Source organism: Ranitomeya imitator, chromosome 9, assembly GCF_032444005.1.
Source record: "Ranitomeya imitator isolate aRanImi1 chromosome 9, aRanImi1.pri, whole genome shotgun sequence".
Lineage (NCBI taxonomy): Eukaryota > Metazoa > Chordata > Amphibia > Anura > Dendrobatidae > Ranitomeya > Ranitomeya imitator.
In genome coordinates this window covers 146,832,712-146,976,890 of record NC_091290.1, presented here as the reverse complement: position 1 = coordinate 146,976,890, position 144,179 = coordinate 146,832,712, and the positions used below count along the sequence as shown (strand labels likewise).

The following is a 144,179-nucleotide window of genomic DNA, read 5'->3' as shown; positions in this document are numbered from 1 at the left end:
GGCAGCAGTCAGAACGAACCCTTGGCCGACATATCTAAGGTGTATGACCAACTTTAGTGATGGACATTGGCCTACCAGATGTGGCGTTTCCTCTTTCGTGGTCAGGTGCATTGCAGATAAATGCAAAATAGTGAATAGCAACCTTATTGGCGAGGTGAAAGCAGAGCCTACCGCAGACAAGTTATAACTTGTTATCATCCATATCTGATAAGAGGAATCATTTCTATTGATTAATCAGATAGCATTGTGTTTGCTGGGGAGCTGGTGCTATGATGGGACGCAACTGAGTCCTCTGCGTGTGGTCAACAGGGCTGAGCTCTAGTTAGCCACGATCCATAATGTACCTGAACTGATGGATGTAGTCCATAAATGTCACATTTTCATCCTGACAGAGTAGTATAAGGCCGGGTTCAGACTACTGCATTGGAAAATTGGCCAGTTTCATCTGCAAGTTTGCAGAAACTTTCCCTGTCTGTAAAATAGACCAGAAAGGTGAATCTTTTTTTTTTTTAACATGCAAACCCATCTGTCTTCGTGGAAAATCGGCCATGTGCACTGGCTAAAATAGTTCCATGGGGCACACGGACCGATTATACGCACCCTAGGGGAATGCTTAGGTTGGAGAAGTCAAATTTATAGGAAAACTACATCTGATAATAGTCAGTAAAGGAAAGGCTGCGAGTCTCTACAAATGTCCATAGGATACAATAAGAATTTCTCACAATCTGCAGACACATTTGACAGATACCTGGTAACTTGGGTTTGTGACGTTCTTGAGATTCCGCCTGTATTTTACGTGTCCGGGTGAATGATTTGTAAAAGATCCCATCTGGTAAGTCATCCACTTTTGGGTGGGTCATCTGCCCACAGCGTCCATCGATCCTGGTCTTTTCGATATTAAAGGGCAACCATTCATGTGATAGGTTCACCACCCCTATCCGCCACAGCGTTATGGCAAAAGATTGTGGAAAAGAAAAACAGTGGAGAAGATACATTATTTTTGTAAAATTTTAGGCCCCTGTAAACATGAGATTAAAGTTGATGCAGCCTGCATATATTGGTGGGACTGACCAACCATCTAATTGGTTTAGTCTTCTCCCTAGTATCCCCCAACTAATAATACCGATTTTCAGCAAGCCCTGGTTCTGGCAGATTCCCCCCTCAGTGATCTCACCTTCTTTCTCCACCTGATAGCATTGCACATCTGCTTTACTCCTTAATGCTGCCAGCGATCTCAGATTTATCGGCATCTCACCAAACACGGCTTCAGTAGTAAATACTTCCACATAATTAGACAAGAGACTTCGAAGAAAAATTTCCACTGCTTCCACAATATTCAGAGCAAAAAATCTTTTACATTTCAGGCTTTCAGCTCTTAAGGGAATTGTTAAGATAAATTTTGGTCTGGTGGAGGTCCAACCACTGAACACCCTCTCATGCTGGTTTTCCAGCTTTTTTTGTAATTACCAAGTGTTGGAATACGACCAAATTCAGAAGTCCATGAAACCCGGGGACCAGTCATGGGTCTACTGACCGGATCTTTACAACTTCATAGGCATATACAGTCATGGCTGAAATTGTTCCAGAAATTGAAGTATGTTTGCAAGAAAATTATTGCAATTGCATGTTTTGTTATATACATGTTTATGTCCTTTGTGTGTATTGGAACAACACAAAAAAAAACAGAGAAAAAAAAGGGCAAATTGGACATAATTTCACACAAAATCCCCAAAATGTGCAGGACAAAAATTGTTGGCACCTTTTCAAAATTGTGTGTAAACTACTTTGTTTCAAGCATGTGATGCTCATTCAAACTCACCCGTGGCAAGTAACAGATGTGGGTCATATGGAAATCACACCTGAAACCAGATAAAAAGGGGGAAGAGTTGAGTCAACCTTTGCATTGTGTGCCACAATAAGCATGGAGAACAGATAAAGGTGAAGAGAACTGTCTGAGGACTTGAGAACCAAAATTCTTAAAAAAATATCAGCAATCTCAAAGTTACAAGTCCATCTCCAGAGATCTTGATGTTTCTTTGCCCACGGTGTGCAATATAAGCAAGAAGAGAGGGCAGAGAAAAATTGATGAAAGATTGCAACGCAGGATAGTCCGGATGGTGGATAAGGAGCCCTAGTCAAGCTCTAAAGAAATTAAAGTTGTCCTGCAAGCTCAGGGTGTACCAGTGTCAGCAGCAGCTATCCGACCACATCTGAATGAAATGAAACGCTATGTCAGGAGACCCCAGAGGACCCCAATGTTGACATAGACATAAAAAACTAGACTGCAGTTTGACAAAATGTATGTGAGATAGCCAAAATCCTTCCGGGAAAGCAGCTTGTGGATAGATGAGACCAAGATAGAGCTTTTCAGTAAAGCACATCATTATACTGTTTACCGAAAATGGAATGAGGTCTACAAAGAAAAGAAAACAGTACCTACAGTCAAATATGGTGGAGGTTCAAAGATGTTTTGAGGTTGTTTTTGCTGTTTGACCGGCACAGTTTGTAAAAAAAGAAAGAATGCTACAACATTCCAACTGAGAGGTGTAAGAAGCTTGTAGATGGTTATGGGAAGCGATTGCAGTGCTTTATTCCAAAGGATGTGCAACCAAATATTAAGTTGAGAGTGCCAACAATTTTGTCGGGGCCATGTTTGGGGTTTTGTGTGAAATTATGTCCAATTTGCCTTTTTTTCTCTGTTTTTTTTTTTGTCTTCTCCCAATACACACAAAGGAAATAAACACGTGTATAAAAAAAAACAAACAATTTCAATGGTGCCAATACTTTGGGCCATGACTGTATAAGGCTGTTGAGTTTGGTTCGAGAGGCTCGTAGCCGATTGGCACATTGTGTTTTTTTTTTTACACTTGTGGTTTTTTTTTTACACAAACTATCTGATTTCTGCCTATAGGTGAAATAAAGGCCTAAAGCTGCACCTGGTGAAAAATTCTATAAAAGTATCCTAGAAAGTTGCAAAAATGTGTATTTACGCAAGAACCGTTGTTCACCATTGTAAAATGAAAAGTTCTGCAACTTGATGGTTTAGTTTGAGCCTCAATTAGGTAATAGAAACGATCTGCTGCCAATAATGATGATTTTTATGCCAGATCTGATTGCCTGACGGGCAAGTGTTTACATGGGCCGATAATTCTTACAGATGCTTCTTCTCGAATTGTCGTCTCCTCTCCACATTACACAGCTATCTCTCCCGACCCCCTTGTTCTGAAAGCGACAAGGGAAGTGAGCGACTGCCAGACCTACCTGCAACAGCAGCTCATCTCCTTCAGGAAGAAAAGGATTGGGCATGTTGATATCGAACTGCCCGATCCTTCTCTTCCCAACAGAGAGTCATGTACATTAGATGGTCGTCCTAGTTTGCCAGCTTTAGTTTTATTGGAATGTTGTAGGTTTTTCGTTTCATTCATGAACCAGGAGGCGCAGGATTCACAGCGATATAAGGACGAGCATTATACGGAGTATGCCGAGCGCTTTTCTTGCTACATCTTTGAAGCCTCCTAATAAAATGCCCTTTGGACCGCTCCCGACATGTAAGATGCATAGGGTTAATGATCTCTTATGTGCGCTCATTCCATCCCTGACCCCGTTTCCCGTCAAGATGATAAACAAAGGAAGGAACAGCTGAAAAGATACTTTAGTTTGTGAGGATAAAGCCAAGGGCATTCTGCAGAGTGATAATTAACAGGAAATGTTTTCCCCAGCTTTGTGCCCGTGAGGGAGAGAGACGTCGGGAAGTTATAATTAAGTTCTACGTGTCTCGATATGAACAGCGGACGGCAGTCGTATAACTTGAAGCTCGTGGTCTCCAATGCAAAAAGCTCCAGCGGACCCCCCACAATTATTGCATTAGTCTATTCATTCTAAAAAGACATACTGATAGGGAATTTAGATTGTGAGCCCCATCGGGGGCAGCGGTGATAATGTGTGCAAAACTGTAAAGCGCTGCGGAATATGTTAGCGCTATATAAAAAATAAAGAAGATGACAGAAGAGCAGCTCTCCACCCTCCTGTCAAGATCACACCTCACCACCTGCACGCTTGACCCGCTCCCATCCCACCTCATCCCTAACCTTTCCACGGTCTTCATCCCAACCCTAACGCACCTCTTCAACCTCTCACTCACAACAGGTGTCTTCCCCTCATCCTTCAAGCATGCCAAGATCACACCCATCCTCAAAAAGCCCTCCCTCGACCCATCCTCTGTGTCTAGCTATCGCCCGATATCTCTTCTCCCTTATGCCTCCAAATTGCTGGAGCAACACGTCCATCTTGAACTGTCCTCCCACTTCTCCTCCTGCTCCCTCTTTGATCGGTTACAATCTGGCTTCCGTTCCCATCACTCAACTGAAACTGCCCTAACTAAAGTCACCAATGACCTACTAACTGCCAGGAGCAAGCGACACTACTCTGTCCTCCTTCTCCTGGACCTGTCTTCTGCCTTTGACACTGTGGACCACTCCCTTTTGCTACAAATCCTCTCATCCCTTGGCATCACAGACTTGGCCCTTTCCTGGATCTCGTCATATCTAACAGACCGAACATTCAGTGTCTCCCTCCCCCACACCACCTCCTCACCTCGCCCCTTGTCAGTCGGTGTTCCTCAAGGCTCTGTTCTAGGACCCCTACTCTTCTCCATCTACACTTTCGGCCTGGGACAGCTCATAGAATCCCACGGTATGCAGTACCATCTCTACGCTGACGACACGCAGATCTACCTCTCCGGACCTGACCTCTCCTCCTTGCTTACCAAAATCCCGCACTGTCTGTCTGCCATTTCAGCCTTCTTTTCTGCTCACTTTCTACAACTGAACATGGACAAAACAGAATTCATCATCTTTCCCCCATCTTACTCTACCCCTCCACCAGACCTATCCATCAATGTCAATGGCTGCTCACTATCCCCAGTCCCACACGCCCGGTGCCTCGGGGTGATCCTCGACTCTGCCCTCTCTTTCAAGCCACATATCCAAGCCCTTGCCTCCTCCTGTCGTCTCAAACTCAAAAATATTTCCCGGATCCGTGCTTTCCTTGACCGCAACACTGCAAAAACGCTAGTGCATGCCCTTATCATCTCCCGCCTCGACTACTGCAACCTCCTACTCTCCGGACTCCCCTCTAGCACTCTGGCACCACTCCAATCCATCCTACACTCTGCTGCCCGACTAATCCACCTGTCCCCCCGCTATTCCCCAGCTTCTCCCCTGTGTCAAGCCCTTCACTGGCTTCCTATCGCCCAGAGACTCCAGTTCAAAACCCTCACACTGACATACAAAGCCATCCACAACCTGTCTCCTCCATACATCTGTGACATGGTCTCCCGGTACCTACCTACACGCGACCTCCGATCCTCCCAAGACCTCCTTCTCTACTCCCCCCTTATCTCCTCTTCCCATAACCGCATCCAAGACTTCTCCCGTGCTTCCCCCACACTCTGGAACTCTCTACCCCAACACATCAGACTTGCGCCTACCATAGAAACCTTCAAAAAGAACCTGAAGACTCATCTCTTCCGACAAGCCTACAGCCTGCAGTGATCCTCAACCTACTGAACAGCCGCACAGCCAGCTCTTCCCTCTCCTAGTGTATCCTCACCCACCCCCTGCAGACTGTGAGCCCTCGCGGGCAGGGTCCTCCCTCCTTATGTACCTGTGTGCCTTGTTATCTGCTCATGTTTAATGTATTTGTCTATATTTGCCCCGTATTCACATGTAAAGCGCCATGGAATAAATGGCGCTATAAAAATGTATAATAATAATAATAATAAAAAAGATTATTATTATTCATTATTATTCATGTAGGCCAAAAAGACCTTTGGGGCCACCTAGTCTTCAGGGCCCGGGTGCGATTGCAACCCCTGCACCTATTGAAGGGACGGCCATAGATATGAGACTTCAGAGAGATCAGGAGACATATTAATCGGATTGTCCCATCATAGATGTCCCCTATGGGAAGGCCTCCCCGAATCCTCCACATCCTACATCTACCATCCCCGGCTAAATCAGCTGCTGAGTTTATATCCTGAGAGCCGCGGCCTTTCTGGACATCACATCTATCCTCGGCCTATCTGGTTTCACTAAAAATAGAGAAAAAGAAATATCTAAATATCTACCCAGAGTGCAAAATGCTAAACTTTGCTGTTTTTTTTCTTAGTGCAGGGAGCCAGGGTGTACTGTGAATATTAAAGCCAGTAGCGCCACCTACAGAGAGGTAGAAGCTACTACTATGATACCTAGCTAAGGCCTCAGTCACATTTAGGGGAAGAGTTGCAGTTTTCCAAGTAGGAAATCACATGCAGTTTTCTTGTAAAAAGAAAAAAAAAAACCTGTGGGGATGCTGTCATATATTTGGTTCTTAGTGCTTAAAGTTGATTTGTTGGAAACAGGAAAAATTGGCAAATGTGAGGATCTGCGTGACTGACGAGAAACAATAGGTTATGTCTGGAAGACTGGGTCAGAGCATCTCAAAAACTGTGAATCTTGTGGGAGGGTCCCAGTATATGGCAGATGTTGTCGGTTTTTCAGGGTATACGGCGGGTCCTGTGGGGTGTTCCCGGTATACGGAGGGTCTTGTGAGGTGTTCCCAGTATACTGTGGGTCTTGTGAGGTGTTCCCTGTATACGGAGAGTCTTGTGAGGTGTTCCCAGTATACTGTGGGTCTTGTGAGGTGTTCCCTGTATACGGAGGGTCTTGTAGGGTGTTCCCGGTATACGGAGGGTCTTGTGAGGTGTTCCCTGTATACGGAGGGTCTTGTAGGGTGTTCCCGGTATACGGAGGGTCTTGTGAGGTGTTCCCTGTATACGGAGGGTCTTGTGGGGTGTTCCCAGTATACTGTGGGTCTTGTGAGGTGTTCCCTGTATACGGAGGGTCTTGTAGGGTGTTCCCGGTATACGGAGGGTCTTGTGAGGTGTTCCCAGTATACGGAGGGTCTTGTGAGGTGTTCCCAGTATACGGAGGGTCTTGTGAGGTGTTCCCTGTATACGGAGGGTCTTGTAGGGTGTTCCCGGTATACAGCAGGTCATGTGAGGTGTTCCCAGTATACGGTGGGTCTTGTGAGGTGTTCCCAGTATACGGAGGGTCTTGTGAGGTGTTCCCAGTATACGGTGGGTCTTGTGGGGTGTTCCCGGTATACGGCGGGTGTTGAGAGGTTTTCCTATTCCTCTGTCTGCTGGATTGTTGGACTTTTATCCTGTTACTGAACTGCATTCGTGTTCTGGAATATTTTATCCTTTGTGTGGTGGATCGTATATGGACCTTTCGTAACAAACGCATCCAGCCAGAGTGTGGTACCTCCATCACAGCACACTGCTGCTCAAAGTCCTTGAAGAACCCCTCCACATCTCCGGAAGCCTCATCAAATGGCTTAAACTCTGTCCGGGTGATCTGTTATACGGCGGGTCTTGTGGGGTGTTCCCGGAATACGGAGGGTCTTGTGGGGTGTTCCCGGTATACTTGGGTCTTGTGGGGTGTTCCCAGTATACGGCGGGTCTTGTGGGGTGTTCCCGGTATACGGAGGGTCTTGTGGGGTGTTCCCTGTATACGGAGGGTCTTGTGGGGTGTTCCCGGTGTACGTGGGTCATGTGGGGTGTTCCCAGTATACGGAGGGTCTTGTGGGGTGTTCCTGGTATACGGAGGGTCTTGTGGGATGTTCCCGGTATACGGTGGGTCTTGTGGGGTGTTCCCAGTATACGGAGGGTCTTGTGGGGTGTTCCCGGTATACAGAGGGTCTTGTCGGATGTTCCCAGTATACGGAGGGTCTTGTGGGGTGTTCCCAGTATACGGAGGGTCTTGTGGGGTGTTCCCGGTATACAAAGGGTCTTGTGGGGTGTTCCCGGTATACGGAGGGTCTTGTGGGGTGTTCCGGGTATACGGAGGGTCTTGTGGGGTGTTTCCGGTACACGGAGGGTCTTGTGGGGTGTTCCCGGTACACGGAGGGTCTTGTGGGGTGTTCCCGGTATACAGAGGGTCTTGTGGGGTGTTCCCGGTACACGGAGGGTCTTGTGGGGTGTTCCCTGTATACGGTGGGTCTTGTGAGGTGTTCCCGGTATACGTGGGTCTTGTGGGGTGTTCCCGGTACACGGAGGGTCTTGTGGGGTGTTCCCGGTATACGGAGGGTCTTGTGGGGTGTTCCCGGTACACGGAGGGTCTTGTGGGGTGTTTCCGGTACACGTAGGGTCTTGTGGGGTGTTCCCGGTACACGGAGGGTCTTGTGGGGTGTTTCCGGTACACGGAGGGTCTTGTGAGGTGTTCCCGGTATACGGAGGGTCTTGTGGGGTGTTCCCTGTATACGGAGGGTCTTGTGAGGTGTTCCCAGTATACGGAGGGTCTTGTGAGGTGTTCCCTGTATACGGAGGGTCTTGTGAGGTGTTCCCAGTATACGGAGGGTCTTGTGGGGTGTTCCCTGTATACGGAGGGTCTTGTGGGGTGTTCCCTGTATACAGAGGGTCTTGTGGGGTGTTCCCGGTACACGGAGGGTCTTGTGGGGTGTTTCCGGTACACGGAGGGTCTTGTGGGGTGTTTCCGGTACACGTAGGGTCTTGTGGGGTGTTCCCGGTACACGGAGGGTCTTGTGGGGTGTTTCCGGTACACGGAGGGTCTTGTGAGGTGTTCCCGGTATACGGAGGGTCTTGTGGGGTGTTCCCTGTATACGGAGGGTCTTGTGAGGTGTTCCCAGTATACGGAGGGTCTTGTGAGGTGTTCCCTGTATACGGAGGGTCTTGTGGGGTGTTCCCGGTATACGGAGGGTCTTGTGGGGTGTTCCCGCTATACGGAGGGTCTTGTGGGGTGTTCCCTGTATACAGAGGGTCTTGTGGGGTGTACCCTGTATGCGGTGGGTCTTGTGTGGAGTTTCCCTGTATAATGCGGGTCTTGTATGGTGTTCCCAGTATGTAGCAGATCTTCAGGGGGGTTGAAAGAATTGACCCAGCTTCTAGGAACTTTGAAAGAATGTATTGGAGCGTGTATAAACATTCTACGTACCGGGACTGCAGAGCAGCAACCCGTTTCAAGCGCACATGACGTCGTTCTTTGTCAGAGCCGCAACTCAAATGAAAGCTCGGCATTTAAATGACCCCTCACCAATGAAAAGACTTACAACACATCACATGATCAACATTAAAATCAATGCAACCATTCAGTACCGATTTAAAATACAGAAGAAAAATCATGTAGAAACCATAAAATGAATGGAATGATAATGCTTAAAACATGCGAAATACAAAAATGCAAAGATACAGTACCACATTATGACTGCTGCAATAGATGTATTGTCTGATAACATGACTGTTCAAAAACTGTTTAGTGACAGTAACATATTGACACATTCTGCAGCGATTCAACCCACAGTTATAAAAGCCCTTGCAATTAAGCATGGTGTGGTGTTGGTTAATGGGCTTGCTTTTTTGGCTACCACTGCACAACCCGAATCCAGGATTTCTGACAATACAGCATCTTCCTTCAGTGAAGGAGGATATTTTAGTACGTTTTTAATTTCATTGAATTGAGAACTGTAACCAAAGAGAGAGAACCGTTTTGGAACTAACTGACATAATTTCCGGCTTACCTAAAAAGAAAAAAATCCGAGCTATGTTGGGTTTAAGGCTATTACTGTTCAGTATCTATAGTAAAATAAATAGCCTACATCATTTTATACAGCAGTAACCTGTAATGAATGCTACTAATAGTAATACTACCAGCTACCACTAGTGGGCAGTCATATCCCGCCATATCATGGGTTCTCCATTCTGTGAATTATCACCGAGCAAAACTTTCCAGAGGGGTTATGTCGGGACCACTCGCGCCTCTTATGGAAAAACACTGTATTCCTATTAGATTACTTCAGCTGTGTTATGTAATCGTGGCAATTCACGCAGTCAAATGTTCCAATCCATTTCAGAGGGACCACCCAGGTGACATAGGGTATGAGCTGACCTTGCTGGGCTGTCACCCAGAGTCTACTAACTTCATTGTCACCCAGAGTCTCCTAACATCATGGTCACCCAGAGTCTACTAACTTCATTGTCACCCAGAGTCTCCTAACTTCATTGTCACCCAGAGTCTCCTAACATCATTGTCACCCAGAGTCTCCTAACATCATTGTCACCCAGAGTCTCCTAACTTCATTGTCACCCAGAGTCTCCTAACTTCATTGTCACCCAGAGTCTCCTAACATCATTGTCACCCAGAGTCTCCTTATGTCATTGTCGCCCAGAGTCTCCTAACTTCATTGTCACTCAGTTACCTACAGTAACATCACTGTCACCCAAAGTCTCCTAACTTCATTGTCACTCAGTCACCTAACATCATTGTCACCCAGAGTCTCCTAACTTCATTGTCACCCAGTCTCCTAACATCATTGTCACCTAGAGTCTCCTAACTTCATTGTCACTCAGTCACCTAACATCATTGTCACCCAGAGTCTCCTAACTTCATTGTCACCCAGTCTCCTAACATCATTGTCACCCAGAGTCTCCTAACTTCATTGTCACCCAGAGTCTCCTAACTTCATTGTCACTCAGTCTCCTAACATCATTGTCACCCAGAGTCTCCTAACTTCATTGTCACCCAGTCTCCTAACATCATTGTCACCCAGAGTCTCCTAACTTAATTGTCACTCAGTCACCTAACATCATTGTCACCCAGAGTCTCCTAACTTCATTGTCACCCAGTCTCCTAACATCATTGTCACCCAGAGTCTCCTAACATCATTGTCACCCAGAGTCTCCTAACTTCATTGTCACCCAGAGTCTCCTAACTTCATTGTCACTCACTCTCCTAACATCATTGTCACCCAGAGTCTCCTAACATCATTGTCACCCAGTCTCCTAACATCATTGTCACACAGAGTCTCCTACTTCATTGTCACCCAGAGTCTCCTAACTTCATTGTCACTCACTCTCCTAACATCATTGTCACCCAGAGTCTCCTAACATCATCGTCACCCAGAGTCTCCTAACATCATCGTCACCCAGATTCTCCTAACATCATCGTCACCCAGAGTCTCCTAACATCATCGTCACCCAGAGTCTCCTAACATCATCGTCACCCAGAGTCTCCTAACATCATCGTCACCCAGAGTCTCCTAGCTTCATTGTCACTCAGTCTCCTAACATCATCGTCAACCAGAGTCTCCTAACATCATCGTCACCCAGAGTCTCCTAGCTTCATTGTCACTCAGTCTCCTAACATCATTGTCACCCAGAGTCTCCTAACATCATTGTCACTCAGAGTCTCCTAACTTCATTGTCACCCAGACTCTCCTAACATCATTGTCACTCAGTCTCCTAACATCATCGTCACCCAGAGTCTCCTAACATCATTGTCATCCAGAGTCTCATAACATCATTGTCACTCAGAGTCTCCTAACATCAACAGTAGAAAGGATGGACCCCATTGTTTTAGGGCCCGCTCACACAGGACTGATTTGATCCAGATTTTTTTTTGCCGCTAAATGTCTGCAGCTAAATCCACAACCGCTAAAAAAAAAATCAAACATACAAAATCATATTTTTATTGCATACATTAGGCAGTTTTAACCCTAAGGGAATGTTCCCATGTTATGAACATGCTGCAAATATTTCCGCTGTGAATTTGAATGAGGAAAATCTGCATATTACAGTATTAGCGCTGGGGAGGAGAGAGATGGCCACCAGCTATCCCAGGTGTGTATGCGGCTTTGGGTACTATAGACTTGTGATGTACGGCTCCTATAGAGCTCTACGGGCCCATACTGTCCCCCTGTGTGATCTCAGGGTCGTGTCAGAAACAATGTTTATTTTTTCATGGATTATGTGACAATCTACAACAACAAAAAAAAAAGTTGTGCCATGTTAAATAGCAGAGAAAGTTATGGGTTATGGCGCCTCCTGGAGACACCACAGAGCAGCACACTGTGACCAGCTACACAGGGCCTGCGCAGGAAGTGATCCTGTGTATACAGCAGCAGTGACATAGACTGGATTGTCAGCATCCAAAAGGCAAGTATTGCGCCCACTAACTCACTAAAAAAGCCCAGAGTGCCCTCTTAGGGTATGTGCACACGTTGCAGATTTCCTGCAGAACTGCAGCTTTTTTTTTCCATGCAGAAACGCAGCAGATCTGCAAGTGAATTACAGTACAATGTAAATCAATGGCAAAAAGAAAATGCTGTGCTAATGGTGCAGAAAAATCTGCACAGAAAACGCAGCAGATTAAAAAAAGGACCATGTCAATTCTTTGTGCAGATCTGCTGCGTTTCTGCACCCATTCCATAATAGAAATCTGCAGGGGTGAAAAAAGGAAGAAATCTGCACAAAAATCTGCAACGTGTGCACAGACCAAAAAAAGGTGCAGATTCTGACCTGCTTTTTCTGCCAAGAGAATCTGCACAGAAAATTCCACAGTCAAATCTGCAACGTGTGCACATAGCCTAAAAACAAATTTTTGTATTAATAATAATAATAATAATAATCTTTATTTTTATATTAAACAAATATTATTTTTGTATTAAACAAAAAGGCAATAAATGTGGATGGAAACAATCGAGAATATATTAATTGGGTGCTACAATTAAAAAAAAAAAAAAAAAAAAAACACAGGAAAAATTGTATATCCGAAAACATGAATATTAATATCAATCCCCCCACGCAGCCTCTGATGTAGCAGCAATGGCAATACTTTGATTCGCCTCTGCATTTCCTTATTTTACCTTTTTGGGTACAGTTATACGTGGTGCTGCCTGTCATATGATTTATCTCATTTGCACTTCTTGCCTTTATATGTATTCTTTTCTCTTTTGGGTTTTGACACTGCTTGTATTTTGGCTATGGTAAAATGACAAAAAGAACTCTTTGACCACAATCATCAAACGTATGTGTGGAGAATAAAGGGCACAGAGTTTCAGGAAAAGAACATCTCGCCAACCATTAAGGGTGGAGGATCAATCATGCTTTGAGGTTGTGTTGCAGCCAATGGGACGGATAACATTTCTCTAGTATGGCGAAGAATGGATTCAATGAAATTTCAACAAATTCTTGATGCAAACATACCACCATCTGTAAAAAGCTGAACATGAAAAGAGAATGGCTTCCTCCCTTTTGACCTTTGCACTGCGCCTCAAAAGTAGTTTTCGACCACATATGGGGTTTCGGTGTACTCAGGAGAAATTGCACAACATATTTTGTGTTCCATTTTCTCTTGTTACCCTTGTGGAAAAAAAGAAATTGGGGCTAAAATAACTTTTTTTGTGGCAAAAAATTAGATTTTTTTTATTTTCACATCTCAATGTTATAAACTTCTGTGAAGCACCTGGGGGTTCAAGGTGCTCGAGAAACATCCAGATACATTTCTTGAGGGGTCTAGTTTCCAAAATGGGGTCATTTGTGGGTGGTTTCTACTGTGTAGGCGCATCAATGGCTCTCCAAAAGGAACTTGGCGTCCGCTAATGATCCCAGCCTCTTTCCCTGTGAGGGAGACCCCTACAGCAGGAATCCCCAACTCAGGATCTTCGGGTTCTGCAAACTTTACTCTGCAAGGGTTAATTTTACTCTCTCACAGGGACCAGAACAGGGGCAAGTCTCTTCCTAAAACAGTCCGGTAAGGAAGGGTCTTTACTACTGCCACCACATGTTTAACCTCCTCGCACAGAGTGGTAAAGGTGACCTCTGCCGTCAGATATTCCCGGAGTTCGCCATGTATACAAATTACTCCGATTTTTTTCCTCCAGTGGGTGCTAACTCGGAGATCAGTAACACATGAATGAGTGTCACTAGGTTCCCTGAGTCCAAGAGAGCCTCTGCCCAGTGTCTGATAACACGCACTTGGCACAGTTGTGGTTCACCAGCTGGGGTGACAGTGTCCGCGGTGTAGACCTGCCAAGCAAACGTGCAGTCCATGGGTTCAGTAGTCAGGGGGCAGTTGGCAGCCACATATGCTGGCTCTTGGCACCGCTAGCACCTGATAGCGGCGGCACTGCTAGTCCACTGGACCGGTTTACAGGAAACTGCTCTCCTGCCACCTTCACTTTAGGGAACTCCCTCATTATGGGTTCGGTTCTGCATGACCCCAGAAGAGAGTTGTGTCACTTTTCCAGGCTCCTGGGCTTGAAGGGACTGGTATGATATCCGCAATGGGGCAGAGTCCCATACCAAGTCCTAGGTGGCTATATAATGCTCGATCATGCTAACCACCTTGTGATGAGACAGCATTTAATCGTTATTATCTAGAAGTCTATTTTCAGTAGGCCAGGAGGCATAGACTATCATCTTTATGTTGACTTTTGAGTTTGTATTTTTCTTTGGATGGTCAAGAAACACAGACTATTGTTCATCTGAGTCTTTAACGTTGACTCTTCATTTGAAATTTGTTGCAGCATATTGTGTTGTTATCTTGAATGACAGGGATGCAGGGTAATTGAACAATAGATGTTTGTAAATATGTTGATGGCACATTGTACCAGAAGAGCTAGTTTGTTGACCTGCAAAACATGATGAACTATGCAGATTGATTAAAAACTCTTCCTACATCCCCCTTACCTGTGGATGATGACCTGAGCCACAGATGTGGGAGTAAAAAGGGGTTTACCAGAGCAACAGCCAGCAAAACATGGCACCATCAAGAGGGACACAGATTTGACTTTCTACAGGATGTCAGCTTAGGGGACCATGGCCCCAGCTGGAAGAACACAGATCTGCTTCATTGAACATCACTGAACCATTGGATACATTTGGGAAAACTAGGATTGTGATCCTCCGGTCACCTGACCCCATGGATATGTTTGTAGAAACCAGTTTGGGACAGTCCTGTCACTTGAATCCATGGAGACGTTTGAACAATCAAAGTTGTGACCCTCCAGTCATCTGGAACCCATGGATACATTTGGGGAAGCTAGAATTGTGACCCTCCAGTCACCTGACCCCCATGGATACGTTTGGAGATTTCAGGTTGGGACCGTCTGGTCACCTGGCTCCATGAAGACATTTGGAGAAGCCAGGTTGGGATCATCCGGTTGCCTGGCTAAGTGCCTCAATGGACTCTCAACGCCATAAGCTTGTTGTTACCTCCTCTCTGTGGGTGCCCACCAAAAGCGAGGTGCCACTGGTGGGGGTAGTCAGCCCTGGAAGTCCTGGAGTCACAGCTGTTCTAATCCTGGCGAGTCAGCAGACCAGTGAGACTCTGTAAATTTGCACCATCTTGGGTATTTAGCTGGGACGGTTCTATATGTTATTGTCCATTTGGTGGTTCGATAAAGTATTGCCACTCTGTTTTACCCTTGCCCTGTGTTGTCTGAGTAGTATTCTGCACATGATAAAAGGTGAGCGGGCGTTCAGTGGGGTGAGTCCTGGTCCATGCGGTCTCAGGCCAGCGAACAAGAGCACTCACTGACCCTCCGTGTCTCCACATTTGGTGGCAGCAGTGGGATACTCAGCCCTGAGGATCTGAGGGAGCTGCAGGGGACTGGTGTTCATTGACAACGTCCAAGGGCTTCACAACCAGGAAGGCATATAGGCATATATAAGGCATACACAGCAGGTTTTGGATGCCACTACTTCCAACCCCACCAGCTCTGCCTTGGGAAGAGGACCAGAGTGGATGTGTAACTGCAACAAAAAACGGCAGCTGCAGGAGCTTTGCCAGCATCGATAGATTGAATACCAGGCCACCGACACTTGAACCGAGTTAAACCAGGAACAAAGGGATGCGGGGGACACCATATGTGGACGCAATGGATACGAGTCGGTTCTCGTCAATTGCGTGTGGAATTAATTCACAAGGAAGAAGTGGAATATGCTTTGAGGAAACTGGATTATACAAAGTTTCTTTCTCATGAAGGTGAGATCTCTTACATTGGTGGCTGGGTTTAAAGACATGTTTATGGACTGTCCCTGATAAGAGGAGAAGGAAGCCTATCACGTCTGGCTAATTAAGATGAGGGAGCAATGTGACGACACAGCACTTAATCTTAGTTCTGTAGTCGTCTATTTTCAGGAGGCATAGACTATTATCTTTATATTGACGTTTGAATTTAAGTGTTTTTCTTTGGTTGGTCAAGAAACACAGACTATTGTTCGTATGAGTCTTTAAAGTTGACTCTATTGTTGATGTTTGTTGCAGCTTATTGTGTTGTTATCTTGGATGACAGGGATGCAGGGTAATTGAACAATATATATTTGTTAATATGTTGATTACACACTGCACCAGGAGAGCTAGTTTGTTGACCTGCAAAACAGAGAATGAACTATGCAGATTGATTAAATACTCAAACACTGAGAGTTAAACTCATTCTACCTCCCCCTGACTTGTGAATGATGACCTGAGCCACAGATGTGGGCATAAAAAGGGATTTATTTTGTTCTCCAAGAAGAATCAAGTGACTTGCCAGAGCAACAGCCAGGACAACATGGCTCTATCAAGAGGGACACAGAGTTGACTTTCTACAGGATTTTACCTTAGGGAACCATGGCCCCAGATGATGGAACACAGATATGTTCCATTGAATATCACTGAACCCATAGATACATTTGGGGAAGCTAGAATTGTGACCCTCCGGTCACCTGACCCCATGGAGACTGTCACGATTCCCCTGACCGCTGTCACCACTGGGTCAGGATTCACACCGTGACCGTCACCCCTACGTCACGGATCAGGGTGACTTTAGGCCAACAGACGGCTATCACATGTGCAGGGGGGCTTATCTTAGTTATCCCTCCACTGCTAACAATGTGATGAAAAACCACACACAAGGCTATTGACCTCTTAGTTTCCAGCAGGGGCTTATTCTAGGTATCCCACTGCTTTTCTATATACCACGAACTGCAGGGATTTATGTATATCCCGCTTACAGTTCCTCTTAACACTTGCAGCTCTCTGGCGCCCCCTTACTCTCAGGTCAGATTAGGTACTGCACCCTGGGTAATTAGTCGCCAGAAAGGCTGCCTGCTATGTACTGGCTATTGGGCACGCTGCAGCGACGCGATAACTACTCCCACTCAGGCAGGAACAATAATTATTAAAGCCGCAGCCGCTACCACCTAACCCAAAAGTCTGCACACTATCGGTATCACTGCCACCAGCTTCGATTAAACGGGTCCGAAGCTAACCCAACACCACAGTAACAGTAGCGTATTTCACTTCACAAGACTGGGTAAGTGTAGAGCATGGAGAACTGAACTAACATATAATAGTATGTCCCCTTAAAAATAATTAGGCCGTGCTTTATCAAAAATAGTTTATAAAGATGTTACAAATGAGACAATTGCAAATATGTACATGGGTAATTATAACATAAAGGGAATAAATGAGAAAAGATAACACTCACATATTAAAAGCATTGCAGGCATCCAGGCTAGTGCAGTTTCCATACATCCCAGTCCATGGGATGTACCAGCTCTTCCAGGACAATAGGACAAAGCAGTCCAGAAGGAGAAATCAGCAAAAAGTGACTCCTCAGAGCCTGCCAGACCCTTAAAACATTAAGGCTGTGACATCACAGAGAGGCTGGCTTATCCAGACCCTCCTCTCTCTACATTCTGCATAAACTTTAAACTATTCTCTCTGATTTCTATAACTTCACTACAAAACATGTCAGCGTCCTAAAAAGCTCATCATTCATCTCAGATTAACGTGAGCATTCTAATGAGATCAAATATGTCCTATCTGGGATACATATTTACAGAGAAAACCCTACTTCTTTACCAGATGGAGTTAGAAACTCGTGTTTCATGAGATGTGTAGCTACACCGAGTGGGACTACGAATATATATTTTCGTATTTCTAGCTTAAATCGTTTGCCTAATATCTAACAAAAACTAAACAAAGAATCTTTCATGGATTTTTGGAGCCATTTTTCCTGTTCTAGCTGGACAAGGGCTTACACAGGAAATGCCAGTCGTAAATTCCGTTCGGCCATAAAACTTCCCCCAGTGCAGGGGCAAAGCAGCTCTTGGCTGAATGAAAGGGAAGGGGGGCTTGTTAGCCCACAGCCTTGAGCAAGAGAACTACTTATGATATTTCATACCATATCGTGACACCTCCCCCTTTTGGTGTGCGCTAGGGAGGCAGGACCTGATGGTTCTCCTCCATGCGCACCTCAGCAGGTTCACCCTGGTGGGCCAACCCATCACCATTGCCATGCTCTGGCTCCATGGTGCCTTCGCCTACCCGGTGCCCCAGGTAGGGAACCTCCCTCATGCCCATCTGACACTTTCCCGGCTTGATAGTCAGTCCTGCTTGGTGAATTCGCCTGAGCACCTCCTCAAGATGCTGCAGGTGTTCCTTCCAGGAGGGACTGAAGATGGCAATGTCATCCAAGTACGCCACGGCGTACGTCTCCAGTCCCTGAAGCAGGCGGTTGACCATCCGCTGGAAAGTGGCAGGGGCATTCTTCATGCCGAAGGGCATGACCGTGGACTCGTACAGTCCAAACGGTGTGATAAAGGCGGACTTCTCCTGCGCCTCGGGGCTCAGGGGAATCTGCCAGTATCCTCTACTCAAATCCATTATTGTCAGGTATTTTGCGCCAGCTAACTTCTCAAGCAGCTCCTCGATGCGCGGCATTGGGTGCGCATCCGAGGCGGTGATGGCGTTGAGCCCCCTGTAGTCCACGCAGAACCGGGTGGTCCGGTCCTTCTTTGGCACGAGAACTACAGGTGATGCCCACGCGCTCTTTGACCGCCGAATCACCCCCAGCTGTAACATCTCATCGATCTCTTGGCGCATAGTCTGCTGCACCTGGTCAGAGATTCGATAGGGTGTTCGCCGTAGTGGGGCGTGATTCCCGGTGTCCACCTCGTGGACTGCTAACTCAGTCCTCCCAGGTCGGTTGGAGAACACGACCCGGAAAGGTTCCAGGGTGGTTTGCAACTGCACCCGCTGGGGTTCAGTTAACGAGGCGCTTACCTCCACATCCTCGATGGACCCATTGGCCTTGGCTTGGGCCAGCATGTCCAGGAGGGTGTCTTCCTCACCGTCTTCGGGCAAGCTGCAGACCGGGAGGACGAAAGGTTCACGTTCGTGATGAGCCTTCATCATGTTGACGTGAAAGGCCTTTCGCCTACCCCGAGCGTGGTCAAGCGTGACCACGTACGTGACCGGGTTGAGCTGTTGGTGGACGACGTACGGGCCCTCCCAGGCTGCCTGAAGCTTATCCGTTGGTACGGGGACCAGCACCCACACCTTTTGACCCACGTGGTAGGTCCGCTCCCGGGCGTTCTGGTCGTACCAGTGCTTCTGATCAGCCTGAGCCTGCGTCATGTTGTCATGCACCAACTGCGTCAAGGTCTGCATCTTGTCACGGAAGTGCATGACATACTCCACTATGGACACTTCAGAAGGGTTCGGCTCCTCTTCCCAGGATTCTCTTACCAACCCAAGGGGTCCCCGAACTCGCCTGCCGTACAGGAGCTCGAAGGGGGAGAACCCCGTCGAGGCCTGCGGAACCTCTCGGTAAGCGAACAGCAGGTGTGGGAGGTACCGCTCCCAGTCGCGCCCTTGAGTCTCAACCAGCATGCGTAGCATCTGTTTGAGGGTACCATTGAAGCGTTCACACAAGCCATTGGTCTGTGGGTGGTACGCACTCGATACCAGGTGCTTCACCTGCATTTTCTTACAGAGAGCCTCCATTAGGCGAGACATAAATTGGGTCCCTTGATCAGTAAGCATTTCCCTGGGAAATCCTACACGTGAAAAGATGGCCAACAGGGCATCCGCCACCTTATCTGCCCTAGTTGACGACAGAGCTACTGCCTCTGGGTACCGGGTAGCATAGTCTACCACAGTAAGGATGTATTGCTTTCCAGAGCTGCTGGGGACGGCCAGCGGGCCCACAATGTCCACCGCGATCCTCTGGAAAGGCTCCTCTATCACTGGCAAAGGGATCAGGGGAGCCTTAAGAGCAGGCCCTGCCTTCCCCACTCTTTGACAGGTGACACAGGAGCGGCAGTAGTTTGACACATCTGTCCCCATCTTAGGCCAATAGAAGGGTTGAGACAGCCGGGCCTTAGTTTTGCTGATCCCCAAGTGTCCAGCTAGCGGGATCTCATGGGCAATCCGCAACAACTCACCCCGGAATTGCTGTGGGACGACCAGCTGTCTTTCCCTCAACCACTCCTTTTGTGATTCTCCGGGTACTGTCTCCCGGTACAACCTTCCTTGTTCCCAGAACACCCTCTCCTTATCAGTCACGGAGGGGGGCGTCTCGGCGAGTTGTCTCAAACTCTCTAGGCTCGCATCTGTGTGCAGAGCGGCCTGAAACTCCTGGCTAGGGGAAGCCAAAAGCGACGTCAGGGTCCCTTCCCCACGGGAACCCTCTTGGACCTGCTCTGGGTCCACCTCTGGTTCAGTCACAGTGGTGACTGAGGAGGGTCCGGAAGGCAGACAGTTATCTGCGTTCCGGGCACTCTGACTGCGGGTGACAGCAGCTACGTAGGCTGTCTCCCCGGGGGTTTCTACAGGCCCATCAGCCGGCGCTGCTATGGGCTCTACCTCCCCATCCACCCCCAACACTCCAGGGGCTGTGCTACTTATGGGCCAGTTACCTTCCTCGGTGGCACTGGTCACTTTCATGGCGTCACCTTCCTCACGGTTCCCATGCATCTCCCCATTTCCTGTAGCACCGACACTTGCCCCTGTTAGGGGTTCCTCAGCCGTCTCACTCCGCAGAGCGACGTGGCTGGGCACACCTGTACCTATGGACACATTAACCTTCACAGAAAAATCATTATCAGGTTCAGCTGGCACAGGTACAACATTTTCACCATCAATCCTAGGGAAAAAATCATTAGTAGATGCATCAACACAAGATAAAGCATGGTCAGGTAACACATGCGATTTCCCATCATCATCATCATCAGGGTTAACTTTACCCTCATTAGTAGATTGGGGAGGGGTGTCAGGGACGTAGTATGCATACATCCTCCCCAAATCAGTCCCCAACAAAACATCAGTGGGCAAATTATCAGACAGCCCCACTTCCTTCACCCCGCTCCCAGCACCCCAATCAATAAAAACCCGGGCCATCGGTAAGGGACAGCTGATGCCCCCAATCCCAGTGACAGTTAGGGTTTTCCCCGGAATGATTTCTTCAGGGGCCGCCAGTTCGGGTCGGATGAGGGTTCGTTCAGCCCCGGTGTCCTTGAGGCCTGTAGCAACATGGCCTCCCACAGTGACGGGCTGTACGTTGTCACACACCCTCCCAACCACACCACCCACAAAAAGAACTGCTGCATTAGGCCCTGGGGCCTTGGCTGGGGGGTTCTTCGGCCTGTCTGGACAGAAGGTACTGATATGCCCAGGCCGCTTGCAGGTGTAACACGCGCGAGGTTCGGTGGTAGGTCTGGTGCTGTTGGCCACAGGGCCAGGACCTCGGGTGTGCTGGCTGGCAGGGGTACGGGCGTTGGTTGCAGGCTTACCCCCTCTCCAGCTGGTGGTGACTGGCTTCCGCACTTCCGATCTACGGTTGGCCTCATAGGCATCGGCAATCTGCGCTGCTTTCGTCACGTCTTTGGGTTCTCTGTCCATCACGAACTGTCGCACCTCAGCTGGGCAAAGATAAAAGAACTGGTCTTTGATCATCAGGTCTCGCAGCTGTGCAAAGGTGGTCACTGACAGTCCTTGGGTCCACTGGTCAAAGTGGGTCCCCAGTCCATGCACCACATCACTGTAACTGTCGTGTGGGCCACGTTGGAGGGTCCGGAACTTTCTACGGTACACCTCGGGTGTAAGCTGGTACTTGGCTATCAGGGCCTGCTTGATGGCCTCATAGTCACCATCTTGTTCTTGAGGGAGGGCAGCAAACGCCTCCAGAGCTTTACCTTTCAGCCCTGGTGTCAGGTATCGGGCCCATTCATCTGTAGGCAGCTGGTACTGCCTGCAGGCTTTCTCAAAGGCCCGCAGAAAAGTGTCCAAATCTCCGTCCTTCTCCATAACAGGAAAGTGATCAGGCCGGGGCTTCGGTGTCTGAGCGCTGCTAGGCTCACGGTTGGTCTGAGACAACCCCTGCATTTGCAGTCGGGCTAACTGCAGCTGGTACTCCCGCTCAGCTTGCCGCTCGGCTCGCTGGGCCTCTCTCTCAGCTCGGGCCTCTCTCTCGGCTCGCTCCTGGTATTGCTGGATCAGCTGCAGACGTCTCTCATGGTCGTCAATGGGGAATTCTTTCAAGGCCGCCTGCAGGTGGGGGTCCAATTCGCCCGGATTGCTAACAGGGCCAGCATTCAGTGGTTGGACCTCTGCTGCAGCACCATGTTCGCTGGTGCTGGCTTCTGCGGCCTCTGAGCTCTGAGATTGGTCTCGAGCGGCTTCCCATTGCACCAGATCTGCGACCAGTTGGGCTTTGTTTTTGCTTGCAAAGTCAATGTGCTGTGTCTTGCATAAGGCAACAAGGGTGTCTCTGGTCTGCTGCTCATAAAAGGTTTCTCCCAGCCCAACCATGGTTGCCAAATAAAAGATAGGATAGAAAAACGAAGAGAAAGGGAGGGGATAATTACCAGTACACAATTGTCTCACAACTAAAAAGCACTGAGTTCGTTCTCCAAACTTATTTGCGCAGAGTCCTCGCAAGAACTTTCTGCAAGTTTTTAGTGAGAGGAATGATTACTCAAACCAAATCACTAATGCTCTAAGATATCCCACCGCCTTGCCACCAATTGTCACGATTCCCCTGACCGCTGTCACCACTGGGTCAGGATTCACACCGTGACCGTCACCCCTACGTCACGGATCAGGGTGACTTTAGGCCAACAGACGGCTATCACATGTGCAGGGGGGCTTATCTTAGTTATCCCTCCACTGCTAACAATGTGATGAAAAACCACACACAAGGCTATTGACCTCTTAGTTTCCAGCAGGGGCTTATTCTAGGTATCCCACTGCTTTTCTATATACCACGAACTGCAGGGATTTATGTATATCCCGCTTACAGTTCCTCTTAACACTTGCAGCTCTCTGGCGCCCCCTTACTCTCAGGTCAGATTAGGTACTGCACCCTGGGTAATTAGTCGCCAGAAAGGCTGCCTGCTATGTACTGGCTATTGGGCACGCTGCAGCGACGCGATAACTACTCCCACTCAGGCAGGAACAATAATTATTAAAGCCGCAGCCGCTACCACCTAACCCAAAAGTCTGCACACTATCGGTATCACTGCCACCAGCTTCGATTAAACGGGTCCGAAGCTAACCCAACACTACAGTAACAGTAGCGTATTTCACTTCACAAGACTGGGTAAGTGTAGAGCATGGAGAACTGAACTAACATATAATAGTATGTCCCCTTAAAAATAATTAGGCCGTGCTTTATCAAAAATAGTTTATAAAGATGTTACAAATGAGACAATTGCAAATATGTACATGGGTAATTATAACATAAAGGGAATAAATGAGAAAAGATAACACTCACATATTAAAAGCATTGCAGGCATCCAGGCTAGTGCAGTTTCCATACATCCCAGTCCATGGGATGTACCAGCTCTTCCAGGACAATAGGACAAAGCCGTCCAGAAGGCGAAATCAGCAAAAAGTGACTCCTCAGAGCCTGCCAGACACTTAAAACATTAAGGCTGTGACATCACAGAAAGGCTGGCTTATCCAGACCCTCCTCTCTCTACATTCTGCATAAACTTTAAACTATTCTCTCTGATTTCTATAACTTCACTACAAAACATGTCAGCGTCCTAAAAAGCTCATCATTCATCTCAGATTAACGTGAGCATTCTAATGAGATCAAATATGTCCTATCTGGGATACATATTTACAGAGAAAACCCTACTTCTTTACCAGATGGAGTTAGAAACTCGTGTTTCATGAGATGTGTAGCTACACCGAGTGGGACTACGAATATATATTTTCGTATTTCTAGCTTAAATCGTTTGCCTAATATCTAACAAAAACTAAACAAAGAATCTTTCATGGATTTTTGGAGCCATTTTTCCTGTTCTAGCTGGACAAGGGCTTACACAGGAAATGCCAGTCGTAAATTCCGTTCGGCCATAAAACTTCCCCCAGTGCAGGGGCAAAGCAGCTCTTGGCTGAATGAAAGGGAAGGGGGGCTTGTTAGCCCACAGCCTTGAGCAAGAGAACTACTTATGATATTTCATACCATATCGTGACAGAGACGTTTGGAGAAACCAAGTTGGGACCCTCCTGCCACGTGGAACCAATGGATACGTGTGGGGAAGCTAGAATTGTGACACTCCGGTCACCTGACCTCATGGAGATGTTTTGGGAAACCAGTTTGGGAAAATCTGGTCACCTGACCCCCATGGATACGTTCAGAGAATCCAGGTTTGGACCATCCAGTCACCTGACTCTATGGAGACATTTGGAGAAGCCAGGTTGGAATCATCCAGTTGCCTGGTTACATGCCTCAATGGACTGTCTAATTTCTAAGTTTGTCATTACATCCTCTCTGTGTTTGCCCATGTATTTATGTATAGCAGGTGTACATAAGGTGTGCACTGAACAGATGTCTCCATTATATATAGCAGGTATATATAATGTGTGCGCTGTACAGATGTGTTTATTGTGTATATAAGGTGTGCGCTGTACAGATGTGTGTATTGTGTATAGCAGGTGTATATAAGGTGTGCGCTGTACAGATGTGTATACTGTATAGCAGGTGTATATAAGGTGTGCACTGTACAGATGTGTATACTGTATAGCAGGTGTATATAAGGTGTGCGCTGTACAGATGTGTGTATTGTGTATAGCAGGTGTATATAAGGTGTGCACTGTACAGATGTGTGTATTGTGTATAGCAGGTGTATATAAGGTGTGCACTGTACAGATGTGTGTATTGTGTATAGCAGGTGTATATAAGGTGTGCACTGTACAGATGTGTATACTGTATAGCAGGTGTATATAAGGTGTGCACTGTACAGATGTGTATACTGTATAGCAGGTGTATATAAGGTGTGCTCTGTACAGATGTGTATACTGTATAGCAGGTGTATATAAGGTGTGCACTGTACAGATGTGTATACTGTATAGCAGGTGTATATAAGGTGTGCACTGTACAGATGTGTATACTGTATAGCAGGTGTATATAAGGTGTGCTCTGTACAGATGTGTATACTGTATAGCAGGTGTATATAAGGTGTGCACTGTACAGATGTGTATACTGTATAGCAGGTGTATATCAGGTGTGCTCTGTACAGATGTGTATACTGTATAGCAGGTGTATATAAGGTGTGCACTGTACAGATGTGTGTATACTGTATAGCAGGTGTATATAAGGTGTGCGCTGTACAGATGTGTATACTGTATAGCAGGTGTATATAAGGTGTGCTCTGTACAGATGTGTATACTGTATAGCAGGTGTATATATCTTGCTCTGTACAGATGTGTATACTGTATAGCAGGTGTATATATGTTGCTCTGTACAGATGTGTATACTGTATAGCAGGTGTATATATGTTGCTCTGTACAGATGTGTATACTGTATAGCAGGTGTATATAAGGTGTGCTCTGTACAGATGTGTATACTGTATAGCAGGTGTATATAAGGTGTGCGCTGTACAGATGTGTGTATTGTGTATAGCAGGTGTATATAAGGTGTGCACTGTACAGATGTGTGTATTGTGTATAGCAGGTGTATATAAGGTGTGCACTGTACAGATGTGTATACTGTATAGCAGGTGTATATAAGGTGTGCACTGTACAGATGTGTATACTGTATAGCAGGTGTATATAAGGTGTGCTCTGTACAGATGTGTATACTGTATAGCAGGTGTATATAAGGTGTGCACTGTACAGATGTGTATACTGTATAGCAGGTGTATATAAGGTGTGCACTGTACAGATGTGTATACTGTATAGCAGGTGTATATAAGGTGTGCTCTGTACAGATGTGTATACTGTATAGCAGGTGTATATAAGGTGTGCACTGTACAGATGTGTATACTGTATAGCAGGTGTATATCAGGTGTGCTCTGTACAGATGTGTATACTGTATAGCAGGTGTATATAAGGTGTGCGCTGTACAGATGTGTATACTGTATAGCAGGTGTATATAAGGTGTGCTCTGTACAGATGTGTATACTGTATAGCAGGTGTATATATCTTGCTCTGTACAGATGTGTATACTGTATAGCAGGTGTATATATGTTGCTCTGTACAGATGTGTATACTGTATAGCAGGTGTATATAAGGTGTGCGCTGTACAGATGTGTATACTGTATAGCAGGTGTATATAAGGTGTGCTCTGTACAGATGTGTATACTGTATAGCAGGTGTATATAAGGTGTGCGCTGTACAGATGTGTATACTGTATAGCAGGTGTATATATGTTGCTCTGTACAGATGTGTATACTGTATAGCAGGTGTATATAAGGTGTGCACTGTACAGATGTGTATACTGTATAGCAGGTGTATATAAGGTGTGCTCTGTACAGATGTGTATACTGTATAGCAGGTACATATAAGGTGTGCTCTGTACAGATGTGTATACTGTATAGCAGGTGTATATAAGGTGTGCACTGTACAGATGTGTGTATACTGTATAGCAGGTGTATATATGTTGCGCTGTACAGATGTGTATACTGTATAGCAGGTGTATATAAGGTGTGCGCTGTACAGATGTGTATTGTGTATAGCAGGTGTATATAAGGTGTGCACTGTACAGATGTGTATACTGTATAGCAGGTGTATATATGTTGCACTGTACAGATGTGTATACTGTATAGCAGGTGTATATAAGGTGTGCTCTGTACAGATGTGTTTACTGTATAGCAGGTACATATAAGGTGTGCTCTGTACAGATGTGTATTGTGTATAGCAGGTGTATATAAGGTGTGCTCTGTACAGATGTGTATACTGTATAGCAGGTGTATATAAGGTGTGCACTGTACAGATGTGTATACTGTATAGCAGGTGTATATATGTTGCACTGTACAGATGTGTATACTGTATAGCAGGTGTATATAAGGTGTGCGCTGTACAGATGTGTATACTGTATACCAGGTGTATATATGTTGCTCTGTACAGATGTGTATACTGTATAGCAAGTGTATATAAGGTGTGCGCTGTACAGATGTGTATACTGTATAGCAGGTGTATATAAGGTGTGCACTGTACAGATGTGTTTACTGTATAGCAGGTACATATAAGGTGTGCACTGTACAGATGTGTATACTGTATAGCAGGTGTATATAAGGTGTGCTCTGTACAGATGTGTATACTGTATAGCAGGTGTATATAAGGTGTGCACTGTACAGATGTGTATACTGTATAGCAGGTGTATATATGTTGCACTGTACAGATGTGTATACTGTATAGCAGGTGTATATAAGGTGTGCGCTGTACAGATGTGTATACTGTATACCAGGTGTATATATGTTGCTCTGTACAGATGTGTATACTGTATAGCAGGTGTATATAAGGTGTGCTCTGTACAGATGTGTATACTGTATAGCAGGTGTATATAAGGTGTGCTCTGTACAGATGTGTATACTGTATAGCAGGTGTATATATGTTGCTCTGTACAGATGTGTATTGTGTATAGCAGGTGTATATAAGGTGTGCTCTGTACAGATGTGTATACTGTATAGCAGGTGTATATAAGGTGTGCACTGTACAGATGTGTATACTGTATAGCAGGTGTATATATGTTGCACTGTACAGATGTGTATACTGTATAGCAGGTGTATATAAGGTGTGCGCTGTACAGATGTGTATACTGTATACCAGGTGTATATATGTTGCTCTGTACAGATGTGTATACTGTATAGCAAGTGTATATAAGGTGTGCGCTGTACAGATGTGTATACTGTATAGCAGGTGTATATAAGGTGTGCACTGTACAGATGTGTTTACTGTATAGCAGGTACATATAAGGTGTGCACTGTACAGATGTGTATACTGTATAGCAGGTGTATATAAGGTGTGCTCTGTACAGATGTGTATACTGTATAGCAGGTGTATATAAGGTGTGCACTGTACAGATGTGTATACTGTATAGCAGGTGTATATATGTTGCACTGTACAGATGTGTATACTGTATAGCAGGTGTATATAAGGTGTGCGCTGTACAGATGTGTATACTGTATACCAGGTGTATATATGTTGCTCTGTACAGATGTGTATACTGTATAGCAGGTGTATATAAGGTGTGCTCTGTACAGATGTGTATACTGTATAGCAGGTGTATATAAGGTGTGCTCTGTACAGATGTGTATACTGTATAGCAGGTGTATATATGTTGCACTGTACAGATGTGTATACTGTATAGCAGGTGTATATATGTTGCTCTGTACAGATGTGTATACTGTATAGCAGGTGTATATATGTTGCTCTGTACAGATGTGTATACTGTATAGCAGGTGTATATAAGGTGTGCTCTGTACAGATGTGTATACTGTATAGCAGGTATATATAAGATGTGCGCTGTACAGATGTGTATACTGTATAGCAGGTGTATATATGTTGCTCTGTACAGATGTGTATACTGTATAGCAGGTGTATATAAGGTGTGCACTGTACAGATGTGTATACTGTATAGCAGGTATATATAAGATGTGCGCTGTACAGATGTGTATACTGTATAGCAGGTGTATATAAGGTGTGCTCTGTACAGATGTGTATACTGTATAGCAGGTGTATATAAGGTGTGCTCTGTACAGATGTGTATACTGTATAGCAGGTGTATATAAGGTGTGCACTGTACAGATGTGTATACTGTATAGCAGGTGTATATAAGGTGTGCTCTGTACAGATGTGTATTGTGTATAGCAGGTGTATATAAGGTGTGCTCTGTACAGATGTGTATACTGTATAGCAGGTGTATATAAGGTGTGCTCTGTACAGATGTGTATACTGTATAGCAGGTGTATATAAGGTGTGCTCTGTACAGATGTGTATACTGTATAGCAGGTGTATATAAGGTGTGCTCTGTACAGATGTGTATTGTGTATAGCAGGTGTATATAAGGTGTGCTCTGTACAGATGTGTATACTGTATAGCAGGTGTATATAAGGTGTGCTCTGTACAGATGTGTATACTGTATAGCAGGTGTATATAAGATGTGCACTGTACAGATGTGTATACTGTATAGCAGGTGTATATAAGGTGTGCTCTGTACAGATGTGTATACTGTATAGCAGGTGTATATATGTTGCTCTGTACAGATGTGTATACTGTATAGCAGGTGTATATAAGGTGTGCTCTGTACAGATGTGTATACTGTATAGCAGGTGTATATATGTTGCTCTGTACAGATGTGTATACTGTATAGCAGGTGTATATATGTTGCTCTGTACAGATGTGTATACTGTATAGCAGGTGTATATATGTTGCTCTGTACAGATGTGTATACTGTATTGCAGGTGTATATAAGGTGTGCACTGTACAGATGTGTATACTGTATAGCAGGTGTATATAAGGTGTGCACTGTACAGATGTGTATACTGTATAGCAGGTGTATATAAGGTGTGCTCTGTACAGATGTGTATTGTGTATAGCAGGTGTATATAAGGTGTGCTCTGTACAGATGTGTATACTGTATAGCAGGTGTATATAAGGTGTGCTCTGTACAGATGTGTATACTGTATAGCAGGTGTATATAAGGTGTGCTCTGTACAGATGTGTATACTGTATAGCAGGTGTATATAAGGTGTGCTCTGTACAGATGTGTATTGTGTATAGCAGGTGTATATAAGGTGTGCTCTGTACAGATGTGTATACTGTATAGCAGGTGTATATAAGGTGTGCTCTGTACAGATGTGTATACTGTATAGCAGGTGTATATAAGATGTGCACTGTACAGATGTGTATACTGTATAGCAGGTGTATATAAGGTGTGCTCTGTACAGATGTGTATACTGTATAGCAGGTGTATATATGTTGCTCTGTACAGATGTGTATACTGTATAGCAGGTGTATATAAGGTGTGCTCTGTACAGATGTGTATACTGTATAGCAGGTGTATATATGTTGCTCTGTACAGATGTGTATACTGTATAGCAGGTGTATATATGTTGCTCTGTACAGATGTGTATACTGTATAGCAGGTGTATATATGTTGCTCTGTACAGATGTGTATACTGTATTGCAGGTGTATATAAGGTGTGCACTGTACAGATGTGTATACTGTATAGCAGGTGTATATAAGGTGTGCTCTGTACAGATGTGTATACTGTATAGCAGGTGTATATATGTTGCTCTGTACAGATGTGTATACTGTATAGCAGGTGTATATAAGGTGTGCACTGTACAGATGTGTATACTGTATAGCAGGTATATATAAGATGTGCGCTGTACAGATGTGTATACTGTATAGCAGGTGTATATAAGGTGTGCTCTGTACAGATGTGTATACTGTATAGCAGGTGTATATAAGGTGTGCTCTGTACAGATGTGTATACTGTATAGCAGGTGTATATAAGGTGTGCACTGTACAGATGTGTATACTGTATAGCAGGTGTATATAAGGTGTGCTCTGTACAGATGTGTATTGTGTATAGCAGGTGTATATAAGGTGTGCTCTGTACAGATGTGTATACTGTATAGCAGGTGTATATAAGGTGTGCTCTGTACAGATGTGTATACTGTATAGCAGGTGTATATAAGATGTGCACTGTACAGATGTGTATACTGTATAGCAGGTGTATATAAGGTGTGCTCTGTACAGATGTGTATACTGTATAGCAGGTGTATATATGTTGCTCTGTACAGATGTGTATACTGTATAGCAGGTGTATATAAGGTGTGCACTGTACAGATGTGTATACTGTATAGCAGGTGTATATAAGGTGTGCACTGTACAGATGTGTATACTGTATAGCAGGTGTATATAAGGTGTGCTCTGTACAGATGTGTATACTGTATAGCAGGTGTATATATGTTGCTCTGTACAGATGTGTATACTGTATAGCAGGTGTATATATGTTGCTCTGTACAGATGTGTATACTGTATAGCAGGTGTATATATGTTGCTCTGTACAGATGTGTATACTGTATAGCAGGTGTATATAAGGTGTGCTCTGTACAGATGTGTATACTGTATAGCAGGTGTATATATGTTGCTCTGTACAGATGTGTATACTGTATAGCAGGTGTATATATGTTGCTCTGTACAGATGTGTATACTGTATAGCAGGTGTATATATGTTGCTCTGGACAGATGTGTATACTGTATTGCAGGTGTATATAAGGTGTGCACTGTACAGATGTGTATACTGTATAGCAGGTATATATAAGATGTGCGCTGTACAGATGTGTATACTGTATAGCAGGTGTATATAAGGTGTGCACTGTACAGATGTGTATACTGTATAGCAGGTGTATATATGTTGCTCTGTACAGATGTGTATACTGTATAGCAGGTGTATATAAGATGTGCACTGTACAGATGTGTATACTGTATAGCAGGTGTATATAAGGTGTGCTCTGTACAGATGTGTATACTGTATAGCAGGTGTATATATGTTGCTCTGTACAGATGTGTATACTGTATTGCAGGTGTATATATGTTGCTCTGTACAGATGTGTATACTGTATTGCAGGTGTATATATGTTGCTCTGTACAGATGTGTATACTGTATAGCAGGTGTATATATGTTGCTCTGTACAGATGTGTATACTATATAGCAGGTGTATATAAGGTGTGCACTGTACAGATGTGTATACTGTATAGCAGGTGTATATAAGGTGTGCACTGTACAGATGTGTATACTGTATAGCAGGTGTATATATGTTGCTCTGTACAGATGTGTATACTGTATAGTAGGTGTATATATGTTGCTCTGTACAGATGTGTATACTGTATAGCAGGTGTATATATGTTGCTCTGGACAGATGTGTATACTGTATTGCAGGTGTATATAAGGTGTGCTCTGTACAGATGTGTATACTGTATAGCAGGTGTATATAAGGTGTGCACTGTACAGATGTGTATACTGTATAGCAGGTGTATATAAGGTGTGCTCTGTACAGATGTGTATACTGTATAGCAGGTGTATATAAGGTGTGCACTGTACAGATGTGTATACTGTATAGCAGGTGTATATAAGGTGTGCACTGTACAGATGTGTATACTGTATAGCAGGTGTATATATGTTGCTCTGTACAGATGTGTATACTGTATAGCAGGTGTATATATGTTGCTCTGTACAGATGTGTATACTGTATAGCAGGTGTATATAAGGTGTGCTCTGTACAGATGTGTATACTGTATAGCAGGTGTATATAAGGTGTGCACTGTACAGATGTGTATACTGTATAGCAGGTGTATATATGTTGCTCTGTACAGATGTGTATACTGTATAGCAGGTGTATATATGTTGCTCTGTACAGATGTGTATACTGTATAGCAGGTGTATATAAGGTGTGCTCTGTACAGATGTGTATACTGTATAGCAGGTGTATATATGTTGCTCTGTACAGATGTGTATACTGTATTGCAGGTGTATATATGTTGCTCTGTACAGATGTGTATACTGTATTGCAGGTGTATATATGTTGCTCTGTACAGATGTGTATACTGTATAGCAGGTGTATATATGTTGCTCTGTACAGATGTGTATACTGTATAGCAGGTGTATATATGTTGCTCTGGACAGATGTGTATACTGTATTGCAGGTGTATATAAGGTGTGCTCTGTACAGATGTGTATACTGTATAGCAGGTGTATATAAGGTGTGCACTGTACAGATGTGTATACTGTATAGCAGGTGTATATAAGGTGTGCTCTGTACAGATGTGTATACTGTATAGCAGGTGTATATAAGGTGTGCACTGTACAGATGTGTATACTGTATAGCAGGTGTATATAAGGTGTGCACTGTACAGATGTGTATACTGTATAGCAGGTGTATATATGTTGCTCTGTACAGATGTGTATACTGTATAGCAGGTGTATATATGTTGCTCTGTACAGATGTGTATACTGTATTGCAGGTGTATATAAGGTGTGCACTGTACAGATGTGTATACTGTATAGCAGGTGTATATATGTTGCTCTGTACAGATGTGTATACTGTATTGCAGGTGTATATAAGGTGTGCTCTGTACAGATGTGTATACTGTATAGCAGGTGTATATATGTTGCTCTGTACAGATGTGTATACTGTATAGCAGGTGTATATATGTTGCTCTGTACAGATGTGTATACTGTATTGCAGGTGTATATATGTTGCTCTGTACAGATGTGTATACTGTATAGCAGGTGTATATAAGGTGTGCTCTGTACAGATGTGTATACTGTATAGCAGGTGTATATATGTTGCTCTGTACAGATGTGTATACTGTATAGCAGGTGTATATAAGGTGTGCGCTGTACAGATGTGTATACTGTATAGCAGGTGTATATAAGGTGTGCTCTGTACAGATGTGTATTGTGTATAGCAGGTGTATATAAGGTGTGCTCTGTACAGATGTGTATTGTGTATAGCAGGTGTATATAAGGTGTGCACTGTACAGATGTGTATACTGTATAGCAGGTGTATATATGTTGCTCTGTACAGATGTGTATACTGTATAGCAGGTGTATATAAGGTGTGCTCTGTACAGATGTGTATTGTGTATAGCAGGTGTATATAAGGTGTGCACTGTACAGATGTGTATACTGTATAGCAGGTGTATATAAGGTGTGCACTGTACAGATGTGTATACTGTATAGCAGGTGTATATAAGGTGTGCACTGTACAGATGTGTATACTGTATTGCAGGTTTATATAAGATGTGCTCTGTACAGATGTGTATACTGTATTGCAGGTGTATATAAGGTGTGCTCTGTACAGATGTGTATACTGTATAGCAGGTGTATATAAGGTGTGCGCTGTACAGATGTGTATACTGTATAGCAGGTGTATATAAGGTGTGCTCTGTACAGATGTGTATACTGTATAGCAGGTGTATATAAGGTGTGCTCTGTACAGATGTGTATACTGTATAGCAGGTGTATATAAGGTGTGCGCTGTACAGATGTGTATACTGTATAGCAGGTGTATATAAGGTGTGCTCTGTACAGATGTGTATACTGTATAGCAGGTGTATATAAGGTGTGCGCTGTACAGATGTGTATACTGTATAGCAGGTGTATATATGTTGCTCTGTACAGATGTGTATACTGTATAGCAGGTGTATATAAGATGTGCACTGTACAGATGTGTATACTGTATAGCAGGTGTATATAAGGTGTGCACTGTACAGATGTGTATACTGTATAGCAGGTGTATATATCTTGCTCTGTACAGATGTGTATACTGTATAGCAGGTGTATATAAGGTGTGCTCTGTACAGATGTGTATACTGTATAGCAGGTGTATATATGTTGCTCTGTACAGATGTGTATACTGTATTGCAGGTGTATATATGTTGCTCTGTACAGATGTGTATACTGTATAGCAGGTGTATATATGTTGCTCTGTACAGATGTGTATACTGTATAGCAGGTGTATATAAGGTGTGCACTGTACAGATGTGTATACTGTATAGCAGGTGTATATATGTTGCTCTGTACAGATGTGTATACTGTATAGCAGGTGTATATATGTTGCTCTGTACAGATGTGTATACTGTATAGCAGGTGTATATAAGGTGTGCTCTGTACAGATGTGTATACTGTATAGCAGGTGTATATATGTTGCTCTGTACAGATGTGTATACTGTATTGCAGGTGTATATATGTTGCTCTGTACAGATGTGTATACTGTATTGCAGGTGTATATATGTTGCTCTGTACAGATGTGTATACTGTATAGCAGGTGTATATATGTTGCTCTGTACAGATGTGTATACTGTATAGCAGGTGTATATATGTTGCTCTGTACAGATGTGTATACTGTATAGCAGGTGTATATATGTTGCTCTGTACAGATGTGTATACTGTATAGCAGGTGTATATAAGGTGTGCTCTGTACAGATGTGTATACTGTATAGCAGGTGTATATAAGGTGTGCTCTGTACAGATGTGTATACTGTATAGCAGGTGTATATAAGGTGTGCACTGTACAGATGTGTATACTGTATAGCAGGTGTATATAAGGTGTGCACTGTACAGATGTGTATACTGTATAGCAGGTGTATATATGTTGCTCTGTACAGATGTGTATACTGTATAGCAGGTGTATATATGTTGCTCTGTACAGATGTGTATACTGTATAGCAGGTGTATATATGTTGCTCTGTACAGATGTGTATACTGTATTGCAGGTGTATATAAGGTGTGCTCTGTACAGATGTGTATACTGTATAGCAGGTGTATATATGTTGCTCTGTACAGATGTGTATACTGTATTGCAGGTGTATATATGTTGCTCTGTACAGATGTGTATACTGTATAGCAGGTGTATATAAGGTGTGCTCTGTACAGATGTGTATACTGTATAGCAGGTGTATATAGGTTGCTCTGTACAGATGTGTATACTGTATAGCAGGTGTATATAAGGTGTGCGCTGTACAGATGTGTATACTGTATAGCAGGTGTATATAAGGTGTGCTCTGTACAGATGTGTATTGTGTATAGCAGGTGTATATAAGGTGTGCACTGTACAGATGTGTATACTGTATAGCAGGTGTATATAAGGTGTGCACTGTACAGATGTGTATACTGTATAGCAGGTGTATATAAGGTGTGCACTGTACAGATGTGTATACTGTATAGCAGGTGTATATAAGGTGTGCACTGTACAGATGTGTATACTGTATTGCAGGTTTATATAAGATGTGCTCTGTACAGATGTGTATACTGTATAGCAGGTGTATATAAGGTGTGCTCTGTACAGATGTGTATACTGTATAGCAGGTGTATATAAGGTGTGCTCTGTACAGATGTGTATACTGTATAGCAGGTGTATATAAGGTGTGTTCTGTACAGATGTGTATACTGTATAGCAGGTGTATATAAGGTGTGCGCTGTACAGATGTGTATACTGTATAGCAGGTGTATATAAGGTGTGCTCTGTACAGATGTGTATACTGTATAGCAGGTGTATATAAGGTGTGCGCTGTACAGATGTGTATACTGTATAGCAGGTGTATATAAGGTGTGCTCTGTACAGATGTGTATACTGTATAGCAGGTGTATATAAGGTGTGCGCTGTACAGATGTGTATACTGTATAGCAGGTGTATATATGTTGCTCTGTACAGATGTGTATACTGTATAGCAGGTGTATATAAGATGTGCACTGTACAGATGTGTATACTGTATAGCAGGTGTATATAAGGTGTGCACTGTACAGATGTGTATACTGTATAGCAGGTGTATATATCTTGCTCTGTACAGATGTGTATACTGTATAGCAGGTGTATATAAGGTGTGCTCTGTACAGATGTGTATACTGTATAGCAGGTGTATATATCTTGCTCTGTACAGATGTGTATACTGTATAGCAGGTGTATATATCTTGCTCTGTACAGATGTGTATACTGTATAGCAGGTGTATATAAGGTGTGCACTGTACAGATGTGTATACTGTATAGCAGGTGTATATAAGGTGTGCTCTGTACAGATGTGTATACTGTATAGCAGGTGTATATAAGGTGTGCTCTGTACAGATGTGTATACTGTATAGCAGGTGTATATATCTTGCTCTGTACAGATGTGTATACTGTATAGCAGGTGTATATAATGTGCTCTGTACAGATGTGTATACTGTATAGCAGGTGTATATAAGGTGTGCTCTGTACAGATGTGTATACTGTATAGCAGGTGTATATATGTTGCTCTGTACAGATGTGTATACTGTATAGCAGGTGTATATATGTTGCTCTGTACAGATGTGTATACTGTATAGCAGGTGTATATAAGGTGTGCTCTGTACAGATGTGTATACTGTATAGCAGGTGTATATATAATGTGCTCTGTATAGATGTGTATACTGTATAGCAGGTGTATATATGTTGCTCTGTACAGATGTGTATACTGTATAGCAGGTGTATATATGTTGCTCTGTACAGATGTGTATACTGTATAGCAGGTGTATATAAGGTGTGCTCTGTACAGATGTGTATACTGTATAGCAGGTGTATATATCTTGCTCTGTACAGATGTGTATACTGTATAGCAGGTGTATATATCTTGCTCTGTACAGATGTGTATACTGTATAGCAGGTGTATATAAGGTGTGCACTGTACAGATGTGTATACTGTATAGCAGGTGTATATAAGGTGTGCTCTGTACAGATGTGTATACTGTATAGCAGGTGTATATAAGGTGTGCTCTGTACAGATGTGTATACTGTATAGCAGGTGTATATATCTTGCTCTGTACAGATGTGTATACTGTATAGCAGGTGTATATAATGTGCTCTGTACAGATGTGTATACTGTATAGCAGGTGTATATAAGGTGTGCTCTGTACAGATGTGTATACTGTATAGCAGGTGTATATATGTTGCTCTGTACAGATGTGTATACTGTATAGCAGGTGTATATATGTTGCTCTGTACAGATGTGTATACTGTATAGCAGGTGTATATAAGGTGTGCTCTGTACAGATGTGTATACTGTATAGCAGGTGTATATATAATGTGCTCTGTATAGATGTGTATACTGTATAGCAGGTGTATATATGTTGCTCTGTACAGATGTGTATACTGTATAGCAGGTGTATATATGTTGCTCTGTACAGATGTGTATACTGTATAGCAGGTGTATATATGTTGCTCTGTACAGATGTGTATACTGTATAGCAGGTGTATATAAGGTGTGTCCGTACAGATGTGTATACTGTATAGCAGGTGTATATATGTTGCTCTGTACAGATGTGTATACTGTATAGCAGGTGTATATATGTTGCTCTGTACAGATGTGTATACTGTATAGCAGGTGAATATAAGGTGTGCACTGTACAGATGTGTATACTGTATAGCAGGTGTATATATGTTGCTCTGTACAGATGTGTATACTGTATAGCAGGTGTATATATGTTGCTCTGTACAGATGTGTATACTGTATAGCAGGTGTATATAAGGTGTGCTCTGTACAGATGTGTATACTGTATAGCAGGTGTATATAAGGTGTGCTCTGTACAGATGTGTATACTGTATAGCAGGTGTATATAAGATGTGCTCTGTACAGATGTGTATACTGTATAGCAGGTGTATATAAGGTGTGCTCTGTACAGATGTGTATTGTGTATAACAGGTGTATATAAGGTGTGCTCTGTACAGATGTGTATACTGTATAGCAGGTGTATATAAGATGTGCACTGTACAGATGTGTATACTGTATAGCAGGTGTATATAAGGTGTGCTCTGTACAGATGTGTATACTGTGTAGCAGGTGTATATATGTTGCTCTGTACAGATGTGTATACTGTATAGCAGGTGTATATAAGGTGTGCTCTGTACAGATGTGTATACTGTATAGCAGGTGTATATATCTTGCTCTGTACAGATGTGTATACTGTATAGCAGGTGTATATAAGGTGTGCTCTGTACAGATGTGTATACTGTATAGCAGGTGTATATAAGGTGTGCTCTGTACAGATGTGTATACTGTATAGCAGGTGTATATAAGGTGTGCTCTGTACAGATGTGTATACTGTATAGCAGGTGTATATATGTTGCTCTGTACAGATGTGTATACTGTATAGCAGGTGTATATAAGGTGTGCTCTGTACAGATGTGTATACTGTATAGCAGGTGTATATAAGGTGTGCGCTGTACAGATGTGTATACTGTATAGCAGGTGTATATAAGGTGTGCACTGTACAGATGTGTATACTGTATAGCAGGTGTATATAAGGTGTGCACTGTACAGATGTGTATACTGTATAGCAGGTGTATATAAGGTGTGCTCTGTACAGATGTGTATACTGTATAGCAGGTGTATATAAGGTGTGCACTGTACAGATGTGTATACTGTATAGCAGGTGTATATAAGGTGTGCTCTGTACAGATGTGTATACTGTATAGCAGGTGTATATAAGGTGTGCACTGTACAGATGTGTATACTGTATAGCAGGTGTATATATGTTGCTCTGTACAGATGTGTATACTGTATAGCAGGTGTATATAAGGTGTGCTCTGTACAGATGTGTATACTGTATAGAAGGTGTATATAAGGTGTGCTCTGTACAGATGTGTATACTGTATAGCAGGTGTATATAAGGTGTGCTCTGTACAGATGTGTATACTGTATAGCAGGTGTATATATGTTGCTCTGTACAGATGTGTATACTGTATAGCAGGTGTATATAAGGTGTGCTCTGTACAGATGTGTATACTGTATAGCAGGTGTATATAAGGTGTGCTCTGTACAGATGTGTATACTGTATAGCAGGTGTATATATGTTGCTCTGTACAGATGTGTATACTGTATAGCAGGTGTATATAAGGTGTGCTCTGTACAGATGTGTATACTGTATAGCAGGTGTATATATGTTGCTCTGTACAGATGTGTATACTGTATAGCAGGTGTATATAAGGTGTGCTCTGTACAGATGTGTATACTGTATAGCAGGTATATATAAGATGTGCACTGTACAGATGTGTATACTGTATAGCAGGTGTATATAAGGTGTGCTCTGTACAGATGTGTATACTGTATAGCAGGTGTATATAAGGTGTGCTCTGTACAGATGTGTATACTGTATAGCAGGTGTATATATGTTGCTCTGTACAGATGTGTATACTGTATAGCAGGTGTATATAAGGTGTGCGCTGTACAGTTGTGTATACTGTATAGCAGGTGTATATAAGGTGTGCACTGTACAGATGTGTATACTGTAGAGCAGGTGTATATAAGGTGTGCACTGTACAGATGTGTATACTGTATAGCAGGTGTATATAAGGTGTGCTCTGTACAGATGTGTATACTGTATAGCAGGTGTATATAAGGTGTGCACTGTACAGATGTGTATACTGTATAGCAGGTGTATATAAGGTGTGCACTGTACAGATGTGTATACTGTATAGCAGGTGTATATAAGGTGTGCACTGTACAGATGTGTATACTGTATAGCAGGTGTATATATGTTGCTCTGTACAGATGTGTATACTGTATAGCAGGTGTATATATGTTGCTCTGTACAGATGTGTATACTGTATAGCAGGTGTATATAAGGTGTGCACTGTACAGATGTGTATACTGTATAGCAGGTGTATATAAGGTGTGCGCTGTACAGATGTGTATACTGTATAGCAGGTATATATAAGGTGTGCTCTGTACAGATGTGTATACTGTATAGCAGGTGTATATAAGGTGTGCTCTGTACAGATGTGTATACTGTATAGCAGGTGTATATAAGGTGTGCACTGTACAGATGTGTATACTGTATAGCAGGTGTATATAAGGTGTGCACTGTACAGATTTGTATACTGTATAGCAGGTGTATATAAGGTGTGCTCTGTACAGATGTGTATACTGTATAGCAGGTGTATATAAGGTGTGCACTGTACAGATGTGTATACTGTATAGCAGGTGTATATAAGGTGTGCTCTGTACAGATGTGTATACTGTATAGCAGGTGTATATAAGGTGTGCTCTGTACAGATGTGTATACTGTATAGCAGGTGTATATAAGGTGTGCTCTGTACAGATGTGTATACTGTATAGCAGGTGTATATAAGGTGTGCTCTGTACAGATGTGTATACTGTATAGCAGGTGTATATAAGGTGTGCTCTGTACAGATGTGTATACTGTATAGCAGGTGTATATAAGGTGTGCTCTGTACAGATGTGTATACTGTATAGCAGGTGTATATAAGGTGTGCTCTGTACAGATGTGTATACTGTATAGCAGGTGTATATATGTTGCTCTGTACAGATGTGTATACTGTATAGCAGGTGTATATATGTTGCTCTGTACAGATGTGTATACTGTATAGCAGGTGTATATATGTTGCTCTGTACAGATGTGTATACTGTATAGCAGGTGTATATAAGGTGTGCACTGTACAGATGTGTATACTGTATAGCAGGTGTATATATGTTGCTCTGTACAGATGTGTATACTGTATAGCAGGTGTATATAAGGTGTGCTCTGTACAGATGTGTATACTGTATAGCAGGTGTATATAAGGTGTGCTCTGTACAGATGTGTATACTGTATAGCAGGTGTATATATGTTGCTCTGTACAGATGTGTATACTGTATAGCAGGTGTATATAAGATGTGCTCTGTACAGATGTGTATACTGTATAGCAGGTGTATATAAGGTGTGCTCTGTACAGATGTGTATACTGTATAGCAGGTGTATATAAGGTGTGCTCTGTACAGATGTGTATACTGTATAGCAGGTGTATATATGTTGCTCTGTACAGATGTGTATACTGTATAGCAGGTGTATATAAGGTGTGCTCTGTACAGATGTGTATACTGTATAGCAGGTGTATATAAGGTGTGCTCTGTACAGATGTGTATACTGTGTAGCAGGTGTATATAAGGTGTGCTCTGTACAGATGTGTATACTGTGTAGCAGGTGTATATATCTTGCTCTGTACAGATGTGTATACTGTATAGCAGGTGTATATAAGGTGTGCTCTGTACAGATGTGTATACTGTATAGCAGGTGTATATAAGGTGTGCTCTGTACAGATGTGTATACTGTGTAGCAGGTGTATATAAGGTGTGCTCTGTACAGATGTGTATACTGTGTAGCAGGTGTATATATCTTGCTCTGTACAGATGTGTATACTGTATAGCAGGTGTATATAAGGTGTGCTCTGTACAGATGTGTATACTGTATAGCAGGTGTATATAAGGTGTGCTCTGTACAGATGTGTATACTGTATAGCAGGTGTATATATGTTGCTCTGTACAGATGTGTATACTGTATAGCAGGTGTATATATGTTGCTCTGTACAGATGTGTATACTGTATAGCAGGTGTATATAAGGTGTGCTCTGTACAGATGTGTATACTGTATAGCAGGTGTATATATGTTGCTCTGTACAGATGTGTATACTGTATAGCAGGTGTATATATGTTGCTCTGTACAGATGTGTATACTGTATAGCAGGTGTATATATGTTGCTCTGTACAGATGTGTATACTGTATAGCAGGTGTATATAAGGTGTGCACTGTACAGATGTGTATACTGTATAGCAGGTGTATATAAGGTGTGCACTGTACAGATGTGTATACTGTATAGCAGGTGTATATAAGGTGTGCTCTGTACAGATGTGTATACTGTATAGCAGGTGTATATAAGGTGTGCACTGTACAGATGTGTATACTGTATAGCAGGTGTATATCAGGTGTGCTCTGTACAGATGTGTATACTGTATAGCAGGTGTATATAAGGTGTGCTCTGTACAGATGTGTATACTGTATAGCAGGTGTATATAAGGTGTGCACTGTACAGATGTGTATACTGTATAGCAGGTGTATATAAGGTGTGCACTGTACAGATGTGTATACTGTATAGCAGGTGTATATCAGGTGTGCTCTGTACAGATGTGTATACTGTATAGCAGGTGTATATAAGGTGTGCTCTGTACAGATGTGTATACTGTATAGCAGGTGTATATAAGGTGTGCACTGTACAGATGTGTATACTGTATAGCAGGTGTATATATGTTGCTCTGTACAGATGTGTATACTGTATAGCAGGTGTATATATGTTGCTCTGTACAGATGTGTATACTGTATAGCAGGTGTATATATGTTGCTCTGTACAGATGTGTATACTGTATAGCAGGTGTATATAAGGTGTGCTCTGTACAGATGTGTATACTGTATAGCAGGTGTATATATGTTGCTCTGTACAGATGTGTATACTGTATAGCAGGTGTATATAAGGTGTGCTCTGTACAGATGTGTATACTGTATAGCAGGTGTATATATGTTGCTCTGTACAGATGTGTATACTGTATAGCAGGTGTATATAAGGTGTGCTCTGTACAGATGTGTATACTGTATAGCAGGTGTATATAAGGTGTGCACTGTACAGATGTGTATACTGTATAGCAGGTGTATATATGTTGCTCTGTACAGATGTGTATACTGTATAGCAGGTGTATATAAGGTGTGCACTGTACAGATGTGTATACTGTATAGCAGGTGTATATAAGGTGTGCACTGTACAGATGTGTATACTGTATAGCAGGTGTATATAAGGTGTGCTCTGTACAGATGTGTATACTGTATAGCAGGTGTATATAAGGTGTGCTCTGTACAGATGTGTATACTGTATAGCAGGTGTATATAAGGTGTGCTCTGTACAGATGTGTATACTGTATAGCAGGTGTATATATGTTGCTCTGTACAGATGTGATCTTCCAGCTGTAGCACACGAGGGTCTGGACTCTGGTCCTTGTTCCTGTACCTGGCGCTGCGCAGCACATGGTGGGTGACGTCACCGCCTCCTCGGCCTCTCCTCGCCTCCTGATTGGTGGCTGATGTCACGTTTCCCCGGCTTTCAGCATCTTCTCCGGGTCCGGGCTGCTGCGGAGCGGGGAGATGGAGCGGCTGCTGCTGGGGCTGCTGCTCCCGGGACTCCCGCTGCTCTGCGCACACAGTGACCGGGAAGAGGAGGCCGACAGCCCGGGCAGATTCCAGGTGGTGCGCTGGGAATGGCACAAGGTGCAGACGCCTTATCTGGTGGCCGTGTGGATCCTGGTGGCCAGCCTGGCGAAGATCGGTGAGAGCTGGGCACAGGAGGGATGCCCGACCCTGCAACACTGGCCATCCATCCGCTCCAAAACCAGCGGGCACTGGGAATGCAACATAATGACATGTACTATGCCCCCTTATCTGACCCTGCACTGTGCCCCCTTATCTAACCCTGCACTGTGCCCCCTTATCTGACCCTGCACTGTGCCCCCTTATCTAACCCTGCACTGTGCCCCCTTATCTGACCCTGCACTGTGCCCCCTTATCTGACCCTGCACTGTGCCCCCTTATCTGACCCTGCTCTGTGCCCCCTTATCTAACCCTGCACTGTGCCCCCTTATCTAACCCTGCACTGTGCCCCCTTATCTGACCCTGCACTGTGCCCCCTTATCTGACCCTGCACTGTGCCCCCTTATCTGACCCTGCACTGTGCCCCCTTATCTAACCCTGCACTGTGCCCCCTTATCTGACCCTGCACTGTGCCCCCTTATCTGACCCTGCACTGTGCCCCCTTATCTGACCCTGCACTGTGCCCTCCTATCTGACCCTGCACTGTGCTCCCTTATCTGACCCTGCACTGTGCCCCCTTATCTGACCCTGCACTGTGCCCCCTTATCTGACCCTGCACTGTGCCCTCCTATCTGACCCTGCACTGTGCCCCCTTATCTAACCCTGCACTGTGCCCCCTTATCTGACCCTGCACTGTGCCCCCTTATCTGACCCTGCACTGTGCCCCCTTATCTAACCCTGCACTGTGCCCCCTTATCTGACCCTGCACTGTGCCCCCTTATCTGACCCTGCACTGTGCCCCCTTATCTGACCCTGCACTGTGCCCTCCTATCTGACCCTGCACTGTGCTCCCTTATCTGACCCTGCACTGTGCTCCCTTATCTGACCCTGCACTGTGCCCCCTTATCTGACCCTGCACTGTGCCCCCTTATCTGACCCTGCACTGTGCCCCCTTATCTAACCCTGCACTGTGCCCCCCTTATCTAACCCTGCACTGTGCCCCCTTATCTAACCCTGCACTGTGCCCCCTTATCTGACCCTGCACTGTGCCCCCTTATCTGACCCTGCACTGTGCCCCCTTATCTGACCCTGCACTGTGCCCCCTTATCTGACCCTGCACTGTGCCCCCTTATCTGACCCTGCACTGTGCCCCCTTATCTATCCCTGCACTGTGCCCACTTATGTAACCCTGCACTGTGCCCCCTTATCTAACCCTGCACTGTGCCCCCTTATCTATCGCTGCACTGTGCCCCCTTAACTGACCCTGCACTGTGCCCCCTTATCTATCGCTGCACTGTGCCCCCTTATCTGACCCTGCACTGTGCCCTCTTATCTGACCCTGCACTGTGCCCCCTTATCTGACCCTGCACTGTGCCCCCTTATCTGACCCTGCACTGTGCCCCCTTATCTATCCCTGCACTGTGCCCACTTATGTAACCCTGCACTGTGCCCACTTATGTAACCCTGCACTGTGCCCCCTTATCTAACCCTGCACTGTGCCCCCTTATCTATCGCTGCACTGTACCCCCTTATCTGACCCTGCACTGTGCCCCGTTATCTAATTCTGCACTGTGTCCACATATGTAACGCTGCACTGTGCCCACTTATGTAACCCTGCACTGTGCCCCTTATCTAACCCTGCACTGTGCCCACTTATGTAACCCTGCACTGTGTCCACTTATGTAACCTTGCAATGTGCCCTCTTATCTAACCCTGCACTGTGCCCCTTATCTAACCCTGCACTGTGCCCCCTTATCTAATTCTGCACTGTGCCCACTTATGTAACCCTGCACTGTGCCCACTTATGTAACCCTGCACTGTGCCCACTTATGTAACCCTGCACTGTGCCCACTTATGTAACCCTGCACTGTGCCCTCTTATCTAACCCTGCACTGTGCCCCCTTATCTATCGCTGCACTGTGCCCCCTTATCTGGCCTGCACTGTGCCCACTTATCTATCCCTGCACTTTACCCCCTTATCTGGTCCTGCACTGTGCCCCCTTAGCTATCACTGCACTTTACCCCTTTATCTGGTCCTGCACTGTGCCCCCTTATCTATCACTGCACTGTGCCCCCTTATCTATCACTGCACTGTGCCCCCTTATCTGTCCCTGCACTTTGCCCCCTTATCTATCGCTGCACTATACCCTTTATCTCACCCTGCACTGTGCCTGCCCTCTTATCTGGCCCTGCACTGTGCCCCCTTATCTGGCCCTGCACTGTGCCCCCTTATCTAACCCTGCACTGTGCCCCCTTATCTATCGCTGCACTGTACCCCCTTATCTGACCCTGCACTGTGCCTGCACCCTTATCTGGCCTTGCACTGTGCCCACTTATCTAATTCTGCACTGTGTCCCCTTATCTGATCCTGCACTGTTCCCCTTATCTAATTCTGTACTGTGCCCACTTATGTAACCCTGCACTGTGCCCCCTTATCTAACCCTGCACTGTGCCCCCTTATCTAATTCTGCACTGTGCCCACTTATGTAACCCTGCACTGTGCCCACTTATGTAACCCTGCACTGTGCCCACTTATGTAACCTGCACTGTGCCCCCTTATCTAATTCTGCACTGTGCCCCCTTATCTAATTCTGCACTGTGCCCCCCACTTATGTAACCCTGCACTGTGCCCACTTAACCCTGCACTGTGCCCCCTTGTCTATTGCTGCACTATACCCCTTAACTACCCTGCACTGTGCCCCCTTATCTGGCCTGGCACTGTGCCCGCTTATCTCACCCTGCACTGTGCCCCCTTATCTGGCCCTGCACTATGCCTGCCCCTTATCTGGCCCTGCACTGTGACCCTTATCTAATTCTGCACTGTGCCCACTTATCTAATTCTGCACCCCCATATCTGACCCTGCACTGTGCCCCATTATCTAATTCTGCACTGTGCCCACTTATGTAACGCTGCACTGTGCCCCTTATCTAACCCTGCACTGTGCTCCCTTATCTAACCCTGCACAGTGCCCACTTATGTAACCCTGCACTGTGCCCACTTATGTAACCCTGCACTGTGCCCACTTATGTAACCCTGCACTGTGCCCTCTTATCTAACCCTGCACTGTTCCCCCTTATCTAACCCTGCACTGTGCCCCCTTATCTAATTCTGCACTGTGCCCACTTATGTAACCCTGCACTGTGCCCACTTATGTAACCCTGCACTGTGCCCCCTTATCTAATTCTGCACTGTGCCCCCTTATCTAATTCTGCACTGTGCCCCCCACTTATGTAACCCTGCACTGTGCCCACTTAACCCTGCACTGTGCCCCCTTGTCTATTGCTGCACTATACCCCTTAACTACCCTGCACTGTGCCTGCCCCCTTATCTGGCCCTGCACTGTGCCCCCTTATCTGGCCCTGCACTGTGCCCGCTTATCTGACCCTGCACTGTGCCCGCTTATCTGACCCTGCACTGTGCCACCTTATCTAACCCTGAACTCTGCCCCCTTATCTCACCCTGCACTGTGCCCCCTTATCTGGCCCTGCACTGTGACCCTTATCTAATTCTGCACTGTGCCCACTTATCTAATTCTGCACTGTGCCCCCTTATCTGACCCTGCACTGTGCCCCGTTATCTAATTCTGCACTGTGCCCACTTATGTAACGCTGCACTGTGCCCACTTATCTAACCCTGCACTGTGCCCCTTATCTAACCCTGCACTGTGCCCCCTTATCTAACCCTGCACTGTGCCCCCTTATCTAATTCTGCACAGTGCCCACTTATGTAACCCTGCACTGTGCCCACTTATGTAACCCTGCACTGTGCCCACTTATGTAACCCTGCACTGTGCCCACTTATGTAACCCTGCACTGTGCCCCCTTATCTAACCCTCCACTGTGCCCTTTTATCTAACCCTGCACTGTGACCCTTATCTAATTCTGCACTGTGTCCCCATATCTGATCCTGCACTGTGCCCACTTATGTAACCCTGCACTGTGCCCACTTATGTAACCCTGCTCTGTGCCCTCTTATCTAACCCTGCACTGTGCCCACTTATGTAACCCTGCACTGTGCCCACTTATGTAACCCTGCTCTGTGCCCTCTTATCTAACCCTGCACGGTGCCCCCTTATCTAACCCTGCACTGTGCCCTTTTATCTAACCCTGCACTGTGCCCCTTTATCTAACCCTGCACTGTGCCCCTTTATCTAACCCTGCACTGTGCCCCCTTATCTAACCCTGCACTGTGCCCCCTTATCTAACCCTGCTCTGTGCCCCCTTATCTGACCCTGCACTGTGCCCCCTTAGCAGTCCAATAATGTGTCTGTAGCAGAAGCTGCTTGCGTCTTTGGGGGTGATAGTGCCCCACTTACATATATATATATATATATATATATATATATATATATATATATATGAGGTTGCACGCTTAGCTGCTCCTCCAGGTAGACACAGGAACACTTTGGTAGTGAAACACCTGCTGGTTTATTAACCCCTTGGTGACGGAGCCAAATTTTTGAAAACTGACCAGTGTCACTTTATGTGGTAATAACTCTGCAACGCTTCAACATATTCCAGTAATTTTGAGATGTGTTTTTTTGTGACACATTATACTGTATGATAATGATAAATTCAGGTAGATATTTTTTATAAATAAACACAAAACATATCAGAAATATGAGAAAAATGTCAAAAAAATTAGCAATTTTAAAACTTTGAATGATTATGCCTTTAATCCATATAGTCATAACACGCTAAAACATTGGGAAATGTTATTTATTGCATGTCTGCTTTACATCAGCACCATTTATAAAATATTCTTTTATTTTGTAAGCATTTTAGGAGGCTTCAAAATGTAGCAGTAATTTTTAATTTTTTCCAGGAAATTTACAAAATTTATTTTTTTAGAGACCTATCCATGATTGATGTTCCTTTAGTGGTCCCATATATTGGGAAACCCCCAAACGTGATACCATTTTAAAAACAGCACCCCCTGACATATTGAAAACTGCTGCCAGGTAGTTTATTAACCCTTCAGGTGCTTTACAGGAATTAATGCAAAGTGGTATAACAGAGATGAAAATGTGTATTTTTACCACCTAAGTGCCGCTAAGTTCTGAACAGATTACTACAGCCGTCACACTCTAAGGCCGCTATTTGGTCATGAATTGCCATGGCAAACATCAGGACCACACAATCATGATCTGAGGGCACCAATTTGGGTAAAGAGGGAGAAGCCACACTGTTAACCATTTCTAATGATGTATTCACTATTGACATCAGCATTTAAGGTGTTAAATAGGTTTGGACGGTGCAAACACTGATCGTTGGCTGATGCAGTAAGTTGTCAGTTATAGTGTACAGCCGACAGCTGCTGGATTGCCACCTGTATGGGGAGGCTATTCTCTTATATCTCAGGTCAGTTAAAAGACGTATCGGCTGTCATTAAGGGGTTAAACTCGGCATACACCAAGGCAGGGTTAGAAAACAAAAGCAGATCCTTCCTGGCTTGATGGAAAACAAAAATAAATAAAGAGTTAGTGTCCTTTCTCCAGACTCCTGGCATTGTCCTCCGCTCCTCCTTGGAGCTCCGTGGGAGTTCCTCCTCTCCCAAGACACACACCCCACTGACTCTCCAGACAGACTTTTTAACCCAGACCATGTTATGATCACCTGACCGTGACCTCATCACATCACAGGTCCTGTTAACACACATGCCCTGTCAGCTCTGCAGTAGGAGATATGGTGAGCACCACACACACACACACACACACACACACACACACACACACACACACACACACACACACACACACACACACACTCACTCCATGAGTGCTCACATAAAACCAGCCCATGCATGCAGCTTTCTTTAACCCTCCCAACACTTAGTGTGCTGGAGGAAAAACATCCTGGTTTCATACCACTGACGCCAACATGCGCAGTGACACATATCTCCTCTCGTATTCTGCCAGTGACCCTCTCACTGGAGGAATCTTTGTTTTTTCTGCTCACACAGTATTTCCGATTCCCATTTGCTCCTCTCAGCACGCGGATGGAAAGCTACAGAGCAGCCTGTCATTCATCGATATCGGGGTGCACGTCCTGTCGGACCACTCATGCCCCTTGCAGACTGCGGCGGCTATATAATCCTCCCATTCTCTGCAGCACAGTCAGTCTAATGACATCTAGTTATAAATCCCTTTATCCCTCCCCAGCTGCATTCATCCCTCTCTCTGTGATCACCTGCAGCGTTATTTCTCCTTCATGTCACCTTCCGCCACTGTGGCTGCTGTAATCTGCGTCCTGCCTGGAGCGCTGACCCCAGTGATTGGCTTCTCGTCCCCAGCACATGGCACCATACCACCTTTCCATCCCATACACATGAAAGCTGTTCTGACCATTGCAATATTCATCTACACTGATACTTTGCAGCAAACTATCAAGATGTGAGAAATCGAGTGAAGGACCAACCTAAAAAATTCTACATCACCCGCAGAGGATTCTCTAGACTTTCAGAAAACCGCTTCCCCCAGATTCAGTGTGTTAAAAAAATAAAATAATAATGACGCCTTACTCACCCTACCCGGGTCCATAACTGTGTCTCCGCCGCTGTTCCCGGTGTCTGTCCTGGTCTGCAGCACAGATGTCATGATGACCGCTCCGCAGCTGATACCTGAGCTCAGCAGCACTTCCTGAGTAGACAGCAGAGCCGCCGAGCTCACTGATTGACTGCAGCGCTGCTGACAATAATAACAGACACTGGCGAAGAGGAGCAGCCTCAGAGCTGGACCTGGGGATGGTGACTAATGCAAAAAACTCTTTAAGGAAAGTCAACTAAACCCACTGATATTGGCGGGATCAGCTTCCAGAATAATGTGTAAGGGGGTCTCCCGACCCTCCACTGTAGTGGGTGAAATCCTTGGAAATCCACAGGAAGAATTGACATTCTAAATATCGCGCACGTCATGTCAATTTCTGATCTCAATATCTGCAAAGTGCAAAGGAGATTTTGGCAAAATTGCAACAAAAACCGACTTTTAATAAATAGCACTGTCGCTTTTTATCCCAAGACTGTTGTTATTCACTGACAGCAAGAAGAGATGTTGTGAACATGGAGGATTTCCTGTTCTGCATCAGTTACATTGTATCCCCTAAGATACAGTATCAGGCACAGTTCGGTTACCGCGTGCGCTTGTCATAAATATCTGCGATGTCCTTGTGCCGCGAGTGTTTCCATGGTGCTCAGCGAGCTCAGCACTATTTATTGCTTCTATTAGGTAAATCAGCTGCGATTACTAAGTGACTGTAGAGAAGTTCGAGGGGACTCGGAGTGGGGGTCTGCACCGGTGAGGTGGGATGTGAGCCTGAGTGGGGTTAATGACTGAACTGGATAAAAAGCCATGCGTGGGGGAAAGGGAGTAATGTCACCGAAATTTCTGGGAATCACACAGTGCAGCAAGAAAGATGCCGAATAGAATCCATGGAAGTGTATGTGGTGTGCGCTGCCCCCCGAGTGACATTATCATTATCCCGTTCCCCAAGTGTCGGCGTCATTATCCCGTACTCCGAGTGTCGGTGTCATAAATCCATACCCCGAGTGTCTGCTTCATTATACCGTACCCTGAGTGTCGGCGTCATTATCCCGTGCCCCGTGTGCTGGCGTCATAAATCCGTACCCCGAGTGTCGGCTTCATTATACCGTACCCCGAGAGTCTGCGTCATTATCCCGTGCCCCTAGTGTCGGCGTCATTGTCCCATGCCCCGAGTGTCGGCGTCATTATCCCGTACCCCGAGTGTCGGCGTCATAAATCCGTACCCCGAGTGTCTGCTTCATTATACCGTACCCCGAGTGTCGGCATCATCATCCTGTGCCCTGAGTGTCAGTGTCATTATCCCGTTCCCCGAGTGTCAGCGTCTTTATCCCGTGCTCCGAGTGTCGGCGTCATTATCCCGTTCCCCGAGTGTCATCGTCATTATTCTGTACCCCGAGTGTCAGCATCCTTATCCTGTTCCCCAAGTGTCGGTGTCATTATCCCGTGCTCCGAGTGTCGGCGTCATTATCCTGTTCCCCGAGTGTCTGCGTCATTATCCCGTACCCCGAGTGTCAGTGTCATTATCCTGTACCCCGAGTGTCAGCGTCCTTATCCTGTACCCCGAGTGTCTGCGTCATTATCCTGTACCCCGAGTGTCAGTGTCATTATCCTGTACCCCGAGTGTCAGCATCCTTATCCTGTTCCCCGAGTGTCAGCATCCTTATCCTGTTCCCTGAGTGTCAGCATCCTTATCCTGTCCCCCGAGTGTCGGCGTCATTATCCCATTCCCTGAGTGTTTGCGTCATTATCCCGTACCCCGAATGTCGGCGTCATCATCCTGTACCCCGAGTGTCAGTGTCATTATCCTGTACCCCGAGTGTCAGCATCCTTATCCTGTTCCCCGAGTGTCAGCATCCTTATCCTGTTCCCTGAGTGTCAGCATCCTTATCCTGTCCCCCGAGTGTCGGCGTCATTATCCCATTCCCTGAGTGTTTGCGTCATTATCCCGTACCCCGAATGTCGGCGTCATCATCCTGTACCCCGAGTGTCAGCATCATTATCCTGTACCCCGAGTGTCAGTGTCATTATCCTGTACTCCGAGTGTCAGCATCCTTATCCTGTACCCCGAGTGTCAGCGTCCTTATCCTGTACCCCGAGTGTCTGCGTCATTATCCCGTTCCCCGAGTGTCGGCGTCTTTATCCCGTTCCCCGAGTGTCGGCGTCTTTATCCCGTACCCCGAGTGTCATCATCATTATCCCGTACCCCGAGTGTCAGCATCCTTATCCTGTTGCCCGAGTGTCATCGTCATTATCCCGTACCCCGAGTGTCAGCATCCTTATCCTGTTGCCCGAGTGTCATCGTCATTATCCTGTTCCCCGAGTGTCAGCGTCCTTATCCTGTACCCCGAGTGTCGGCGTCATCATCCTGTACCCCGAGTGTCAGCATCATTATCCTGTACCCCGAGTGTCAGCGTCCTTATCCTGTACCCCGAGTGTCAGCGTCATCATCCTGTACCCCAAGTGTCAGTGTCATTATCCTGTACCCCGAGTGTCAGCATCATTATCCTGTACCCCGAGTGTCAGCATCATTATCCCGTACCCCGAGTGTCAGTGTCCTTATCCTGTACCCCGAGTGTCAGCATCATTATCCTGTACCCCGAGTGTCAGCGTCCTTATCCTGTACCCCGAGTGTCAGCGTCCTTATCCTGTACCCCCAGTGTCAGCATCATTATCCTGTACCCCGAGTGTCAGCGTCCTTATCCTGTACCCCCAGTGTCAGCATCATTATCCTGTACCCCGAGTGTCAGCGTCCTTATCCTGTACCCCCAGTGTCAGCATCATTATCCTATACCCCGAGTGTCAGTGTCATTATCCTGTACCCCGAGTGTCAGCATCATTATCCTGTACCCCGAGTGTCAGCGTCCTTATCCTGTACCCCGAGTGTCAGCGTCCTTATCCTGTACCCCGAGTGTCAGCGTCATCATCCTGTACCCCGAGTGTCAGCGTCCTTATCCTGTACCCCGAGTGTCAGCGTCCTTATCCTGTACCCCGAGTGTCAGCATCATTACCCTGTACCCTGAGTGTCAGTGTCATTATCCTGTACCCCGAGTGTCAGTGTCATTATCCTGTACCCCGAGTGTCAGCGTCCTTATCCTGTACCCCCAGTGTCAGCATCATTATCCTGTACCCCGAGTGTCAGCGTCCTTATCCTGTACCCCCAGTGTCAGCATCATTATCCTATACCCCGAGTGTCAGTGTCATTATCCTGTACCCCGAGTGTCAGCATCATTATCCTGTACCCCGAGTGTCAGCGTCCTTATCCTGTACCCCGAGTGTCAGCGTCCTTATCCTGTACCCCGAGTGTCAGCGTCATCATCCTGTACCCCGAGTGTCAGCGTCCTTATCCTGTACCCCGAGTGTCAGCGTCCTTATCCTGTACCCCGAGTGTCAGCATCATTACCCTGTACCCTGAGTGTCAGTGTCATTATCCTGTACCCCCAGTGTCAGTGTCATTATCCTGTACCCCCAGTGTCAGTGTCATTATCCTGTACCCCAAGTGTCAGCGTCATTGTCCTGTACCCCGAGTGTCAGCGTCATTATCCTGTACGCCGAGTGTCAGCGACATTATCCTGTACCCCGAGTGTCAGCGTCATTATCCTGTACGCCGAGTGTCAGCGACATTATCCTGTACATTGCGATTGCTTTTAGAACAGTGCAGTAAGTTTGTTTGTCTTGCGATGTTAGTGTTCTCATTTTTTTTCTCCTCTTTTTCTTTGAAATGAACCTATCAAAGCCATTTTACTACTGAAACTAGATTTTATGGCTTCATAGGTCCTAATACAACAATAAGACGTGATGTCCACCGTGAAGAAATTTTGTTTTTTGTGACGGTAAAATGAAGCTTTGAAGCCACATGCAGATTAGGTTGGAGGTGTATTGGGGGTGTGGCAGTGCGCCGAGTACTTGACACACCACCCCCAGTGCATTTCCCAACTTATTTGTATGTGGCTTTTAGCCTGATTTCTATTACTTGATTCATAGTAATATCCCGTTGACGAGTTCCCTTTAAACTACCTTGGCTCCTGGTCCCTATTCTGCTCCCGTCTGCTGTCCTGGTATTTTGGCTCATCCTACATTGCTTGCATCGCCTTCTTTTTCTTCCTGTGAGTCTTGCAGACATCAGCGATTCTGCCTGAGGGGAATTACACCGTGTGCTCGGCTACTGGATCATTACATAACATATAACATATATATATAATTCACACCATATGAGGCTGACTGAGCTGGCGGTTGTATAACTACAGCAGGGAGACCGCTGTATAACTACTGCACATCAGGGAGGCTGCTGTATAACTACAGCACATCAGGGAGGCCGCTGTATAACTACAGCACATTAGGGAGGACAGCTGAATAATTTCAGCACACCGGGGAGGGCCGTTGCATATCTACAGCACATCGGGGAGGGACGCTGTATAACTACTGCACATCAGGGAGGCCGCTGTATAACTACAGCATATGCATATCAGGGAGGCCTTTGTATAACTACAGCATATCAGGGAGCCCTTTGTATAACTACAGCATATCAGGGAGGCCGCTGTATAACTACAGCACATCGGGAAGGCTGCTGTATAACTACAGCACATCGGGGAGGCCGCTGTATAACTACAGCACATTGGGAAGGCCGCTGTATAACTACAGCATATCGGGGAGGCCGCTGTATAACTACAGCACATCGGGGAGGCCGCTGTATAACTACAGCACATTGGGAAGGCCGCTGTATAACTACAGCATATCGGGGAGGCCGCTGTATAACTACAGCACATCGGGGAGGCCGCTGTATAACTACAGCACATCGGGAAGGCCGCTGTATAACTACAGCATATCGGGGAGGCCGCTGTATAACTACAGCACATCGGGAAGGCTGCTGTATAACTACAACATATTGGGAAGGCCGCTGTATAACTACAGCATATCGGGGACGCTGATGTTCTTTTCTCCTATTAGAAGGGGCTTGTCTTCTGTAGGAAGATGATTCTCTGTTTCTTATCCTCAATTTCAGTAGTGTCTTCAGTAACTAAGGAAACTGTGTCTTATTTTAGGAGCGTGTAATTAGCACACTAGGAACATGTCAGCCTGGTGGTTAACACTCCGGTAATTAATATTCAGGGTTGCTAATTAATTTGAGGGCTTGACCATTGCAAGCTTCTTGAGTGCTGTTCCAATAAGTGGTGTTTCAAGTGCACTTGATGGAGGGAGCCATATTGTGGTATGAACCTGCAATCATGAGAACAGTTGTCTGTTCTCGAAGGTTCTTACAATCAACCATGTTGAAAAAAAATACACTTTTTCACCTCCGAGCATTGCCAGTTTTATTAGCATCCTCGGCCTAAACTGTAGGGCCCTATGTTATTCTACAAAAATAAAGGACATTTTTAGAAGTCCGTGTGCGAGGTCCTCATCAACATATCTTCATTACTTTGCAGTGTTCCACTTGTCCAGGAAGGTGACCACCGTCGTGCCGGAGAGCTGTCTGCTGATCATCCTAGGACTGGCCCTTGGAGGGATTGTCTTGGCCATAGCCCAGAGGGCTGAGTTCCAGTTAGAGCCCAGTATGTTCTTCCTCTTTCTTCTCCCGCCAATAGTCTTGGACTCCGGATATTTCATGCCGAGTCGCCTATTTTTCGACAATATCGGTGCAATTCTCATGTATGCTGTGGTGGGCACAGTTTGGAATTCCTTTGCCACTGGAGTAGCCCTATGGGGCGTGAAGCTATTGGGGCTTATGGGTAAGTCCAAAGATCTGTTATCCTAAAAGATATATAAAAGTAAAAATGAGCTGCAAATATTAGTCAAGTTCTTTCAAAAGGATATCAATTATTAGTGGAGAGAGTAATGTGCAGTTTTTCTGTATTGAAACGAGTAGGGGTTAACGTTGGATAATGGCTATTCATATACAGGGATAGGCCACCATGCATTGGCCACCTCTTGCTGAAATGTTGGCCCTTCATTTCTAAACTTTCCTGGTGTCCCCGCTTGTGTTACTGGGAGAGACACACAGAGCTCACATCCAGCCTATATTACTTGGAGATACACAGATCTCACATCCAGCCTATATTACTGGGAGACACACAGATCTCACATCCAGCCTATATTACTGGGAGACACACAGATCTCACATCCAGCCTGTATTACTGGGAGAGACACAGATCTCACATCCAGCCTATATTACTGGGAGACACATACACAGATCTCACATCCAGCCTGTATTACTGGGAGAGACACACAGATCTCACATCCAGCCTATATTACTGGGAGACACAGATCTCACATCCTGCCTATATTACTGGGAGAGACACACATATCTCACATCCAGCCTATATTACTGGGAGAGACATACAGAGCTCACATCCCGCCTATATTACTGGGAGAGACACAAAGACCTAACATCCAGCCTATATTACTGGGAGAGACACAGATCTCACATCCAGCCTATATTACTGGAAGACATGCACATACCTCATATCTAGCCTGTATTACTGATAGAGACCTAAAGAACTCACATCCAATCTATATTACTGGGAGACACACATAGACCCTACATCCAAACTATATTACTGGGAGACACACACAGACCTCACATCCAGCCTATATTAATGGGAGAGACATACATACCTCATGTCCAGCCTATATTACTGGGAGAGAAACACAGACTTCACATCCATCTTTTTTTTTACTCAGAGAGACACAAAGAGCTCAAATCCAGACTACTGGAGTGACACACAGACCTCACATCCAGCCTATGTTACTTGGAGACACACATATCTTACATCCAGCCTATATTACTGGGAGAGACACAAAGAGCTCAAATCCAGACTATATTGGAGACACACACACAGACCTCACATCCAGCCTATATTACTGGGAGACACACAGATCTCACCTCCAGCCTATATTACTGGTGGAGACCCACAGATCTCACATCCAGCCTATATTACTGGTGGAGACCCACAGACCTCACATCCAGCCTATATTACTGGGAGAGACACACAGAGCTGTGTACTCCTCTTATTTATTTATCAGTGGTTCCCGGGCCTCGTTACTCGGCACGTGTAAGCTCTCGGAGGAGAGTTAATAATTCATAGAGACACATTGTTGGTGTTATATACATACATCAATAATGCAGAGCTCGGAGGTCGTCGATGATTATCGCCATCACGTGCTCCGCTCACCCCGGATCGTGTGTCGCTAGGACAAGTCTGGATACCTCGTCTGCACTTTTGCATCGCAGTGCGCATCTAGGACACGTGATCACGTAAGGAGAACAAAGGCTCAGAAATCGACATGCATGTCGGACATTTATCAGGAGAAGAATACGGGGAGTCCTGCTGCAGATGCATGGATTCCCGCCTGCAAGACGCATTTACGTGAATGGGACCGTCACGTGTTCCTGCAACTACCTCATCCTTAGCGTCAGGATGATTTATTCTGGACCCCATCCCCATGTGGCCTGGAAGTGATGAAGGAAGACAATGGTCAATATGTATTGATCGCTGCCCATTACGGTAATTCCCGGTTGTATAATTAGTTGCTCTTCATTAGTGGCGGCAGGATTCCAGCAGAATGTGAAAGCATCGCCATATACGTTCACAAGGGACAGATCCGCAACGTCTTTACAGTGAGTGTTTACAAAATATCACACTTAGGAATAATTTTGCATACAATACGTGTGTTTTTGACATCTTTTTTTGCTTCGTTTTTATGTGTGTTCTTGAAAAACGATGTATGTGATGTGTGTCTGTGATACTGCTTTTGTTGCAGACCCCCAGGTGGACGCTGGATTGATGGACTTCCTGCTCTTCGGCAGCCTTATTTCAGCCGTCGACCCCGTCGCTGTTCTGGCCGTGTTTGAGGAGGTTCACGTCAATGAGACCCTGTTTATCATAGTATTCGGGGAATCGCTGCTCAACGACGCCGTCACTGTGGTACGTGCCTCGCACATTAGGATGTCATGGTAAATTTGCAAAAAAAGGCTGAATTAGGTTAAAAGGCTTCTATATTATGCCCCAGAGCTGAACTCACAGTTCTGCAGGCTTCACATCAGCTTTCCTGATATGTGTAATGTACACAGCTCGGTACGACTGGACCTCTGTGCGGAGCTACATTCATCTGCTTCTAGGAAAGCTGGGTGAGCATCAAGCAGTGCTGTTAAGGTGTAGTCACTGGCAATCACCCAGCTCTCCTGACGTCCTGAGTGGTATATCAGTCTAGATACGCCGCTATCAGCCCCAGCTATTACTGGCAGAAATAGATCAACATGGTGATGTCGGATTTTACAGAATGGTGTGTCAGCGGCCTCGTCACGTCTTTAGCAGGTGCGAGTGACACGCAGACCGCGTCCTCTTTGTACCGTCACATCGTCTTGGCTGCACCGTAATAGGATCAGATGGTGCAAGAGCTGAAAACCAACTGCTGCCACTATCAGCGCTCATGTCGTATGCAGCACTCATCTACAACAGATGTAAAGTACGGCACAACGTTGGCTCCATGAGTGTGCTGAGGAGCTGACAATCTAATGATTCATAGTAAAGATCTCAGGCTCTGGGCTTGTGCAATAATTTATTGCCCAGAAGTGAGAGATTAAAAATTGCTTTTCACATAGTCCTAGCTCAGTCACTTATAGCCTTTGAGCAGGATAAACTATAAATGTCTGATAAATGCAGATCTCTATCCCAAAACCCGGACCCTGGAGAATGGAGAGGGGGCCACGCTTGTGGAGGAGATAATGGAAAGACTTACGCATGAGGTGACATGTGCATATCAATGTGTAATGCCCGACATAGGCATACACCTTTATAGTCATATTTAGCAGAGCCAGGTAGGACAGGGTTTAGTCCTAGCCCTGCTGGATTTGATTAGATGCATCTGCATGACTTTTTTACTAGAACCAGGGTCTGTGGTCACAAAAGATGTCAGTCTACTGGATGGAGCAGATTTGAATGTGCTGCTGGTGAGTGACTAGCCAAAATGTGAGCTGTAGCTCAGAAAGAAACATGTCAGTGTTTTTATGAATGGACACTGTATGGATCAGCTAGGAAAGCTGAGCAGTCTGTGTGCTGGAGCTGGTGAGTGACCAGCCAAAATGTGAGCTGTAGCTGAGAGAGGGACGTGCTGGGGGTCAGCAAGGAAAGCTGAGCAGTCTGTGTGCTGAAGCTGGTGAGTGACCAGCCAAAATGTGAGCTATAGCTGAGAGAGGGACGTTGCTGGGGTCAGATAGGAAAGCTGAGCAGTCTGTGTGCTGGAGCTGGTAAGTGACCAGACAAAATGTGAGCTATAGCTGAGAGAGGGACGTTGCGGGGGGCAGCTAGGAAAGCTGAGCAGTCTGTGTGCTGAAGCTGGTGAGTGACCAGCCAAAATGTGAGCTATAGCTGAGAGAGGGGCGTTGCTGGGGTCAGCTAGGAAAGCTGAGCAGTCTGTGTACTGGAGCTGGTGAGTGACCAGCCAAAATGTGAGCTATAGCTGGGAGAGGGATGTGCTGTGGGTCAGCTTGGAAAGCTGAGCAATCTGTGTGCTGGAGCTGGTGAGTGACCAGCCAAAATGTGAGCTGTAGCTGAGAGAGGAACGTGCCGGGGGTCAGCTAGGAAAGCTGAGCAGTCTGTGCTGGAGCTGGTGGGTGACCAGCCAAAATGTGAGCTATAGCTGAGAGAGGGACGTGCAGGGGTCAGCTGAGAGAGGGACGTGCAGGGGTCAGCTAGGAAAGCTGAGCAGTCTGTGTGCTGGAGCTGGTAAGTGACCAGCCAAAATGTGAGCTATAGCTGAGAGAGGGACGTTGCGGAGGGCAGCTAGGAAAGCTGAGCAGTCTGTGTGCTGGAGCTGCAGACAACCGTGTGGAAGCTGCAGCCTGATCAGTGTGAACTGTGTCTGGAATTGAACACTTCTGTTTGACGATGAAAGCTGCTGGAGCTCGAAGTGAAGGTGATACCGTGACTGGGGGGGATCGGCTTTCTGTGTATGAAGTTAGAAAGTACTGTAATGTGTTGGGGGAGCCGCACTGACATACATCTGCTGATGAATTATCTGTTTATTAGCTGTGATCCCTTTGTGCCCAGAAGAGATTGGTTTCTTTTTTGGTTTTGATTCCCTTGAAGTTTTAGGAAAGAAAGAAATCTGCACATGTTTGGACTAAACCACATTGCCTGTGTGAACGCTCCCTGAGAGCGCGAATCCCTACATCTCCTATAATAGATTTTCTGCAGTCTCTCCATAAAACACGTCAATCTTTAGTGCGTCATATTTGATTTTTGGCCGATTTGCATCAGTCATTGATATAGAAGTCGATCGGGGGCTCATTACTGACCTGGACGAATGCTGACGGGAACAGAACGATCATTCATGCTTCATCCGGGGCGACGTGCCGCCGATAATGAGGAGTTTAACGTCGGCACAAATTATCCGAACAGCGGATGATCGAGCATTTTGCTTCTTCGCCATGTGAGGCCGATTACACAGGTACGCAAACTGCAAAATTTGGTTTTATGAAAGTTTGTTTCAAATCCAATGACTGATCCTTTTTTTTTAATGCCCTGATATAAAGAAACACTTCTATTTTTAACCATCACTTATGGATTTTGCACACAACGTGCGTGAAATGGCGTACAAGCCAGATGAACAAGAAACATTTGTTATTGTAGCCAAAAATGTACTCAATAATCTATTTAACATTCATTCTGCAACTTTATTGGAAACTCTTGCACCTTTTCCTTTTCTCTTCAAAGCTTCTCTCGATACCTTTTCTCTTATAGAAGGCCTGCGGATCTTCTCCGTGAAGTAGTTTCCTATCATGTTCACCTTCCATGTAACGTGTTCCATGTATCCTCATTCCATCTCCTTGGTTTCCTGGTGAAATCTTTCTCCTCGCTCTTCGATAACAAGCACCAAGGTTTTCAGGAAAGTACTAGAAATGGAAACGTAACGTCAAATTCATCAGACAACCCAGGGCTTTGTAACTTTTCAGCATGTTCTCCACGATGGACTTACCTTTTTGGATCTTTGTTGTTACCTAGAAATTTCTTCACAACTTTTTTTAAAGAATCCCAAATTGTTTTCTCAACAGCTTTCATTTGTATTTCGAACACGTCGTCCTTCATGAGTTTCCGAATATCCAGACCCACATTTTGGCTGGTAACTCACCAGCTCCAGCACACAGACTGCTCAGCTTTCCTAGCTGCCCCCCGCAACGTCCCTCTCTCAGCTATAGCTCACATTTTGGCTGGTCACTCACCAGCTCCAGCACACAGACTGCTCAGCTTTCCTAGCTGACCCACAGCACATCCCTCTCCCAGCTATAGCTCACATTTTGGCTGGTCACTCACCAGCTCCAGTACACAGACTGCTCAGCTTTCCTAGCCGTTCCTTCACTTTTGCTTCGGACGGTCCCTGAAACTTGGTACAAAGGTACCTACAAGTCTCTGTTTCTTTTGGTAGATCTTTCATCTGTCCAAGCTGTATGGAATAACATTTTTTTGATATTTGTACTGAGTTCAGTGATCGAAAGAATAAAAATCACTTCTTACTTTTCAAACAATTTTACGCATGCGACCTGTGTAACCAGTAACGAGCATCTTGATTAACGATCCTTTGCCGATTATCACCTCCTCTAATTGGGCCTTACTATAGAGGGGCTTTATGTTCAGAAGATTCTTTGTTACATTTTTCCTCTGTTCGCTGATACAATTACGACGCATAAAACCCAGCAGGACTGATCTTCAGGTGTCCTGTTATCGGACGCCGCGCCCAACACCGGGCGCTGCTCGTCTGGGAGCTCAGGGGATAAAAGCGCTTTTGTGCCTCCGGATAATAAGACGTTTAATAAGTGAACCCTGTAGCCCCATGCAGGTACATGAACAATAGGAATCCTGATCGATAACCACACTGACATCACCGGCTCCCGTTCAGACCTCCGTCCCCGCCACATGGATGACTTGTTATTTCATTGTGATTTCATAACCCTCTTATATCAGGGAAGAATGGCTGACCTGACCCTCGTGTAACACCCGGGGTCTTTGGTCCCCCCTTTAGCTGTGGCCGCTCGGACCATCCTTTTACAGATGTCGTACATTATGACTCATGTCGTTTTTATGCTTTTTTTTTTTTTTTGCAGGTTTTGTACAAAGTGTTTAATTCCTTTGTTGAGATGGGACCGGGGAACGTCCAGGCGGCAGATTACGTGAGAGGCGTGGGTGAGTACTCGCCAGAGGCGCTGGGGTCCATCTGACACCTCGGCTTCATCTTCGGTCCCTGTGGTGGTGAAGGTTATAGCTGAGGAGCCGGGTGTGATTCACACTGCACGACAAGTATGTGCACCCCCATGTCATAGAAGAAGGCGACAGAAATTGTCTCTTCCCCTTCCACCAATGTCCCAGACATATTTTCATGCATTTATTGTGGATAAATGTACAAAATGACATCACTGATTGCATTTTTTGTTTCCACATGAGCTTTTCACTATGGTGCCTGCATGGTCTTTCACAATAGGTGATGTCACAGATCACCTCCTCCTCCTCCTCCTGTACAATGTCTGATAACACCTCTATATACAGTAGATAACACAGGATCCACCATTCACAATAGGTGATGTCACAGCTCACCTCCTCCTCCTGTACAATGACTGATAACACCTCTATATACAGTAGATAACACCGGATCCACCATTCACAGTGGGTGATGTCACAGCTCACCTCCTCCTAGTGTACAATGTCTGATAACCCCTCTATATACAGTAGATAACGCTGGATCCACCATTCACAATAGGTGATGTCACAGCTTACCTCCTCCTCCTCCTGTACAATGTCTGATAACACCTCTTTATACAGTAGATAACACAGGATCCATCATTCACAATAGGTGATGTCACAGCTCACCTCCTCCTCCTCCTCCTGTACAATGACTGATAACACCTCTATACAGTAGATAACACAGGATCCACCATTCACAATAGGTGATGTCACAGCTCACCTCCTCCTAGTGTACAATGTCTGATAACCCCTCTATATACAGTAGATAACGCTGGATCCACCATTCACAGTAGGTGATGTCACAGCTCACCTCCTCCTCCTGTACAATGACTGATCGCCCTTTGCCACCCTTATCGCCCTTTGCCACCCTTATCGCCCTTTGCCACCCTTATCGCCCTTTGCCTCCCTTATCGCCCTTTGCCTCCCTTATTGCCCTTTGCCACCCTTATCGCCCTTTGCCACCCTTATCGCCCTTTGCCACTTTTATCGCCCTTTGCCTCCCTTATCTCCCTTTGCCTCCCTTTTTGCCCTTTATCGCCCTTATATCTCACCCATTTCTCTTATTCCCCCACAGGCTCCTTCTTTGTTGTCAGCTTCGGAGGCACAGCTGTCGGCTTAGTGTTTGCCTTCTTGCTCGCCCTCATCACCCGCTTTACGAAACGTGTCCGGATCATCGAGCCTCTGTTCATCTTCCTGATTGTGTACCTGGCCCACCTGACCGCGGAGATGGTGTCGCTCTCCTCCATATTGGCGTGAGTGCTTTATCCCGAGCTCTGCCCTCAATGGTTTTTTTTTTATCAGCAACTTGTTTTTCTTCTTAATTTGCGCACTGTGACTGGCAGTGTTGGTGGGGCATTGTGACTGGCAGTGTTGGTGGGGCATTGTGACTGGCAGTGTTGGTGGGGCATTGTGACTGGCAGTGTTGGTGGGGCACTGTGACTGGCAGTGTTGGTGAGGCATTGTGACTGGCAGTGTTGGTGGGGCACTGTGACTGGCAGTGTTGGTGAGGCATTGTGACTGGCAGTGTTGGTGAGGCATTGTGACTGGCAGTGTTGGTGGGGCACTGTGACTGGCAGTGTTGGTGAGGCATTGTGACTGGCAGTGTTGGTGGGGCATTGTGACTGGCAGTGTTGGTGAGGCATTGTGACTGGCAGTGTTGGTGGGGCACTGTGACTGGCAGTGTTGGTGAGGCACTGTGACTGGCAGTGTTGGTGGGGCACTGTGACTGGCAGTGTTGGTGAGGCACTGTGACTGGCAGTGTTGGTGGGGCACTGTGACTGGCAGTGTTGGTGAGGCATTGTGACTGGCAGTGTTGGTGAGGCATTGTGACTGGCAGTGTTGGTGAGGCATTGTGACTGGCAGTGTTGGTGGGGCATTGTGACTGGCAGTGTTGGTGGGGCATTGTGACTGGCAGTGTTGGTGGGGCATTGTGACTGGCAGTGTTGGTGGGGCATTGTGACTGGCAGTGTTGGTGAGGCACTGTGACTGGCAGTGTTGGTGGGGCACTGTGACTGGCAGTGTTGGTGAGGCATTGTGACTGGCAGTGTTGGTGAGGCACTGTGACTGGCAGTGTTGGTGGGGCACTGTGACTGGCAGTGTTGGTGAGGCACTGTGACTGGCAGTGTTGGTGAGGCACTGTGACTGGCAGTGTTGGTGAGGCACTGTGACTGGCAGTGTTGGTGAGGCACTGTGACTGGCAGTGTTGGTGGGGCATTGTGACTGGCAGTGTTGGTGGGGCATTGTGACTGGCAGTGTTGGTGGGGCATTGTGACTGGCAGTGTTGGTGGGGCATTGTGACTGGCAGTGTTGGTGGGGCACTGTGACTGGCAGTGTTGGTGGGGCATTGTGACTGGCAGTGTTGGTGAGGCACTGTGACTGGCAGTGTTGGTGGGGCATTGTGACTGGCAGTGTTGGTGGGGCATTGTGACTGGCAGTGTTGGTGGGGCATTGTGACTGGCAGTGTTGGTGGGGCACTGTGACTGGCAGTGTTGGTGAGGCACTGTGACTGGCAGTGTTGGTGGGGCATTGTGACTGGCAGTGTTGGTGGGGCATTGTGACTGGCAGTGTTGGTGGGGCACTGTGACTGGCAGTGTTGGTGGGGCACTGTGACTGGCAGTGTTGGTGGGGCACTGTGACTGGCAGTGTTGGTGGGGCACTGTGACTGGCAGTGTTGGTGGGGCATTGTGACTGGCAGTGTTGGTGGGGCATTGTGACTGGCAGTGTTGGGGGGCACTGTGACTGGCAGTGTTGGGGGGCACTGTGACTGGCAGTGTTGGTGGGGCACTGTGACTGGCAGTGTTGGTGGGGCACTGTGACTGGCAGTGTTGGTGGGGCATTGTGACTGGCAGTGTTGGTGGGGCACTGTGACTGGCAGTGTTGGTGGGGCATTGTGACTGGCAGTGTTGGTGGGGCATTGTGACTGGCAGTGTTGGGGGGCACTGTGACTGGCAGTGTTGGGGGGCACTGTGACTGGCAGTGTTGGTGGGGCACTGTGACTGGCAGTGTTGGTGGGGCACTGTGACTGGCAGTGTTGGGGGGCACTGTGACTGGCAGTGTTGGTGGGGCACTGTGACTGGCAGTGTTGGTGGGGCATTGTGACTGGCAGTGTTGGTGGGGCACTGTGACTGGCAGTGTTGGTGTGGCTAATGAGTGGAAGCCGTGGGTCAGTGTGTGGCTCAGTGATGGGGAACTGGCCGGGAGCCGCCATGTCTTACACCAGGGCCCTGATACATGGAATAAGTGTAATTCAGATGTAATAAATGATCTTCTGACCCGTCACGTGGTGATCACCGCTGCCCGGAGAGGAAGGTGCCCGGTAATGCGCGGAGCGGGCAGGGGACACTGCGAGGATGAAGATGCTGCACCACTGCGGCAGAGCCAGGTATGGGGGGCCGCGCCCTCCTACAGCCCCCGCTTCTGTTTGTTTCCTCGCTGCCCTATATAAGAGGAGCTGAGTCATGAGGATGTGAGAAGTACAAGGGAAGAAGAAAGCCCCTCCGTGACTCACCGGCGACCTGCAAGTGACAGACGCCGCCGGAGCCCACACACTCCGCCACGCTGCTCGCCCCGATACTGACCATCACTTCCAGAATTAACGCTTCATCAATGGATAATGAAACTTTCTGGAAATCTCAAAAAAGAACTTCAATAGGTGTCAGCACCGAAACACTGTAACAAACGCTCCTGCTGTGTAACAACCAGAGCAGGCTGTGTATATGAATGTTCCCATACACTCTTATCATATGCTGATTACAATTTGTCAGGCATCCGATCCGTTTCTACTTTTTAATAGAAATTTCCTAGTAAAATGTCCAATTTTAGTGTTTAAAAAAATTGGATCTTTTAGAAAATTGTAAGGTTTGAGCGCCATCTAGTGGCAATTTAGTGTTGGTACAGTGCTCAGTGTTTTTCTCTTAGGAGATTTTTTTTTTTTATCTCTGACACTGCTGGGATTTGTAGTTCCACTTCAGGTTTTTTAACCACTTTTTTTTGCATTATAAAGATAATGTTTTTTTACAGGTTTAATGCCGGACTACTTTTTGTCCTATGCACAGGGTGACATTTTGTGGCTTATGCTGCAAAAAATACGTGGAAGCCAACATCTCCAACAAATCCAGGACCACCGTCAAGTACACAATGAAGACATTAGCCAGCAGCTCCGAGACCATCATCTTCATCTTCCTGGGAATTTCGGCAGTGGACACATCTAAGTGGACGTGGGACACAGCGCTGGTCCTGTCCACGCTCCTCTTCATCTTTGTATTCAGGGCTGTTGGTGAGTTTTTGCGTTTTTTTTTTTCCCCTCTGTAGCAGAAATAGGTGAATGTGTCTGTGCAGTGCAGGCGTCCGTCTGCCTCCGGAGCCTACAAGAGCTGATCAGCGAGCTCTGATACGGAGGAGCCGGCCGGGAGATCGCCCACATCACCTGGAAACATTTTCCCAAAAGATGACAAATCTGATTTATTAAAGGCCACGTTTGTGTTGCAGGAGTGGTGCTGCAGACGTGCGTATTAAACCGCTTCCGACTCCTCCCGCTGGACAGGATAGACCAGGTGGTGATGTCGTACGGGGGTCTGCGGGGGGCCGTCGCTTTCGCTCTGGTCATTTTGCTAGATGGGAGGAAAGTGAAAGCCAAAGACTATTTCGTAGCAACAACAATCGTGGTGGTATTTTTCACCGTCATGTTTCAGGTGGGTGAATCGTCTTATTCTATCAGGTTTGGATAGAATTGGGGGAAATAGCAAAAGAGTAAATATTCAATCATAAGTACAAGTCTGAAGTGTTATATTGTGTATTTATATAATGAAGTTATATAAAAAGTGCAGTTACTGTGTGCAAACATTACACCCTGTGTTATACTCTCGTGAGATCTTTTGGAACACCTGGAGTGGACCCGCAGATCCACGACAATGAACCTCCCAAGGGTGAGCTGACCAGGTAGACCACCCCCTATACAGGGAGCGTTAGGGGCAGACCCAAGGGAGACTATTGCCGCAGAAGCTGGAACCCGGAGACAGGTAGTAGGAGGTACAAAATAGAGAAGCTGGGCGTAGGACGGACAGAGCGGGGTAAGATGAAGTACAGTTTGGTAAGAGCTGAGCACAGGCGAGACCAAAGGAGCACTGGGAAGGGGAAGACACAAAGGAAGCAGGACAGGGCAGAGACACCAGAGTACGGAGCGGACACTGGGAAGGCTGGAAAAGGAGACAAGGACGCCTGGGAACGCAGAGAAGCTGAACTGGCTGGACACAGCGGAGACTCAGAACAGGCAGAGCAAAGACAAAGGTGGACCTGAGTCACAGAAGCACAAATGACAGACAGGGAAAGAGCAGAGGAAGGAATCGCCTTAAATACATGGAGTGCTGAAGGACTTCCGGGTCACGGTCCTCCAGGATCACAGAGAGGAGATACGGAGCACCTGTAAATCAGAAAGAGGAAGTGCTGGAGTGGGCGGTGCGCACGCGCACCCGACAAGAACCAGGGAGCGGAGAAGAATGAAGGAGAGGACGCGCGCCTGCAGGAGGAGCGCGCCGCAGCGGGTAAGAATGAGCGAAGGGAGCGGCGGTGGTCCCGGCAGCAGACACGGCCGCAGAAGGAGTGGCCGTGACAATACCCTTCCCCTTAATACCCTCCTTTCTTAGACCGGACAGAAACCTGGATAACATCTGAGGAGCTTGTATGTTCTCACGGGGCTCCCAAGACCTCTCTTCGGGACCAAAACCCTTCCAATCAACCAAAAAGAGAGTTTTACCTCAAGACTTTTTCATGGCAAGAATGTCCTTAACCTCAAAGACATCTGGGTCGGAGACAGGTAAAGGAGTTTGAGCAGGAGAAACATGGAACTGATTGAAGATGACTGGTTTCAAAAGGGAAAAGAGTTAGATATGCCAAGAGAAGCGGGCAATTTCAGTTTGTAAGCAACATCATTGATACGAGACAAAACCTCGAAAGGACCTATGTACCGTGGACCCAATTTATACGAGGGGATCTTTAAACGAATAAACCTGGAGGACAGCCACACCTTATCACCTGGCCGGTATAAGGGAGGATCCAGACGTCTCTTATCGGCATGTCTCTTAATCCTGGCCTGTGCCCGTTCCAAGGCAATTTTGGTCTCCTGCTAGACCCTGGAGAACTGCTCGGACAGAAGATCAGCCGCCGGCACACCCGAGACAGGAAGTACCGGTAGAGGGATACCAGGATGTTGCCCATAGACGATGAAGAAGGGAGATTTGGGAGAAGACTCATTGATGTGATTATTGTACGCGAACTCAGCCCGCGGAAGCAAATCAGACCAGTCATTTTGATGACCGTTGGAAAAATGACGGAGATAAGTCATCGGTATTTGGTTTGTGCGCTCCGCTTGTCCATTGGTCTGAGGATGATAAGCTGTAGAGAAATCCAAGGTAACATTCATCAGTTTGCATAGAGCTCGCCAAAAACGAGAGGAGAACTGGACTCCTATCAGAGACTATGTGCAACGGAAAACCGTGAATCCGGAAGATATAAGCAATGAAGATTCTCGCCAATTCAGGAGCGGAAGGTAATCCTGGCAAAGGGACGAAATGAGCCATCTTGGAGAATCGATCCACGACTACAAAAATGACCATATGACCAGAAGACAGAGGAAGGTCGGTAATAAAATCCATAGCGATATGCTGCCAGGGAGCCGAAGGAACTGGAAGCGGATGTAGGAGACCGGAGGGCAGATGTCTGGGGATCTTGTACAGGAAGGACATGAGGTGACAAAACTTCGAACATCCGGAAGAAGAGACGGCCACCAATAGTGGAGCGTGATGATAGCGAGTGTCTTCTAGTATCCTACATGTCCTGCTAGTTTTGAGGCATGGCCCTAACGTAGGACTCGAGACCTTTCCTTCACCTGGACAAAGGTTTTACCTGGTGGTAAAGAAGACATGCTGACCGGAGCCACAAGAATAATTTTGCTGGGATCCACGATGTGTGCTGGCTCCTTCTCAACATCGGATGCGAGAAATGACCTGGACACAGCATCGGCTTTGAAGTTCTTGTTTCCAGGACGAAAATGTAATTCGAAGTAAAAACGGTCAAAGAACAACAACCATCTGGCTTGTCGAGGATTCAATCTTTGCGTCGAGCGGATATATTCCAAATTCTTATGATCTGTGAAGATCTTGAAAGGGTGAACAGCTCCCTCCAACAGATAACCACTGCTCCAGCGCCAATTTTATGGCCAATAGTTCCTTGTCACCGATGGCGTAGTTCCTCTCCGAGGCGGAGAAGATTTTGGAAAAGAAACCACAAGTAGCCAGATGTCCGGAAGAGGATCTTTGGGAAAGTTTACCAAACTTGGGAAAGTTTGGGGTTTTTGGTCTCTTATCTCCATTGTGGACTCAGGATGGGACTTGTCAGTGAAACACTGTAACTCCGGAGATCTCACATCCAATCAGTCTCGGCCCCGCGAGGAGTTTTGGTTCTATGCGACTCCCCTGTAAGTCCTCATTATGAGTTAATGATCACATGAATCTGTGGTGGTCCCAGCGCACAGACCCCCTGTCCATGGATAACAATACATAACACGTGCTCCATACAGATGGCTTATTAATTCCTGAACAGATTCTTTTATATATATATATATATATATGTGTATATATATATATATATATTTTTTTTTTTTTTTTCATTCTATGGTTGATTGTCCTGTAGTTCCACAACATCTCCACCGGGTGGCAGAATCTGCTGCATCTTATAAGGCTATGGGGGTGAACATTACACTTTTTTTTGGCCTTTTTTGTGTAACTGTTGACCTGTAGAGAACAGCAGATCTGTAGGTGAAAGCTCGATGAGTTTTAAGCTCTCACTGTGAGGGGCTGCATGCTGGAACATATCCACAGGTTGGCACGGGGTCATATCCATCGGTCAGGGGGTGTTCACACCTGTATGTGCTTGCAGACAAACCTAGTGAGCTGCGATAGGAGGAAGCACATTGGAGGCCAGCAGCATACAGATGCTTCCTCCGTCACTGACTGAGAGCCCTACCCCGGCCATGTGTGCGTCTGAGCCGCCATGTGCAGAGGAACAAAGCCCGGATCCCCCCAGTAATGTGACCACAAGATGAAGTCACCCCCCCCCCCCCCCAGGATAATGAAGTCACCGGAAAGTTTGGCTGCCGACCAGCTTCTCACATCATCCATCCGTCCATCCATCCGGCTTCTCAAGGCTTTATGCACAATGGGATAATACTAAAATATAAAGTCATGTTTACTGTGGCATCTGATAATCCAGAAATTATCTGATTCTGTAGAATTTGTTTCCACAACTAAAATGGACTAGTAACACTGGAGAAGCCTACAGTGTGTGCTACAATTGTGTTCTGTGGAATCCCAGAGTGATACATTGTAGCTGATACATTCCGGCAAGTTCAACCTCAGTGAGTTCACAGCAGATCACCAAAAATTCTCACAGTGATCTGCTGTGAAGACACTGAGCTTGAACTGCGGTGACCTCATCACTGACTTTTTCCATCGCACTTCGGCCCTGCTGGGGATGCAGCCTCACTGACCGGCGGTAAACCTCAATGACGTCACCGCTAGTCACTGAGGCTGCGCTCCCAGCAGCTCATTCACCAATGGTTCTCAGCCTGGACGGTAGCATTTTGGCACCGTCCAGGTTGAAAACTATTCATCCCCCAGACATGGACAGAACGACCGACATGTGAGGGATATTACATAGTAACATAGTAACATAGTTAGTAAGGCCGAAAAAAGACATTTGTCCATCCAGTTCAGCCTATATTCCATCATAATAAATACCCAGATCTACGTCCTTCTACAGAACCTAATAATTGTATGATACAATATTGTTCTGCTCCAGGAAGACATCCAGGCCTCTCTTGAACCCCTCGACTGAGTTCGCCATCACCACCTCCTCAGGCAAGCAATTCCAGATTCTCACTGCCCTAACAGTAAAGAATCCTCTTCTATGTTGGTGGAAAAACCTTCTCTCCTCCAGACGCAAAGAATGCCCCCTTGTGCCCGTCACCTTCCTTGGTATAAACAGATCCTCAGCGAGATATTTGTATTGTCCCCTTATATACTTATACATGGTTATTAGATCGCCCCTCAGTCGTCTTTTTTCTAGACTAAATAATCCTAATTTCGCTAATCTATCTGGGTATTGTAGTTCTCCCATCCCCTTTATTAATTTTGTTGCCCTCCTTTGTACTCTCTCTAGTTCCATTATATCCTTCCTGAGCACCGGTGCCCAAAACTGGACACAGTACTCCATGTGCGGTCTAACTAGGGATTTGTACAGAGGCAGTATAATGCTCTCATCATATTGTTTTTTTATTTTTGGTTTATTACAGGAGACGAGGGATTCGTGGAATTAGGTGTTAGGTATAACTGTGTTTGTTATTTGTAAATAAAAATGGAAAACTGTGGTTTGTTTAATTTCTAATAAAAGACTTTATTATGTCTTTGTCTTTATTTACCATACAACTATAGGATTAGTAATGCATAGATGTCTTATCGATGCATTTCCATTACTAAGCCGTGGGCTTGATGTCACCTGACAATACAAAGGTGACATCAACAGAACAAAGAAGACCCCCACTTGCCACTGCTACAGGGCAAGTGGGAAGAGCTGGGCTAATGCCAGAATTGGCACATCTAATAGATGTGCTTTTTTAGAGAGGCTGCTGGCTCCTATTGTTAGACTGGGGGGGGGGGGGGGACAATATCCATGACCCCTTACCAGCCTGAGAATACCAGCCCTCAGCTGTCTGCTGTAGCAAAGCTGGTTGTCAAAAATGATGGGGGACCCCACGCTGTTCTTTTTAATTATTTAAATAATTAAAAAAAAAAAAAAAAACAGCATGGGGACCCCTCTTTTCTTGATAACCAGCTATGCTGAAGCCGACAGCTGAGGGTTGCAGCTGTTAGTTTTGCCTGGCTGGTTATAGAAAATACAGGGGAACCCAGCTGTTTTTTTTCCATTTAATTATATATTTATAGCGCAGGCGGCGCATCCCATCAGCTGCCATCTACTGTCACTGTTATCACTTGACTATAACGCTCAACATTCTCCCTTGCTCGCGCTGATCACCGGCAGAGCAGAGGAGAATGATGAGAACCGTCTTTAGCACCCGGCGCTGGGGAATAGCGCTTACAGACACATGGTCACTGTTGTCTCCGTTACTGATTTTTCCAGTACCGAAAATATCAGGAAGTGTGAAACTGGCCTTTAAAGTCAGTTCTGCTGCCGGCAAATACATCATTGCAGCGTTCAATAAATTTTTCAAAAAGTGTCAATCTTCATCTCACGTTGATTATCAACAATTTGTGACTTTTCGCGATTTTCATTTTGCCACTTTGCACTTTTTGACAAATAAATGGAGTGAGACTTTTGAAAGTTAGAAAAAAAAAAAAGTCTCTCTCCAGAAGGGACTGATAGAAAACTGGAGAAACGGCTCTAAACAGAAATGTTATAAGGAAAGATGTTGTAGATTTTCTCCATCTTCCTACTGGAAAATAAAAAGCCGCAATTCTGAAATCCATCTTTGACCGACTCAAAATTCAAGATGTAAAATGTCGCCCATTTTTGCGCATAAAACTACAACATTTGTGACTTTTTTTAAGATAGAAAACCGATCCCAACCCCCTGCTAAATTCCCTCCAGTGTTATTAAAGCTGCTATTATACAATGATTTTACTGCATTTGCATAAGAATGGACGACCCCTTTAAGGAAGTGACAGGGAAGATTAGGTTAAGTGGATAATGTGACAAGTCCATTCGTTTCTCTGCAGGATGTAATTCACTTACACCTTGTCCTGCGTCTGTGTAATGTGCCGCCTCGTCTGTGTAATGTGCCGCCTCGGATACATCAGCTGCACCTCCGCTCCGTCCAGCAGATCATAACCAGATAATACAATATATTAACATGAGCTCAGCTTGTGGCGGCCGCGTCTAATGTGACTGCAATTGTACGACAGACATTAAAATCCATGGACATATGTTTATAAATTAGCCCAAAAGATACCCAGGTTATAGCAGCAGATACAAGAAGATGTATAACTAACCAGGTTACACCAACAGCGCTTATACACAGTGCCTTGAAAAAGTATTACAATCACTAAGTTAAATGTATTTTATTTGGATTTTCTGTGATACAATACAATGTAGCAAGGATTTGTGACGTGTAAAGGAAATGATAAAACATCTCCTAAAAATATATCTGAAAATTGTGAGGTGCACAAGTATTCAGCCCCCTTTAGTTTGATCCCCCCCTAAACCCAAAAAAAAAGTGGCCAATTGTCCTCAGAAGTCAGATAATTCGTACATTGCGTCCACCTGGGTGTAATTTCTTTTCGGTATAACTACAGCTGTTCGGTGAAGGCCTCGGAGGTTTGTGTGAGAACATTAGGAATCAAACAGCATCACGAAAGCCAAGGAGCCCACCAGACAGGTCAGGGATAAAGCTGTGGAGAAGAGTAAAGCAGGGTTAGGTTATAGAAAATAGCCCAAACTCTGAACATCTCACAGAGCACTGTGCAATCCATCATCCAAAAATAGGAGTATGGGCCAAGTGCAAACCTACCAAGACATGGCCGTCCACCTAAATTGACATCCCAAGCAAAGAGATCACTAATTTGAGATGCTGCCAAGAGATCAGTGGAGGAGCTGCAGAGATCCACAGCTTAGTGGGGATAATCTGTCCACAGGACAACTATTAGTAGTATACTCCTCAAATCTAGACTATGGAAGAGTGGCAAAAAGGAAGCCATTTTTGAAAGCCATAAGAAGCACAATATGCAGTTTGTGGGGGCACAGCTGGCTTGTGCTTGGGTCAGATGAGACCAAACGAGAATTTGCAGGGCTAAATGCAAAACCTTATGTGTGGAGGAAAACTAACACTGCACATCACCCTGAAAACACCATCCACACCATCACACATGGTGGTAGTAGCATCATGCTATGGGGAGGCTTTTCTTCAGCAGGGGCAGGGAAGCTGGTGAGAGGTTAGAGGAAGATGGATGGAGCTAAATACATGGCAATCCTGGAGGAAAACCTGTTCGAGGTCGCAAAAGATTTAGGCTGGGGAGTAGGTTCATCTTCCAGCAGGACAACTACCCTAAACATCCTACCAGCGCTACAATGGAGGGTGTAGATCAAAGCATATTCATGTGTGTGATCGGTGCAGTCACCAAATCCCAGAGAATCTGTGACCAGACGTGAAAATTACTTATCAGAGACGTCTCCAACCAATGTCACTGAGCCAAAGAAGGGGGAAAAAGTTACCTCTAGATGTACAAAGTTGGAGAGACAGACCCCAAAAGACTGCAGAGAAAGGAGGAGAGACAGACCCCAAAAGACTGCAGAGAAAGCTGGGGAGACAGATCCCAAAAGACTGCAGAGAAACGTGGAGAGACAGACCCCAAAAGACTGCAGAGAAAGGAGGAGAGACAGACCCCAAAAGACTGCAGAGAAAGCTGGGGAGACAGATCCCAAAAGACTGCAGAGAAACGTGGAGAGACAGACCCCAAAAGACTGCAGAGAAAGGTGGAGAGACAGACCCCAAAAGACTGCAGAGAAAGCTGGAGAGACAGATCCCAAAAGACTGCAGAGAAAGGTGGAGAGACAGACCCCAAAAGACTGCAGAGAAAGGTGGAGAGACAGACCCCAAAAGACTGCAGAGAAAGGAGGAGAGACAGACCCCAAAAGACTGCAGAGAAAGCTGGGGAGACAGATCCCAAAAGACTGCAGAGAAACGTGGAGAGACAGACCCCAAAAGACTGCAGAGAAAGGAGGAGAGACAGACCCCAAAAGACTGCAGAGAAAGCTGGGGAGACAGATCCCAAAAGACTGCAGAGAAACGTGGAGAGACAGACCCCAAAAGACTGCAGAGAAAGCTGGGGAGACAGACCCCAAAAGACTGCAGTGAAAGCTGGAGAGACAGACCCCAAAAGACTGCAGTGAGATGTGGGAGAGACAGACTCCAAAAGACTGCAGAGAAAGCTGGGGAGACAGACCCCAAAAGACTGCAGAGAAAGCTGGAGAGACAGACCCCATAAGACTGCAGAGAAAGCTGGAGAGACAGACCCCAAAAGACTGCAGAGAAAGCTGGGGAGACAGATCCCAAAAGACTGCAGAGGAATGTGGAGAGACAGACCCCAAAAGACTGCAGAGAAAGGAGGAGAGACAGACCCCAAAAGACTGCAGAGAAAGCTGGGGAGACAGATCCCAAAAGACTGCAGAGAAACGTGGAGAGACAGACCCCAAAAGACTGCAGAGAAAGGAGGAGAGACAGACCCCAAAAGACTGCAGAGAAAGCTGGGGAGACAGATCCCAAAAGACTGCAGAGAAACGTGGAGAGACAGACCCCAAAAGACTGCAGAGAAAGCTGGGGAGACAGACCCCAAAAGACTGCAGTGAAAGCTGGAGAGACAGACCCCAAAAGACTGCAGTGAAAGCTGGAGAGACAGACCCCAAAAGACTGCAGAGAAAGGTGGGGAGACAGATCCCAAAAGGCTGCAGAGGAAGGTGGAGAGACAGACCCCAAAAGACTGCAGAGAAAGCTGGAGAGACAGACCCCAAAAGATTGCAGAGAGATGTGGGAGAGACAGACTCCAAAAGATTGCAGAGAAAGCTGGGGAGACAGACCCCAAAAGACTGCAGAGAAAGCTGGAGAGACAGACCCCATAAGACTGCAGAGAAAGCTGGAGAGACAGACCCCAAAAGACTGCAGAGAAAGCTGGGGAGACAGACCCCAAAAGACTGCAGAGAAAGCTGGGGAGACAGATCCCAAAAGATTGCAGAGAGATGTGGGAGAGACAGACTCCAAAAGATTGCAGAGAAAGCTGGGGAGACAGACCCCAAAAGACTGCAGAAAAAGCTGGAGAGACAGACCCCATAAGACTGCAGAGAAAGCTGGAGAGACAGACCCCAAAAGACTGCAGAGAAAGGAGGGAGAGAAGGACCCCAAAAGACTGCAGAGAAAGGAGAAGAGAAGGACCCCAAAAGACTGCAGAGAAAGCAGGAGAGACAGACCCCAAAAGACTGCAGAGAAAGGTGGGGAGACAGATCCCAAAAGACTGCAGAGAAAGCTGGAGAGACAGATCCCAAAAGACTGCAGAGAAAGCTGGGGAGACAGATCCCAAAAGACTGCAGAGAAAGCTGGAGAGACAGACCCCAAAAGACTGCAGAGAAAGCTGGGGAGACAGAGCCCAAAAGACTGCAGAGAAAGCTGGAGAGACAGACCCCAAAAGACTGCAGAGAAAGCTGGAGAGACAGACCCCAAAAGACTGCAGAGAAAGCTGGAGAGACAGACCCCAAAAGACTGCAGAGAAAGGAGGGAGAGACAGACCCCAAAAGACTGCAGAGAAAGCTGGAGAGACAGACCCCAAAAGACTGCAGAGAAAGGTGGAGAGACAGACCCCAAAAGACTGCAGAGAAAGGTGCAGAGACCCCAAAAGACTGCAGAGAAAGGTGGAGAGACAGACCCCAAAAGACTGCAGAGAAAGGAGGAGAGACCCCAAAAGATTGCAGAGAAAGGTGGTCCTACAAAGTACTGACTCGGGGGCTAAATACAAATGCACGGCACAAGTTTCAGTTCTATATATAATTAGTACACCCTGTATCATTTCCTTTACACGTCGCACATACTTGTTACTTTGTGTTGGTGTCATATAAAATCTCAATAAAATATTTTTAAGTTTGTGGGTGAAACATTATCAAATGTGCAAAAGTTCACGGGGTATGAAGACTTTTTTTTTAAAGCACATTAATTATATAGAAGATTCCTAGGTTATAGCTCTCCATGGCTGATGTGCCGCTCTGGATTATGGGAAAGCTGGGTGCCATCACTTATGGCCCGGGGCCGCCCTAATTACTGATCAGTGACGTCTCCTGTCCGGGGATCTGCGGGTGTCACATCCATAGATCATCCCATGACAATAGGGTGTAACGAGGCTCCTTAACAGTCAGTGGGCCCAAGTACGGGGGTCCCAAGGGTCCCAGCAGGAGAGGCACATTGCAGATGGTCAGAGAAGAAGCCAGCCCTTCTATTGTATGTTCATCATTGACCTTATTGGGTGTCAGTATATTGAGCTTTTATTAAAGGGGATGTCGGACATTAGTGACATATCATCTGGATGTGATTGATGTCCGAGTACCATAGGAAGAGTCTGAAGACCCCAAAAATGTCCTAAAATATGACATTATCAAAGTTATTCAGGGGTCAGAAAGGTGGCCAAAATAGCGCCACAGCTGTCACAGGCTGGTTGTGGTATTGCAGCGCAGCCCCATACATTTAATCAGATCTCATTTACATTGAATTAACGATTCAATGTTAACGAAAAAGTATGGACCATTATAGAAGCCCATAATATGATTCTGCACAGCCACCATCTTTTCATGACGATCATGGACCCGACATGTGTTGGGTCCTGGGCTTAGCAAATCCAAATTCTCGTAGCCATCTTTCCCCCCCGATCATACAATGGTTCGGCATTCCTGTGGTCCTCAGCCGCGCTGAGCTCAGGCTTTCCGGCAGCTGCCTGGCATTAGGTGTCGAGCTCGCTTGTATCATGAGACACATTTATCTCATAGGTCAGGGGTCCGCCGCCGTGTCCTGGTGGGCCCATATTTTCCAGGGAACAATCTAAAGTTTTCAGACACTTTTAACACTCACCTACTTCTCTTGCATTTCAGGGTCTGACCATCAAACCTCTGGTCAAGTGGTTAAAAGTGAAGAGACGAGACCACCACAAGCCGACGCTAAGCGAGGAATTACATGAGCACGTAAGATCGTCGGCCGCGACAGCTGCTCATACTCCATCCCCAGCAAATCATCCGCGCCATCTAATTAAGAGCTCAGGGCAAACCGCAGGGTCAGGGTCAGCTCCTCTGTGGTTTAGGTGGAAGCCGTGGGGGTCTACATAGAGATATAAGAGGGCATCTTCATGGCATACCATCATCTTCTATTAAAAACACTCTTAAAGGGGTTCTCTGGCTGCTGAGACCCCCACCGATCACAAGAGCCAAGGGCCAAAATTTCCCTGAACTGAGCATGTGCGACAACAACCCCTATACATAGTAAATAGAACAGTGGTCGCACATGCTCAGTACCACTCCATTCACACGGAGGACTCTGGGACCCCCTTATTTGTGATCTATGGGGTCCCGGCCATCAGCGATCATGTGACCTGTGGATAGGGGATGTATGTTGCAGGAAAAATTAAAACTTTAATAACTATTGTTAAGTTTAGTTGCCTTCAGTCATGAAAATGTTTTCTCTCTTCTTCAGGCCTTTGACCACATTATGGCCGCCGTGGAGGATATAATTGGACATCATGGCTACCATCATTGGAGAGACAAGTAAGTACACCCTGACTTATCGCAACCTGCATGATTAGATAACACATCTATCCTTGTGTTCATTGAGATTTCTCACCTGACGAGAGAGACAGATAATTACTGTATTTAAAGGGGTTCAGAATCCCCCAAACAGCGCCACCCCTGTGTACAGGCTGTGAGTAGTACTGCAACTGCATCCCATTCACTTCAATAGACAATCCTCTGTGAGATTAATAGCTTGAAACTGATGCAGAATCAGAACCTAAAGTTTATTAGAAAGTTGCAGAAAACTTAAGACTGATTGTGACCAACCCAGATTATAGTGATGTCTATTTCTAACGTGTCTTCTTCTGGTTGGCCGCCATTGAATGCTGCAGGTGGGAGCAGTTTGATAAGAAATACTTGAGTCAGCTCCTGATGAGGAAATCTGCGTATCGCATCAAGGATGAGATCTGGGAGGTTTGCTACAAGCTGAATATTCGGGATGCACTGAGTCTGGCGGATCAGGTACTTGGCTCCTTCTGTAATAAACTGGGCATTAGGAAAAGTGACCCCACTCGCAGCTTAGGTGTATGCGGATGTATCGCAGAAACGGCAGGTGTGACCTCTGCTGAGTATGTGGACTATTTCTGACAAGTGGGAGTGCTGCCCCTGCAGAATGGGCGGGCTCTTCCTGTTGAATGGGCGGGCTATCCTGTTGAATGGGCGGGCACATCCTGTTGAGTGGGCAGGTTCTATCTGTTGAGTTCTTTTCCTGTTCAATGGCCAAGCTCTTCCTATTGAGTAGGTGGGCTCTTTCTGTTGAGTGGGTGGGCTCTTCCTATTGAGTAGGTGGGCTCTTGTTGAGTGGGCGGGCTCTTCCTATTGAGTAGTCCGTCTCTTTCTGTTGAGTGGGTGGGCTCTTTCTATTGAGTAGGCGGTCTCTTTCTGTTGAGTGCTTTTCCTGTTGAGTGGGTGTGCTCTTCCTGTTGAGTGGGTGGGCTCTTCCTATTGAGTAGGCGGTCTCTTTCTGTTGAGTGCTTTTCCTGTTGAGTGGGTGGGCTCTTCCTGTTGAGTGGGTGGGCTCTTCCTATTGAGTAGGGGGTCTCTTTCTGCTGAGTGGGTGGGCTCTTCCTATTGAGTGCTTTTCCTGTTGAGTGGGTGGGCTCTTCCTGTTGAGTGGGTGGGCTCTTCCTATTGAGTAGGCGGTCTCTTTCTGTTGAGTGCTTTTCCTGTTGATTGGGTAGGCTCTTCCTGTTGAGTGGCCAGGCTCTTCCTGCAGAGTGGGTGGGCTCTTTCTGTTGAGTGCTTTTCCTGTTGAGTGGGTGGGCTCTTCCTGTTGACTGCTCTTCCTGTTGAGTGCTTTTCCTGTTGAGTGGGCAGGCTCTTCCTATTGAGTAGGCGGTCTCTTTCTGTTGAGTGCTTTTCCTGTTGATTGGGTAGGCTTTTCCTGTTGAGTGGGCAGGCTCTTCCTGCAGAATGGGTGGGCTCTTTTTGTTGAGTGCTTTTCCTGTTGAGTGGGCAGGCTCTTCCTATTGAGTAAGCGGTCTCTTTCTGTTGAGTGCTTTTCCTGTTGATGAGGTAGGCTTTTCCTGTTGATTGGGCAGGCTCTTCCTGCAGAGTGGGTGGGCTCTATCTTGTTGAGTGTGCTTCCTGTTGAGTGGGTGTGCTCTTTCTGCAGAGTGGGCAGTCTCTATCCTGTGCCCCCAGAACAGCGCTGGTCCTGGCCCATATTATGCAGACTCAAAAATAGATTTCCTGGCCAGATGTCCGATGGGCCGGGCTCGGGGGCCGGACATATTGATACTGTCTCTGATGCTTGTATTTTCTCCTTAAATATTCACCCACTGACTCATTTCGTGCTAACTCACGTCTGTCCTACTAATCCTATAACCGACCCTGTCTCATAGGGAGGTCACATAGTGTCACCGGACAGACTGTCCTTACCGTCCATGCCGAGCCGAGCGTCCATGTCGGAGACGTCAGTGACCAACCTTCTGTAAGGAGCGCTGCCTCATCCTGCTTGCATGGCCTCCATCTTCTGTCCTCACAGGGTGACATCATCGCATGACTTCATCACATGACATCATTCCAGAATTACATGTATGACCTCTAACACGATTGTTTATTTCATCCCAGGCGGGAGAACGGGAGCAAAGCGTGTCTGGATCTCCAGGTGATCGACACCGTGCGGAGTGGGAGGGACAGGGAGGACGCGGCTATGCATCACGTGCTGACGGGCAGCCTCTACAAGCCTCGCAGGATGGTGCGGATCATCAAGACTCCTGTCATTAAAGGGTTCTGCAGTCACAATTGACCTTCACAAGAAACAATTTTCTATTTTATAGTGCAAGGCCAGCTACAGTCGCCATTTCATGACCCAGGATGAGCAGGAACGGCAGGAAAAGGAGGTTTTCCAGCAGAACATGAAGCGTCGATTGGAGTCTTTTAAATCCACCAAGCACAACATCTGCTCGTCCAAGTCACGGGTGAAAAAGGACGGACGCAAGAAGGTAAGAAAGAGTAGAGCCGCGAACCTAGGCCCCCTCTAATAAAACTGTGAGCGCACAATAAACTATACATACACATTAGAATAATGGCAGAAGTCAGGGCAACCGTCGTGCGGGATGACGGCTCTCTCCTCGAAGATGCGGTAAATTAGTAGCAATCCTAAGGGTTCGTTCAGACATCCGAAAACGGACCGCGTTTCAATCTCAGACCGATTTGCACGGATGTGTGCATGATCCCTAATACACACTAGTAAGATGGCGGAAGTCGTGGCGTGAGCACGTGAGAATGACAGAGCTGAATCCTGACAGTGTGCATGTTACAGCACTTACCGAAAATTCGCCCTATCCTGGAAAAAAAAAACCTTTACTACCCTGCGTATTAACTACCTGGAAAATCTGCAGCGTTTCCTACCCACGTGCACATGTACAGAGCTGAGATCACGCCGTGGACAGATTGGTGACCCGCAATGTGGCGCAGGCTGTTTATTGCGGTTTCCTCTGGCAGCGCGATATATAATATTGAGAATTTCTTGTTCCAAAGTCGTCTTTCCCCCGGAGTGGAAACATCCAGATCACATGTATTTACAAGGGTTGCATTGACGTAATGGTGCCGTGTGCACATCCCCGCCGTCCCGGGTAATTTTATCCTCTGATGGTTATCACATAAGATTCATTTCAAAATTTTTTCCTTGTAAAGAAAACCTCAGACGTAATAGAGGAGCTAGCAATGTGTATAAGCCTGTGTATTAACCTCATCGCAGCTTTCCCCGTGGTCGCACGCCGCTGATTTACAATCATTGATGCAGACGGATAGCTGTAAATATAATTTAAAGAGATTCCGTTTATTTAAAAATAAAATAAAACCACAATGAAAATATTATAGTTTACTTTTTCTAATTGTTTCACATGTATAAGAGTGGGGGCGCTATTGCACTGTTGTCTATGGGAAATATGCTCCCCCAGCTGTGGCAGAAAGCGGTACTGCAAGTGGCAAAATTCGCTGAAATTATTTGGAGAATGAAAAGCAAAGCTCATATTGTCAAGCAAAGTCTAATAAAATTAAAATAAAATAAAAAGCTGCAAAAATAGGAAGAATGAATTTGGAATTAAAATTCTCTCTGGATGGACAGATGGAAAAGGCATCCGCTTCCTCTCAAGGCCTTAGTATAAGGTTCAGAGAAGAAATATACCATTTTTTTTTTTTTTACATCTGGGTAAGTGAACCCTATCGGGGGTCAGCGCACATCATACATGGGGGATATTACGGAGGATAGACCCACCACATTGTGACTTAGTAGAAAAGCAGGGAGTCAGCATTCTGCGCTTTTATTATTAATCCACATTCCCCATCGCTCGGGGTCTGCCAGCACCGCAAGAAAACAGAGCGAAAGAATCTGATCTGGAGCGGGAGACGTGTCCTGCGCCTCTGCTGCCAGCTCCGCTTCCCAGGCAGCTTTTTCCAATCATTCTTGGGGTTGCAAACGCTTCATTTCCTATGGATCGCGAGACTTTACAAGCTACAAAATGGGCCTGTGAGCGGCGTCGGCGGCTGCTGCCCGGATAATCCACAGCTCTCTGACTTAGATTTTCCAGCGAGCGCTGCGGTACGCTGAGCGCAGGATGGGTTTTATACAATCCATTAACCCCAGTTCATCTTCATTTTTGTGCCTTTTTTTTCTGGACTTTTTTTTGTATTTTCACTTTTTTCCGTATTTGCTTGGTTTCATCTTCTTTTTGCTTTTTTTTATATCTGGATGTTTTAGCTCAGTTCATCATTTGCAACTTTTCAAAAGTTTTTGGAAACTTTTCGTGCAATTGTGCCGCACTGGAGTACATAATCCGTCTCATTTTATTTTTGCGCAGTTGAAAACTAGTATGCGATATTTTAAAGGATTGCGTGACTTTTTTTGCTCTAAGGGTATGTGCACACCGCTACTTTTTTTTATCAGAAGATGCATTTGTATGCAAAAAAAAGACTCGCTGTGCATCACGTTCAGCATCTATAAACTTCAGATTTAGCTTCAGATTTCTAAAAACGGTCAAAAGAAGTGACCGGTCTTTTTCTCTGATCGCCCATGACGGCACCACAGAGAGAGGGGATCCGCCCACCAAGGACAGGAAACCTACGGATAAAAAGGCGGTACCACTCTCCTGCATCAGTTGGTTTCCTGTCCTTGATGGGAGACCTACGGACTTACCAGTTCGTCGTTGGAATTCCGGGGCCAACCAGTCCGATTCAGGCAGCTGGGGTCCCTCTGCCTCGGCTAGGGTGGTGACCCGAAGCGCCACCGCTGGGAGCCAGTGGGCCGACAGGGTGTGCGGGGGAGGTGACAAGGAGTTCGCGGTCACCTCCCCAGGTAAGATGCAGCAGCGGCAACATCCAGGGGGGTCTCTCTGTGGTTGCGGGAGGTGCAGCGCGACCCTCCCTAAATTGAGCATCAGTCTGCACGCTGCACCGCCATCGGGCGTGCAGGGATCGCGCTACAGGGGCTGCATAGGACCGGGGGTGCCGGTCAGCAGCGCCATATCTGCTTCCGGGCGCCATCTTGGCATGCCCGGTATCTAGGCTGGTCTCGCGAGGGCTGCGCAGGCTCCGATGCGTTCGTGCGCCGGTATGCGCCGGCGGGGCTTCCGGCCGGGCGCTTGGTGCGGTCTGCGCAGGCGCCGGCGGGGCTTCCGGCCGGGCGCTTGGTGCGCTCTGCGCAGGTGCCGGCGGGGCTCCGGCCGGGCGCTTGGTGCGGTCTGCGCAGGCGCCGGCGGGATTGCCGCTAGAGCGCTTTTGCGTAGTGTGTGGCACGGATTACTGCGCAGGCGCCGGCGTTCGGCGCTCCTCTCTGGGAGTAGTAGCTACTGCGCAAGTGCAGGGAAGCGGCGGGAGGGTTCAAATAGAAGAATCCACATCCTCCCAGTGGCTCTGCAGTAATAGGCAGGAGCCTCAAGAGTAATAGGAGCGCCAGCTCAGCCGAGTTTCAAGGCACGCAGACCAGCAGCAGTATGAGCGACCCGGCATCACCTCTGCCCGAATCACCTCCACCTGCAGCATCGCCGCAGCAGCAAAAAAGGCGACAGCAGAAAGGGCACCAGGACACCAGCAAAGAACGCCAAAGGTCTCCACACAGTAAGGAGTCCAGTACGGCGTCGGGGAAAAAGCCAGAGGCAGAGAACCCCCAACCGGTATTTATGGGTCCTGGAGGTGGTAAGTGGATCTTCGTGAATGTCAGAGACAGTAAGATTGTTATTTGTCTCTTTTAAGGGAGGAAAAGCGTAGCTAAAACTAAGCACAAAAGTTGTGCCATCTGTAGAGAGGATCTTCCACCTACATGGGATAAGAGACTATGCAATACTTGCATTCAGCAGACTGTATCTGAAAACCTTCCAGGGTTTGCATCAGATCTTAAAAGCCTGATTAAAGAGCAAGTGGAGGACACTTTTAGGTCACTAAAAAGTGGAAAAAAAAGGAGAAAGACCAGACACAGGTCTCCATCTCCAGTCTCAAAATCCGAAAGTGATAGTGAGAGTTCAGCGTCCTCCGACTCCTCCGACTCATCTGCATCATCTACTTCTTCCTCAGGGGGACATAACTGTTTCCCTCTAGAGGATACTGATGGCCTCATAAAGGCGGTGAGAAGTACCATGGGGTTGGTAGACTCCCATCCTAAAAAAACAGTACAAGACATCATGTTTGGGGGCCTAGAACAGAAAAAGAGAAGAGCTTTTCCGCTTAACGAAGCAATTGCAGCCTTAATTAAGAAGGAATGGAAGAAGCCCATGAGGAAGGCTCTCTTAACTCCAAAAAGGAAATACCCCTTTGAGGAAGAATCGTGCTCCTTTTGGGAAAAGGCCCCAAATCAGATGTAGCAATTGCTAAAGCCTCAAAGAAATTTGCCCTCCCGTTTGAGGACATGGGGGTTCTAAAAGACCCCATGGACAAGAAGGCAGATGCCTTTCTCAAGGGCTCCTGGGAGGCAGCGGGAGGAGGCCTGAAGCCGGCAGTTGCAGCAGAATGCACTTCACGCTCTCTGATGATCTGGCTGAACCAACTAGAGGGTCAATTAAAGGGGAAAACTTCCCGGGACTCAATTCTGAACACATTACCCGTAATGAGAGGGACGGCTGCTTTCCTAGCCGACGCCTCGGCCGACTCCATCAGGCTATCCGCCAGAGCAGCAGTGTTTGCTAATGCGGCCAGGCGCGCCCTCTGGCTTAAGAATTGGCCAGGCGACCTGCAAACGAAAACGAAACTGTGTACCATCCCCTGTGAAGGAGAGTTTCTGTTCGGGTCGACTCTAGATGACATCTTGGAAAAAGCCGGGGACAATAAAAAGTCCTTCCCCTCTCTGGGTCTCCCCTCTTATAGGAAGCCCTTTCGGAACAAGAGGTTTTTCCGTAAAGGTACCTTCACACATAACGATATTGTTAACGATATCGTTGCTATTTGTGACGTAGCAACGATATCGTTAATGAAATTGTTATGTGTGACAGCGACCAACGATCAGGCCCCTGCTGGGAGATCGTTGGTCGCTGAATAAAGTCCAGAACTTTATTTCGTCGCTGGACTCCCTGGAGACATCGCTGGATCGGCGTGTGTGACACCGATCCAGCGATGTCTTCACTGGTAACCAGGGTAAACATCGGGTTACTAAGCGCAGGGCCGCGCTTAGTAACCCGATGTTTACCCTGGTTACCATGCTAAAAGTAAAAAAAAACAAACACTACATACTTACCTACCGCTGTCTGTCCTCCAGCGCTGTGCTCTGCACTCCTCCTGTACTGGCTGTGAGCCGGAAAGCAGAGCGGTGACGTCACCGCTCTGCTTTCCGGCTCACAGACAGTACAGGAGGAGAGCAGAGAAGCAGAGCGCAGCGCTGGAGGACAGACAGCGGTAGGTAAGTATCTAGTGTTTGTTTTTTTTTACTTTTAGCATGGTAACCAGGGTAAACATCGGGTTACTAAGCGCGGCCCTGCGCTTAGTTACCCGATATTTACCCTGGTTACCGGCATCGTTGGTCGCTGGAGAGCGGTCTGTATGACAGCTCTCCAGCGACCAAACAGCGACGCTGCAGCGATCCGGATCGTTGTCGGTATCGCTGCAGCGTCGCTTAGGGTACCGTCACACTATAACATTTCGATCGCTACGACGGTACGATTCGTGACGTTCCAGCGATATCGTTACGATATCGCTGTGTCTGACACGCAGCAGCGATCAGGGATCCTGCTGAGAATCGTACGTCGTAGCAGATCGTTTAGAACTTTCTTTCATCGCTGGATCTCCCGCTGTCATCGCTAGATCGGTGTGTGTGACACCGATCTAGCGATCTAGCGATGCGATCCAGCGATGCGTTCGCTTGTAACCAGGGTAAACATCGGGTAACTAAGCGCAGGACCGCGCTTAGTTACCCGATGTTTACCCTGGTTACAAGCGTTAAACTAAAAAAAAACAAACAGCACATACTTACATTCTGGTGTCCGTCAGGTCCCTTGCCGTCTGCTTCCAGCACTGTGACTGCCGGCCGTAAAGTGAAAGCAGAGCACAGCGGCTGTGCTTTCACTTTCACTTTACGGCCGGCAGTCACAGTGCGGGAAGCAGAGACTGCAAGGGACGTGACGGACACCAGATGTAAGTATGTGCTGTTTGTTTTTTTTTAGTTTTACACTTGTAACCAGGGTAAACATCGGGTAACTAAGCGCGGTCCTGCGCTTAGTTACCCGATGTTTACCCTGGTTACCCGGGGACCTCGGCATAGTTGGTCGCTGGAGAGCTGTCTGTGTGACAGCTCCCCAGCGACCACACTACGATTTACCTACGATCACGGCCAGGTCATATCGCTGGTCGTGATCGTTGGTAAATCGTATAGTGTGACGGTAGTGTGAAGGGGCCTTAAGAACCCAGGGAGAGGCCAGGGGAAGTGGGAAGATAAGAAGAACAAGAATAAAGGATTTATCTTTAACAAAAACCTCAATGACAGCAAGAAACCTCCACAATGAAGGTTCACCCCAGGTGGGAGGGAGATTATCTCTCTTTCTCCCAGCCTGGGAAAAGATTACCTTCAGTCAATGGATCTTAAACATCATAAAATCAGGACTGAGGTTAAAGGTACCGTCACACTTAGCGACGCTGCAGCGATACCGACAACGATCCGGATCGCTGCAGCGTCGCTGTTTGGTCGCTGGAGAGCTGTCACACAGACCGCTCTCCAGCGACCAACGATCCCGAGGTCCCCGGTAACCAGGGTAAACATCGGGTAACTAAGCGCAGGGCCGCGCTTAGTAACCCGATGTTTACCCTGGTTACCATCGTAAAAAAACAAACAGTACATACTTACATTCAGCTGTCTGTCCCTTGCCGTCTGTTTGCTGCACTGACTGCTGGCCGCAAAGTGAAAGCACAGCACAGCCACAGCGGTGACTCACCGCTGTGTGACTCACCGCTGGTGCTGTGCTTTCACTTTCACTTTGCGGCCAGCAGTCAGTGCAGCAAACAGACGGCAAGGGACAGACAGCTGAATGTAAGTATGTACTGTTTGTTTTTTTACGATGGTAACCAGGGTAAACATCGGGTTACTAAGCGCGGCCCTGCGCTTAGTTACCCGATGTTTACCCTGGTTACCAGTGAAGACATCGCTGAATCGGTGTCACACACACCGATTCAGCGATGTCTGCGGGGAGTCCAGCGACGAAATAAAGTTCTGGACTTTCTTCCCCGACCAGCGACAGCACAGCAGGGGCCTGATCGCTGCTGCCTGTCACACTGGACGATATCGCTAGCGAGGACGCTGCAACGTCACGGATCGCTAGCGATATCGTCTAGTGTGACGGTACCTTAACATTCAAGAGGTACCCTCGTCTCTCTTTCAAGATAACATCTACCAGATCCTCGGCAGAAGAGCAGTTAACACTAGAAAATAAGATTGTGGGGTTAGTAAAAAAAGGAGTACTCCTGGAAGTTCCCCCCCCCCCAAGAAAGAGGGCAAGGGTACTATTCCCCTCTATTCCTGAGAAAGAAACCAGATGGTTCCTTCAGGACCATTATCAATTTGAAGAACCTAAACAATTACCTAGAGGTTCAAGCATTCAAGATGGAAACGATAAAGTCATCGATCAAAATGCTGTTTCCTCAGTGCTTCATGGTGGTCCTGGACCTGAAGGACGCATATTATCACGTCCCAATACACAAGGATCACCAAAGATTCCTCAGAATGGCAATCCACATCAAGGGAGTCCTAAGCCACTTCCAGTTCACAGCCCTTCCATTTGGCCTAGCAATAGCCCCGAGGGTTTTTACAAAGCTGGTCGCGGAGGTAATGGCTCACCTCAGGGAAGAAAACACCCTGATCGTACCATATCTGGACGATTTCCTGGTGATAGGCTCCTCCCCGCAACATTGCAAGAATCAACTAGATCTAGTGATTCATTCTCTAAAAGACCTGGGCTGGCTAATAAACCTAGAGAAATCCAGACTGGTGCCTTCTCAGGTTCAGGAGTACCTAGGTCTCACTCTAGACTCCAGAAAAATGGAATGCCGGCTCCCAGAGAGCAAAATACAAAAGATAAAAAGCTTAGCGTCAAGAGTACAATCTCTCCCCTCTATAACACTCCGACAGGGCATGTCCCTGTTAGGCTCTATGACCTCTTGCATCCCGGCAGTCCAGTGGGCCCAACTACATTCAAGAGATCTCCAATGGCAGCTACTGTCAGAGCAAATCCTCCTAGGAGAGCATTTAGACGGGCGGTTAACATTGTCTCCTCGCACCAATCACTCTCTGACTTGGTGGACGTTGCAGGAAAATCTTTCCCAGGGAGTCCCATGGGTAATCCCGATATCAAAGGTCCTAACTACGGACGCAAGCCCCTCAGGGTGGGGGGCTCATCTGGGCGACCTAGTAGCTCAGGGCATTTGGTCTCCATCCCTTGCAAACAATTCCTCCAATATGAAGGAACTCCTGGCAGTAAAATTTGCCCTTCAGGAATTCTCGGGAGTCCTTCAATCTCACCATGTAAGGGTGATGTCGGACAATCGGGTGGTAGTATCTTACATAAACCATCAGGGGGGTACCCGTTCCAAAAGTCTAATGGAAGTGGCCAACTCGATCCTTCAAATAGCCGAGAACAACCTTCTATCCCTGACAAGCCTACACATAAAAGGGATAGACAATTACAAGGCAGACTTCCTCAGTCGATCCAGCCTAAAACAGGGGGAATGGGAACTAAATCCAGATATATTTACCCAGATCACGCAAAAATGGGGTGTTCCCAAAATAGATCTCTTCGCGAGCCATTTAAACAAAAAAGTAGCCTCCTTTTGCTCCGTATCTCCCCTGGGGAACCCAGTAGCTGTGGACGCTTTCCTGATTTCTTGGGGTCACCATCTGGTCTATGCCTTTCCTCCTCTCATTCTGATTCCAGCAGTGCTGAGGAAGATTCGGGAGGACGGGGCGCTGGTCATCTTATTTGCCCCGTTCTGGCCGAAGAGACCTTGGTTCTCATGGATGAGGAAGATGTCAATATCCGACCCTTGGGTATTACCAGACCTCCAGGATCTGTTGTCACAGGGCCCAATCTGTCATCCACGAGTCAAGAACTTGCACTTGACAGCCTGGCTCTTGAGAGGAAAATATTAGAAAGCAGAGGGTTCTCTTCGGGGTTAATCTCAACTCTGTTAAAAAGTAATAAGCCGGTTACAACAAAACAGTACGGCAAAATATGGAAAAAGTTCCTGTCCTTTTCAGGTGCTAAAATAGGGAAAGAGATTCCCATTAATGCCATATTAGAGTTCCTACAAAACGGGTTGGAAATGGGTTTAGCCACCAGTACCCTAAAAGTTCACGTGGCAGCATTAGGTGCCCTATTTAATTTTGACTTAGCTTCAAATAGGTGGGTCTCTAGATTCATTAGGGCGGCAGGAAGATCAAGGCCTCTGCCAGTAAAAGTGGTTCCTCAATGGGACTTAAATTTGGTCCTTAAAGCCCTGACTAGTCCTCCATTCGAACCATTACATGAATCTACAATAAAAACGCTATCTCTCAAAACAGCTCTATTAGTCGCCCTCACTTCTGCCCCTAGGGTCAGTGACTTACAGGCTCTTTCAGCCAACCCTCCTCACACACAATTTCTAGAGGATAGGGTTGTTCTAAAAACAGACCCAGCATATCTCCCGAAAGTGGCTTCAAAATTTCACAGGTCTCAAGAGATATCTCTCCCCTCCTTCTGTCCTAACCCTAAGAACAAGGAGGAACAAACACTACATACACTAGATGTAAGAAGATGTCTCTTACACTACCTAGAAGTCACTAGAGAGAGTAGGGAGGATCCCTCTCTGTTTGTGTGTTTCCAGGGTCCCCGGAAGGGGAAAAAAGCATCTAAAGCCACCATAGCAAGATGGATCACAGACGCCATCAGTCTATCATACTCAGCAAGTGGGATGTCCGTTCTCGGGGAGGTTAAGGCTCATTCAACAAGGGCAGTAGCAACTTCCTGGGCGGAGAAGGCCGGAGCTTCCATTGACCAGATATGTAGAGCTGCTACCTGGTCTTCACCATCCACACTCTATAGGCACTATAGATTGGACCTAATCTCCTCTTCAGACCTTACTTTCGGTAAAAGGGTTCTGGAGGCGGTGGTCCCCCCCTGAATGTACTATCTATGCAATTCTCTCCGTGGTGCCATCATGGGCGATCAGAGAAAAATATAGTTCTTACCGATAACGGTATTTCTCTGAGCCCATGACGGCACCCGTACATTCCCTCCCTTCACTTATGGGTGCACACATTGAAATAGTGCCATAGTCTATTTATAGTTTAAAGTCACGTGGTATCTTGTTATGCTAAACAGTTAAAATTTTACAAATGTCTTAGTAGTCTCCCATCGTTATCTACTAACTAACTGATGCAGGAGAGTGGTACCACCTTTTTATCCGTAGGTTTCCTGTCCTTGGTGGGCGGATCCCCTCTCTCCGTGGTGCCGTCATGGGCTCAGAGAAATACCGTTATCGGTAAGAACTATATTTTTTTCTGATGTTTGGGGAAAAAAAAATATGGCAGCGGCTTCTTCCTTTATTCAATGGAGTATAAAAAATGACAGTACAAAAAAGCTAGTGGAAAAAAAAACAACAACACTAAAGAGGCTTCAGGAAAAAAAAAATTCTGGAGTTTCCTGAAGCTTATTCTGCAGGATTTGTAATGAAAATATAATATATTTTACAATTTCTAAATTGTTTCACAGTTTACATTAATAAGAGTTGGGGGCGCTATTTCACTATTTTCTATGGCAAATATGCATCTGAGCAGTGGCAGAGAGTGGTACTGCAGGTGGCAGAATTCGTTTACGGTAATTTGGATAATGAAAATCAACAGACACATTGTCCGGCAAAGACTAAAAAATGAAAGTGAAAAAAAAACCCTTGTGTAAAAATAGCATGAAAAAAAAGCAGAATGAATTTGGCATTAAAATACCACTTGTTCCTTTCAGTTGCCCTCTGGATGGAAAAGGCTTCAGGTTGCGAGAAAAAATATCGGGTTCGCCTCAGTTTAAAGAAATGTGATTTGCACCCACCCTACAGGGGCACAAAAATGTTTAAAGACTAAAAAAGAACATCTGTAATTTTGCACAACCCCATGAAAAATTTGATGCAAAAAATGACAACGAAAAAAAATTAAAAAGTAAATTATATCGGAGAGAATATTGACACCCAGCTATTTCCCTGAGGAATAACAGAAGAACAGCACAAAGTTATTAAAAATACGCTCCTGAATTGTTATTTCCCGGGGAAAGAAAGAATGTAATGAAACAGACGTGTCGGGGACGGGTCCTTGCTGCGGTGAGGAGCGCTGCTCTGCAGGGAAAAAGCCGATCACATAACTTTATTCTCAGGAAAACTTGACTTGATCACAGACTAATCATTAAGTACGGCGTATCCCAGCGAGATTCTGTCACTTGATTGGAGCTGCCCTTTTGCATACTGTGGATTTACATTGCAATGATAAAACTTTATTGATTTAAATCTAAACATCCCCAATTAATAAGGAAGCCCCCCCTTACACCCCACCCTCAGATCTGCATCACTTGCTTGGATCTAACTTTACTTCTGACAGATGCAACTTGGCTGAACCTCTCCTCCTCCTCCTCCTTCTCATCCTCAGGCCTCGGCTACATTGGCCCGCGTCCCCCGGATTGAATGGATCTGCCTCTGTTTCCAATAAAGACAGCAATAAAACCCATAAAAACAATCCGAAAACCTTCAATAAATCTTATAGAGCGGCATCATGGCGCACGAGCGGCTGCCGTGATCGGAGCTCCGTGCCGCGTCGGATCCTCTGCCCGTGCCCTTTATGATCGAGACGCTCGTCCTTAGGTTGATGCTCGCTCAGCGGCCTTATTCTGTATACTCAATATGCGGAGGGCTTTTTACTTTCATCTCCTTTAATCTACTGGCTCCCCAGCTCTGGATCTATGGGTGCAGAATGGAGCCTGAGCTCCTGCCCATCATCCCATCAGATGTAGAGATCAATGGGCGACTGATCATCGGAGCAGCAACTATGACAGTTTTGTTTTTTGTGGCACAGCCTTAGATAATTGGCTGCTGCTTTCCATTTCCAGTACTTCCAATATAGTTATGGTGCTAACTGAGCTTTACTGACCGCTTATTTTTAGCTTAGGACCTCCCGATCGATGGTCCGAGGAGCCTCCAAGGCGGCACCGCTCCTTATTGGGCTGGAGCGGTTCTGATAGCTCCGTCTCCTCTTCCAGTATCATCCATGTATGGCGCTGTACCAGTTTCAGTGCCCCATGGGCGGCAGGACGCAGACCCCCACAAATCTCATATCCGAAGTCCTGGAAATAAATAAATAAACCTTTAAACAGCTTTGTGTTGCAGTGACGATTTGTATGGAAAACATTGATCTTTCTCATGAAGGATTTGACTTTGAAGTGATTGAAGTTTCTCTTTGTCTTTGTAAAGTTCTCAGCGTCGGTCCTGACCCGTGTCCTCCACCCGTCATTAATCTATCGACGCTCACACTGGACGCAGGTGACTTTCATTGTCCGCGGGACTCGCAGGTCAAGGCTTGCAGGAATGAGCCCTCGCCCCCTCGACCAGATCACATATCTGGGGTCTGTCATATAGTCATGGCTGCTCCTTTACCTTGAGTTGTCACGTGCATTATCCCTAACTTGTCCGTTTGCACCTGCTTCGTGTACAATACCGTAGTCATTTCTTTTTATGCTTTTTTTCGTAATTCATATAGAGAAGAACCAGCATGGAGCTCGAATCCCGGAACGGAAGACATAGCCGAGTGGTGAGCTGGGAAAACACCGGTAAGACATTCTGCGTATCATCATCAGTCAAATTTTTGGCACCTTCAGATCAGGAGAGATCCATTTAGTTTCTGCATTTTCAATCCCTTAACGCTGCAGAAATTAGTCTCGGTCCCCCCAAATCTTTATTTCTGTAGACATATATCCAAAATGAACATCTACTCTTTTCCCTCATACCTTATTAACACTGCGCCTGCCCTCAAGCAAGCCACATCTACCTCTATGCAGACTATTAGCAAGCAGCAGTCCGTTTCGGTACGGCGGCCAGTCCTGTCCCCAGTTGCAGCCGGTCTTCATTTCTGAGCCCTCCTACCGGGCTTAGTCAATGGAACTTGTGATGTCATTAAATACGATGCCATGACACCTTCAAGCACCAGGGACGCCAAGAGAGTGAAGACCGACCACGAAGAATTGGACTGGACCAGGGCAGGACATATTGTATCGCTCATCGCTGCAAACCGTGCACTTACCATGTTACGCAACGCACCTAGATCCACTGCAAATAACCTTTCTGAATGTTCTCCTACCATCAGCTTCCATTGTGATCACCCCCGACTCGGAAGACGAAGGTTCAGATATCGAGATAGAAGAGGACGAGGGGATTACCTTCATTGCTCGAGCAACAGATGAGATTCTCCACAGTGTTAAACTCTCAGGTAAGACGTCTCTCCTCAGTTAAACCATGCACATCTTCAGGTTGCCCAAAATCTGAGCTACCTAACCATTATTGCCCCCCCCCCCCCTTCCTTTAATCGCTACCTACTTGTTAGAAAAGTTATGAAGTTGGTGTAAAATGGTAAAACTTTTGCACAAACATGACGTTAAAGTTAGAAAACTTGCAAAAAAACAACAACAACAATGAATTGTCCCTCAAGGTTTTATCTGAAGATTCTGTTATTGTCACTCTATGATTGATCAGGTTTTCCTTGACTTGGAAACATAAGCAGATACCGAGGTCCTACAGAAGCCGATGAGCTAAAGATGGAGTCTGCTGTGACTCACGCTGATTGTGGACATTTAATGAGATTCACGTTTGCCCCGTTTCTCTCTGAGTCTCATCAGTTCCCATCTGATCTTCATCTGCTTCCATTTAAGATTAATTTCAATCAGGTTGTTTGGTGGATGACACTGCTGTGAACTCCGAAAACTTTTATCATATCCACAGGAATGTTGGGCGTCTGTCAGAGTCCTCGAATTGTCCCGCCGTCGCCAACTATGGCCGAGAAGGTTCTTCCGTGGAAAGGAGAGCCGGATGAAAACACGGTCTGTATCTCTTCAGAGACTACGAAAATAGTCCCGGTGGATCTCCAGAAGTCCTGGAAACAAAGCATCTCCTCTCTGGAGAGTGTCGGTTCTCCACCGGTTCCTGACGCCAACCTGGATGGAGTAAAGTGTTTGAGGCAGGAGATCTGCAGTCCGCCGGGACTTGAGACTCTGCCGGAGACCTGTAGCTGCTTTCCTTTCACCAATTCTCCATCACAAGGTATAAAAAGTCATTTATATTCTGCCGACGTCCAGCAACAAGAACTTCAGCCATTAATGCCTCCAGGAGAGGTCTCTGGGTTAAGTCCTGCGTCCACCAGGCACGGCCATAGCAAAAGACGATTGCAGCTTCATCGAACTTCTAAAATATGAAGCTGGTTATGGTTGGAGGCGTCGACTGGATGAGTAAAATCCAGGGTTCTCAGTCAAAGGCTTTGATAGGACATATGTAGACGCTCGTGAGAAGGAATGACCTGGTAATGGTGGCCTCATCATCAGATGCCATGTGTCACCAGTGCAGAACCTTCTCCATATGTAGGCAAAACTAAGGTGCTTCTGCCCACCAGGCCACGTTCATAAAAACTGATCCACCATGCTGAACACTGAGCCACATGTATGACATCCTGCTTTCCGCTGTATACCTTCCATCCCTAATGTTTCTGGACACAGTCGTGGAGACGTCTTCACTTTCTAATCCCCTGCCTTCTAGTTCCTGCCTTACGGGACTGATTTTCTTTGTTTTGTAAAACTTTACAACTTTGTACGGTTACTATTTTTATTGCTGTTATTTATGTGCCGCGTGTGAACAGTTGCTGATACGATCTAAGTTTTTAAGGTGTTTTTTTAGGCGTGTGTACCTCTTGCATTGCACCGAATGTATTTTTGTATGCTATTTTAAGATATGCTCCCTATAAACGCTGCATTTGCTATTCAAAGCGTTAAACAGACCCCCGTTACCTTTCATTATTTGGCATTTTTTGTCGTCTAGTGTGTTATAAAGCTTAGATTACATCTGTGCTGTATTTTGGATCCGTTATAGGAACAGAAAAATGAAAATAAAGGCAGGGACGGAGCTCGCCCACATCGCAAAGTCATTAATTCTGACAGCACCAGGTTATGTCTTCAGAGGTATTCACCATACAGGACGTCTGCAGACCGATAAGCATGACAAATTATAAATCATATGAAAGGGGTAGTCTCAATGACTAAATTGCTTAAATTAGTTAGCATGAAAATAAGCAAGTTTGCAATTGACTTGCTTTTTCTATCTGCGTGTCATTCTTCTGCTGTGAGAGCTTTTATCTTACATAGTGCACAGCTAGTTTCTACCAGACCCTGTTGAGTGTGCACAGTACTTAAGTTCCAGGAGAGAAGTTAACAACTAACATACCATATCATTGATTTCTATAAAACAGTTATCTGCTGATGAGCTGCTGTTATAAATCTTGCAAAATCAACGACCCCCATCATCGCTTTTTTCAGATCAGGTCTCCGTATCAAAACTCTTACTTCACTGAGGCGTGTGCAAAGCCGGTTTTCGACAAAGTGGGACCCTGGGCAAAAGTTTAAAGTGGGGCCCCAAATGCTCACATATTACTCCATCACACAGAAACATTTCGGCTGTATTTACATGCGCTGAATTCAGGCTGTTAAACGAGTGTGATCGACAATATTGAAGTCGTTCGATCCTTGTTTCCCAGCCTCTTTACGCTGGCTGAGGAAGAATGATGGGGACACAATGATCACTAATAGATCAATCTGTCCCCTTTCAGTATCATATTATCAGCAGCACATCTGCAGCTTACACCGGGCGATGTTCTGCCGAGAACAAGGATTTATGTTCCGGCATAAACAATCCAATCACTCGATGAATAGGCAGCATTTTGTTTGCCTACTGTAATGCACTCCATAGACCTCCTTATAGTATAATACAGTCCCCATAGTCCTTCATGTAGTATAATGCACCCAACTGTCCTCCATATGGTATAATGCACTCCCCATAGTCCTCCATATAGTATAATTAACTTCCTATAACCCCCAATATAGTATTATGCACCCCATAGTCCTCCATACAGTATGATGCACTCTCCATAGTCCTTCATACTGCATAATACTCCTCATAGTCCCTCATATAGTATAATGCATTCCCCATAGTCCTCCATACAGTATAATGCACACCCAATAGTCCTCGATAGAGTATAATGCAGCCCCCAGAGAGTGCATTGCAGCCCCAGAAAGTAAAATGTAGCCTCAAATAGTATAATGCAGCACCCATAGAGTATAATGCAGCCCCATAGCGTATAATGCAGCCCCATAGAGTATAATGCAGCCCCATAGAGTATACTGCAGCCTCTATAGAGTATAATGCAGCCCCCATAGAGTATAATGCAGTCTATAGCATATAATGAAGCCTCATAGGGTATAATGCAGCCCCATAAAGTATAATGCAGCCCCCAGAGAGTATAATGCAGCCTCATAAAGTAAAATGCAGCCCCATAGGTTATAATGCAGCCCCCATAGAGTATAATGTAGCCTCAAATAGTATAATGCAGCCCTATAGAGTATAATGCCGCCCCAAAGGGTTTAATGCAGCCCCATAGAGTATAATGCAGCCCCATAGAGTATAATGCAGCCCCCATAGAGGATAATGCAGCCCCACATAATATAATGCAGCCTCATAAAGTAAAATGCAGCCCCACAGGTTATAATGCAGCCTCAAATAGTATAATGCAGCCCCCATAGAGTATAATGTAGCCTCAAATAGTATAACGCAGCCCCCAAAGAGTATAATGCAGCCCCCATATTACTCCAGTATTATCGTCACCATATACTCACTGATTTAAAAATAAACAAATACATACTTGCCTCTTGTTCCCCCGCTGATCCGGTCTCTGCAGCGCATCTACTCAGCAGCTCTACTGCTCGGCACAGCATGGCGCACGATGAAGTGACGTCATTGCGCCCACTGCATCAGAAGCACAGGGGAAAGGGAGGACCACCTGACGCTTTCTCCTCCATCATTGATTTCAGCTGTATTGGCATCTGTGATGCTGATACGGTTGAATGCGTGATGTGGGGGAACAGCACCGATGCTGGCAACGGGACCCCCTGATTCACGGTCCCCATAGCAGCCACGTGGGGCCCCTGGGAGAATGGGGGCCCTAGGCCAATGCCAAGTTTGTAGACCCTTATACACATGGCGTTTCAGCTTTGCTTTATATTTTAGGGATGGAGGTTTTATATTTCGCCTTACCTGCTGCTTTCAACCTGGATTTTTAATGCTTCAACTAATGAAGAAGTTGAAAACTGCGAAAATCAACAGAAGATGCGAGAATTAGTATCTTATTAAGGTAACAAAGTAAACAGTTCAACTATAACCAACTTTTTAAAGTAGTCGTTCATCTCTTCAGTGATTTTTCTTCTTTATTTACATGCATGTATTTGGGATTAAAAATCATTTTTACAATTGGTTTTCATTGATAACATTCACTGTTTGGATTTTCCAGACTCTTTTGTTTCTCTGCACATTCAACTTTGGCGTGTCCTGCGGACATAAATCATCCGAAAAAGACGGAAAAAAGAGCTGAAAACTCCCTTTCAGACCTTCGTGGAAGGCAGACTGACAGATTCTCAGTTGACTCATTCTGCAGCGGCAATCGGCAGTGCGACACGGAGGCTATAGAAAGAAATATACTGCAACATTTTTCATGAGACCTAATTGCAAAAATCACTTACGACCCCAGTTACATGCAGATGTATAATGTGTACACAACCCCTTTAAATTCTGCCTTCATAAAGATCCTACTGTGTAGTAAGAGCGTATGATCCCTTTAAGAATCATTGGCGGTGTCTACGGAGACATATAGAATAAAAAGTGGCGGAACTGGACGGGGTTTTTCCTTGGCTCCTATTGTATTGATTTCTTGCACATCTGAGCTGTCCGACCATGTTCACACAGCATTGTACATTTTTTACCATTTTTAACCATGCATGTCCTTTCATATTAAGCAGGTAGGTTTCGCCGTCATTGCACGCCCGGTTCAGCCAGAGGTTGCAGCCGGTGTCGGTAACCTGAATATTGTTTTTCTTGCCTCCCGCCGTCTCTGTGTGTGGATATAAATCCTAAGCTCTTATAGAGGACTTGTTAAATACCTTGTCACCACCTGCACAAAGGCGGCTGTGTTGACTTGGGCAGCCCAACCAATCCTCCCCCTTCTTGTTCTAGGAGCCGGAGTGACACAGAAGCTGCAAATCCTCTGAGAACGGAGCGGCGAGGGCTTTACATCAACCACGCCGGAGAGTTGGGAGAGCCGGGAATACAGATCACCGCAGGTAGGACTGTGCTAGAACAAGTTCTGGAACGTTACCTCGCTCTGATTCTCTGTTTACACCAGGGATACAATTATGGGTTTGCTACAATGTATCCAGTGACATGCAGAAATCGCTCTCCTATACTGATCGTTTGCTACAATGTATCCAGTGATAGACAATCCTCTGTGAGCTGCAGAAATCTCCTGTACTGATCCTGAGTTACATCCTGTATTATACTCCAGAGCTGCACTCACTATTCTGCTGGTGCAGTCACTGTGTACATACATTACATTACTGATCCTGAGTTACATCCTGTATTATACTCCAGAGCTGCACTCACTATTCTGCTGGTGCAGTCACTGTGTACATACATTACATTACTGATCCTGAGTTACATCCTGATTATACTCCAGAGCTGCACTCACTATTCTGCTGGTGCAGTCACTATGTACATACATTACATTACTGATCCTGATTTACATCCTGTATTATACTCCAGAGCAGCGCTCACTATTCTGCTGGTGCAGTCACTGTGTACATACATTACATTACTGATCCTGAGTTACCTCCTGTATTATACTCCAGAGCGGCACTCACTATTCTGCTGGTGCAGTCACTGTGTACATACATTACATTACTGATCCTGAGTTACCTCCTGTATTATACTCCAGAGCGGCACTCACTATTCTGCTGGTGCAGTCACTGTGTACATACATTACATTACTGATCCTAAGTTACCTCCTGTATTATACCCCAGAGCTGCACTCTCTATTCTGCTGGTGCAGTCACTGTGTACATACATTACTGATCCTGAGTTACATCCTGTATTATACTCCAGAGCTGCACTCACTATTTTGCTGGTGCAGTCACTGTGTACATACATTACATTACTGATCCTGAGTTACCTCCTGTATTATACCCCAGAGCTGCACTCACTATTCTGCTGGTGCAGTCACTGTGTACATACATTACATTACTGATCCTGAGTTACTTAATGTATTATACTCCAGAGCGGCACTCACTATTCTGCTGGTGCAGTCACTGTGTACATACATTACATTACTGATCCTGAGTTACCTCCTGTATTATACCCCAGAGCTGCACTCTCTATTCTGCTGGTGCAGTCACTGTGTAAATACATTACTGATCCTGAGTTACATCCTGTATTATACTCCAGAGCTGCACTCACTATTTTGCTGGTGCAGTCACTGTGTACATACATTACATTACTGATCCTGAGTTACCTCCTGTATTATACCCCAGAGCTGCACTCTCTATTCTGCTGGTGCAGTCACTGTGTAAATACATTACTGATCCTGAGTTACATCCTGTATTATACTCCAGAGCTGCACTCACTATTCTGCTGGTGCAGTCACTGTGTAAATACATTACTGATCCTGAGTTACATCCTGTATTATACTCCAGAGCTGCACTCACTATTCTGCTGGTGCAGTCACTGTGTACATACATTACATTACTGATCCTGAGTTACCTCCTGTATTATACTCCAGAGCGACACTCACTATTCTGCTGGTGCAGTCACTGTGTACATACATTACATTACTGATCCTGAGTTACATCCTGTATTATACCCCAGAGCTGCACTCACTATTCTGCTGGTGCAGTCACTGTGTACATACATTACATTACTGATCCTGAGTTACATCCTGTATTATACCCCAGAGCTGCACTCACTATTCTGCTGGTGCAGTCACTGTGTACATACATTACATTACTGATCCTGAGTTACATCCTGTATTATACCCCAGAGCTGCACTCACTATTCTGCTGGTGCAGTCACTGTGTACATACATTACATTACTGATCCTGAGTTACCTCCTGTATTATACCCCAGAGCTGCACTCACTATTCTGCTGGTGCAGTCACTGTGTACATACATTACATTACTGATCCTGAGTTACTTAATGTATTATACTCCAGAGCGGCACTCACTATTCTGCTGGTGCAGTCACTGTGTACATACATTACATTACTGATCCTGAGTTACCTCCTGTATTATACCCCAGAGCTGCACTCTCTATTCTGCTGATGCAGTCACTGTGTAAATACATTACTGATCCTGAGTTACATCCTGTATTATACTCCAGAGCTGCACTCACTATTCTGCTGGTGCAGTCACTGTGTACATACATTACATTACTGATCCTGAGTTACCTCCTGTATTATACTCCAGAGCTGCACTCACTATTCTGCTGGTGCAGTCACTGTGTACATACATTACATTACTGATCCTGAGTTACATCCTGTATTATACCCCAGAGCTGCACTCACTATTCTGCTGGTGCAGTCACTGTGTACATACATTACATTACTGATCCTGAGTTACCTCCTGTATTATACCCCAGAGCTGCACTCATTATTCTGCTGGTGCAGTCACTGTGTACATACATTACATTACTGATCCTGAGTTACATCCTGTATTGTACTCCAGAGCTGCACTCACTATTCTGCTGGTGCAGTCACTGTGTACATACATTACATTACTGATCCTGAGTTACCTCCTGTATTATACTCCAGAGCGACACTCACTATTCTGCTGGTGCAGTCACTGTGTACATACATTACATTACTGATCCTGAGTTACATCCTGTATTATACCCCAGAGCTGCACTCACTATTCTGCTGGTGCAGTCACTGTGTACATACATTACATTACTGATCCTGAGTTACATCCTGTATTATACCCCAGAGCTGCACTCACTATTCTGCTGGTGCAGTCACTGTGTACATACATTACATTACTGATCCTGAGTTACATCCTGTATTATACCCCAGAGCTGCACTCACTATTCTGCTGGTGCAGTCACTGTGTACATACATTACATTACTGATCCTGAGTTACATCCTGTATTATACTCCAGAGCTGCACTCACTATTCTGCTGGTGCACTCACTGTGTACATACATTACATTACTGATCCTGAGTTACATCCTGTATTATACTCCAGAGCTGCACTCACTATTCTGCTGGTGCAGTCACTGTGTACATACATTACATTACTGATCCTGAGTTACATCCTGATTATACTCCAGAGCTGCACTCACTATTCTGCTGGTGCAGTCACTATGTACATACATTACATTACTGATCCTGAGTTACATCCTGTATTATACTCCAGAGCAGCGCTCACTATTCTGCTGGTGCAGTCACTGTGTACATACATTACATTACTGATCCTGAGTTACATCCTGTATTATACTCCAGAGCGGCACTCACTATTCTGCTGGTGCAGTCACTGTGTACATACATTACTGATCCTGAGTTACCTCCTGTATTATACTCCAGAGCGGCACTCACTATTCTGCTGGTGCAGTCACTGTGTACATACATTACATTACTGATCCTGAGTTACCTCCTGTATTATACCCCAGAGCTGCACTCTCTATTCTGCTGGTGTAGTCACTGTGTACATACATTACTGATCCTGAGTTACATCCTGTATTATACTCCAGAGCTGCACTCACTATTTTGCTGGTGCAGTCACTGTGTACATACATTACATTACTGATCCTGAGTTACCTCCTGTATTATACCCCAGAGCTGCACTCACTATTCTGCTGGTGCAGTCACTGTGTACATACATTACATTACTGATCCTGAGTTACTTAATGTATTATACTCCAGAGCGGCACTCACTATTCTGCTGGTGCAGTCACTGTGTACATACATTACATTACTGATCCTGAGTTACCTCCTGTATTATACCCCAGAGCTGCACTCTCTATTCTGCTGGTGCAGTCACTGTGTAAATACATTACTGATCCTGAGTTACATCCTGTATTATACTCCAGAGCTGCACTCACTATTTTGCTGGTGCAGTCACTGTGTACATACATTACATTACTGATCCTGAGTTACCTCCTGTATTATACCCCAGAGCTGCACTCTCTATTCTGCTGATGCAGTCACTGTGTAAATACATTACTGATCCTGAGTTACATCCTGTATTATACTCCAGAGCTGCACTCACTATTCTGCTGGTGCAGTCACTGTGTACATACATTACATTACTGATCCTGAGTTACCTCCTGTATTATACTCCAGAGCTGCACTCACTATTCTGCTGGTGCAGTCACTGTGTACATACATTACATTACTGATCCTGAGTTACATCCTGTATTATACCCCAGAGCTGCACTCACTATTCTGCTGGTGCAGTCACTGTGTACATACATTACATTACTGATCCTGAGTTACATCCTGTGTTATACTCCAGAGCTGCACTCACTATTCTGCTGGTGCAGTCACTGTGTACATACATTACATTACTGATCCTGAGTTACATCCTGTATTATACCCCAGAGCTGCACTCACTATTCTGCTGGTGCAGTCACTGTGTACATACATTACATTACTGATCCTGAGTTACCTCCTGTATTATACCCCAGAGCTGCACTCTCTATTCTGCTGGTGCAGTCACTGTGTAAATACATTACTGATCCTGAGTTACATCCTGTATTATACTCCAGAGCTGCACTCACTATTCTGCTGGTGCAGTCACTGTGTACATACATTACATTACTGATCCTGAGTTACATCCTGTATTATACCCCAGAGCTGCACTCACTATTCTGCTGGTGCAGTCACTGTGTACATACATTACATTACTGATCCTGAGTTACATGCTGTATTATACTCCAGAGCAGCGCTCGCTGTCCTTACATATGGTGGGGTATATTCCGCTCCTCAGGTGTATCCGCGCTGGGGCTTCTCATGGGGGCAGGGTAATTCCGGCAGGGTCTTTCATGACTAAATACCAGATCCTTTTACTAGCAGTCCATGACACCCGTGTAACCAGATCCTGCTCCTCATCATTTCCCTGTGACTTATCCTCTGCAGCAGGTTTAATGACAAACACATCTGTCCTGTCTGCGCTGCCGCCTCGTAAAATGCTCTGTTACCTTGTGGACGCTCAGACTGGAAGGTGATTATGTGGGGGGCTACGCTCCCAGGAGGGTCTCTGCTGCCGTGTGATGAGGGCGGTGTCATTTCACCCTTTGTACGCCTGACCTGCAGTCACACTTTGCGGATCATCCGGCGGCTGAAGCAACAAACCTGCAGCAGAAGTTACACATAAAGTAGGGATCAATGATCCTTACTGATCAGATGTGAAGTCGCTATTTAGAAGAAAGTCTGAACTATTAGTGCCATTGTTGCAGAATGTCTTTTCCTATTTGCAGCCTTGGTTCTTGCACCCACATAGATGCCAGCGGCCGCCATGTCCTGAGCCAAAGCAGAAGCCAGGAGCCCAGGCGGCATCTGTAGATGGAGGGAGGGAGGGATCGGAGGGGGACGCACAGCCCGACTGTGATTCATGTCAGAGCTGCAATTATTCCCCAGGAGTTTCCTCTCCAGTCACTCAGCCGCTGACTTAATATCAGGATACAGAGTTTTCCCAAAGTCTCCAAACGTCAGGATTCGGAGTCTTCCTGGACGAAGCCGCGAGAATCGCCAGCGCTGTCGCCGTAAGTGCCGGTAACTATCTGCCCCTATGAGACCGTAGACATCGCACATGCATGAGCAGTCACGTTGTACACGTCCTTATTATTATCCGTACAGCATAGACTGTAGTCACCAGCATCGCTGTATGGATGGGTACGCACACGTGCAGGGTCACTGATGACAGACGTATGAATTGTGCAGGGTCACTGATGCCGGTCGTATGGATTGTGCAGGGTCACTGATGACAGATGTATGGATTGTGCAGGGTCACTGATGCCGGACGTATGGATTGTGCAGGGTCACTGATGCCGGACGTATGGATTGTGCAGGGTCACTGATGCCGGACGTATGGATTGTGCAGGGTCACTGATGCCGGACGTATGGATTGTGCAGGGTCACTGATGCCGGACGTATGGATTGTGCATGCTGTGCTGCGCCATGTGCATGTTACGCTTTTTTTATTTGGTTATTTTTCATGGATCTAAATTTTTTTTTTTTCTTATCTCATTTGCATCGCTACAATCTCATCTTATCAGTTTTTCAATCTGCTTCTGAGAAAGTATTTATGTGGGACGATTGATTTTTGGTAAAAGCTGTAGTTTAAGGCTATGTGCACACGTTCAGGTTTTTTCGCGTTTTTTTCGCGATAAAAACTCAATAAAAACGCATACATTATGCATCCTATCATTTAGAATGCATTCTGCATGTTTTGTGCGAAAAAAACGCACCACGGTAAAAAAAAGCAGCATGTTCATTAATTTTGCAGATTTTCCGCGTTTTTCCTACTATTCTATGCATTTGGGAAAAAATGCACAAAAAACACACCACAAACGCATCAAAAACACATGAAAAAACGCAAAAAAAACTAATGCGGATTTCTGGCAGAAACGTCCGTTTTTTGTCAGGAAAATTTCTGCAAGAAATCCTGACGTGTGCACATACTTAGTGAATCCTTCAGATTTGGTGATTATTAATAGCTGAGCTGCGCTCTTTTACTGAGGCGGCAGTGTTATGGGAATATTTGGGCTGCTGCTTAGAAACATCAGATGCCACCTAAAGGTGACGACACCAGGTCTCCTGCTCTCCTGCACTGTTTATCACATGCCAGGCACTTCCTTGACCTCCGGGAAGCTGCGCTGGATCCTAGACTTCCCAAACCTCCAGAAACCTCTGCTGGATCCTTAACTTCCCTGACCTCCAGGACCCTGCGCTGGATCCTAGACTTCCGGGGTCTCCAGCGATCTCCACTGGATCCTAGACTTCCTGGACCTCCAGGTACCTCCACTGGATCCTAGACTTCTCGGACCTCCAGGAACCTCCGCTGGATCCTGCATTTCCCGGACTTCCAGGAAACTGCACTGGATCCTAGACTTTCTGCACTTCCAGAAACCTGTGCTGGATCCTAGACTTCCCGTACCTCCAGGAACCTGCGCTGGATCCTAGACTTACCGGACCTCCAGGACCCTGCGCTGTATCCTAAACTTCCTGATCCTCCAGGAACCTCTGCTGGATCCTAAACTTCCCAGACATCCAGGAACTTGCACTGGATCCTAGACTTCCCGGACCTCCAGGTCACTGCGCTGTATCCTAGACTACCTGAACCTCCAGGAAGCTGCGCTGGATCCTAGACTTCCTAGACCTCCAGGACACTGTGCTGTATCCTAGACTACCTGAACCTCCAGGAACCTCTGCTGGATCCTAAACTTAATGGAACTCCAGTATTCTGCGCTGGATCCTTGACTTCCCGGACCTCCAGGAACCTGCCTTGGATCCTAGACTTTCCGGACCTTCAGGATTCTGCACTGGATCCTAGACTTCCTGGTCCTCCGAAAACCTGCACTGGATCCTAGACTCTCCAGACCCCCAGGAACCTGAGCTGGATCCTAGACTTCCCGGACCTCCAGAAACCTGTACTGGATCCTAGACTCCCCTGACCCCCAGGAACCTGAGCTGGATCCTAGACTTCCAGGACCTCCAGAAACCTGCACTGGATCCTATACTCCCCTGACCCCCAGGAACCTGAGCTGGATCCTAGACTTCCCGGATCTCTAGAAACCTGCACTCAATCCTTGACTTCCCGGAACCTCCAGGAACCTGCACTGGATCCTAGACTTACCGGACCTTCAGGATTCTGCACTGGATCCTAGACTTCCTGGACCCCCAGGAACCTGAGCTGGATCCTAGACTTCTCGGACCTCCAGAGACCTGCACTGGATCCTAGACTCCCCTGACCTCCAGGAACCTGAGCTGGATCCTAGACTTTCCGGATATCCAGAAACCTGCACTAGATTCTAGACTTCCCAGACCTCCAGGAACCTGAGCTGGAGCCTAGACTTCCCGGATCTCCAGAAACCTGCACTGGATTCTAGACTTCCCGGACCTCCAGGACCATTCTATGCTGGATCCTAGACTTCACGGTACTCACCGGACCTCCAGGAACATGCGCTGGATCCTATATTTACCGGACCTTCAGGATTCTGCACTGGATCCTAGACTTCCTAGACCTCCAGAAACCTGCACTGGATTCTAGATTTCCAGACCTCTAGGAACCTGCGCTGGATGCATTGTAGCTTTGTTTTGCACCGTACTCCTTTCCCAGTGTTGTCCCATAAACAACATGACATAAAAAAATCACAAAAACAATCCATAGGTTAGAGGGTGGAAAATACTTGCCTTGTCCAGGGCTGAGGCATACAGGAGAAAATTGTATGCTTTGGAGGCCTCCACCGAGCCCACAGTCTCCTGTATGAATGGAGAGGTACTGAGCATGTGCGACCACTGCTCTTATAGAGTGAATGGTCACACATGTGCACAAGGGGAACTTTAGTCTCCATTTCCCAAAATGTTCTATTATCCCAGCATTCGAAACCCCAGCAATCATAAGTAGGTGATGAATGTTTTTTATGGACAACCCCTTTAAGGGGGTACTCTCTGCACTATTACTATGATTACTGCAGGGCCCGATGGTGCGGGTGCTGACACATGGATTCAAGAAGAACAAGAATCCCTTTGTCATGCTTCATCTCGAATGCCTTTTCAGTGCTCCATCCCTTTAATCCCTGCACAATGTTTTCTCTTTTCTGAAACGTTCCTTTAATGGAAGACAATGGCACATGTTTCTTTAAGACCCAAGTTACTTATAACCGCTGCAGCCTGATATCAGATAATCCCAGTGGATTACAGTACAGAAATAGTCATAAAACACAGCGCAGGAAAAAAATGTATAGGGGGCGGCCGCAGCGCGTCTTCTCGGCAGCAGCGCGTCTTCTCAGCACCAGCGCGTCTTCTCAGCACCAGCGCGTCTTCTCGGCAGCAGCGCGTCTTCTTGGTAGCAGCGCATCTTCTCCGCAGTAGTGCGTAGTGCGTCTAATCAGCACCAGCGCGTCTTCTCGGCAGCAGCGCGTCTTCTTGGTAGCAGCGCATTTTCTCCGCAGTAGTGCGTCTAATCGGCAGCAGCGCGTCTTCTTGGTAGCAGCGCATCTTCTCCGCAGTAGTGCGTCTAATCGGCAGCAGCGCGTCTTCTCAGCAGCAGCGCGTCTTCTCTGCAGCAGCGCGTCTTCTCAGCAGCAGCGCGTCTTCTCGGCAGCTTCGCGACTTCTTGGTAGCAGCGCATCTTCTCCGCAGTAGTGCGTCTAATCGGCAGCAGCGCGTCTTCTCGGCAGCAGTGCGTCTTCTTGGTAGCAGCGCATTTTCTCCGCAGTAGTGCGTCTAATCGGCAGCTGCGCGTCTTCTTGGAAGCAGCGCATCTTCTCCACAGTAGTGCGTCTAATCGGCAGCAGCGCGTCTTCTTGGTAGCAGCGCATCTTCTCCACAGTAGTGCGTCTAATCGGCAGCAGCGCGTCTTCTCAGCAGCAGCGCGTCTTCTCAGCAGCAGCGCGTCTTCTCTGCAGCAGCGCGTCTTCTCTGCAGCAGCGCGTCTTCTCGGCAGCAGCGTGTCTTCTCGGCAGCAGCGCCTCTTCTCGGCAGCAGCGCGTCTTCTCGGCAGCTTCGCGACTTCTTGGTAGCAGCACGTCTTCTCCGCAGTAGTGCGTCTAATCGGCAGCAGTGCGTCTTCTCTGCAGTTTGCAGAGTTTTGCGGCTCACCTACTTGTTGTATCTGTCTGTCGGTTGTTGTGGATCTGTTTGATGATGAGAGCAGCTGTTTCTGGGGGTGGGGTGGGGGGCTCCGCTCTATGAATGTTGTCATTGTCAATGCATGCTTCACAAGCGAGATGGGGCTGAGATCACAGCCCTGCACCTGGTAACTCACTCCCGTCACACTCATCTATGGGCCGGCATGCTATCAGGCTGCAAGATACAAAAATCTATCACTCTATGTGAGAACTGGAGTCCAGTATGAGAGAGACTTGTCCCGCTGCTGTGTTTGTCTACACTGACACATTGTAACATACTTCAGCTGTTTGAACAGGACAAGCTCAGGTGGGATTGTCGGATAACTCTTGAAAAAACGAGCACTTTTGCAATTTACTGCTTGTTAAAATTTGCAAGCGTTCTTGAGATATTCACCCTTTTCTCTTTTGTTTACAGCTGGTTGCCATGGAGATGTAAACATAAACATAGTGTAAACGAAACGTTAACAAAAGAAATGTGTTAATATCTCAAAAACGACTGAAAATTTTAACGAGCAGTAAATTACAAAAGTGCTCGTCTTTAAAACCTCCATCCGACAATATCCCATCTTCATAGATGCGATAACCCTTTAAGGTTCTGAAACTAGACAATCCATGCTTCCATTCACTGACAGCAAATGGAGGGTAAGTAAAACAGAGCGTGGTGGAAAATCGGGGCGTAATAAAGTGTAAAATGAGTTCTAGACGTTTCATATCTAAAGATGTACCAGATTTATCAAATATGATCCAATGTATACAGTATATATTTTTTAAATTCCCCTTATGATAAATTTCTCCCCCCAAAAAATTGCTGGTTGTGAGGGGGTGGGGCATGACACACGTCGTACCTTTGTCACGCTCCGCCCCCTCAGGTCCAGCACTAAGAGTAACACTATGTATCAGTTTACCGTGAGCGGTTTTTAGGTAAAATTAGACCACCCCTTTAATGTCCAAATCAGTTTCTGAAAAAAAGCCCCAAAGCCTCTAAATTCAGACTGTGATCTCAGCGTCTTCCCTGGAGGTGCCCCTCAGATCTCATCCACATAGAAGACATTTTCCTGGCAATTTTCCCCGAGCCGCAAACTTCTGAGCCTGAGAACAGAGCGGGGCGTCAGTAGCTGCTGATTCACTGCGCCATAATTACCTGGTTCCCGGCCATTACTGAGCTCATAACTCGCCCGGTGTCAGGTTGCTTCACCAGCGGCCCGTTGTGGATTCAGCTGAAGTCATGGAAATGTGATGTCACCGGGGATTATTACTCTGTTATTATTTGCCGCGTTATTATCGCTGATTGCATGGCCGCCGATGAATTGTCCATGACCATAATGTGTCCAGGACGGTAAATGCCGGGGTGAGACGGCGTTACTAGAGGCAGAAGGAAAGGAAGACTATCATTATATCCCTGAGCACGCTGGTGACATGACACCGAGAGAATGTTTATAAGTTTCTGCAGCAGGATCCTCCCCCCAAAATAAAAAGTGGCTTGTACTCACCGTCTATTATGTGTTACCCTCCAATGTAGGATGCAGGGTGTTACCCACAATGGCATACGAAGGGACATGTGCCACTCTGCTAGCCCTGTGCTAAATCTACTCGTGAACCTAAGAGCTCAGGATGAGCAGCAGAAATCATCAATCTGCAAAACTGCAAAACTATAACTCCCAGAATGCCCTGAAACATAAAGACAGGAGAGCAAAGCTACAGGTCCCACCCAGGTAGAGGAGTTCTGCATCCTCCTGAAACAGCAGGCCCTGGATGAACAGTGCTATAGTTTCCGCCCAGGTAGAGGAGTTCTGCTTACTACTGAACTGGGAAACTCTGGATGAACAGTGCTATAGATCCCTCCCAGGTAGAGGAGTTCTGCTTACTCCTGAAACAGCAAGCCCTGGATGAACAGTGCTATAGATCCCACCCAGGTAGAGGAGTTCTGCTTACTCCTGAAACAGCAGGCCCTGGATGAACAGTGCTATAGATCCCACCCAGGTAGAGGAGTTCTGCTTACTCCTGAAACAGCTGGCCCTGGATGAACAGTGCTATAGATCCCACCCAGGTAGAGGAGTTCTGCTTACTCCTTTACTCCTGAAACAGCAAGCACTGGATGAACAGTGCCATAGATCCCACCCAGGTAGAGGAGTTCTGCTTACTCCTTTACTCCTGAAACAGCAAGCACTGGATGAACAGTGCCATAGATCCCACCCAGGTAGAGGAGTTCTGCTTACTCCTGAAACAGCAGGCCCTGGATGAACAGTGCTATAGATCCCACCCAGGTAGAGGAGTTCTGCTTACTCCTGAAACAGCAGGCCCTGGATGAACAGTGCTATAGATCCCACCCAGGTAGAGAAGTTCTGCTTACTCCTGAAACAGCAGGCCCTGGATGAACAGTGCTATAGATCCCACCCAGGTAGAGGAGTTCTGCTTACTCCTGAAACAGCAGGCCCTGGATGAACAGTGCCATAGATCCCACCCAGGTAGAGGAGTTCTGCTTACTCCTGAAACAGCAGGCCCTGGATGAACAGTGCTATAGATCCCACCCAGGTAGAGGAGTTCTGCTTACTCCTGAAACAGCAAGCACTGAATGAACAGTGCTATAGATCCCACCCAGGTAGAGGAGTTCTGCTTACTCCTGAAACAGCTGGCCCTGGATGAACAGTGCTAGAGATCCCACCCAGGTAGAGGAGTTCTGCTTACTCCTTTACTCCTGAAACAGCAAGCACTGGATGAACAGTGCCATAGATCCCACCCAGGTAGAGGAGTTCTGCTTACTCCTGAAACAGCAGGCCCTGGATGAACAGTGCTATAGATCCCACCCAGGTAGAAGAGTTCTGCTTACTCCTGAAACAGCAGGCCCTGGATGAACAGTGCTATAGATCCCACCCAGGTAGAGGAGTTCTGCTTACTCCTGAAACAGCAGGCCCTGGATGAACAGTGCTATAGATCCCACCCAGGTAGAGGAGTTCTGCTTACTCCTGAAACAGCAGGCCCTGGATGAACAGTGCTAGAGATCCCACCCAGGTAGAGGAGTTCTGCTTACTCCTGAAACAGCAAGCACTGAATGAACAGTGCTATAGATCCCACCCAGGTAGAGGAGTTCTGCTTACTCCTGAAACAGCAGGCCCTGGATGAACAGTGCTAGAGATCCCACCCAGGTAGAGGAGTTCTGCTTACTCCTGAAACAGCTGGCCCTGGATGAACAGTGCTAGAGATCCCACCCAGGTAGAGGAGTTCTGCTTACTCCTTTACTCCTGAAACAGCAAGCACTGGATGAACAGTGCCATAGATCCCACCCAGGTAGAGGAGTTCTGCTTACTCCTGAAACAGCAGGCCCTGGATGAACAGTGCTATAGATCCCACCCAGGTAGAGGCGTTCTGCTTACTCCTGAAACAGCAAGCACTGGATGAACAGTGCCATAGATCCCACCCAGGTAGAGGAGTTCTGCTTACTCCTGAAACAGCAGGCCCTGGATGAACAGTGCTATAGATCCCTCCCAGGTAGAGGAGTTCTGCTTACTCCTGAAACAGCAGGCCCTGGATGAACAGTGCTATAGATCCCTCCCAGGTAGAGGAGTTCTGCTTACTCCTGAAACAGCAGGCCCTGGATGAACAGTGCTAGAGATCCCACCCAGGTAGAGGAGTTCTGCTTACTCCTGAAACAGCAGGCCCTGGATGAACAGTGCTATAGATCCCACCCAGGTAGAGGAGTTCTGCTTACTCCTGAAACAGCAGGCCCTGGATGAACAGTGCTATAGATCCCACCCAGGTAGAGGAGTTCTGCTTACTCCTGAAACAGCTGGCCCTGGATGAACAGTGCTATAGATCCCACCCAGGTAGAGGAGTTCTGCTTACTCCTTTACTCCTGAAACAGCAAGCACTGGATGAACAGTGCCATAGATCCCACCCAGGTAGAGGAGTTCTGCTTACTCCTGAAACAGCAGGCCCTGGATGAACAGTGCCATAGATCCCACCCAGGTAGAGGAGTTCTGCTTACTCCTGAAACAGCAGGCCCTGGATGAACAGTGCTATAGATCCCACCCAGGTAGAGGAGTTCTGCTTACTCCTGAAACAGCAAGCACTGAATGAACAGTGCTATAGATCCCACCCAGGTAGAGGAGTTCTGCTTACTCCTGAAACAGCAGGCCCTGGATGAACAGTGCTATAGATCCCACCCAGGTAGAGGAGTTCTGCTTACTCCTGAAACAGCTGGCCCTGGATGAACAGTGCTAGAGATCCCACCCAGGTAGAGGAGTTCTGCTTACTCCTTTACTCCTGAAACAGCAAGCACTGGATGAACAGTGCCATAGATCCCACCCAGGTAGAGGAGTTCTGCTTACTCCTGAAACAGCAGGCCCTGGATGAACAGTGCTATAGATCCCACCCAGGTAGAAGAGTTCTGCTTACTCCTGAAACAGCAGGCTCTGGATGAACAGTGCTATAGATCCCACCCAGGTAGAGGAGTTCTGCTTACTCCTGAAACAGCAGGCCCTGGATGAACAGTGCTATAGATCCCACCCAGGTAGAGGAGTTCTGCTTACTCCTGAAACAGCTGGCCCTGGATGAACAGTGCTATAGATCCCACCCAGGTAGAGGAGTTCTGCTTACTCCTGAAACAGCAGGCCCTGGATGAACAGTGCTATAGATCCCACCCAGGTAGAGGAGTTCTGCTTACTCCTGAAACAGCTGGCCCTGGATGAACAGTGCTAGAGATCCCACCCAGGTAGAGGAGTTCTGCTTACTCCTGAAACAGCAGGCCCTGGATGAACAGTGCTATAGATCCCACCCAGGTAGAGGAGTTCTGCTTACTCCTGAAACAGCTGGCCCTGGATGAACAGTGCTAGAGATCCCACCCAGGTAGAGGAGTTCTGCTTACTCCTTTACTCCTGAAACAGCAAGCACTGGATGAACAGTGCCATAGATCCCACCCAGGTAGAGGAGTTCTGCTTACTCCTGAAACAGCAAGCACTGGATGAACAGTGCTATAGATCCCACCCAGGTAGAGGAGTTCTGCTTACTCCTGAAACAGCAAGCACTGGATGAACAGTGCCATAGATCCCACCCAGGTAGAGGAGTTCTGCTTACTCCTGAAACAGCAGGCCCTGGATGAACAGTGCTATAGATCCCTCCCAGGTAGAGGAGTTCTGCTTACTCCTGAAACAGCAGGCCCTGGATGAACAGTGCTATAGATCCCTCCCAGGTAGAGGAGTTCTGCTTACTCCTGAAACAGCTGGCCCTGGATGAACAGTGCTATAGATCCCTCCCAGGTAGAGGAGTTCTGCTTACTCCTGAAACAGCAGGCCCTGGATGAACAGTGCTATAGATCCCACCCAGGTAGAGGAGTTCTGCTTACTCCTGAAACAGCAGGCCCTGGATGAACAGTGCTATAGATCCCACCCAGGTAGAGGAGTTCTGCTTACTCCTGAAACAGCTGGCCCTGGATGAACAGTGCTATAGATCCCACCCAGGTAGAGGAGTTCTGCTTACTCCTGAAACAGCAGGCCCTGGATGAACAGTGCTATAGATCCCACCCAGGTAGAGGAGTTCTGCTTACTCCTGAAACAGCTGGCCCTGGATGAACAGTGCTAGAGATCCCACCCAGGTAGAGGAGTTCTGCTTACTCCTTTACTCCTGAAACAGCAAGCACTGGATGAACAGTGCCATAGATCCCACCCAGGTAGAGGAGTTCTGCTTACTCCTGAAACAGCAAGCACTGGATGAACAGTGCTATAGATCCCACCCAGGTAGAGGAGTTCTGCTTACTCCTGAAACAGCAGGCTCTGGATGAACAGTGCTATAGATCCCACCCAGGTAGAGGAGTTCTGCTTACTCCTGAAACAGCAGGCCCTGGATGAACAGTGCTATAGATCCCACCCAGGTAGAGGAGTTCTGCTTACTCCTGAAACAGCAAGCACTGGATGAACAGTGCCATAGATCCCACCCAGGTAGAGGAGTTCTGCTTACTCCTGAAACAGCAGGCCCTGGATGAACAGTGCTATAGATCCCTCCCAGGTAGAGGAGTTCTGCTTACTCCTGAAACAGCAGGCCCTGGATGAACAGTGCTATAGATCCCTCCCAGGTAGAGGAGTTCTGCTTACTCCTGAAACAGCTGGCCCTGGATGAACAGTGCTATAGATCCCTCCCAGGTAGAGGAGTTCTGCTTACTCCTGAAACAGCAGGCCCTGGATGAACAGTGCTATAGATCCCTCCCAGGTAGAGGAGTTCTGCTTACTCCTGAAACAGCAGGCCCTGGATGAACAGTGCTATAGATCCCTCCCAGGTAGAGGAGTTCTGCTTACTCCTGAAACAGCTGGCCCTGGATGAACAGTGCTATAGATCCCACCCAGGTAGAGGAGTTCTGCTTACTCCTGAAACAGCAAGCACTGGATGAACAGTGCTATAGATCCCACCCAGGTAGAGGAGTTCTGCTTACTCCTGAAACAGCAGGCTCTGGATGAACAGTGCTATAGATCCCACCCAGGTAGAGGAGTTCTGCTTACTCCTGAAACAGCAGGCCCTGGATGAACAGTGCTATAGATCCCACCCAGGTAGAGGAGTTCTGCTTACTCCTGAAACAGCAGGCCCTGGATGAACAGTGCTATAGATCCCACCCAGGTAGAGGAGTTCTGCTTACTCCTGAAACAGCAGGCCCTGGATGAACAGTGCTATAGATCCCACCCAGGTAGAGGAGTTCTGCTTACTCCTGAAACAGCTGGCCCTGGATGAACAGTGCTAGAGATCCCACCCAGGTAGAGGAGTTCTGCTTACTCCTGAAACAGCAGGCCCTGGATGAATAGTGCTATAGATCCCTCCCAGGTAGAGGAGTTTTGCATACTCCTGAACCAGACAGCTCTGGATGAACAGTGCTATAGATCCCACCCAGGTAGAGGAGTTTTGCATACTCCTGAACCAGACAGCTCTGGATGAAGCCCACAACAGCGGCGTCATGATGGAAAAGGAAATCTGTCCTGGAGAGATAGAAGCTGAGGTCACTTGTAGAAAGAAAAGGAAATTCTCTTTCACTGAGGTTACTCCACAATAGCAGCTGGAAATGAGAGAAACACATGAGCGTGCCATAGGTGACGCCGTCCGCAGCGCAGACCCTCAGCAGTGGAGCGTCCGTCAGGCACTGATCTGTGCCTGGTCACCCAAATGCACCAGAAAGGTGCTGCGGATCCCATGGCCCAGCATGTCCGTGCATTACCCAGCTCGCTGATCTCATGGTGACATGCCATGCCTCATTCCTCCTGTGGTGGCGCTGCAGGAACAGTCATTTCTTGCTCGTGTTCCCTGTTCTGCACTGGACTTCCCAGCAGTGGGGGGGGATCCTGTGATCAGCGTATTATCGGGAGACCCTATATGTACAGAAGGGTGAAACCCTGGGGCGAGGCTCCTGCTTATCACGGGTCCCTTTAATGTTCCCTTGGCCTCAGCTTCAGGCTGGAATCTTCTCTGACACTGAAACGGTTATATAACCTTTACCGCGTGTAATCGGAGGGGGCAGAGCGCCAGATATTAGTGCGGGCTCAGCCTAATCCTGTCTGCCTCAGCGCCAGTGCCGCCCCATGTCACATCCATCACATCACTAACTGGTACCTGCTGCTTCACCTCTGCCGGGAATTAGCTCTCCCTGACATTTCTACAGTGACTGCACCAGCAGAATAGTGAGTGCAGCTCTGGGGTATAATACAGGATGTAGCTCAGGATCAGTAATGTAATGTATGTACACAGTGACTGCACCAGCAGAATAGTGAGAGCAGCTCTGGGGTATAATACAGGATGTAACTCAGGATCAGTAATGTATGTACACAGTGACTGCACCAGCAGAATAGTGAGTGCAGCTCTGGGGTATAATACAGGATGTAACTCAGGATCAGTAATGTAATGTATGTGCACAGTGACTGCACCAGCAGAATAGTGAGTGCAGCTCTGGAGTATAATACAGGATGTAACTCAGGATCAGTAATGTAATGTATGTACACAGTGAATGCACCAGCAGAATAGTGAGAGCAGCTCTGGGGTATAATACAGGATGTAACTCAGGATCAGTAATGTATGTACACAGTGACTGCACCAGCAGAATAGTGAGTGCAGCTCTGGGGTATAATACAGGATGTAACTCAGGATCAGTAATGTATGTACACAGTGACTGCACCAGCAGAATAGTGAGTGCAGCTCTGGGGTATAATACAGGATGTAACTCAGGATCAGTAATGTAATGTATGTACACAGTGACTGCACCAGCAGAATAGTGAGTGCAGCTCTGGAGTATAATACAGGATGTAACTCAGGATCAGTAATGTAATGTATGTACACAGTGACTGCACCAGCAGAATAGTGAGTGCAGCTCTGGGGTATAATACAGGATGTAACTCAGGATCAGTAATGTAATGTATGTACACAGTGACTGCACCAGCAGAATAGTGAGTGCAGCTCTGGAGTATAATGCAGGATGTAACTCAGGATCAGTAATGTAATGTGTGTACACAGTGACTGCACCAGCAGAATAGTGAATGCAGCTCTGGGGTATAATACAGGATGTAACTCAGGATCAGTAATGTAATGTATGTACACAGTGACTGCACCAGCAGAATAGTGAGTGCAGCTCTAGAGTATAATACAGGATGTAACTCAGGATCAGTAATGTAATGTATGTACACAGTGACTGCACCAGCAGAATAGTGAGTGCAGCTCTGGAGTATAATACAGGATGTAACTCAGGATCAGTAATGTAATGTATGTACACAGTGACAGCACCAGCAGAATAGTGAGTGCAGCTCTGGGGTATAATACAGGATGTAACTCAGGATCAGTAATGTAATGTATGTACACAGTGACAGCACCAGCAGAATAGTGAGTGCAGCTCTGGGGTATAATACAGGATGTAACTCAGGATCAGTAATGTAATGTATGTACACAGTGACTGCACCAGCAGAATAGTGAGTGCAGCTCTAGAGTATAATACAGGATGTAACTCAGGATCAGTAATGTAATGTATGTACACAGTGACTGCACCAGCAGAATAGTGAGTGCAGCTCTGGAGTATAATACAGGATGTAACTCAGGATCAGTAATGTAATGTATGTACACAGTGACAGCACCAGCAGAATAGTGAGTGCAGCTCTGGGGTATAATACAGGATGTAACTCAGGATCAGTAATGTAATGTATGTACACAGTGACTGCACCAGCAGAATAGTGAGTGCAGCTCTGGGGTATAATACAGGATGTAACTCAGGATCAGTAATGTAATGTATGTACACAGTGACTGCACCAGCAGACTAGTGAGTGCAGCTCTGGAGTATAAGGCCGGAGTCACACATTCGAGAAACACGTCCGTGTCTCGCATGTGAAACCCAAGCTCTGGCGCCGGCACTGTGGAGCGGAGCGTGCGGCTCCATGTGTTGCTATGCGGCCGCACGCTCCGCTCCACAGTGCCGGCGCCAGAGCTTGGGTTTCACATGCGAGACACGGACGTGTTTCTCGCATGTGTGACTCCGGCCTAATACAGGGGGTAACTGTTGTATATACACAGTGCAGTCGCTGTATATTCTGCATGCCCGACATCTTGGTGGAGTGTCGGTGTTCTCATCGGTCGGCGCACTCCACACACTCCATATTCACTGCAGGACACTAAATACAATGTATACCCAGTGCAGTCACTGAACCAAGAAAGAAGAATCTCCTGTCTGGTCATTAGTCAGACTGCAGCTATCGCTGTAATGCCGTCACTAGACTGATCCTTCTGTGATGTCCTCGCTGCACAGATGTAGCAGAGCGGAGCCTGACATGTCCTATATATATATATACACTGCTCTGCTTCCCCCCAGTATCTATGTGACTTGCTCATGGTGCCACGTCCTCTCCATCATGCACAGGAGCCCTGACCTAGTGAGGAGGACGATGGTGGCGAGCGCCTTATCGCTGTCCGTGCTATCAGTGCTGTCAGACGGCCATTGTCCCAGAAGTGTCGGCTGAGGTGGCCTGTCAGTGACAGACAGCAGAGGACACACAAGGTCGGGCCTTTGTCCTGTGCTTGTCCCTGACAGTTAGTGCTGGTAGATATCCACCCACTACACTTATCGCACAGGTAACCGCAGTGTAGACAGGGCTCTGACCACTCTTCAGCATGTGGTACTCCAGTCCTGCCACTAGAGGCAGCATTGAGCTTCGCATAATTCCTACATACAGAGCCTTCTTCCCCGGGGTGGTGGTCCTGATTATACAGCGCTCATGTGGTCGCACCAGCGCTGCTGAACCATTCCTACAAGCTAACCCTTCAAATGCCGAGGTCGTCTATGTCAGCTCTGATGTAAAGTTTTGCTTTAATACACTAAAAGTAAAACTGGTTCATCTAGTCCGGCTTTTTTGCAGTTTGTATACTGCAATGTGCTGGCTTTTGTTTCAAAGTAAATGGCTGAATCTGTATGTTTTTTTTTAAATGCTTGTCGGCAACTAAACATGTGGTCTCCATAGACTATTATCAGCAGCAGCATGGGTGATACTATGACTGGAAGCAATGGCATCTAGGCCGAGGAGCAGAATGTATCACATCTATGTGATGGAGAAGCTTCTGCGCGATCAGGTCTGATGGAGAAGGAATAATTAGATCGACGATCCAGGGCACCAGACGGCCTCCTTTGTGGTAACTTTATTATTACAGAAAAATCACAACGGTTCAGTCTTACAGGGCCTTTTTCAAGCCATAAAAAGAGAAGTATGTATCTAGGGCTTATGGCTTGAAAAAGGCCCTGTAAGACCGAAATGTAATTTTTTTGTATGAATAAAGTGACCACAAAGGAGGTCGTTTGGTGCCCTGGATCCTGGATATCTTTGTGCTGATACAACCTTGTGGAGAGTTGCACCAAGTGTGCAGGGACGACAGAGCTGTGTACGGATGACAGAGGGGTGCAGGGACGACAGAGGGGCGCAGGGACGACAGAGGGGCGCAGGGACAACAGAGGGGCGTGGGGACAACAGAGGGGCGCGGGGACAACAGAGGGGCGCAGGGACAACAGGGGTGCAGGGACTAAAGGGCAGTGCAGGGAGGACAGGGCGGTGCAGGGAGGACAGGGTGGTGCAGGGACGACAGGGCGGTGCAGGGATGACACGGGTGTGGGGAACAAAGAGGGGTGCAGGGACGACAGGGCGGGGCAGGGACGACAGGATGGTGCAGGGACGACGGTGGGGTGCAGGGACAACGGGGGTGCAGGGATGACAGGGCGGTGCAGGGTCGACAGAGCTGTGAACGGATGACACGGGTGCAGGCATGACAGAGGGGCGCAGGGACGACAGGGGTGCAGGGACGACAGAGGGGCGCAGGGACGACAGAGGGGCGCAGGGACGACAGAGGGGTGCAGGGACGACAGGGCGGTGCAGGAAGGACAGGGCGGTGCAGGGAGGACAGGGCGGTGCAGGGAGGACATGGTGGTGCAGAGACGACAGGGCGGTGCATGGACGACAGGGCAGTGCATGGACGACAGGGTGTGCAGGGACGACAGGGTGGTGCAGGGACGACAAAGGGGTGCAGGGACGACATAGGGGTGCAGGAACGAAAGAGGAGTGCACGGAAGACAGGATTGTGTAGGGACGACAGCGTTGCAGGGACAACAGTGTAGTGCAGGGACAACAGAGGGGTGCAGGGACGATGGGTACAGGGACGACAGAGGGGTGCAGGGACTACAGAGGTGCACAGACTAAAGTGTGGTGCACGGGATTCATCCATTGTGAGGAGAAGGAGTAATGGTTGGGGTGTTTGGTTTCGCAGCTCAGAGCCCTCAGGAATCTTTAATCTACGGCGACATTCTAGAGAATTTGGCGTTTCCTAATTTCTAACAACTATCTCAGGTATAACAATGCCCCGGGCAGTAAGTGAGGGCTATAAAGCAAATAGTTGATGTGACGAATATGCCCTCTTTGCTGACCTCCGCCCTATGTGCAAATCTGTCTACAAGCCAGGACATATCGCCCACCATTAGTGTCCGACCGCCCCGGTGCTTCCAAGATCTGGAGGAAATCCTTCCCATATAGTTGGGATTTACATGCTGCTTATAAGTCTGGAGAACTGGATACCAGACTGGCGGATAAATCTTTTGCCAACAGTTATAAATGGCGCTGGAGAGGGCAGGATCCGTGCAGGAAAGCGTTAATCCAGCTTGTCCTGGCTGGCATGGGTGTTATACAGAGATTTATAGTGTAATAATGAGCTCTTTCCTCCGTATTATTTGCCGTCTCCACCTGGATAAATAGGTTTGTAAATATTACATTCAGAAAGGCAGGTTCGTCATTACATGAAGCAGGGCCTACAATGCTGAGAGTGGTGGTTCGACGGCTCGGCAGCACTTACAGGGAAAAGTCTTGAGTTTTGTTGATTCGTTTTTTTTTTGTTTTTCTTTTTATATCACTTCATAGAGAAAAAAATCTGAAATCTTGCAGTTTTCACTCCTGAGCCCCATAATAGACTGAAGCGTCCGGTTCTGCAGAGATCACGTGTCAGCAGTTGTCTCGTTACCATCACAGACAGGATTACACCGATAGCACAGAAAACATCATAAGAGATGTCACAGCTCACCTCTTCCACCTCCCTGCTTTAATGCCCAGTCTACATATTGTTGGCTACTGCGTTGGTACACATAGGCTTTTAGTATGGAACTGCCCATCAGAAGTATCTGGCCAGTGGCTATCACTATATCTGGTCTCCTAGGGTGTGAAACTTTGCAGCAACGACAGCCTGAAGTTTGGAGGCCATGGACATCACCATCGCTGGTGTCCTCCGGTGTGAGGCTTTGCAGCAATGATGGTCTGAAGTCTGGAGGACATCGATGTCACCATTGCTGGTCTCTGGTGTGAAGCTTTGCAGCAATGACGGCCTGAAGTCGGGAGGCCATGGACATCACCATCGCTTGTTTCATTCGGTGTGAGGCTTTGCAGCAATGACGGCCTGAAGTCAGGAGGCCATGGACATCACCATCGCTGGTTTCCTCCTGTGTGAGGCTTTGCAGCAGTGACGGTCTGAAGTCTGGAGGCCGTGGACATCACCATCGGTGGTTTCCTCCAGTGTGAGGCTTTGCAGCAATGATGGCCTGGAGGACATGGATATCACCATCGCTGGTCTCCGGTGTGAGGCTTTGCAGCAATGACGGCCTGAAGTCTGAAGGCCATGGATGTCACCATCACTGGTCTTCTCCGGTGTGAGGCTTTGCATCAATGATGGTCTGAAGTCTGGAGGCCATGGACATCACCATCGCAGGTCTCTGGTGTGAGGCTTTGCAGCAATGACGGTCTGAAGTCTGGAGGCCGTGGACATCACCATCGGTGGTTTCCTCCAGTGTGAGGCTTTGCAGCAATGAGGGCCTGAAGTCTGGAGGCCATGGACATCACCATCGGTGGTTTCGTCCAGTGTGAGGCTTTGCAGCAATGACGGTCTGAAGTCTGGAGGCCGTGGACATCACCATCGGTGGTTTCCTCCAGTGTGAGGCTTTGCAGCAATGAGGGCCTGAAGTCTGGAGGCCATGGACATCACCATCGGTGGTTTCCTCCAGTGTGAGGCTTTGCAGCAATGATGGTCTGAAGTCTGGAGCGACATCACCATCGCTGTTTTCCTCCGGTGTGAGGCTTTGCATCAATGACGGTCTGAAGTCTGGAGGCCATGGACATCACCATCGCAGGTCTCTGGTGTGAGGCTTTGCAGCAATGACGGTCTGAAGTCTGGAGGCCGTGGACATCACCATCGGTGGTTTCCTCCAGTGTGAGGCTTTGCAGCAATGAGGGCCTGAAGTCTGGAGGCCATGGACATCACCATCGGTGGTTTCGTCCAGTGTGAGGCTTTGCAGCAATGACGGTCTGAAGTCTGGAGGCCGTGGACATCACCATCGGTGGTTTCCTCCAGTGTGAGGCTTTGCAGCAATGAGGGCCTGAAGTCTGGAGGCCATGGACATCACCATCGGTGGTTTCCTCCAGTGTGAGGCTTTGCAGCAATGATGGTCTGAAGTCTGGAGGCCGTGGACATCACCATCGCTGTTTTCCTCCGGTGTGAGGCTTTGCAGCAATGAGGGCCTGAAGTCTGGAGGCCATGGACATCACCATCGGTGGTTTCTTCCAGTGTGAGGCTTTGCAGCAATGAGGGCCTGAAGTCTGGAGGCCATGGACATCGCCATCGCTGGTCTCCGATGTGAGGCTTTGCCACCTTTACTGCATCACCTTTGATGCTTGTTTGTGGGTCTTTCTGCCTTCAATTTTCTTCAGCCTCTGAAACGCGGCTCAATGGGATGAGATCTGGTGATTACTCGGCCATAGAAGAATATTCCACTTCTTTGCTTTTCACAGGATATTTTCGGTGATTATCAATCTGTCCTGTGAAGTGTCGTCCAATCAACCTTGCTGTATTTGGTTGGAGGTGAGCAGAAAGTATCGCCCCATACACTCAGGATTCATCTGGTTGCTTCTGCTTTCAGTCACATCATCAATAACCACCAGAGACTTGGTGCCATTTGAAGCCATGAATGCCCACGCCATCACACCGCCTCCACCATGTGTTACACAGTATGTGATGTGCCGAGGATCAAGAGACGCTCCAAGCCTTCTCCAGACTTTCTTCTTCCCATTATTCTGGTACAGCTTGATCTTAGTTTTGAACTGTTGCTCCAATGAGAGCGCCTCTGATCGCATGTTGTGGGTTCACAGCAACAGCTTCCAAATGCAAATCCCACATCTGGAATCAGTTTCAGACCTTTTACCTGCTTAACTGATAATGGATTAACAAGAAGAGCTCCTGAGAAAATTGTCCAATTACCTTTAGTCCCTTTAAAAAGAGGCAGCTCTATAATAAAGAGCTGTAATTCCTAAACCCTTACTCCAATTAGGATGTGAATATCCTTCAAATTAAAGCTGAGTCGACACTTTAAGCCCATATTGATATTACTGGATCTTGAATATGTTTTGGTAAACAGCTAAAACTTATGTCAGTGTTCAAATATTTATGGACCTAACTGTACATAGTGCACAGATACAACATGTACATAATCGTGGCCAAAAGTGTTGGCACCCTTGAAATTGTTCCAGAAAATTTGTAGCACCGACGTCCCTGCACACTTCTCCCCTTCCCCGACAGGGAGGCCGACTCACTCAGCATTGCGGCCCCCGTCCCACACTTCCTCTTCCTCCGGCTGTTGCCTGAGGTCTGCACATGGCTCACAGATCCTCAGGCACTGTCTGTCCTTAAGGGGCACACTCCCTCCTTAAGGGTACAGCGCACACCATCTTAAAGTGTCCCCAGCACTGGGCACAACATTGTCACCCAAAATTCATTGGTAACCTTCAGATTTCCTGATGCCTTGCATGTAGTCAATACACCCAGTTCCTGATGCAGTAAAACAACCCCAAAATATCTCTGAGCCTCCACCATATTTGACTGTAGGTACTGTGTTCTTTGTAGGCCTCATTCCGTTTTTTGGTAAACCATGGAATGATGTGCTTTACCAAAAAGCTCTATCTTGGTCTCTTCTGTCCACAAGACACTTTCCCAGAAGGATTTTGGCTTACTCACGTACATTTTGACAAACTGCAGTCTAGTTTTTTATGTCTGTGTGTCAGCAGTGGGGTCCTCCGGGATCTCCTGACATAGCGTTTCACTTCATTAACATGTGGATAGATAGTCTGCATTGTCACTGATGTGCCCTGAGCCTGCAGGACAGCTTGGATTTCTTTGGACCTTGATCGTGGTTTATCCACCATCTGGACTATCCTGTGTTGAAACATTTCATCAGTTTTTCTCCACATCCAGAGAGATTAGCTACAGTGCCATGGGTTGGAAACTTCTTGATTACTGTATTTTTCAGACTATAAGACGCACCAGACCATAAGATGCACCTCAAATTTTCAGAAGGAGAAGTGACAGTGTAGAAGCAGTAGTGAACGTTGTTTACCCACAATTTTGGAAAGGTGCTAACAATATTGTCCTGCCCATTTTGGGGGTTTTGTGTGAAAGTATGTCCCAATTTTTCTTTTTTTCTCTTTTTTTTTGTGTTGTTCCAATACAGACAAAGGAAACAAACCAGTGTATAACAAAACGTGTAATTGGCAATAATTTTCTGGGAGAAATAAATCATTTTCTGGGTGCCGACACTTTCGGCCATGACTGTATAAATCTAGCCCTTGCTTTTCTGATTCTCCGGTTCCTTGTGTAAGTGCACGATACAACGATCACATTACATCCTACACTCCGGGGGTCTCGCACCCTCACAACAAAACCAAATAAGAAAATATTGACAAGCTGTAAAGTGCACCAGGGGTTGGGGGGGGGGGGGGGGGTTCACATATTTCACGAGTCTGTGCCGGATCCTGGATAATCAGCAGGAAGCCTTTGGATCTTTTTACAACTACTTTGAATTGTCTTCCTCTATTGGAAAAACCATTAAACAGTGTTGGAAAAGCTTTTGTAGAACTACTAGTCCCAACATGACCAGCCAGAGGCAATAATAGAGATTATGTATTATATCCGAGACCCTTTCAGAGAATCGGACCCCCATTGACTGCTTCCTTCCTCCAGTTCCTCCACATTTGATGTTACTTACAAGCTCTTGCACAAAGATTGCAGCGATTATTCCATACACTGACAGCAAGCAGAGCAATTTGCACTGGAGTCTTTTATTTACTTTTTGTTCCGTTGACGACACATAAGGTAAAATGACCAAACAATTGTATGCAAATTCTTATAGTTTTGTATCAGTTTTCATAACTTTTCTAGCAGCAGAGACAGAAGTGTGCAGAGGACAGGACAGGTCAGGACAGAGGCTCCTGGACCAGAGGAGAGCAAGGAAAGTGAGAGGAGCACATGGGACAGGACTGTTTACTTTATCACAGCTGTGGGCACAGGAAATGTCTGCAGCATTTGCATATTTCCCACCCAGTAGGGGAGACAGAGGGGCTCTGTGACTATTCCTGGGACTGGAACCACTAGACAAGTGCAGAATCCTCAGACTGGAGCTGGAGAGACTGACAGTGCGCTAATAATAAAGGAGGCTACTGACCGCTAGAAATAACACATGGGACAAGGAAAGCAAATGGCATAAAAAGTATAAAGGCCAAGTAATGGATATAATCTACATCAAAGTCATGTCACTTTCCAAAACAAAACACATTTTATTATGCATCCTGTACTGATCCTGTATTATACCCCAGAGCTGCACTCACTATTCTGCTGGTGCAGTTACTGTGTACACACATTACATTACTGATCCTGAATTACATCCTGTATTATACTCCTGAGCTGCACTCACTATTCTGCTGGTGCAGTCACTGTGTACATACATTACTGATCCTGAGTTACATCCTGTATTATACTCCTGAGCTGCACTCACTATTCTGCTGGTGCAGTCACTGTGTACACACATTACATTACTGATCCTGAGTTACATCCTGTATTATACCCCAGAGCTGCACTCACTATTCTGCTGGTGCAGTCACTGTGTACATACATTACATTACTGATCCTGAGTTACATTCTGTATTATACTCCAGAGCTGCACTCACTATTCTGCTGGTGCAGTCACTGTGTACATACATTACTTTACTGATCCTGAGTTACATCCTGTATTATACTCCTGAGCTGCACTCACTATTCTGCTGGTGCAGTCACTGTACATACATTACATTACTGATCCTGAGTTACATCCTGTATTATACTCCTGAGCTGCACTCACTATTCTGCTGGTGCAGTCACTGTACATACATTACATTACTGATCCAGAGTTACATCCTGTATTATACTCCTGAGCTGCACTCACTATTCTGCTGGTGCAGTCACTGTGTACATACATTACATTACTGATCCTGAGTTACCTCCTGTATTATACCCCAGAGCTGCACTCGCTATTCTGCTGGTGCAGTCACTATGTACATACATTACATTACTGATCCTGAGTTACATCCTGTATTATACTCCAGAGCTGCACTCACTATTCTGCTGGTGCAGTCACTATGTACATACATTACATTACTGATCCTGAGTTACATCCTGTATTATACTCCTGAGCTGCACTCACTATTCTGCTGGTGCAGTCACTGTGTACATACATTACATTACTGATCCTGAGTTACCTCCTGTATTATACCCCAGAGCTGCACTCGCTATTCTGCTGGTGCAGTCACTATGTACATACATTACATTACTGATCCTGAGTTACATCCTGTATTATACTCCAGAGCTGCACTCACTATTCTGCTGGTGCAGTCACTGTGTACATACATTACATTACTGATCCTGAGTTACATCCTGTATTATACCCCAGAGCTGCACTCACTATTTTGCTGGTGCAGTCACTGCGTACATATACTATTTCTAATTACCCTGCTATATATTCTGCCGCTCCTGAATAGTTCTACTTTTTGCTATCATATTGTCTGACCCAAAATATTCCCATAAATTCTGATTTGTTGCCTCTAAAAGAAGAATAATAATCTCATCCCCCCCCCCCCCCCCCCCCCCGTGCAGAGCATTGTATATTTTACACTGTGTCGGGTTCCTACCTGCTGTCCGTCACCTCTCTCCTTCACGTCTCCATCACCTCTCTCCCTTACCTCTCTGTCACTTCTCTGTCACCTCTCTCCATCACCTGTCAGTCCTCCCTCACCTCCCTCCATTACCTCTATGTCGCTTCTCCCTCACCTCTCTCCGTCACCTCTGTCACTTCTCCCTCACCTCTCTCCGTCACCTCGGTCACTTCTCCCTCACCTCTCTCCGTCACCTCCCTCCCTCACCTGTCCTTCACCTCCCTCCCCTCAACTCTCTCCACACTTCTACGTTACTTCTCTCACCTCACCTCTCTGTCACTTCTCCCTCACCTGTCACTTCTCCCTCACCTCTCTCCGTCACCTGTCACTTCTCCCTCACCTCTCCGTCACCTCTGTCACTTCTCCCTCACCTCTCCGTCACCTCTGTCACTTCTCCCTCACCTCTCCGTCACCTGTCACTTCTCCCTCACCTCTCTCCGTCACCTCCCTCCCTCCCTCACCTCTGTCCTTCACCTCTCTCCCCTCAACTCTCTCCCACACCTCTACGTTACTTCTCTCACCTCACCTCTCTGTCACTTCTCCCTCACCTCTCTCCCTCACCTGTCACTTCTCCGTCACCTCTCTGTCACCTCTCTCCCTCACCTGTCACTACTCCCTCACCTCTCTCCGTCACCTCTCTCCCTCACCTGTCACTTCTCCCTCACCTCTCTCCGTCACCTCTGTCACTTCTCCCTCACCTCTCTCCGTCACCTCCCTCCCTCACCTCTGTCCTTCACCTCCCTCCCCTCAACTCTCTCCCACACCTCTACGTTACTTCTCTCTCACCTCACCTCTCTGTCACCTCTCCGTCACCTGTAACTTCTCCCTCACCTCTCCGTTACCACTCCACCACCTCTTTCCCTCACCTCTTTCTCCGTCTCCTCTCTGTCACCCCTCTCTCCATCGTCTCTCTCTGTCACCTCTTTCTGTCCCATCTCTCCTTCCTCTCTCTCCGCACCCCTCTCTCCATCACCCAGAATATTGCGGCTACTAATATTCAGATGTGGAGATACATTTAGTTGCGCCGGATACTGTGGACTCCTGTGAACTATGGAAAGTAAGAGACGAATAATCTGGATTTGTGGATTAGGATTAGTGCAGGAATCCCACCATTATATACTGTGTGTGTTGGGTACTGTGCCCGGCACAGCAGAGGTTAAGAGGATGTAGACATGAGTCAGATGCCAACGTCTTGGGCACAGCTACCCAGCCGGCGAGATATGTCGGGAAACCGAGCCTCTAATCCACCTTTCTACCCTTGGAAGGTAAACAGTCCGCTAAGCCGCAGAGGGCTGAATGGGGTTTTGTTTGTTGCGTAATGTGTTGATCGGGAGCTATGGTGAACACTGCGTGTATGGCCGAGCTACCAACCGTGAGATGGCAGAAAGAGCGCCGGATGTGTGGGCACAAGCTGGGCCACAGTCACTGGTTCCCTGTACTGTGGAGCTGCATTCCCCGGGGCAGTATATATATATATATATATATATATATACCCCCTTACACCTTGGGTGAGCTCCTATACATCAGGGAGGGGGCAGTAAGATTTTTAGACATGTTACAGTAAAGACACGACACCCTACAATGTGAATTGCTGGTCCAGGCTTTCTGCAGAATCTGAACAAGTAGTAATGGCTATTAAATCTTTGAACGCAGCAGAATTGTGAACGCAGCTCTGGAGCATAATGCCAGCCCTAACCAGAGAAGTCATGAGTTGGTCCAAATCGATTCACAGGAACCAGTTCACCAGCGGCCAGATATGTGATCTCTGTCTGTGAAATAGATTGAAGTCAGCCGAATTGTGAATGCAGCTCTGAAGCATTAAGTCAGCAGTAACCAGAGAGCAGCTAAAGATAAGTAACGTATTTGAGTTGGTGTGAATCGATTTGCAGGAGAGGTCCAGCGACCATCAATATGATCAGATCATGATCCGATTTTTTACCTTCTTGCCTTTTTTTTTGATTAGTCGGCCTGGTGTGATGTCATCGTTACATTGTGACATCATGCAGCGCTGGCCAATCAAAGGAAGAGTTGCAGATGGCGAAGGTCCGGCGATGGTCCTCAGGGCTCCCGTGTGACGGACACAGATCACAGACGTGGACCGGGACCTGAGGACCGACTCTCGCCAACGCTAATAAATACAGGACTTCTCGGGGTTACAGCTGGCATTATGCTCCAGAGCTGCATTCACAGTTCTGCTCCCTTCTATCTCGTAGTCGGCCACAGCTCTATACATTATGACACATGAACATATCGGGGATATTATTCATTCTCATGGACGGAGGAAATGAGCAGCATTGTCGTCCTCGGCGTTGTCCGCATATATTCGGTGGTGACGTCATCCTTATCATCCTGGACTTTTCATTCTGGGAAGTTTTCTCTGATACATTGTTGCCACTGATACGTTGTTCTATCTGATACATTGTTGTCACTGATACGTTGTTGTCTCTGATACGTTGTTGTCTCTGATACATTGTTGTCTCTGATACTTTGTTGTCTCTGATACATTGTTGCCACTGATACGTTGTTCTATCTGATACATTGTTGTCTCTGATACGTTGTTCTATCTGATACATTGTTGTCACTGATACGTTGTTGTCTCTGATACATTGTTGCCACTGATACGTTGTTCTATCTGATACATTGTTGTCTCTGATACGTTGTTCTATCTGATACATTGTTGTCTCTGATACGTTGTTGTCTCTGATACGTTGTTGTCTCTGATACGTTGTTCTATCTGATACATTGTTGTCTCTGATACGTTGTTGTCTCTGATACATTGTTGTCTCTGATACGTTGTTCTATCTGATACATTGTTGTCTCTGATACGTTGTTGTCTCTGATACGTTGTTGTCTCTGATACGTTGTTGTCTCTGATACATTGTTGTCTCTGATACGTTGTTGTCTCTGATACGTTGTTGTCTCTGATACGTTGTTGTCTCTGATACGTTGTTGTCTCTGATACGTTGTTGTCACTGATACGTTGTTGTCTCTGATACGTTGTTGTCTCTGATACGTTGTTGTCTCTGATACGTTGTTGTCTCTGATACGTTGTTGTCTCTGATACGTTGTTGTCTCTGATACGTTGTTGTCTCTGATACGTTGTTGTCACTGATACGTTGTTGTCTCTGATACGTTGTTGTCTCTGATACGTTGTTGTCTCTGATACGTTGTTGTCTCTGATACGTTGTTGTCTCTGATACGTTGTTGTCTCTGATACATTGTTGTCTCTGATACGTTGTTGTCTCTGATACGTTGTTGTCTCTTATACGTTGTTGTCTCTGATACGTTGTTGCCACTGATACGTTGTTCTATCTGATACATTGTTGTCACTGATACGTTGTTGTCTCTGATACATTGTTGCCACTGATACGTTGTTCTATCTGATACGTTGTTGTCACTGATACGTTGTTGTCTCTGATACGTTGTTGTCTCTGATACATTGTTGTCTCTGATACATTGTTGTCACTGATACGTTGTTCTATCTGATACGTTGTTGTCACTGATACGTTGTTGTCTCTGATACGTTGTTGTCTCTGATACATTGTTGTCTCTGATACGTTGTTGTCTCTGATACATTGTTGTCACTGATACGTTGTTGTCTCTGATACATTGTTGTCTCTGATACATTGTTGTCACTGATACGTTGTTGTCTCTGATACATTGTTGTCTCTGATACGTTGTTGTCTCTGATACATTGTTGTCTCTGATACATTGTTGTCTCTGATACATTGTTGCCACTGATACGTTGTTCTATCTGATATGTTGTTGTCTCTGATACATTGTTGTCACTGATACGTTGTTGTCTCTGATACGTTGTTGTCTCTGATACATTGTTGTCACTGATACGTTGTTCTATCTGATACGTTGTTGTCACTGATACGTTGTTCTATCTGATACATTGTTGTCACTGATACGTTGTTGTCTCTGATACATTGTTGCCACTGATACGTTGTTCTATCTGATACGTTGTTGTCTCTGATACATTGTTGTCTCTGATACATTGTTGTCTCTGATACGTTGTTCTATCTGATACATTGTTGTCTCTGATACGTTGTTGTCTCTGATACATTGTTGCCACTGATACGTTGTTCTATCTGATACGTTGTTGTCACTGATACATTGTTCTATCTGATACGTTGTTGTCACTGATACGTTGTTGTCTCTGATACATTGTTGTCTCTGATACGTTGTTGTCACTGATACGTTGTTGTCTCTGATACGTTGTTGTCTCTGATACGTTGTTGTCACTGATACGTTGTTGTCTCTGATACGTTGTTGTCTCTGATACGTTGTTGTCTCTGATACGTTGTTGTCTCTGATACATTGTTGTCTCTGATACATTGTTGTCTCTGATACATTGTTGTCTCTGATACGTTGTTGTCTCTGATACATTGTTGTCTCTGATACATTGTTCTATCTGATACGTTGTTGTCTCTGATACATTGTTGTCTCTGATACATTGTTGTCTCTGATACATTGTTGTCTCTGATACATTGTTGTCTCTGATACATTGTTGTCTCTGATACGTTGTTGTCTCTGATACGTTGTTGTCTCTGATACATTGTTCTATCTGATACGTTGTTGTCTCTGATACATTGTTGTCTCTGATACATTGTTGTCTCTGATACATTGTTGTCTCTGATACATTGTTGTCTCTGATACGTTGTTCTATCTGATACGTTGTTGTCTCTGATACATTGTTGTCTCTGATACATTGTTCTATCTGATACGTTGTTGTCACTGATACGTTGTTGTCTCTGATACATTGTTGTCTCTGATACGTTGTTGTCTCTGATACATTGTTGTCACTGATACGTTGTTGTCTCTGATACATTGTTGTCTCTGATACGTTGTTGTCACTGATACGTTGTTGTCTCTGATACGTTGTTGTCTCTGATACATTGTTGTCTCTGATACGTTGTTGTCTCTGATACGTTGTTGTCTCTGATACGTTGTTGTCTCTGATACGTTGTTGTCTCTGATACATTGTTGTCTCTGATACGTTGTTGTCTCTGATACGTTGTTGTCTCTGATACGTTGTTGTCTCTGATACGTTGTTGTCTCTGATACGTTGTTGTCTCTGATACGTTGTTGTCTCTGATACGTTGTTCTATCTGATACGTTGTTGTCTCTGATACGTTGTTGTCTCTGATACGTTGTTGTCTCTGATACATTGTTGTCTGATACATTGTTGTCTCTGATACATTGTTGTCACTGATACGTTGTTGTCTCTGATACGTTGTTGTCTCTGATACATTGTTGTCTCTGATACATTGTTGTCTCTGATACATTGTTGTCTCTGATACGTTGTTCTATCTGATATGTTGTTGTCTCTGATACATTGTTGTCTCTGATACATTGTTGTCTCTGATACATTGTTGTCTCTGATACATTGTTGTCTCTGATACATTGTTGTCACTGATACGTTGTTGTCTCTGATACGTTGTTGTCTCTGATACGTTGTTGTCTCTGATACATTGTTGTCACTGATACGTTGTTGTCTCTGATACATTGTTGTCTCTGATACATTGTTGTCTCGGATACGTTGTTGTCTCTGATATATTGTTGTCTCGGATACATTGTTGTCACTGATACGTTGTTCTATCTGATACATTGTTGTCTCTGATACATTGTTGTCTCTGATACATTGTTGTATCTGATACATTGTTGTCTCGGATACGTTGTTGTCTCGGATACATTGTTGTCTCGGATACATTGTTGTCACTGATACGTTGTTGTCTCTGATACATTGTTGTCTCTGATACATTGTTGTCTCTGATACATTGTTCTATCTGATATGTTGTTGTCTCTGATACATTGTTGTCTCTGATACATTGTTGTCTCTGATACATTGTTGTCTCTGATACATTGTTGTCTCTGATACGTTGTTCTATCTGATACGTTGTTGTCTCTGATACATTGTTCTATCTGATACGTTGTTGTCACTGATACGTTGTTGTCTCTGATACATTGTTGTCTCTGATACGTTGTTGTCTCTGATACATTGTTGTCACTGATACGTTGTTGTCTCTGATACGTTGTTGCTGATACATTGTTGTCTCTGATACGTTGTTGTCTCTGATACGTTGTTGTCTCTGATACGTTGTTGTCTCTGATACGTTGTTGTCTCTGATACGTTGTTGTCTCTGATACATTGTTGTCTCTGATACGTTGTTGTCTCTGATACGTTGTTGTCTCTGATACGTTGTTCTATCTGATACGTTGTTGTCTCTGATACATTGTTGTCTCTGATACATTGTTGTCTCTGATACATTGTTGTCTCTGATACATTGTTGTCACTGATACGTTGTTGTCTCTGATACATTGTTGTCTCTGATACATTGTTGTCTCTGATACATTGTTGTCTCTGATACGTTGTTGTCTCTGATACGTTGTTCTATCTGATACGTTGTTGTCTCTGATACATTGTTGTCACTGATACGTTGTTGTCTCTGATACGTTGTTGTCTCTGATACGTTGTTGTCACTGATACGTTGTTGTCTCTGATACATTGTTGTCTCTGATACATTGTTGTCTCGGATACGTTGTTGTCTCTGATATATTGTTGTCTCGGATACATTGTTGTCACTGATACGTTGTTCTATCTGATACATTGTTGTCTCTGATACATTGTTGTCTCTGATACATTGTTGTATCTGATACATTGTTGTCTCGGATACGTTGTTGTCTCGGATACATTGTTGTCTCGGATACATTGTTGTCACTGATACGTTGTTGTCTCTGATACATTGTTGTCTCTGATACGTTGTTGTCACTGATACGTTGTTGTCTCTGATACGTTGTTGTCTCTGATACATTGTTGTCTCTGATACGTTGTTGTCTCTGATACGTTGTTGTCTCTGATACGTTGTTGTCTCTGATACGTTGTTGTCTCTGATACGTTGTTGTCTCTGATACGTTGTTGTCTCTGATACGTTGTTGTCTCTGATACGTTGTTGTCTCTGATACGTTGTTGTCTCTGATACGTTGTTGTCTCTGATACGTTGTTCTATCTGATACGTTGTTGTCTCTGATACGTTGTTGTCTCTGATACGTTGTTGTCTCTGATACATTGTTGTCACTGATACGTTGTTGTCTCTGATACATTGTTGTCTCTGATACATTGTTGTCTCTGATACATTGTTGTCACTGATACGTTGTTGTCTCTGATACGTTGTTGTCTCTGATACGTTGTTGTCTCTGATACATTGTTGTCACTGATACGTTGTTGTCTCTGATACATTGTTGTCTCTGATACATTGTTGTCTCGGATACGTTGTTGTCTCTGATATATTGTTGTCTCGGATACATTGTTGTCACTGATACGTTGTTCTATCTGATACATTGTTGTCTCTGATACATTGTTGTCTCTGATACATTGTTGTATCTGATACATTGTTGTCTCGGATACGTTGTTGTCTCGGATACATTGTTGTCTCGGATACATTGTTGTCACTGATACGTTGTTGTCTCTGATACATTGTTGTCTCTGATACATTGTTGTCTCTGATACATTGTTCTATCTGATATGTTGTTGTCTCTGATACATTGTTGTCTCTGATACATTGTTGTCTCTGATACATTGTTGTCTCTGATACATTGTTGTCTCTGATACGTTGTTCTATCTGATACGTTGTTGTCTCTGATACATTGTTGTCTCTGATACATTGTTCTATCTGATACGTTGTTGTCACTGATACGTTGTTGTCTCTGATACATTGTTGTCTCTGATACGTTGTTGTCTCTGATACATTGTTGTCACTGATACGTTGTTGTCTCTGATACGTTGTTGCTGATACATTGTTGTCTCTGATACGTTGTTGTCTCTGATACGTTGTTGTCTCTGATACGTTGTTGTCTCTGATACGTTGTTGTCTCTGATACGTTGTTGTCTCTGATACATTGTTGTCTCTGATACGTTGTTGTCTCTGATACGTTGTTGTCTCTGATACGTTGTTCTATCTGATACGTTGTTGTCTCTGATACATTGTTGTCTCTGATACATTGTTGTCTCTGATACATTGTTGTCTCTGATACATTGTTGTCACTGATACGTTGTTGTCTCTGATACATTGTTGTCTCTGATACATTGTTGTCTCTGATACATTGTTGTCTCTGATACGTTGTTGTCTCTGATACGTTGTTCTATCTGATACGTTGTTGTCTCTGATACATTGTTGTCTCTGATACATTGTTGTCTCTGATACATTGTTGTCACTGATACGTTGTTGTCTCTGATACGTTGTTGTCTCTGATACGTTGTTGTCACTGATACGTTGTTGTCTCTGATACATTGTTGTCTCTGATACATTGTTGTCTCGGATACGTTGTTGTCTCTGATATATTGTTGTCTCGGATACATTGTTGTCACTGATACGTTGTTCTATCTGATACATTGTTGTCTCTGATACATTGTTGTCTCTGATACATTGTTGTATCTGATACATTGTTGTCTCGGATACGTTGTTGTCTCGGATACATTGTTGTCTCGGATACATTGTTGTCACTGATACGTTGTTGTCTCTGATACATTGTTGTCTCTGATACATTGTTGTCTCTGATACATTGTTCTATCTGATACGTTGTTGTCACTGATACATTGTTGTCACTGATACGTTGTTGTCTCTGATACATTGTTGTCACTGATACGTTGTTGTCTCTGATACATTGTTGTCTCTGATACATTGTTGTCTCTGATACGTTGTTGTCTCTGATACGTTGTTCTATCTGATACGTTGTTGTCTCTGATACATTGTTGTCTCTGATACATTGTTGTCTCTGATACATTGTTGTCTCTGATACATTGTTGTCACTGATACGTTGTTGTCTCTGATACATTGTTGTCTCTGATACATTGTTGTCTCGGATACGTTGTTGTCTCTGATATATTGTTGTCTCGGATACATTGTTGTCACTGATACGTTGTTCTATCTGATACATTGTTGTCTCTGATACATTGTTGTCTCTGATACATTGTTGTATCTGATACATTGTTGTCTCGGATACGTTGTTGTCTCGGATACATTGTTGTCTCGGATACATTGTTGTCACTGATACGTTGTTGTCTCTGATACGTTGTTGTCTCTGATACATTGTTGTCTCTGATACATTGTTGTCTCTGATACATTGTTGTCTCTGATACGTTGTTCTATCTGATACGTTGTTGTCTCTGATACATTGTTGTCTCTGATACATTGTTGTCTCTGATACATTGTTGTCACTGATACGTTGTTGTCTCTGATACGTTGTTGTCTCTGATACATTGTTGTCACTGATACGTTGTTGTCTCTGATACATTGTTGTCTCTGATACATTGTTGTCTCGGATACGTTGTTGTCTCTGATATATTGTTGTCTCGGATACATTGTTGTCACTGATACGTTGTTCTATCTGATACATTGTTGTCTCTGATACATTGTTGTCTCTGATACATTGTTGTCACTGATACGTTGTTGTCTCTGATACATTGTTGTCTCTGATACGTTGTTGTCTCTGATACATTGTTGTCTCTGATACATTGTTGTCTCTGATACATTGTTGCCACTGATACGTTGTTCTATCTGATACGTTGTTGTCTCTGATACATTGTTGTCACTGATACGTTGTTGTCTCTGATACATTGTTGTCTCTGATACATTGTTGTCTCTGATACATTGTTGTCACTGATACGTTGTTCTATCTGATACGTTGTTGTCACTGATACGTTGTTCTATCTGATACATTGTTGTCACTGATACGTTGTTGTCTCTGATACATTGTTGCCACTGATACGTTGTTCTATCTGATACGTTGTTGTCTCTGATACATTGTTGTCTCTGATACATTGTTGTCTCTGATACGTTGTTCTATCTGATACATTGTTGTCTCTGATACGTTGTTGTCTCTGATACATTGTTGCCACTGATACGTTGTTCTATCTGATACGTTGTTGTCACTGATACATTGTTCTATCTGATACGTTGTTGTCACTGATACGTTGTTGTCTCTGATACATTGTTGTCTCTGATACGTTGTTGTCACTGATACGTTGTTGTCTCTGATACGTTGTTGTCTCTGATACGTTGTTGTCACTGATACGTTGTTGTCTCTGATACGTTGTTGTCTCTGATACGTTGTTGTCTCTGATACGTTGTTGTCTCTGATACATTGTTGTCTCTGATACATTGTTGTCTCTGATACATTGTTGTCTCTGATACGTTGTTGTCTCTGATACGTTGTTGTCTCTGATACATTGTTCTATCTGATACGTTGTTGTCTCTGATACATTGTTGTCTCTGATACATTGTTGTCTCTGATACATTGTTGTCTCTGATACATTGTTGTCTCTGATACATTGTTGTCTCTGATACGTTGTTGTCTCTGATACGTTGTTGTCTCTGATACATTGTTCTATCTGATACGTTGTTGTCTCTGATACATTGTTGTCTCTGATACATTGTTGTCTCGGATACGTTGTTGTCTCTGATATATTGTTGTCTCGGATACATTGTTGTCACTGATACGTTGTTCTATCTGATACATTGTTGTCTCTGATACATTGTTGTCTCTGATACATTGTTGTATCTGATACATTGTTGTCTCGGATACGTTGTTGTCTCGGATACATTGTTGTCTCGGATACATTGTTGTCACTGATACGTTGTTGTCACTGATACATTGTTGTCTCTGATACATTGTTGTCTCTGATACATTGTTCTATCTGATACGTTGTTGTCACTGATACATTGTTGTCACTGATACGTTGTTGTCTCTGATACATTGTTGTCACTGATACGTTGTTGTCTCTGATACATTGTTGTCTCTGATACATTGTTGTCTCTGATACGTTGTTGTCTCTGATACGTTGTTCTATCTGATACGTTGTTGTCTCTGATACATTGTTGTCTCTGATACATTGTTGTCTCTGATACATTGTTGTCTCTGATACATTGTTGTCACTGATACGTTGTTGTCTCTGATACATTGTTGTCTCTGATACATTGTTGTCTCGGATACGTTGTTGTCTCTGATATATTGTTGTCTCGGATACATTGTTGTCACTGATACGTTGTTCTATCTGATACATTGTTGTCTCTGATACATTGTTGTCTCTGATACATTGTTGTATCTGATACATTGTTGTCTCGGATACGTTGTTGTCTCGGATACATTGTTGTCTCGGATACATTGTTGTCACTGATACGTTGTTGTCTCTGATACATTGTTGTCTCTGATACATTGTTGTCTCTGATACATTGTTCTATCTGATACGTTGTTGTCACTGATACATTGTTGTCACTGATACGTTGTTGTCTCTGATATATTGTTGTCACTGATACGTTGTTGTCTCTGATACATTGTTGTCTCTGATACATTGTTGTCTCTGATACGTTGTTGTCTCTGATACGTTGTTCTATCTGATACGTTGTTGTCTCTGATACATTGTTGTCTCTGATACATTGTTGTCTCTGATACATTGTTGTCTCTGATACGTTGTTGTCACTGATACGTTGTTGTCTCTGATACGTTGTTGTCTCTGATACATTGTTGTCTCTGATACATTGTTGTCTCTGATACATTGTTGTCTCTGATACGTTGTTCTATCTGATACGTTGTTGTCTCTGATACATTGTTGTCTCTGATACATTGTTGTCTCTGATACATTGTTGTCACTGATACGTTGTTGTCTCTGATACGTTGTTGTCTCTGATACATTGTTGTCACTGATACGTTGTTGTCTCTGATACATTGTTGTCTCTGATACATTGTTGTCTCGGATACGTTGTTGTCTCTGATATATTGTTGTCTCGGATACATTGTTGTCACTGATACGTTGTTCTATCTGATACATTGTTGTCTCTGATACATTGTTGTCTCTGATACATTGTTGTCACTGATACGTTGTTGTCTCTGATACATTGTTGTCTCTGATACGTTGTTGTCTCTGATACATTGTTGTCTCTGATACATTGTTGTCTCTGATACATTGTTGCCACTGATACGTTGTTCTATCTGATACGTTGTTGTCTCTGATACATTGTTGTCACTGATACGTTGTTGTCTCTGATACATTGTTGTCTCTGATACATTGTTGTCACTGATACGTTGTTCTATCTGATACGTTGTTGTCACTGATACGTTGGTCTATCTGATACATTGTTGTCACTGATACGTTGTTGTCTCTGATACATTGTTGCCACTGATACGTTGTTCTATCTGATACGTTGTTGTCTCTGATACATTGTTGTCTCTGATACATTGTTGTCTCTGATACGTTGTTCTATCTGATACATTGTTGTCTCTGATACATTGTTGCCACTGATACGTTGTTCTATCTGATACGTTGTTGTCACTGATACATTGTTCTATCTGATACGTTGTTGTCACTGATACGTTGTTGTCTCTGATACATTGTTGTCTCTGATACGTTGTTGTCACTGATACGTTGTTGTCTCTGATACGTTGTTGTCTCTGATACGTTGTTGTCACTGATACGTTGTTGTCTCTGATACGTTGTTGTCTCTGATACGTTGTTGTCTCTGATACGTTGTTGTCTCTGATACATTGTTGTCTCTGATACATTGTTGTCTCTGATACATTGTTGTCTCTGATACGTTGTTGTCTCTGATACGTTGTTGTCTCTGATACATTGTTCTATCTGATACGTTGTTGTCTCTGATACATTGTTGTCTCTGATACATTGTTGTCTCTGATACATTGTTGTCTCTGATACATTGTTGTCTCTGATACATTGTTGTCTCTGATACGTTGTTGTCTCTGATACATTGTTGTCTCTGATACATTGTTCTATCTGATACGTTGTTGTCTCTGATACATTGTTGTCTCTGATACATTGTTGTCTCTGATACATTGTTGTCTCTGATACATTGTTGTCTCTGATACGTTGTTCTATCTGATACGTTGTTGTCTCTGATACATTGTTGTCTCTGATACATTGTTCTATCTGATACGTTGTTGTCACTGATACGTTGTTGTCTCTGATACATTGTTGTCTCTGATACGTTGTTGTCTCTGATACATTGTTGTCACTGATACGTTGTTGTCTCTGATACATTGTTGTCTCTGATACGTTGTTGTCACTGATACGTTGTTGTCTCTGATACGTTGTTGTCTCTGATACGTTGTTGTCTCTGATACGTTGTTGTCTCTGATACGTTGTTGTCTCTGATACATTGTTGTCTCTGATACGTTGTTGTCTCTGATACGTTGTTGTCTCTGATACGTTGTTGTCTCTGATACGTTGTTGTCTCTGATACGTTGTTGTCTCTGATACGTTGTTCTATCTGATACGTTGTTGTCTCTGATACGTTGTTGTCTCTGATACATTGTTGTCTGATACATTGTTGTCTCTGATACATTGTTGTCACTGATACGTTGTTGTCTCTGATACGTTGTTGTCTCTGATACATTGTTGTCTCTGATACATTGTTGTCTCTGATACATTGTTGTCTCTGATACGTTGTTCTATCTGATATGTTGTTGTCTCTGATACATTGTTGTCTCTGATACATTGTTGTCTCTGATACATTGTTGTCTCTGATACATTGTTGTCACTGATACGTTGTTGTCTCTGATACGTTGTTGTCTCTGATACGTTGTTGTCTCTGATACATTGTTGTCACTGATACGTTGTTGTCTCTGATACATTGTTGTCTCTGATACATTGTTGTCTCGGATACGTTGTTGTCTCTGATATATTGTTGTCTCGGATACATTGTTGTCACTGATACGTTGTTCTATCTGATACATTGTTGTCTCTGATACATTGTTGTCTCTGATACATTGTTGTATCTGATACATTGTTGTCTCGGATACGTTGTTGTCTCGGATACATTGTTGTCTCGGATACATTGTTGTCACTGATACGTTGTTGTCTCTGATACATTGTTGTCTCTGATACATTGTTGTCTCTGATACATTGTTCTATCTGATACGTTGTTGTCTCTGATACATTGTTGTCTCTGATACATTGTTGTCTCTGATACATTGTTGTCTCTGATACATTGTTGTCTCTGATACGTTGTTCTATCTGATACGTTGTTGTCTCTGATACATTGTTGTCTCTGATACATTGTTCTATCTGATACGTTGTTGTCACTGATACGTTGTTGTCTCTGATACATTGTTGTCTCTGATACGTTGTTGTCTCTGATACATTGTTGTCACTGATACGTTGTTGTCTCTGATACGTTGTTGCTGATACATTGTTGTCTCTGATACGTTGTTGTCTCTGATACGTTGTTGTCTCTGATACGTTGTTGTCTCTGATACGTTGTTGTCTCTGATACGTTGTTGTCTCTGATACATTGTTGTCTCTGATACATTGTTGTCTCTGATACGTTGTTGTCTCTGATACGTTGTTCTATCTGATACGTTGTTGTCTCTGATACATTGTTGTCTCTGATACATTGTTGTCTCTGATACATTGTTGTCTCTGATACATTGTTGTCACTGATACGTTGTTGTCTCTGATACATTGTTGTCTCTGATACATTGTTGTCTCGGATACGTTGTTGTCTCTGATATATTGTTGTCTCGGATACATTGTTGTCACTGATACGTTGTTCTATCTGATACATTGTTGTCTCTGATACATTGTTGTCTCTGATACATTGTTGTATCTGATACATTGTTGTCTCGGATACGTTGTTGTCTCGGATACATTGTTGTCTCGGATACATTGTTGTCACTGATACGTTGTTGTCTCTGATACATTGTTGTCTCTGATACATTGTTGTCTCTGATACATTGTTCTATCTGATACGTTGTTGTCACTGATACATTGTTGTCACTGATACGTTGTTGTCTCTGATATATTGTTGTCACTGATACGTTGTTGTCTCTGATACATTGTTGTCTCTGATACATTGTTGTCTCTGATACGTTGTTGTCTCTGATACGTTGTTCTATCTGATACGTTGTTGTCTCTGATACATTGTTGTCTCTGATACATTGTTGTCTCTGATACATTGTTGTCTCTGATACATTGTTGTCTCTGATACGTTGTTGTCTCTGATACGTTGTTCTATCTGATACGTTGTTGTCTCTGATACATTGTTGTCTCTGATACATTGTTGTCACTGATACGTTGTTGTCTCTGATACATTGTTGTCTCTGATACATTGTTGTCACTGATACGTTGTTGTCTCTGATACATTGTTGTCTCTGATACATTGTTGTCTCTGATACATTGTTGTCTCTGATACATTGTTGTCACTGATACGTTGTTGTCTCTGATACATTGTTGTCTCTGATACATTGTTGTCTCTGATACATTGTTGTCTCTGATACATTGTTGTCTCTGATACATTGTTGTCTCTGATACGTTGTTCTATCTGATACGTTGTTGTCTCTGATACATTGTTGTCTCTGATACATTGTTGTCTCTGATACATTGTTGTCTCTGATACATTGTTGTCACTGATACGTTGTTGTCTCTGATACGTTGTTGTCTCTGATACATTGTTGTCACTGATACGTTGTTGTCTCTGATACATTGTTGTCTATGATACATTGTTGTCTCGGATACGTTGTTGTCTCTGATATATTGTTGTCTCGGATACATTGTTGTCACTGATACGTTGTTGTCTCTGATACATTGTTGTCTCTGATACATTGTTGTCTCGGATACGTTGTTGTCTCTGATATATTGTTGTCTCGGATACATTGTTGTCACTGATACGTTGTTCTATCTGATACATTGTTGTCTCTGATACATTGTTGTCTCTGATACATTGTTGTATCTGATACATTGTTGTCTCGGATACGTTGTTGTCTCGGATACATTGTTGTCTCGGATACATTGTTGTCACTGATACGTTGTTGTCTCTGATACATTGTTGTCTCTGATACATTGTTGTCTCTGATACATTGTTGTCTCTGATACATTGTTGTCTCTGATACATTGTTGTCTCTGATACATTGTTGTCACTGATACGTTGTTGTCTCTGATACGTTGTTGTCTCTGATACATTGTTGTCACTGATACGTTGTTGTCTCTGATACATTGTTGTCTCTGATACATTGTTGTCTCGGATACGTTGTTGTCTCTGATATATTGTTGTCTCGGATACATTGTTGTCACTGATACGTTGTTGTCTCTGATACATTGTTGTCTCTGATACATTGTTGTCTCGGATACGTTGTTGTCTCTGATATATTGTTGTCTCGGATACATTGTTGTCACTGATACGTTGTTCTATCTGATACATTGTTGTCTCTGATACATTGTTGTCTCTGATACATTGTTGTATCTGATACATTGTTGTCTCGGATACGTTGTTGTCTCGGATACATTGTTGTCTCGGATACATTGTTGTCACTGATACGTTGTTGTCTCTGATACATTGTTGTCTCTGATACATTGTTGTCTCTGATACATTGTTGTCTCTGATACATTGTTGTCTCTGATACATTGTTCTATCTGATACGTTGTTGTCACTGATACATTGTTGTCTCTGATACATTGTTCTATCTGATACGTTGTTGTCACTGATACATTGTTGTCACTGATACGTTGTTGTCTCGGATACATTGTTGTCACTGATACGTTGTTGTCTCTGATACATTGTTGTCTCTGATACATTGTTGTCTCTGATACGTTGCTGCCAGTTGTCGTGGTGGCGGCCGGGGCTGTATGATGGGGTCTGCACCTGGGACCCCTCCGACCATTGTGTGGTCTGTGTGACCGGGGCAGGTGACGGGCGTGCCCACACCCCATGGCTGCCAGCGTGGATGACGGATGGGTCATTTTGGGGTCTCTGCTCCTGGGCCCCTATAAAGTGTCCACCTGCTGTTTCCACCTCGGCCATGGCTTCCTACTGTTTTACAACATCTCTGCTTGATGTCAGGAAATGGAAACACTCCCAGTCAGGGTTGTAGCACTGCCTCCATTGTCTTTTGTGTGACCCCTGTAATAAGAATACAGGCTGCTTCATTCATGCAGCAGAGGTTTGTAACTGGGAATTTTCCAGCTGCTGTAACACTACAATGCCCAACATGTCCTGGCCTGTCTCCTGCTGGGCCTTGTAGTTCTGCATCCATCCGCGGGCACAGCGCCGTCGGCCCTCGCACTCCCCCCTGTGGCCGGTGTCCGCGGTGCACAGG

The 144,179-nt window shown here is 45.8% G+C and overlaps 1 protein-coding gene across 2 annotated transcripts; it reads left to right on the top strand.

The window, feature by feature from the left end:
• The first annotated feature begins 43,317 nt into the window (after positions 1-43,317).
• On the top strand, positions 43,318-98,287 carry SLC9A5 (solute carrier family 9 member A5). Of its 2 annotated transcripts, XM_069739340.1 has the most exons (19): positions 43,318-43,508; positions 55,452-55,754; positions 57,787-57,950; positions 62,126-62,204; positions 63,334-63,511; positions 66,314-66,534; positions 66,747-66,949; positions 77,949-78,038; positions 78,544-78,614; positions 78,971-79,100; positions 80,483-80,571; positions 80,712-80,838; positions 80,921-81,085; positions 93,322-93,391; positions 93,925-94,047; positions 94,557-94,654; positions 95,694-95,782; positions 97,881-98,004; positions 98,161-98,287. In XM_069739340.1, exons 1-18 carry the CDS (start codon positions 43,328-43,330, stop codon positions 97,990-97,992), a joined length of 2,493 nt encoding a protein of 830 aa, XP_069595441.1. In that variant the 5' UTR covers positions 43,318-43,327; the 3' UTR covers positions 97,993-98,004; positions 98,161-98,287. The 2 variants fall into 2 exon arrangements, with proteins under 2 accessions (XP_069595441.1, XP_069595440.1); XM_069739339.1 differs by lacking the exons at positions 95,694-95,782; positions 97,881-98,004; positions 98,161-98,287 and having other exon boundaries at positions 94,557-95,597.
• The last annotated feature ends 45,892 nt before the right edge of the window (positions 98,288-144,179 follow it).

Bases quoted from the DNA above. Each gene is read 5' to 3' on its own strand.
- SLC9A5 (XM_069739339.1), top strand. From the start codon at position 43,328: ATGGAGCGGCTGCTGCTGGGGCTGCTGCTCCCGGGACTCCCGCTGCTC. The intron at 57,951-62,125 runs GTACGTGCCTCG...TTTTTTTTGCAG, and splicing joins TCAACGACGCCGTCACTGTG to GTTTTGTACAAAGTGTTTAA. The intron at 80,572-80,711 runs GTAAGGAGCGCT...ATTTCATCCCAG, and splicing joins ACGTCAGTGACCAACCTTCT to GCGGGAGAACGGGAGCAAAG.